Source organism: Scomber scombrus, chromosome 19 (genome assembly GCF_963691925.1).
Source record: "Scomber scombrus chromosome 19, fScoSco1.1, whole genome shotgun sequence".
Lineage (NCBI taxonomy): Eukaryota > Metazoa > Chordata > Actinopteri > Scombriformes > Scombridae > Scomber > Scomber scombrus.
In genome coordinates, this window is record NC_084988.1 from 10273785 (window position 1) to 10395680 (window position 121896).

A 121896-nucleotide genomic window follows, 5' to 3' on the forward strand; every position below is an offset into this window, starting at 1 on the left:
ACGATAGACAGGGAGTAGTGGAAAGTAGAGACAAAGAAAGGAAGAAGAGGAAAAATCAAAGATAACAGGGACCATTAGATAGGAGGGGGGACATGAAAAGGTAACTGAAATAAAAGAGGAAGATGAAGAAAGGGGTAAGAGGAAGCGAGGAAGGGGACAGGATGGAAGATATGAGAAGAAGACACCAAAAATGGGATACATAATACAGGGAGATGATGAATTTAGAGAGATCGTAAAGATATTAAATCTTTATATTCAGTGTTTCTTACATTAACACAGGATGCCTATTCATGAGGTCTAACAAACACATTTAATTTATTTCTGTCCTCATAAAACATTTATAAAGTGATTTTTTTGCTTTTGAATAATTTTATGCATTGTTTATGTCCATGTTTGCAGGCTTTCAGTCTTCTTCCTGCTTTTTCTGGTTCACCGATGCAATTGTTGGCACTTTACTGCCACCTGCAGATCAGTGGAAAGGTGTGAAACCACTGCTTTGGTCACCCAAACAGACTGAGGCCCACTCACTCAAAACATTGCTCCATAGCGCTACTCCACAAGGTAGCTTTAATGAGTTGAGTTCCTCTCAAATACAGTGTTTTTTTAAATTGTATTTAGATGGGTTGGTTTTGGTTTCTTGGCAACGTTTTAAAATAGAAAAATAATGCTGAATATTAAAATATCAGACCGTCATAGATAGAACAATGAAATCCTAGAAAAGTCTGAATTTCAATGTTATATAAAATATATTATGAAAGAAAATAAACAACTGAGTTATTTAGACGAAGCAGAAAGTGTCAAAGACATCTAAAAAAATAAATCACACATGGAGTAGTCGTTATATTTACGTGACTTGAGTGTAGAACGTTTTACTTCTACACAGTTCTGACCAGCGAGGGGTTAACTCTATAAAGAAACAAAATCATGGCATCACAAAAAAAAAAATTGTTTTTTTTATATAGCAGAGAAATCTTAAGAGATGTACCGATTTTGGTGGTGGCTCCGGTCTTCTTTGGTGGCAGTTCATCCAGCCAGTAAACAGAACGACTGGAAGATAGAAAAGAGGCCCGATCAGAGAGAGAGGAGAGACAAGGAGACAGAGATGGGTTTATTTAGACATACCGGTCCGGATATCTGAGTCGGTTGGGTTTGGGCTGAGCAAGCTGCTGCATACGGGTTGCCATGGAAACAGTTGAAGCTGAATGGAGAACAGAGCACATTGCAGCTGAGATTATCCACTTATTCAACTGTCTGCAGCCTCCGAGGACAGAGCTGATAAAACATTTTGTTAAGACATTTCCACTAATAAATATACTATAGAAAAAAATAATGCGGGTGGCTTGCTTTTACATTTGTGGATCTACATTTGTAGAATATATAACAAGAGAGCAACTGATTTTAAAGATAGATAAAGTTATAAAGTTACCATTTAATAGAGCTGAAATGATTAGTTGATTAGTCAATTGAAAATTAAACACCTACAAGTTTTATGAGCAAATATGTTAGACATTTGTTTGCTTCCCAGTAAAGCTGAAATGATTACTCAGTTCATTAATTAGTTGAACTATTTTGATTATTGCTTAGTCATTTAGGTACATTTTAGGCAAAAATATTAAACAGTAGCAACTTCTAAAATGTTTGGATTTGCTTTTTTTCTGTTATTTTGTAAAAAGTATGGTTTTGCAATGTTTTACCGGACCAAGTGTAATTTAATGGGATTACTTGCAATTACTCAATTAATCTAAAAAGATCTAACAAAAACAAGAAAAAAGACAAAATTTGAAGATGTCATGTTTGGCTTTTGTAAATCTATGTTCTAATTTATGCTCTATTGGCAATACCACTTTTCAAGAGTACCTTATCTACTCACATAAACTTTGGTTCATATTTAAATCGGTTTGGATGTACGCTACATTAAGCTTCTAAAATACAACACATTGTTTAAGATGAAACCAGTGATTTCCAACCTTTTTGCTTGTGACAGCTCTTCAAATAGTGATTTTTTTCCCCTTCTAAACTTTGGACATGGTTTCATCTCACTAAATGTTCAAATCAACGATAAGTACATAAGGTTTTCATAATTTTGATTATGAAAATTGATTTGTGTTTGGGTTTATTTCTTTCCTCTCCCATTAATCATTTCACGACCCCTCAATATTTATCTGGTGACCCTTTGGAGGGGCCTAACCCCTAGGTTGCGAAACACTGGACTAAACTAGCTAACTGTATATAAAGTAGCTGAACCTAGCACCACCTCCAGCAGCTACAACAGTAACATGCTGATTGATTACACACTGATGGTTCAGTATTAATAATATAATGACGTTACACAGGCTGTAATAATATCTATTAGTCAAAATTAGGCTACTTTAATACTTTAGATTCATTTTGCTGCTAATATTTATGTACTTCTACTTAAGTAAGATGTTTCATGCAGGAATTTAAGTAATGTAAATGGAGTAGTTAGTGTTTTTACTTAACACTTAAACAAAAAAACACGATTAAAAAAAAAAAGGTTTCTCAATGGTTTTAACATTTCAAAAAAGCCAGTGTTTACCTGTTCCGCACCTGCAGTCCCTTGTCTCCCTGGTGACACACACACACACACACACACACACACACACACACACACACACACACACACACACACACACACACACACACACACACACACACACACACACACACACACACACACACACACACACACACACACACACACACACACACACACACACACACACACACACACACACACACACACACGCTGGTTGCTAGGGTATCAGGTGACGAAGATAGTAAAGAGCAAGTGAGAGGGCCAACTCTGCCTTCCTGCTGCTCGCAGGTATTTCTCAATCATTTAACAGATGATGAAGAGTCTATAGAACTGGAGGAACATTGATTTTCTTTTATGTTTTAAAATGAGGGAGCAAACTTGGAATGATGAATAATTGGCGGGGTCTGTCCTGCATTTCTACACCACCTAACCACTTCATCTGGTGATCAGCAATTTCATATGTTCAAATTCAAAGTGTGAAGGAAATCATAAGGCCTTGAGGCAATCAGATGAAAAACACGATATTTATGATGAATGAAAGTTGTAAATCAGTCAGATTTGACCCAAACACTGGACAAAAGGTTAAATGTATTTAAATAGATTTGTCATGCACTGTGAAACACGTAAATGACTCGTGCCACAGGACAAGAGGGACTGTATTGGTTCCTTGAGCATGTCGGACAAAAAGCTGGTGCAAGACCACGAAGAGCTTTAAAAATAAGTGAAATAATTCTTAAATCAATACAGGAATTGACAGGCAGCCAATGTAAGGACTTTAAAAACAGATATATATTTGAGATAATAAGAAGCAGCTTAGGTGACAACCCTTACATGAGCCTTAGCGTTTAGTTCACAGATGAAAACAGACAATTTAAAAACAGACAACACCTTTATTTTTTAACACATTTTAAATCTTATAAAACAGCACAGTAAATCTACCAAAGCTTTTTTTTTTTTAATAGTCATGATCACAAAGCCACAAGCTTTCAATATAATACTGTAGTCTTTATTCTACAAACTAGTATTGCCGGAGTCTGTTATCGTGTGAATTTAACAAGTCATATCCGTCTTGTCGCTGTGTTCACACATAACCTAATGAATCTAGCACAGCACTGCAGGGCGCGCAACTACAGCATCATAAAACATTCACAGGCCTCTCAAACACAGAGAAACCCAGGGCTGCTATACAGCTGTGGTTTAAAATAAATGTAGTGTGTGATTGGTATTGGTAACTAACACTTGAAGGAATAATAACAGTGTTGTTTGTTGGTTACAGCACATTTTCTACTGCGTCTTCTATTGTCTACATCTATTTTAACTCTCCACCTCCATTGTTTTGTTTGTTTGATGTTTTTTTGTCATTTTAAAACATAAAATTCACATGGACAAAAAAAAAAAGTTGCCTTGGCTGAAATAGTCAATCTAGATGATTGGCACAAGCTTAAAAGAAAAACACCTGTATTTTCCTTTCAATGAGCTGATAGCACAGTCCATCTCTGCACAGCAGTACAAGAGCCTATCTCCATGCAATACTCTCTCAAGACACCTCAAGACTTAAGTTTCTGTTTTTATCTTCGACCTCAAAGTATGATATTAAAAAACAGGGATGTCAGCGGCAAAAAGCAGTTCACAGGCATTGGTTCATGAGGCACTGAACTGTCTTATTTAGCTGCCAGTGTAGTAACTGGGGTTATGGTAAACAGGAAAAAGGAAAAGATGGCACCAAACAGTCCGATCTCATGTGAGCGGTGAAGGTAGAATGGCAGTGGAAAGGCATGTAAAGGGGTAAATGTTGAGTATATATTGTATTCAGTAGCACCAGAAGAAAGAGTGTATGTGTGTATGTGTGTGTGTGTGTGTGTGTGTGTGTGTGTGTGTGTGTGTTTGTGTGTGTTTGTGTGTGTGTGTCAGTGTCAAAGGGTTTGCACTATGACGGGATACAGTAGGGACATGTGCTCAGCTCCTCTGATTGGCAGCTTGTGCGTGGTGTAGTAGTGGATGACCTCAGGGATGGTGGAGAAGGGAGGGCTGTTCTCTCCGAGCACGTAGCGCCCGTCTGCAAACTGAGTGAACTTCATATGCATGAAGCCCTTGCAACTCCTGAGAGAGGGACAGAAAGAAAAGGGTGAAGCGGAGATTATTGTCTGCTCATCTGATTCAATAAAACTGGAGCGTTAATTGTGATGTTTACAGAACTACACTTGGACTGAAATCCTAAAGCTGTTTCAGATCAAACATTCACAACAAATCACAGATATCTTGGTATCTTGCGATATGGCAGTGTTGAAGTAACAACATCTGGAAAGAAAACATGTCAAGGTTTTTGAATTAAGGTTCCTATAGTACTGTTTCTAGGAACAGATGTGAGAAAATGACGAAAGTCAGTGCATTGCCAAAAAGGATGCACTGTAATAGGAACTAGAAAGTGGAGAAAATCTAGAGAGTTTCAACAGTAACTGGCAGTATACTTGGTCAAAGCTGCTTGTTGGATGGTTGAATAGCTTTTGAAACCTCTACCCGCTCCTTTATCAACCCTTTTAATGTCAGATTTTAAGAGCTGTACCAAACAACTTCTGTGATTTTCTGAAATGGACAAGCCGACATTCACACCCAATTCACATGGTCACAGGTTGAAAAAAACAAACAAGTTCATTTCTAATATAATCTAATACATGGCCCTTATACCCATCCAAACTGTAGGTCTAGTCCTGCAATGCAAGATTATTTAATTGATTTTTGTTGGCTACACATGAGGGCTTTGAGTTGAGCACAATCCAATCAAATGACTCAATTCACCCCTCACTGGTTCAAAAGAGTACAGATGTGAAGTTAGAAGTTAGATACAACTGGCAGCATGCAGATAGTCTCTCTAAAATAAACAGCTGCTTTCATGTTGATTATTCATAAAGGCTGAAAACACACGCAGAGCTGACGGGGTGGGGGTGGGGAAAGGAAAGAGGGACACAGAAAAGGTAGCTGGGTGGGAAGAAAAATCATGAACAATTAAAAGTTGCCTCTGGGCTCGTATGTGAGAAGTTTCTCTCACCCCCCACAGATCACGACAATACCCAAATGAGACAAAAACTGGATCAGATCATTTTGGAAACAGCGCAGTGCAGTGCGGCACACTGGGGTAAAATTCCCCTTTAAGAGACTGCTGTGAAGTTTCAACTTAAGGTAATCCAGTACTGCTACCAGATGTCAGTATTGGCCCAGTATGTGCGGTGAATGTCACAAGGAAGTGAGCCATGTTTACCTGAGTGACAGAGAGTAGTCGTTCCGGCAGGACTGGCTGTTCCTCACCAGATAGGAGCTCTCCTTGCACAGAGTCAGTAGACTCTCTGCCTCCGAACGGCTCAGGGATCCATGGTACCATCTGCGGGTGACCAGCAAACATGACTAAGGCTTTTCTCATATTTCCCTGACTAATCAGTTAATGGTTTGATCTGTAGGATATCAAATAATTGTTAAATAGTCAATCACAGTTTCCCAGAGCCTTAGGCTATGTCTTGAAAATAGTTTGTTTTGTCCAACCAACAGTCCAAAATCTAAAGATGTTATGTTTTCTTTCTTATACTTTCTTCTTTCTAGAAGATCATGATGAATCACTCTGGATATTTTTGGCATTTTTGCTTTAAAAAACAGACAAACTTAGAAATTAATTAACTAAATGTTGATATTGTGTGACTCATTGACTCTAGCGCCAGAGTTAGTTCTTTACTCCCCCTTTTTTTCCCCTACAAGGCAGGCTGCTCACATTGTTGCAACTCAACATAGAAAAATAAATGAAAAATAAATTAGATTAATTGTTAATTTAATACATTAATGGGCACGATTCTATTTTCCAGATCGAACATGCCAAACAAGTCAAAGTGGCTTAACTTTGCAAAGCCAAGCTGTCAAGGGCAGCTGGCCTCAGATCCTAAGTCTAATCAGCTGACTGGGATAATAAAATAAGACATAATCAAACTTTAGATTTCTGGGATTTATTGTATTTATAAGGAACAAAATCTGATTAAGGAGATTATCAAGTCAGCGATGTGAAACTGAAACTAGCGTAGGACACAGATGATCACTGCTACCCAATGGAAATGGGGAAACACTGTAATAAGATAGCAGATGTCCACTTACACTTGGCTCTCTAGTGGCAGAAATGGATCCACTCGCTCCCCCAGCAGAGGAGGTGTGTCACCAACGAGGCGGAGTGTGGTCGAGTCTGCTGTGGTAGATGTGGTGCCCGTCTTGGCGAGCCTAGTTTGTTCTGTCTGAGCTCGTGAACGCTCCCTTTCTGCCCCTTCAAACTGAACTACAGAAATAAAGAGAGGAACGTCAGATTAGTAACAAATGTGTTGTGGGCTCGTTTTTTTTTTAAAAACGAGCCCACAACACATTTGTTACAGAAATACATTTACCAGAAACACCAATTTACCTGCTAGAGCTTTAGAGATGTTGTCTTTCTTCCACTCCCAGGGCTGGTCATATTCATCAGCTGGCCTTTCATCATCCTGAGGCAGTCTGCTCTCCCTGCTGTCCAACAGGAGAAGTCCACCCTCCACCCTCTGGGGTTGCTGTTGTGCCGTTGGAGCAGCTCGATGGTGGTGGTGACGAGTCCTCTCTTCGTACGGGTTATCATATAATTGGGGACCATCTCCACTCCCAGACCTGTTTGCAATCACTCTGTGCTGCATTTCTAGAGAGGAAAATATGCAGAGTGAATTCATTTCTGCAAAAAATACAATTAATAGAGTGCATGAGAGCAATCGAGTGTGAGTGTGACTGTTCAAAAACTTTGCTTATAACTAAAAAAAATGGTACAAGAAAATTTCAATCTGGTGCACTGGGGTAATGAAAAGCAAAATATCCATGTCTGATATTTGTTCTTGCAGTAACCCAAATACCGAGTACAGTTACCTCAAAATTGATATTTTACTGAGAAGATTAATGTGATGTCATATTCTCTCACTCATTCAGGATTATCGCTTTGACATTGTTGGATTTTCAAGATTAAAAAAAAGAAAGAAACATAGCTGAGAGGTGATATTTAGATGGCACAGAAACTGCAACTGATGAGAGAAATCCAGTGCACATTGTGTCACTGTTTCACACTCTATATAAACAACACCTTTTAATTAATGGCTGACGGACTAGTGAGACATAAAGATCTAATAATAAACCTGAAATTATCCGCTGAGCCTCAAATGGCTCCATGTAGCTGCAACAGTCTGTTGGTGCAGATTTGGGCTCCCAGTTTGGTCGGGGCCTTGGGTCTGGACGGGCATCAAATGGGTCAGAGTAATCTGTATCGGCGTCTGACGCTGCTGGGGCAGACGGAACCACCTTGAGAGGGAGAGACAAAACAACAGGCATTGGACAATGTGATGGACTGGAGGGAAGAACTGGAATCTGTTTGAGTATATTTAAGCATATAAGAGATTGAATGAATAAGACTGAATATGAGGGTAAGGGGAAATACATCAAGGAAAATGAAGAAACACAAATATGAAACAGTTCTTACAGGTTCCTCTTGGATAGTCACAGGACTCAAGGGGACTTTACAGCGACCAAACTCCTGAGAATCCACTTTAATTAGTCTGTGTTTGGGGGAAACCACTTTTACCTGGACAATCAGATATGGAGAGAAAAGGTATTCAGTAATAATTCAAACATGACTTCTATGTGTATCACCCATCACGTGTTCACAGGGAGGAATAAAAGAAAGATCTCGGAGGAAAAAACGTCTATATTATCCAACAGTTGATTTATCAACGGAGACAGGATACCTGGCATTCAACAGTAGACTATAGTAAACAGTAGCTTATAGTAAATCTATAATAAGCCTAAATTAAACAAAGATTACGAGGGTTAAAAAAAAAGTATCAATCTGTCTATGATTTATGTATACATGACTGCAAAAACATGCATGTCATACCTCCACACCATTAGGCAGCCCTGAACCAAATGCAGGGAATGAGGGGAGGCTCACTGTTGCACTACAGGAGCTGAAACCACCATTCTGGAGCTCCTTATCAGAGCTCTGGTACGGGTCCTCGAAATCCAGGTCTTTCTGAGCTCTGTAGGCCCTCAAGATTTCACTCTCGCTGTAATCTGGCCTCGGGGGCTGTGGAGGGTCACGCCTGTTGCCAAAGTTTAGGTAGTCCTTCAGCCACTTTGCCATGGATCTGGGAACAAGATGACACATTGAGTAGTCAGTATTTTACCTGTTAATTCATTTTCAAACCTAAAAATCAGCCTAAATTTTCTGTTTCACCGTATATTGAATACATCAGGTTTTATAGCACTTGATCAGACAGAGAAAGCAAATTTAACTAGGATTTTAGGGGCCGATACAGACATATGGGAGCAAATAAATATAAATAAATAAAATAAAAATCTGGTATCAATATATTTTGCAATGATCCCTTAAGAGTGGTTACCAAACACTCGTGACGAAGATATGTAATGAAGACTGGGCATTTAACAGTTTAAGAATAAACTTTATTAAAGGGCCCAGTGGTGATTACTGATCACTGATGTCATTTTATACAATAATTATAATCAGCTACGAATAAAACACACACACACACACACACACACACACACACACACACACACACACACACACACACACACACAAAGAACAAAAATAAACATTTATATATTAAACTTGAATTAAGAACAAGGGTCAAATATACATAAAGTGCTGCCTATGTAACTTTAAACAATAATAATAATTTTTAAAAAAACATATCGGACACCATATTCACTGATACCGATATATCTGTGATAGGTCAATATCGGTCAATGATATCAATCTCTAATTTTAACACTTGTTGTTTACTCTGATAACTTGTGATGGCCATTTTTGATATTTACATACCTACATGCCAAATAAACAAAGACACCTATAGTCTAATCTGGATGAAGTCCTGGACAGATCACAAAGATAAATTAAAACAATATCACTTAAGTAGTCTTGAGAAAGGACACTTATTATTCCAGTAGGACTGCAAAAAAGACTTTTTCCTCTAAGTTATATAATGTTGGAATGTAGTTATATAGTAATTTCGTAAGCCTACATTTTGCTTGTAATTCAACACAAGAAAATGTCCAGTCCACCATCACATGAGACAAAGAAAACCAACAAAGCCTCACAAATGTGAAGCTGGAGCAAGGGAAATCTAAGGTAGTTTTACTTGGAAAATTACTATTATGATCGACTAATTGTTCCAGCTGTAAACAGAAAAAAGAAGCCATTAACTAGTATGAGGTTTATGTTTACTTTAGTTAATATTAACTTGTTGGAGTTGTTAAAGCCCCCCCCCAAAAAAACAACAACATGTGACTGTGAACTGCAAAAGAAAGTTATTGATATTAGAAAAAAATAATCAGCAGGTCAAATTAACAGAACACATCTGCTTGTACTGATTTTCATCAGAGATAAAGAAAATAGTGTTATGTTTATTCTCACCAGCTAGCTTCCTAAATCAAAGCAGTCTCTAATCACAACTGCTTGTTAGCAATCATTTTAAGCATTTCAATCACTTATTCATGACAGTTACTTAAATATTTGCATTTGCTCACAAAACACCAGCACCAAGCTAAACATTGGACCAATCTTGCTGATAATAATATCACTTATTTAACAAAGTTTCCCAGTCAATACGCCAAAGCTAAGTTAGCCCAGTTAGCTGGAGACCTGCTGCTAACCTCGAAGCGTCTCAGTTACATTTTATTTTTTTAAAGGCTCACCCTCTTTCTTTGCATTGACGGTTCCCCGTTACACTTTGATATCTTTCTGGTTACCATCCAAGCGTTTCGTTATAACGTTGTCGGATCTAAAAAGAAATCATTATTGTCAGTGAAATCCACCCCGGCTGCTTCATAGACAGACAAGCAGCTAATGTTAGCCGGAGCAGACACAACACTCACTGGATTAAAGGGGAAGAGTCACATATTTTTAGTGGGCCGACCTTAAAATAAATAGATAAATAGATAGATACAAATCTGAATCTGTTTATTAGCCAAGTATGCAAGCACATGAAAGAGTTTTCTCCCATAAACTCAACACAAAATAATAAAAATATAACAGGAATACGGTAGAAATGAGGAAATTAAAGCTTTCTGCAGCACTGAATCAATATGGAATGATTGTATTGGAAAATTGTTAGTGCTTCAAAGCATTTAATAGTTGAAATAGCGACTTCTGCTGTGTAAGTATCAGTATTACTCTTGTATGGCTAATCTAAACCTGAAAGAGATGACACAGATTACTGCTTTCATTATTTTATTCAATATAGTCCAGGTTCCTCTAAACCAGGGGATTATTTTGGATGGTTCACATGCACAGAATTTAATTTTGCTGCATCGTATGACTACTGCAAACATTAGTAATAGTAGTGATGCACTTTATTGCCCTTATAGATTATTAATGTTTTATTGATGTCTTAAATTGTTTTTAATTGTCTTAAATGTTTTTATGCCTCAGGGAGTGTGATCTAAATTTCGTTACGTTGTTGTCTGACCCTCAATGTAATGACAATAAAGCTACTGCTACTATTTATTTTGGTCCTTATTAACAATTTTCCAAAAATAATACACATAAAAATAAATAAATAACAACAAGGCAATAAATAAAAAGGAAAACAAAATATATTAAATTAATTAACTACATTTCACTCAGTAACATGTCTTCAGAAGTTTCACTCTTAATCTCAAAGTCACAAATGACAAACTGAAGTGATTTTTCTTTTTTAAATAGATTCAGGCCTTTTGACAAAATATTTGGGGCTGTAGCCCCAAAAGCCACCCCCTAGCTCCACCCCTTCTCTAGACTGTCTTTCATTTTATAAACCAAACAACTAATACAAAAATTGAGATAATAATCTATAGATGAATCAATAATGAAAATAATTGATGGTTGCAGCCTCAGTTGACTGAGGCAACTTCTCATATCAGGAAAAGACAAGGTGAGTTACACTCAAGTGATAATGCTAAGTTTGGACATCTACAGCTCCATGACAACAGCTGATAGACTGTGCAACATGCTTGAAAGCCTCAGCACAACTCAGCAAGTGGATCTTGAGATTGTTTTGTCAACCAGGACCAGAATGTGTATATCTCCCACCTCTAATATAATGCTCCCATTTTTAAACACATGAAATGCTGAATTACATAAAATTAACATTAACTCAGTGACATATACTTACATTGTACTATACTGTTTTTATAAGCTCATTCCATTGTTTAAAGCACCCAAAATAATTTTGTAATTATAATCATGTTCTTGTTTTTCTCATTTTCATAAATTCTTCCATCTTTTAACAACCGATACACATTGGGCAACACTTAACTATGACAACCAAGTATTTGGATGCCACTTTTACACACAAAAAAGAGATGTGTATGGTATGAAAGCATTTCAGGACAAAGACTTAAAGCAAAACAGATTTTAATGAACACTAAAATATACATTGAAGGACATTGTTGATTCACTGGATATATGGACAGCAGAGAAAACTAACGACTGTCCACCATCCTGTCAATTTGTCATCATTTATTTCTGTACAGGTTTGTAAGAATGCATCATATGTTCCTTTCTGCTCATTCATACAATTGTGTGTCAGTCACTCAAGTAAAAATCCATCCCAAGCATCTTCCCCTCATTCGCTGTCGTTGCTGTCGCTGTCTGAGTACATCCCCAGCAGGCTGAGAGATGACGACCCATTTTGTGTGGTAACGGGCTTTGAGGCGTTAGTGGAGCCGGCAGTTAATGCGTTTGAATCTGTTAAACAAGAAACAGGATGACTTTGTAGTATTCTGAATCATATGCTGACATTTGATTAATAATGTGAGCAATCAGATTCAGTTAGTTGTGTGTCCCAAAAATAAAGCGAGGCAAAGACATTATATAAAAGCAACACATGGCAAAATTAATAGACATTTAAATAAGATTAAAAGTGTTAAATTGCAAATAAAATTAAGCTAAAATAGGGTAAGACAGATGAAACAGGAGAATAAAAAGTTACTGTCAAGTGTAAGATATTTAAAACTAGAGATGATAAACAAGCCCTCAATTAGACACCACTGTGTTACCTTTTTGTGAGGGGACAGCAGCAGTGGCAGCCGCTGAACTGGGCTTGTTTACAGCCGCTGCTGGTTTCTTTCGTACGACCAGGGATCCCAGCGCCCCGCCGCCGCCCAGCTTCCCCACACTCTTCTCCCAGCTCTCCACCTTGGCCCTTTTAACTCCTCCTACTGAGGCTCCCTGTGAAAACACAGTAAGAGACAATCTACTTTACCCACCTCACACCATGTTCTACAAGTTCCGTTTCATCTTTTTTTACCCAAGCTAGAATCATCCAGGCTGAAAGTCTACTATTGGATGGATTGACATAAAATGTACTACAGACATTCTTGGTTCCCTGCTGACCTGTTATGACTTGTGAGCCCTGACTTTTCATCTAGTGCAATTAGCTCGTAAAACTTCACAGCACCACTGTGTTTACTTGTAGCTTCACAGAGCTTCTAACAGGGATGTAGATCCTTGGTCATATTTAGTATTTACTTCATCCTCATTAACAGCACAAGGTATCTTCAAATTACTATATGTAATTTTTTAATACTTGTCAACACCTTTTACACTTTGAAAATATATTCCTGTATTATAAATATATTTCTACTAACGCTTCACGTACTGTTTCTCATGAAAGTCTTGGTCTATATGAAAAAAATGGAACTTGTAGACAAACAATTTACATTTCTTATTACTCATCCTGCAAGATTTTTGCCTTTTTCATGCAGTAAAAATAAACTATCTCACTGAATTGAACATTTTAAAGTTGTTGAATTTGATGAAAACATTTCTACACTTGTTGAGCACCCGGGGAGAGTCTGTATGTTTTTCTGAAATGTAGGAAATAGGAAACCAACAATCAGGCACTTAAGTGAGGTAAAATAATCCATGACAAACCCTAATAAGTTGCACAGCATTTGATGAAGGACACACACTTCATACCTGTGCCTCTGAGGGTTTGTCAGTGGTGAGGATGTCTGTTGGTTTGTCTGTGCTGGAGCTGGGTGGCTGCATGTTGCTGCTGCTGCTGCTCTCCTCCTCACTCTCAGAATCACTGTCTCTGAGTCTTTTCACGAGGACACGGTCCAACATCTCTCTGTGAGACAAGTGACACACTCAGTTTTCAGTTTTTAATGACTACAGGATGAGTTAGCCTTGATTATACATGACAAATGAAACGTATTTATTCACGTAGGCACAGATCACACTCACTTTGTTTCTCTCTCATCCTCTTCTTTCTCCTTTTCCTTCTCCCTCCTCTCCAGCTCTCTGTACTTGTCGATCATTCCCTCGAAATCCACCTGAGCCTGCCTCTGGTTCAGCTCCTTCAGCTCCTGGAGGTTTTCCATAACCTCCATCTCCATCTTGGAATCACGCGTGCGGTTCTCCAACACCTGGTAGATGAGTAAGGAAACCATCAACTCCTTGTTCCCAATGCCTGGATACGACTCGATAGATGAAGTTGATTTACACACTGACCTTCATTGGGTTGTTCAATTCCTCCTCTTCCCTCTCCTGCTGGATTCTTTTCTCCTCTTCTTCAATAAGTTTCTCTGCTTGGAAGTTTCGTGTCGCGCCGTGCTCCATGGAGTAGTCTGTGTTCTCTGGGTCGGTCTGTAATCACAACATGAAGATCTTTCTGAAATTACACTTACTATTATTAGTCTTCGTTGAACTAGATTTGAGCACACAAAAAAATATTACTCCTCAAAGGAGGTGAGAGAATTTGTCAGATTTAACTATAAGTTCATTTCCATCAGCAGTCCCTGAACGGTGTTGCAGAAAAATCTTCAGATGGGCGGTGAAGTTGTTCAGATTCTCAGAGGTCAATGAAACTAGCAGAGTTTAGTTTACTATATCATAGGCAAACACACATGTAAACCAGGGTCGATCCTTAGAGCAGACACTAAACTTCAAATCAGACTGCTTTTTAATATAAATCAACTTCTCCTTTGTAGAGAACAGTTACGCCTATTTTCAAAAGTCCCCAAATTCCCCACCATTAGTTTTCATCCCTAGTCGGTCATTTTCAATTAATACGGTTATTTTGCTGTTCCTCTTAAACTAATAGTGTTTCACACCCTTCAGCAGTCAGCTTTTCCATGAGGCAGTAGAAACAGCACATACCTGTATCATACCTATATTATTTTCAGTCCTGATAAGGTTTCCCTGTGTGTTCAGTGCCAGGTCATAGTGACCCAGCTTCCCATCTTGCTTTCTGGGTAAGTATTATTTATATATATATATTTTTTTTTACATTTTTACTGTATTAATATGAAGTATCTGTAGTAAATGTTTATGTCTTGATTAATACCATGTTGATAATGATCAATCAAATATCCCACAGCAGGTACACACAGAACAATCACTAGACACTAAAAACATTAATTTACATGTAACACCATTACAATCATCTGAAATGTATCACACTAACAATTATACAAACAAATCTACATATAAATACCAGCACATTCACCTAGTATAACTATACAATAACAATTCATTACAATTAAAAATCTGAATCAGTCAAATAATGTTGACATGAATGGTTGCTCAATATCCATTTTTGACACAGTGCTCTATTTAACTTTGTCCTATTTTACTTATTTTATTAATATTCATGTTTTATTTTATATTATTTTAATTTATTTATTTTCTTTCTTTCTTTTCTTTTCTTTTACCTAATATTGTTTTGTGTGTTGTGTTGCTGTTAATGTTTCTCGACACCATTGTAAATGAGGATTCCTCCTCAATGGTATTTCGAGGTAAAATAAAGGTAATAATTAATTTCACTATAAAATTAGAGTTTCAAGAGATGTTATTGCTGCTTGCACAGGCACAGTGTACTCATTGGGAATTATAGTGCAGTTCATGTGGTCAGGATAAAAAAAAAAGAAAAAGAAAAGAAGAACAAATTTACAATGAATTAAATTTGCATTGAATTTTGTAAACAGATCTGAGCCACTGATCTTAAATGATTTACAACATTTATTTAAAGCACTCCAACAATTATTTACAGAGACTTTAATGCAGTCTTGAAGCGGCAGCTGGATGCACATTAAGAAAAGCAGAGCATTAAACACGCACCTTAAACGTAATCTCAGCGAGACACCGGGTGCATTTGATGTAGAAACGGAAGATGGGCAGCCCCATGTACAGTTCATTCTGAACAGTCTCCTTACGCGCATTGAACTTCTTCCCCTTATAGATGTACTCGCCACATGTTTTACACCTGCAAGCAAGCAGAAAGGAAATGACACCGAAGCCACAGGATTAATTCCAGTACTCACTGAGAGGTCACAAATACACAGGCATTGTAGTGTTATCTTGATCCACCAGGAGATGGCTCAACAGGAGCTTTACAGTCTCTGACAAGTTGAAAAACAGCATTTACATCCTTCAGTTTAAAATGCATTCATATAAAGAATATCCTCCATCTCAGTGGTGTATGGAAGCACAACCAACCACATGATGAAGAAAACTATTTTACGTATTTTGCAATGTTTGAAAAAATTGTGTGTGATTGTTGAAAGCAATTGTGCTGCGCTGCTAAAAGATTGAACTATATTATGATTCTACCAAGATTAATGTTGCCTGCAGGTAGGATTGAATCTACTGTATGACGGCAGTGTTGGGTTTGAGCTAATGTGACTCTGAGAAGAACATCAGTATGATCAGCTTTTCAACAAACGTTTTAAATAACACTTACAGCTTTGACATTTTTTTATAATATGAAAGACAGCTGGGGTAGTTTTAGCATGATGGTACATGATACACATAATTATCATCATTCATCTTAAATCAAATCGTCAAGCTCCAACATGTGTATATTGTTAGTTCAGCAATCACACAATGAAAAAAAAAGTTTCGCTTTACTCTCTGAAAATTATTGATACACCTCATACATTGTGAACATGGTGTAAAATGTCATAACAGTTAAAACAGGACACTACTACATTATTACAAATGTAACTATAATCAAGTGCTTGACACGGCTGTCGAATCTCAACAATTTTGGCTACAAATCAAAATGTATATATGTTGGACTGAGTATGAAACCTGTCAGACTCCTCAATACTCCATTTACTATGTGATCAGACAGTTTCTAATTTACACTGTAATTGTGTCTGTATTTTTATCTTGTGATACAACCTTGTGTTTAGACAAACATGTAATATTTGAGAATGTTGTCTTCTCTTGTTAAAAGCAACACCTGCTCTCTCAAATGTGGACACATCACCTCTACAGAATGTTATTTCTTCTGAGCAAAGAAGAAAAAGAAGATTATATATCACAAAACCAGTCCCCCATCACCTCTTCTTTGGACCATGAAACAACTCAAGTGTGCTACTCAGAGAAAATGTATGGCATTTGCACAGAACTACTGCTAGAGCTGCAACATTTAGTCAATTAATCGATTATTTGCCAACCATTAAATACATCACAAACTATCCCAATAATTATTTGTTATTTGTATTAATTATATTTAGTCATTTTTAAAAATGAAATTCCCAAATGATACCAGCTTCTCAAATATGAATATTTTCTGGTTTCTTTAGTCACCATTTGCTGACATTTTATGGGCCAAACAACTAATCGATTAACTGAGGAAATAATCGAAAATGAAAGCAATTGTATCAGTTAAATCCAGCATGATGAAAAGGTGGATGCTGAAAAAGAAAAACTCAATGACACAGATGTATGAGACAGACGTACCTCATGTTGAACGGAGCCATCAATCTGACCACATACTGTCGATCTTTGGGGAGTTTAAGTTTGGGGATTTTGGAAGGATCAAAATCCGGAGGGTAGTATTTCTGAAAAGTATGAAACGCATATGTGAGTTAATGAAAAGTCTCAATTTAGGACAAAACTATCGGTAACCTATGACAACGTGACCAATAAACCACGATTTATTGACACATAATGTGTTTAAGAAGTCTATATGAGTTATATCATCGTTAATAAAACCTCACTAATATAGCTTATGGCTACCAGCTAACGTTAGCATGGCTGGTTTATTTAGCTCATACATCACCGCTGACAAGTTAAACTATCCTAGAAGGGCTACGACGTTGTTCACATACTTACATTCAATACTTTTCTTTCGGACATTGTTGCTTTTGGTGTAAACTAAACGTGGAAGATTTTAACCCTGCTGAAGAAAATGCTAGCTACTAAGTCTGCACTGTAAACTTCCGGTTGTCACGTTTTTTAGTTTCCGTGCTTCAAAGTGAGCTGCTGCCCCCCTGCGGAACGACTGACTACCAATAAAAACGAAAAACATTAATTATATGCTGCTGCTGCTACCACTACTACTACTACTACTACTACTACTACTACTACTACTACTACTAATAATAATAATTAGGGCCCGAGCACTGACCAGTCAGTGAGGGACCTATTGCTTTTGCCAAGATTCTTATTATTATTATTCAAGTGCCGCCAAATGAATTGCATTTTTGGCGGCCTGAACATACATGAAAACTCATGAAATTCTGCACACACGTCACATCTGGTGAAAATGTATATAATTCAATGTGATTGGACGCAAGCGTGGTAAGGGGACTCGTTAGCGCCCCCACACGTCGGGTCATGTGACCAAAAATGTTCTCGGATCTGCATGAAATTTTAATATGTCATAGCTCTCATCGGATCATGGGGAAATTAATTTTGTGGAATTTTTTTACCAAACAGGAAGTCGCCCACGCGGCGTGGCGTGCACCGATTTTTATTTTTCGAACACCGCTTTGAGGACTTTATGATGTTCACAGAATCATGAAACCTGCCATGTAGGTTTCAAATCATGAGCTCTTTCATCTGATACCACATTTGCCCAACATTTTGCCCCAACAGCTCAGTAGCGCCCCCTAATGCCTTTTCCCACTTAGTATGTACTGACAAACTCTAAAACTCACCAAATTGGACACACTCATCAAGACTCACGAATATATTTTTTTTGGTATAAGCGCAACCTTTTCAGTGCCAAGATGACTCTACAGCTCCCCCTAGAACATTAAAAGTTGAAGCTGCGCCTTTTACATACACGTACATGAGTGAAATTTAGGATTCATATATAACATGACCAGACGCACAAAAAAGCCTCTTGGACCCATACCGTAACTCCAAAAGGAAGTCGGCCATGTTGGATCACAGGTGCATTTTTTCCGCCATTATCCCCATTTTCAGGCCTCGTACTTTAAAAAACTCTTCCTACAGTTTTGACTCCAGAGACTTCAGATTCGAACTGTATCATCCTCAGACCTTGATGATGTAAACTTTACGACAGATTTTACCTACGTTATACCAGGTGGGCGTGGCAGTTGTTTGTTTGTATAAACAAACAACTCCTTATAACTCCTCCATACATTGTCGGATGTTTATACATGCAGAGCGTGAAATGTCACACTTGGTGACGCCGTTTCAATTTCAACATCATTGGGGGTGGGTGTGGCAAGGGGTCTCCATAGCGCCCCCTAACAGCAGGTCATGTGACCACAAACTTTGTCTGATCTTAGTGAAATTTACAGGACTCATAGCACTCATGGGTAAACCCCCAAATTATTTTCTTCAAAATGTTCACTCTAACAGGAAGTGAGTTATTGTGCATTTCCTGCGTCAATTTTCCATTTTTCCCACATAGTTTAGATAACTTTCCCATCTTCACAGAATCACCAAATTTCCCACATAGGTTCACACTCAGGAGCACTTTCATTTGAGACCATAATTGCCCCTGGGCGTGGCACAACAGCTCAATAGCGCCCCCTAATGCCTTTATCCATTTTTTACATTTTACCAAACTCCTACACTCACCAAATTGTACACATACTTCAACAGTCACACAGATTGACTACTGACAAAGTTTGGGATTTTTAAGTGAGAAGATGACTCCACAGCGCCCCCTGGAAGATTTCAAAGTTTAAGCCCCGCTTTCCACATTGACATAGAAAAATGAAATCGACAACGCCTCTGTATTATGTCCAGACGCACAAAAAAGCCTCTTGGACCCATACCATAAGTCCAACAGGAAGTCGGTCATCCAGGCAAAAATGCTCAATCTTGATGATTTTTTGGCCCTTCACCCACATTCCTTTGTGCTGAGAAGTCACCCAGACTCATTTGTGGTCTTAGTTTGCCATCTAGTGGAGACATTAACCGCATCACACATTGTTCAATTAAAGGCACAGGAGCAAAGACATCTACATGCCAGTTCTGACAGCCCTGCCACTGCCGCACGCACCAACGTGCGCGTTACAGTTGGGGGGAAAACTGGGGGGTGCGAGGGCCCTTCGACACTGGTTGCAGTTTTAATTATTATTATAATAATAATAATAAGAAATAATAATAATTATTATTATAATGATAATAATGAGGAGGATGCATCTGTCAAAACTGGAATACAAGTACAATTACTTATTAAAAACTAATCATTTGTGGGTGGGACTTGCCCCATCCTCATATAATGGCAGTGATGCCTATCATCTAAAGGCTAAAAGTGGGGCATTCTAATTTTGGTGATCTCTTTTTTCCCTCTAGTGCCGTCATCTGGCAAAAGTTGGAATTTGTCCAATAATTCAGCTTGTGAACCAATATCTGCAAATACTATTGCTATCGATCTCAACCTTATTTATTTACTGTGTGTTAAGTGCATATTAGTAAAATTAGCATGATAATGTTGCAAACCAAGAATATAATTTCAATAGATTGAGTACAGCCTCACAAAAAGAACATTAATTACGTCCTTGGTTTAATAATGATATATGTGCAAATCATTTAAAAAATATTATTTATCTTTGTAGTAAACAATTATTATTATTTTTATCATTATCATTCATGCATGGTTATATTTTTAGTATATTATGCGGTAGCCAATCATAGTCTACAAGCTTTTGGAACATCCAATCAGCTTTCAGATGTGGTTTGATTCCCTGCCCCCTCTACAGTATTCATCTGACAGACAGGCATGCTGCAGGATTTACTACACTGGCAGCAGAGGCAGTCTGACAGTTTGACATTCGACTGGATCAATAAAAGCTGCAAAAATGGTTGAGGCTTTCTGCGCCACATGGAAGCTGATCGACAGCCAGAACTTTGATGATTACATGAAGGCACTTGGTGAGCAACTTTCAATGTATTTTACCTCTAAGATGTAATGTGAGCAACATCATGCTCCCTCTTAAGTACAGAAAATGTGTCAAATTAATAGTTTTTAATATCTGAATGTGTGTCCAGTATAATCCAGGAGTTTTACCTCTTTTTTTTTTTTTTGGATAGGTGTTGGTTTTGCCACAAGACAAGTGGGAAATGTCACCAAACCAACAGTAGTGATCAGTCAAGACGGGGACAAAGTGGTGTTGAAAACCTTGAGCACCTTCAGGAACACAGAGGTCTCCTCCAAACTGGGAGAGGAGTTTGATGAGACCACACCTGATGACCGAAAGGTCAAAGTAAGCTGAGTTACTCTTTACATGATCCGTTCTTTAGCTTGTGCGTGTGTGGTAATAATAATAAATAAGTGTTTTCTTCACTGTAAGATGTGATGTTGGTTAAAATATATCTGGGTTGTTTTAAATAATATTATGCTTCTGCTTGCAGTCTACTTTCACCATGGAAGGAGACAAACTTGTGCATGTACAGAAGTGGGGTGGCAAGGAGACCAAGTTTGTGAGAGAAATCAAGGATGGGAAGATGGTGATGGTGAGATTAAGCATCTTGATAGAGTATGATATCAACCCCTAGAATGACAAGTGAAGCGAAATCTTTGAGCCTGTCTTTGTGTCTGTGAATCAGTTCATGGACTCATTTGTTTATATAATACACTGTAAATTGCCTTGTTGTTGAGAGGTTCCTCACCTTTGCAATACTGCAAAAACTGAACTCATGCAACCTGAATGAATTAAAGAAAACTCATTTAACAGATGCATGATTTCTACACATTGCATAAAAATCACAGTTGAATGTAATTGTCATAATGTAATTTTGGCTCTCTTTTTGGTTTTCCTCCTTCTTGCCTTACAGACTTTGTCCTTTGAGGGAGTCCAGGCTGTCCGCACATATGAGAAAGCCTAACTCTACCATCCAGATAAAGGAGCAAATCATCCCAGTGTCAATTTAAGAAGTTTTCTTTCCTTTTTTAAAAATGTTCTTTATATTGTATGCAGTGATTTGCAATTCATTTGCCATTGTAACACGAGATACATATTTTGGGAAATCTTTTTGTAAGATCTTTTGTAAGAAAATTCAGAGACTGTGTTGTAGACTGTGAAGGTCCTAAACTGTTTCATTCTGTGTATCACTTCTGAAAAAGGGAACAAATAAACTGCTTGATAAATAAACTGCTGCTTAACATCATTCATTTCATACTTTTCAGTTGGTCTTTAAGTCACCAGAGCACCATTAGTACCATTTTTTTCATGCAGCCTTACTTTTTCTATTCAAATATGCAAACCTAAGTTGTGGGAACAGAGCTGTCCCTTTGATGGGTCAGTTCCAGGTGACAGCTGCAGGGTGATGGTACAGGCCAGAGCTGGCCATGCAGCAGCAGCAGCCAGTGTGACCATTGAATTCATGAGAGTGAATGTCCTCTAGTAACCCCCAGATGGTCAGAGGCGACTAGGAACCGGAGGGGATTGGAGGGAGGGGGGAGGTGTGGTGATGTCACTCACCTCGGGATAATCTGGTTTAAGTTGTGGTGTCATTACGTAAAGGCATCATTCGATGGTGTGGACCAACCGTGATTGAATGCTGTCACCGGCTCGACAGTCAGACAACGATAAGAGAGGATACTGTGCAGGATGTGGATGTGGTTTGCATAAATCCAAAATCCCATGATTAGTATTTCAATAAACCCTTGTAATCTTGTAAAACCAAATGTCACAATTTCACCATTAATCAACTTTAACGCTCATAATGCTCATTTTAAGTTTATCAGATCCTTTGTACATTTAAAGATGCATGCAAAAACCTCCCTGCCTTGCCCTGGGAGCTGCTTTGTGCTTACTGAACGGTGTGACTACAAGTGGCCATTCTTCTCATCCCAGCACACAGGCTGCCAAATTTTTGGCCACCTCTGAATAGACTGTGATACAAAGAAACTGTGGTAATTGGAGTGGAACTCATTGGGCCGTTGCCCAATGAATTAATTTCAGAATCTGTCATTATGCTCCAGTTATAGTTTGCCAAAAATGAAATCTTTTCTCATAAAATCATGCATCAGTATTTGGGCTGTATATGGTTTGAAGGCAGGTTCAGTTGAGTTTATGATGTCGCAGTAGTCACAGCTGCACACAGACTTGCATTGAGTCACTTTGAAAAGGTAGCAAAGGGAGTGGAGGAACATGCTGGAGAAACAGTGAGAGATAATAGTTTAGTTCGGCCGTTGTGTTCTCAGAGGTTACAGGAAAGCAGCAGGTGTTTCCTCTTTGTGTGGAATCTGTGTCAGTGGAGTAAGCTGACCTTTAGTAACCTCTCTGTGGCTTCATGAGGAGACACAGTGAGAAGATCTGACCATGTATGTCTCCTCCTCAGTTCAATTGTTTTACATTCTCCCATTCACACAAACACAGACATATCTCGTGTGTGAATGAGGTTTGAGTTCAATGAGGTTTGGGACACTCCTGCAAACATATAATATGGCAGATAGGAAAGTTTCCCTGCACTTCCCTGGTAAGTTCAACAGTTTCTGTTGTTACTGATGAAGACTTTTGAGGCCATCTTAACATTGCAATTATAAGCTAATATCCTCTAGATCAGGGGGGTCAAACTCATTTTCATTCAAGGGCCACATATAGAACAATTTGATCTCATGTGGGCTGGATCATTAAAAAGATGGAAGGAAGGAAGGAAGGAAGGAAGGAAGGAAGGAAGGAAGGAAGGAAGGAAGGAAGGAAGGAAGGAAGGAAGGAAGGAAGGAAGGAAAGATGGGAAAAAAGGGAAGAAGGACGGAAGGAAAGAAGGAAGGAAGGAAGTGAAGAAGGACAGAAGGAAGGAAGGAAAAGAAAGAAGGAAGGAAGGAAAGAAGGACGGAAGGACAGATGGAATGAAGGAAGGAAAAGAAGGATGAGAGGAAGGAAAAGAAGACAGGAAGCAAAGTGGGCCGGATTGGACCCCTTGGCGGGCCGGTTCTGGCCCACGGGCCGCATGTTTGACACCACTGCTCTAGATGAAACTGATGATGACATACTGTATGACAACATAGATGCAGTAATGGGAGAAGTTGCAATTCTGCAACATGAAATTGCTCCGAATTGATTAAATATCCTGCATCATTAGACAACATGTAAGTATAAAATGCAAAAGCATTCATAGAAAATATTGCATGTTATATTATTGGATTATTATTACTGGGCTGTAGATAGGGCTGCAACAGATGATTATTTTCATTATCGATTAACTGATTAGTTATTTGGTCTATAAAATGTTAGAGAATGGAGAAAAATGTTGATAACTGTTTCCCAAAGACCAAGAAGCAAACTAAAATGTCCCGGCCAACAGTCCAGAAGACCATTAAAAACAGAAAATAATAACATCTAAGAAGCTGGAACCAGAGAATGTTGACATCTTTCCTTAAAAAAATACTCAAAACGATTTACTGATTATTAATTGGGGATTATTTTTGTGTCCTTTATGACTAATCTTTGCAGCTCTAAACTCCTTCATATACTGTTGTGTAGTTTAATAGTTTCTATAAAAGTGCATCATATTTAAAAAATGCATGTTTTGTTTGTAAATCGTAATCTGAAAAGTAACTGGTCACTATAGCTATCAATGAATTTAAAGGCGTAAAATATATTCTCTGGATAAAGGAAGATAGAAATACTTCAGTGAAGTACAAGTAATCCCAGTTTGTACTTTGAGTATTTGGATAAATTAACTGTGTAGAAGTTACAACTTCTAAAAAAAAAAAAAAAAGTAAAATAAAAAGTAAGCATAAACAATATAAATGTGTCTATAATGACTGAATAACTGAAACCAGAAAGAGAAGCGTCATCCTGAAATGACATGAGGACTGTTACATTCAAATAAGTGGATTTTATATTTCATTCAGTACTAAAGTTTTCATGCATTTCATTATAATATAAACAGCTGAGGCCAACACTGCACTGACCTCATCATACTGCCATAAACTGTGACAGAAACTGGACTACACTTTATGTGAGAAATATTGTAGTTGGCACCTTAAGAGAAAAAAGACTAGATTTACAAAAGAAACTCTTGAATTGCATTACTATGTTTTAATGTCAAATGGCTAGTATTCACAAGCACAATGAAGGTGTAATTGACTAAATGATACATAGTTTGATATTATATTGAGCAGTTTTCATGGATCAGGGGTGAAACTCATTTTCAGCAAATTTTCCTGTCATCTATTTCTATTTACAATGAGGTTACATTTATATAGGATGTTAGCAACACCACTGATGACAAATGTCAGTTATTGGTATTAAATTCCCTTCATTCATCAGTTCAAGTATTTAGTGTTGCCATTCTCAAAGTTAGGTATGGAAAATATATATTGCTGATATCACAAAAATATTTTGGGAGCATAAAACAAAAATCAACACGCATCATGCACATTTCTTTTAAAGGACTATCAGACAAAAATACAGTGCTTCAGATCAATTAAAATTATTGTATTGCACATTTACCTGGTTAAGTAAGTTTGTTGAAACAATTCAGTTAAAATGATTGAAACATAATGTAGCTTTAAAATAGAAATGTCTGGTTTACTTCAATCCGGTAACTCTGGACAGGACAGTGCAGTGTCATTGGGAACAACACCCACCACTCCATCAATTACAGTGAAGGATTTTATTAAAAATCCATAAAACTCAAGCTGTTACAGTACAGTTAATGGTTCACACACACACACCATCTATGGCCAAAACAAGCTGTTCTCCTTTATCTAAATAAAAAAGATAAGTGGATTTAGATTTTCATTGATACTGGATTAGTTCCACAAGCTGTAATAACTGTCTTTGGTGCAGCATATGGAGCTAAATGTAAAGATCTGTATGTCAATAACAGCTGGTGCAAGCTGGCTGTTAAACAATGTTACCACTTCACATCTGAGATTATCTATTCATACATGTGACGCTGCCCTTAATGACATAGACTATAATCACACAATGTGCAGATCAAATATGTGTATAGCTATTATTTGCCTATTATTTTGTCTATAATATTAGACTTTACTTAAGCATATTCACGTTACCATGGTCATTCAGGTTTTAAAATAAATGTGGAAAAGAGCGAACTGCTGCAGAGATTTCAAATAGAGTTTATGACTGATAACAGTATTTGAAATCAACCTACAATCATGTGGCCCTCGCTGTCAATTACAAATACAAGATATCCATAGAATATAAATCCTGTTTATATTATGCTGCATTTTAGCACAGTTAATGTAAGATGTCACTACAACACAGTATTATTCTAAAGTTAACCTGGAAATATTTTCCTAACTTTAACTTTTCTGTCACTTTCTTTGTTTATAAAAACCTGCTCAAAAGGTTTCCAATCCACTGACCAAAGTCAGGGACAGTGCAGTTTTGGTCTGTCAAGGAATTACAGAATAAATCTGATACTTAGTGACCATGAACTCAATCCTCATTCTGAGAGTTCAGGTAATACAATGCGTGTTATTAGCACCAGTGTCAAAATGAGGAGCCGGTGCACACGTCTAGATGGTACGGTTTAATAAGACTTAAAATATCAACATGTTAGGTAGTCAGGTAGTGTTCTACCAGTAAGTTTGGGAGCTCTCATATACAGTGCATGGTCATTCCTCTGGACATGTATTAATTACAGACAAAAAAAAACTAAAAAACAAACAAAACAAAATAAACATCCTCCAAAGAGGATTAAATTAAATTATTTTCATTAATGCTTTGATTAGTTTTTTGTACCCATCAAGGGTAAAGGAAAATGTGTGAGAAACATGTTTCCTTGAGATAAATGAAATATCAGGAATAATGTACGAATGCTACAAATACCCAATCTTTGATTAAAGGGCTCTGAAAGCAGGATAAGCGGAGTACAGAGACTTTAATGTCTATGATGCAACGAAGAAAAAAAGCAAAACTAACAAAGATGATAAAAATTAATGTACCCCTATTGTACAAACCACTTTTCAAGTAAATGTGGGCTTATAGGAACTGAACCTCTATCAGCCTTGGATCAGCAGTTGTGGCAGTGTTTGTACCCTGCATAGTTGTAAACTATGTTTCTACTTTTTTTTAAAAACAAAGAAAGCCATTGTGCTGCAGCACAGAAGTTTGATTACAAGAAAAATGAAACGAGCAGTAAATATATTAAAAGTATTTTCATAAGGTTGCAGTGATCTAAAATAAATGATCCACAAAGGATAATACAGATTATACCTCTTAAAATATTATATCAACCCTTTAAGAGAAATTAAAACAAAAAAATTAAAAGTTAAATTTAAAAAAATGAAAAAGGAATGACACTGGCTGCACGTAGTTGGTGCAAGAGCTCAACCAAATCTGGAAATAAAATAAATGGTCCATCACATAAACCATCCTCTGCCATCAGGGTTTTCTACTGAAGACCAACAGTGAACAGCAGGCTATGTTTCAGCGTGACGTGACCATGTCATTATCAGTAAATTGACTAAACTGTAAACTGCAGACTAGATTCAAAGTGAAGCTTCAAATCTACAGTGGTGAGAAGGCGTAGAATGGAAACTGGGCCTCATCCTCGTCCACAAAGAAACACTGGAAGTAGGGCATCTCATCTGTGGAGGGAGTCACAGGACAGTACAGTACAGTATGCTTCAGTACAGTTCAGTACAACATGTTCCTCGCAACAAGAGAGGAGACCTAGGGTAATATTTCAGTTATGTGAAGGGAACATGAACTCACCATCCATAGGAAAGTCTGATACAGCAGACTCTGCTAGGAAATGAGAACATAATGTTACAGTAATCATAAAACTCTCCAGTATTATTGTGAAGTCCAGAACTGTAAGGTACCTTTTACTTTTTCCTCTTTGGCAGCTTTCTTCTCTGCAGATTTTTCTGCAACAAAAAATTGTAAATAAAGCATTGACGTATTTTGTACACTCAGAATCCATCTGATTACAAATCTGATTCAATATACCTTTCTTTGCAGGCTCCTGTATCTCTTTGAGAACTCTGTCTTCTGTAAATAGTAACAAAAGAGCAATCAAACATTAAATTCAGTTCAGTCCTGCAGGGGAAACTGCAACTGCTGCAAGGATTTTAATATAATTCACACAGACATTTTTCTGATTTCATTATGTTAATGTTCAAAGCTGACTGCACAATGTACCTTCAACTTTCTCTTCTTTGAATGTTTTCTTCTCAACTGTTTTTTCTATAAAAAAAAAGAAAAAGTTATGAATCAATAATTCAGGTCTACAGTGTACAGTACATTTCTTTTTCCTTTCAAGCGCTGGTTTCTCCTTTACGAACTTTGTCCTCTGTAAATAATCAAACTGTTTTGAAATATCGAATGGAAATACAGTCCACCTTAAACTTCACACAAAAAGTCCAATATGTCAACATGTTTTGGGAAAAACACCTAAAAAAGACTATTATTATTTGTATATTATTATTCTATATTATGATGAAAGAAAGAGAAATGTCACATTTATTCTATTTAGAAGATATGTTTAGAAAATGTTTTACATTTCAGCAATGCAGCAGTTTGGTTCAATAGGTGTCACCACTACTGAGTATAAACACGCATTTCTTCCTTTTTCAGATGATGACTTTTCCTTTTTCATTTTATCCACTGGGCATCAAAAAAGATTTCTTCAGTCCAGGAGGTCAAAACAATTTTGTCATCTTATAGAGACACATGTTTAAACAAGTTAATGTTAATGTAAATATGACCAAACTAAATACAGTTTTAATAATACATTTAATAAATGTAATAGTTTTGGGTATAATAATATAATAATATTTTGCCCATCACTATTTTGAGTTGGGTCATTGTCATTATCAGCAGCATCACATTGCCAGTACAGCATATCATCAGCACTATATGTTAATAGACTATTTAGACAATAAATCAATAATAACTTGAACATGACTGAATTAATGCCACAGAAATACTGCAAGCAGTGTCTCTACAGCATGGGGGGCATTTGCAGAATACCACAAAAAAGCAGCATAAAAACACACATGTGTTGCACTGCATACCTTTCCTCCTTCCAGCATGTGTGAGTTTTGCCTTTTTAACAGCTGCTAGAATAACTCATGATCCTATCAACTCTAATGTATACATGTAGGTGAGAAACCACCAAGAAATTACTGTTGTAAAACTATGGTACGGTAAAAAATAAGACAAAAAAGAACAGTGAAATACATCAAAGATGTCAAAAGACCCAGAGACACAAACCTTTTGTGGGAGTCACTGGCTCAGCCTTCTTCTCCTTGAGAACTTCAGCTTTTAAAGCAAATAATAACAACAATAATGTCAGCAGTGTCATTATCTGTTACAACTGGTGAATTTCCTATCTATATCTGTAGTGTTGCTTATCTACACCATGATGAATCTAAAATATAAACAACATCTGCATACTGACTTATAGCGGTGATAGCAGAACATTTCCATGTCAACATTTCCAACAAATACAAAAAAAGAATGAATAAATACTTTACATAAAAGATCCTGGATGATATTTGACTGGTAATCTTTGTGACTACCTTTTTTCGTCTGTGCTGGTTTGACGTTCTCTTTCGGAGCCACTGAGTCAAAAGGAACATTATAGTTTCAAGATTTGAGTTTGTGAATAGATACATTTCATCAAAGAATCTCTTGCACACCTGAATAGTCTTTGTGACAGGTGCTTTGGTGGAGTAGACACATACCTAACGGAAGAAGGGACACCCACACACTGTCTTCACTTGCTCAGGTGTATCTATCATCAGGTATCTGAAGAAGATCTCTGACCAAAACGTTGCATATATTAAAATATCTTTATTGAGCAAGTGAGGGCAGAGTTTGGCTGTCCTTTCTTCCTTGAAAATATATATATGAAACTGAATATGCAATAAAAAATACCCCTTTTGCTAGTGTGTGGTTTACAAGTCATATAGGAATGTTGTACAGTAAGCACCTTTGATAAAAGGCATACTGATATACATTTTTTGCTTGTTTTAGTAAAGACGTACCTTTCTTCAATGGCATCACCTTCGCTTTCTCCTTTGTTATAGAGACATTTTTCTTTGGGGCTTCTGCTTCTGAAAGAAATAATACATTAGCATGAAATTCAACTGCTTGATTATTTAAACATGAACATAATGGTTGATTAGTGTCCTCTTGCCTTTAACAATCAGGGCTGGTTTTGTCTTGAGTGGAGCAGGTTCTACATAAAGATGTTTTAGGTTTGTCACTCCACAAAATGAGTAATAAGATGACACACTAAAACTACAAAGCTATAAGAATCACTCTTGAATCTTACCCCTCTTTGTTGGAACTGGTTTGGGTTTCTGTTTTGAAACCTCAGCTGCTAGAAAAAATAAAAATAAAAACATGATGTTGTATTTATGTATGTATGCAAAGCCAAAACAGCTTGATGTTATGTTTAGTCCTATGAAATATTTAAAATGTGTCATACTTTTCTTTGCAGAAACTGCTTTCTCCTTTGGCACCTTTACTTCTGCAGGAGTTAAATTCATAAAAGCATACATACATAAACATAACACAACACATGATTTGTCCAGAGGTAATAATGCAACTCGTTAAACATATATGAAAAATAATAATTACCTTTCTTCAAAGGCACTATTTTGACCCTCTCTTTCACCAGAGAGGAATTTCTGGCAGCGCCTGCCTGTCCTGTCAACAGAGATTAGGAAATATAAATACACATATGTAACTTGAAGCTTGATATTTTATGACATGCACCAGTCTTACCTTTTTTCAAGATGACTAGCTCAGGCTTTTCTTTTGGAGCAGCTGCTTCTGTTTTTTAAAAACACAATGTTTCTTATAGCTAGCTTAGCCCCATTATTATAATTCATGGTTTTGCTGTTTAACGATTAAAACATAACCAGAAAGTTTTAGCTTGTAAATTAATAAAGTGTATATTACCTTTCTTGGCAGGAGCTGCTTTGGCCTTTTCCTTTGGAAGATCTGTGTCACAAAATAGGGCACATTAGTATTGTTTTTATCAGTTAATTAACATTAAAACCTTTTGCATCATTAATTGAAAACCTTGCCAGCAGTGTATAAAACCTTCTATATTGTGTTCAAACGTTAGTAACCCGGCGTTGCAGCTTGCAGGAAAGACACTATCACATTCTAATGAAGCATAGCTTCATAGCTGTAGCTTAGTTATAGCTATAGCTGGGTTATTGTACAGTATACTGTACAGTATACTGTACAATAACCTAAGCAGGTGATGATTTTGTCAACGTTAATTATTTCTCATGTCTAAATATGGAATTAATGTAAATTATTTGTGCTGTAAGTGAGACGGTCACTAGTTGGGTTAGACTACTGCATCAGTTAGTCTTTGCATTACCAAGTTTTCCAGGTTTATGTTTGATTTTGTATTTTGATTCCTTCTTGGGCTCCTTGTGAGCTGCCACTGGTGAAAAATTGTGACATTCAAAACCCCTTAAGTTTTAGGTTTTACACTAATAAAGATAACTAATTATTATCTGACACTGTCTTAGAACAAACCACCTTTTATGTGTAAAACACATAAAAAGTCAGTGTCAGCAAACTTTAAATTATGCATAATATTTTACCAGAATATGGGTAAGTATATTTCTTAAATTGTCCATTCAAAGTGAGGAAAAATTAGAATATAGACATTTAAACAATAATTAAAATATAGTCATTTAAACAACATAAAAAATTACAATTATTGAACTTCTAAAATTCAGAAAAGCAAATTAAAAATAGGTGTATACCTTTCTTTGCAGGTTCAGGTTTGGCTTTCACCTTAGTAACTTCAGGAATCTCTGTTATTGGGAACAATCCATTTTGTCATATAAATGACACACATGCATCTACTATAATTAAAACACTACATTACCAAAGGAAATAAGAGCATGTAATGGTTGGGGTTATTTTTTTGCTTTGATTTTAGGCTCTCTCAAACAATTAAAGGAGAGGGTAATTAATCACTTACTATGTCAGATTTATACAACATAAAAACATTCTAACTTCTTCATGATTAAGTCGTAATCTATCATGGCAGGACCTTGCTATGATAATAATGTGACTTTCATGATCACTGAGCGACGCATGTTGTACAGTACACCAGGTGATGATGAATAGCTCAGTATCTTTTATGGAGTTACTACTGGAACCTCAGGCTGCAATTTCCAGTCACACTTTGATGTTTGTTTGGAGTCAGATATGTTTATCATCATACATACTGCTGCTTTAAGTTGACATTTGGTTATATTGTTACTTACCTGGTTTTGTAACATTCCCATGTTCCTTTTTCAGGACAGGGACTTCATGCTTTTTAGCAGCTCTCAGCACCTTTGCAGGCTTCTTGGGTTCTTCAGCTGGAAAAGAAGGAAAAACAGGATGGCTTCTGTTCCTATGTCCTATTGGCCTTTCTTGAAAAACCTTATTAATTAAAAGATGTGTTGTAGTATTTTGTTGCTTTGGCGGCCCCATCAGTACAATTTTGGCATCTAAAACCAACAATGATTGCAGGAATCATGAGTAAAACAGCAGTCAGATGCTGTGTTTGCTCATCTGTTCACTCCTTTTAAGACTTTTTGCTGTGGTGCTGTCATACTGTTCCCTTGTTTGCAATTTAATGGCATTAACATGTCATTTTGAGCTCTTTAACAAGCATTTGTTATTTTTAACTATCATTTGTTGCTGCATAAGGTTGCTTTTTTATTTTATCTCAATTTAGCTGGGTGTAAGCTGTGTCACTGCAAATTCTTCAAAAACTGAACATATTGCTAAAACATGCTTTTATGTTGTCTCACCTGCTTTTGTAACATTAAGATGTTCCTTCTGCAGGACAGATGCAACCTCCTTTTTGACTACTTTAATCCTCCTTGCAGCCTTTTGGGGTTTAGCTTCTGAAATACAAAGAATAAGCTGTAACAAGTTTCACATAAATTATACAGTAAAACCTAAATATATCCCTCATTCATCAATGGACTCATTTCAATCTGTTTAGCTGTGTTTTTTTTCAAGTCTGGCTCTCTCTTTTGTGCCCCTTAAGAGTAACATCAAAAGCACAATGAATAATTGCAATACTTGTATTGTTATGAAAACTGTATTTGGAAAAGTCAATTAATCCTTATGTTGTTTAATTGCTAAAAACATTGCATTGCTGTCCCATACATACCTGTCTTAGTGTCTGTCTTCTTTGTGGGTTCTTTGTCTTCTTTGTGAGTCTTCTTGATTTCTTTCTCCTCTTTAGAAGGTTTTGTTGGATCCTCCTTTGAGATCTTCTTTGGTTCCTTTTCTTCTTTTTGGACCTTTTTGACCTCTACTTTAGAAACTTTCTCTTCCTTGGACAGTTCCTCTCTGTCTTCTTTAAACAGCTTCTTTGGTTCTGTCTCTTTTTTGGTAGACAATTTTCTTTCTTCTTCCTCCTTTCTACATTGTTTTGAAGGTTCTTTTTCATCTTTTGAAGGTTTCTCTGGTTTGTGTTTTTCTTCAGAGGGCTTCTTTGGTACTACGTGTTTCTTTTCTGCCTCTTTCACCTCTTTATAAAGCTTAGTTGGTTGTTTTTTCTCTTTGGAGATCTTTTCTGGTTCTTTTGGAGGTGTTGTTACTTCTTTCTCTTCTTTTGGAGGCTTTGTTACTTCTTTGGCCTTCTTTGGTGTTTTTTCTGGTTCTTTATCTTCTTTTGATGGTGTCTTTGGTTCTCTCTCTTTTGGAGGCAGTATTTCTTCCTCCTTTTCTTTGAGATGCTTTTTGAGTTCTACCTTTTTAGTTGATTCTTTCTCTTTTTGGTGGGGTTTTTCCTCCACAGAAAGCTTCTTCATTTCTTTCTTTTCCACGAGATCTTTCTCATCTTTCTTGGATGGTTTCAGGTTCTTTTCTTTAGATGGCATCTTTGCTTCTTTCTCCTCCACATGTTTCTTCTCCTTTGTCTCTTCCGTAGAAGGCCTCTTGTCCTCCCTCTCTTTCTTAGAAAGTGTCACTTGTTTCTTTTCTTTTGACGTGTGTTCAACGTCTTTAGATGGCTTCTTCCCCTCATTTGCCTCTTTCTCTTTTGTAATATTTTTAATTTCTGATGATTTCAAGTGTACCTCTTCTTTTAGATGTTTCTTCACTTCTTTCTTGTCTTTGAGATGTTCCTTGACTTCCTTCTCTTCTTTGTGTGGCTTTTTGACTTCTTTCTCTTCTTTATGTGGTTTCTTGACTTCTTTCTCCTCTTTGGGTGGTTTAATGTCTTCTCTCTTTTCTTTGAGGTGTTTCTTAATATCTGTCTCTTCTTTATGTGGTTTCTCTACTTTCTCTTCTTTGAGAGGTTTTTTGCCCTTGTCTTCTTTTAGAGGTTTCTTGACTTCTTTCTCTTCTTTAGGAGCTTTTTTCTCCTCTTTCTCTTCTTTGGGTGGTTTCTTCACTTCTTTGTCTTCCTGAGGTGGTTTCTTGACTTCTTTGAGATGTTTCTTGAGTTCTTTCTCTTCCTTGGGAAGTTTCTTGACTTCTTTCTCTTTTTTATGTGGTGTCTTGATTTCTTTCTCTTCTTTTGGAGGTTTCTTGACTTCTTTCTCTTCTTTAGGTGGTTTCTTGACTTCTTTCTCTTCTTTGGGAGGTTTCTTGACTTCTTTTTCTTCTTTGTGTGGTTCCTTGGCTTCTTTTTCCTCTTTGGGGGATTTCTTTGTTTCTTTCACTTCTTTGGGAGGTATCTTGACTTCTTTCTCCTCTTTGGGAGGTGTCTTGACTTCTATCTCTTCTTTGTGAGGTTTCTTGGCTTCCTTCTCTTCTTTGGGATGTATTTTGACTTCTTTCTCTTCCTTGTGAGGTTTCTTGGCTTCCTTCTCTTCTTTGGGATGTATTTTGACTTCTTTCTCTTCCTTGTGAGGTTTCTTGGCTTCCTTCTCTTCTTTGGGATGTAGTTTGACTTCTTTCTCTTCTTTGTGAGGTTTCTTGTCTTCCTTCTCTTCTTTGGGATGTATTTTAACTTCTTTCTCTTCTTTGTGAGGTTTCTTGTCTTCCTTCTCTTCTTTGGGATGTATTTTAACTTCTTTCTCTTCTTTGTGAGGTTTCTTGACTTCTTTCTCTTCTTTGGGGTGTTTCTTGGCTTCCTTCTCTTCTTTGGGAGTTTTCTTGTCTTCCTTCTCTTCTTTGGGATGTATTTTGACTTCTTTATCCTCTTTGTGTGGTTTCTTGAGTTCTTCCTCTTCTTTGGGGTGTTTCTTGGCTTCTTTCTCTTCTTTGGGAGGTTTCTTGTCTTCCTTCTCTTCTTTGGGATGTATTTTGACTTCTTTATCCTCTTTGTGTGGTTTCTTGAGTTCTTCCTCTTCTTTGGGAAGTATCTTGACTTTCTTTTCTTCTTTGGGATGTTTCTTGGCTTCCTTCTCTTCTTTGGGATGTATTTTGACTTCTTTCTCTTCTTTGTGAGGTTTCTTGACTTCTTTCTCTTCTTTGGGATGTTTCTTGTCTTCCTTCTCTTCTTTGGGATGTATTTTGACTTCTTTCTCTTCTTTGTGAGGTTTCTTGGCTTCCTTCTCTTCTTTGGGATGTATTTTGACTTCTTTCTCTTCTTTGTGAGGTTTCTTGAGTTCTTTCACTTCTTTGGGAGGTTTCTTGGCTTGCTTTTCTTCTTTGAGAGGTTTCTTGAGTTCTTTCTCTTCTTTGGGGAGTTTCTTGGCTTCCTTTTCTTCTTTGGGATGTTTCTTGAGTTCTCTGTCCTCTTTGGAAGTTTCCTTGACTTCTTTCTCCTCTTTGTGTGGTTTCTTGACTTCTTTCTCTTCTTTTGGAGCTTTCTTGACTTTGTTCTCCTCTTTGTGTGGTTTCTTGAGTTCTTTCTCTTCTTTAGGTGGTTTCTTGACTTCTTCCTCCTGTTTGGGAGGTTTCTTGGCTTCTTTCTCCTCTTTTGGATGCTTCTTATCTTTCTTCTCTTCTTTAGGAGGTTTCTTCACTTCTATCTTTTCCTTGGAAGGTTTTGTCAATTTTTTCTCTTCAGATTTTGGTACCTCTTTCTTTTCCTTAGAAGGCTTCTTTACTTCTTTCTCCTCTTTGGTGGGTTTTGTTGCTTCTTGTTCCTCTTTAGAAGGCTTAGGTTCTTTCTTCTTCTGGGCTTCTTCTATACGCAATTAAGAAAGTGTAATTTACATAGCTGTAAAGGTCTAACATTGAATGCTACCTATTAAGTCACCTGTTATCAAGTGACCCGAGCTGTTTAGAGAAACAGATTACAAAGTTTACAAATGGATATTTGAACAATATTTTATTATTACAGATCATCATCTCAACATTACGTGTAATTACCTTTTGGCTTCTCTGGTATCTTCTCAATGGGTTTTTCCTCAGGTTTGGCCTCCTTTGGCTTTTCTTCTTTTGGCTTTATCTCAACTTTGGTTATTTTCTCTTTTTTCTCCTTTGCAGTTTCTGTGGCTTTAAGGACTGTATGCAACAATACATTTTCTTTAGAGAAAAAAATCAGGTGTTCATATAATGTGCATATAGTACATTCTTGTTTTCACAAAATTATATCAAATCAGATCATTTAAAAATAACATTAAGAAACATGAATACACCTTACGGAGTAGAGTAGAGTTTGAAGAATATTACCTTTTATACGAGCATCTCTAACTTCTTTTATAATGTGTTATTCGTTTGTGTCTTTGAGAACTGAATGATATCATGCAAAGATATATAAACATATACAGTATTTATCATCAACATCATGCTTGCATAAGCACAAAAACGCTACCACTATAAGCACTACTGAGCTAATAACACTCTAATCAATACACCACAAGCTAGATGATGTTCAATACGTAGATCTGTACCAAAAAAGGAAGGATATATATGGTTATTCAGTGACAATAGCTGTAGAGAGCAGTCAGAACAACAGTACATCAGTATGTTGACTAATGTCCTCATCCAGACATCTAGTCTTTCTCTGTACAAATGACTCCAACTCCAGCTAAGGGCAATAACTGCTCTAAACAAGGAACATATTAGCACCTCGGAAAATAGATCTGTCTTCGCTGAGTCATCAGAAAGAAAGAAAAAAGTGCAGTTAAAGGAGCCGTAATTCACAGTACTGTAATAGTCTGAAGATCCTCTTTCCAATTAGATATTCACACCTAACTCAGGAGTTTCTGATCTAAATAAAACTTTACTTGACCTCATTGTGTCCATCTTTATTTGCTTTTCAATTAAATTAAATTAAATTAAGATCATAACATATGTTAAATGAGAAGATAAATGCAGTTTAATCACTGTGTGTCTGGTAGAGACAGGTCAGGGATATAAAATTATTTTTTTAGGGTGGGAGTGGAAGCTATCTGATGTATTAGAGCAAAGGGGGATTTTTATTCCCACAATGGTGTGGAGTATATTACAATATCTGAACCATGTGAGCTCTTGTGCCTGAAGGTGTATTCAGACTAAATGCACATTTAAAAAAAAAAGAAAAGCAAAACACAAGGCAAAGACACGAGTGGACATGACCAGTCCAGTATTCCCTCTGGGAAGCTCAAACTGATGTGAAGAAATGTCAGGCAGGTATTTACTACCTCAATTCAAGCAATAAATGTGCACATACCCTGAGTTTTTGTACCCACAATTATTTCTACAAAGAAAGGGTGTTGAAGGAAAATAACAGAAAGAACTGGAGTTACTGGTGAATTTTGAAAATATTCACACCAATATAGCGCAGAAGTTGCTAGCTTGCTATCATTACAGCTTTAAAAATCAGAACATGCTGTTTAGGACAAAAGTCCATTGGTCAAATTTGCGTAAGAACCCCACAAATAAATTAATCGAAATTTGCTCTCATATTCAATCTGAACATATCTTGTGATAAACAAAAACAAACTCTCATTTTACCCATCAGTGAAAACTGACTGGATTCATAATGTTAAACCCATTATGGACCCAGTCTGGCATTACCCAAAAACCACAAGCATAGGGAAACAGACTTCCAACAACTCCAATTTCTTATTTAACTGTATCCTTAAAAGCTAGCGACAATATGACATTGTGAACATCTGGAAACCATGAGGACAGGACTTTTGAGTTGAACTGTTGTAGCTTTGCAGTTTAACTCTATTTCCATCTTATGCTAAAGTAGGCTAATCACACCCTTGAACTTCCTGTACTGGACACACACATATTAAATTGGTAAACTGTCTTTCTCAAAAAGAATTTCCTGGAAAGGGGGAATATTTATTTTATCTGTAATAAGCCTGACAATTTTATCATGAAAACTCTCTTGGTTTAAAATCTTGTTGTGCTTGTTGATTATTATTAGTACCTACCGTCATGAAAACAAACACAATTTTAACAATAGAGCACTGAAACTGAAATATGAAACATGTTACATCAACCACTGAACAAACAATTGTTAGGCCCTAACAACTTTAGTCATGTCACAACCAACAGATTTAGTACAGACAAAACCATTCATTATGTTGCAAAATGTTAAGAAATTGTATATATGATAAAACTGTACAATGTCATTCCACATTACATTTTCCAGTCACAATTCACAAACATTTTCATTACCAGATAATGAAAAAATGATGAAAAATATGTGATGATAATGGTAAAGAGTGTTGTACCTTTGTCATGTTGTTTGTGTTCTTCTTTGTTAGCAGCTTTGGATCCGACTCTTCTGACTCTCTCAGTGGGAATATGAACCCTCTTCTTTCGTTTAGGTTCAGTTTTCCCGCTCTCACTGTTGTTGTTGTTCTCATCATGATCATCAATGATGTCATTGTATTCGTCTTGGTCGTAAACAGGTGGTGAAGTCATCATTTCCTCTTCATCCTCATCATCAGATTCCGATACTAAACTGTCATTATCAAGCTTTTCAGCCGACAGAATTTCAAGATCAAGTTGTTGGACTGATGGCTCTCTTTCTTCATTTTCATCATCGTCATTGACCTCCTTTTCTGCTTGCTCCTCCTCTTCCACCACTTTATCATCTTCTTCTTCCAGAGCCTGATCAGTTTTTACAGATTGATCTTTGAAATCAGTATCTTCATCACCAGGAAGATCTTTTTCTTTGTGATCTTCATGATCATAATCTAGGGTCTCCATGACATTATCAGTGATGGCAGTAGCTGCTTCAATCTCGTCCTCCTCAGCCTCTACAACATGTTCTTTTGTTGTTGTTGTTGTTGTTGCCGCCTCCTCCTCCTCTTCCTCCTCCTCTTCCTCCTCCTCCTCCTCCTCAACCACATCTTCTGTTTTTATCTCCTCATCCTCATCTTGTACCAAAGCTCCTACTGTTTTGGTCTCCTCCTCCTCCCACTCTTCTTCATCCTGCTCATCTTCAACCACATCATCTGTTTTTGTCTCCTCCTCCTTCTCTTCCTCCTTATCGTGTTCCAAAATGTCTACAAATTTGGTCTCCTCCTCCTCTTCCACTTCTTCTACCAAATCTTCTTGAGTTTTGGTCTCCTCCTCCCCATTTTCCTCCTCCTCTTCATATTCACTAATGTTCTCCTCCTCTTCTTTCAGCTCAACCTTATCCTTGTCTTCTAAATCTTTTGTTTTTGTCTCCTCCTCCTCCTCTTCCTCCTCTTCCTCCTCTCTGTCCTCCTTGTCTTCTACCACCTCTTCTTCTGTTTTTGTGTCCTCCTCCAGTTCCTCCTCTGAATCTTCTACCAAATCGTCATCAGATTTGGCCTCATCATCCTCATCTTCTGCCACCTCTTCTTCTGTTTTTGTGTCCTCTTCCAGTTCCTCCTCTTCATCCTCTGTTTCAGTATCTCCTTCTTGATCTTTGTCATCATCCTCTGTTTTTAAGTCCTCCTCCTCCTCTTCTGTGCGCATGCTTCCCTCTTCTGTCTCCTCCTCCTGCTCTTCCTCTTCTTCCATGTGTGCTGCATCCTCCTCTAATTTAATCTCCTCTTTCTCCTCTTCTTCTTCAGCATCCACCTCTTTTGCCTCGTCTTGTTTCTCCTCTTCACTGTCAGCAGCATCAAGGATTCCCTCATCTTTCAGTGACGGTTCAAGTTCTGTTTCTTCAAGGCCGGCACGTTTCACTAGTGATGTGATAGCAACAGATTTAATCTCTCTTTCATTTCAATCTTTAATCTGAGAAATGAATATGACTACTGAAGAAAAATCATGTGAATACCATCATCTTCCTCTGCCTCTTTGCCATCGGCTTCAGCTGGAACCTCAGCCTCCTCCTCTTCCTCCTCCTCCTCCTCCATCTTTGAGTCTGGGGCTTCACTTATCTCCGGAGCAGGAACAGCTTCATCTTTGGCTGCATGCATGATTTCTGTAACTGTATCATTAACTAATGTGACCTATTTTAATTGCTCTTCACATTTGCCTTTTTAAAAGTGGGTCCAAACTTGTTTTAAGGTACTAAGGGACTTTGATGGAGTGAAATGGAGGACACATTTATAACATAATATAGTATGCACCACATGCTGCAGTTAGCAACCTACCCAACTTGGTAATGAACATTTTGATTGTTGTTTGTCTTTTTTTTGTTGTTGTTTCACTCAGCACCACTCATACACAAAATAAGTGTAATCAATAACAATAATAATTTATATTTAGCACCTTTGAATACTGTGAAAAGCACATAAATAAAATGTAGTTATTATTATTATTATTATTATTATTATTATTATTATTATTATTATTAGTAGTAGTAGTAGTAGTATTATCATTATTATTATTATTATAATTATAATTATAATTATAATTATTATTATTATTATTATTATTATTATTATTATTATTATTATTATTATTATTATTATTATTATTATTATTAATCTCAGCGCTAACTTTCAAACCATGTGGTGTAAACTTGTATGAATTCATGCACAGATGAAATGTAGTTCAGAACAAACATGATGTATCACAGATGCTTGAATTGTTTTACATACAGATGAAAATCAGACACTTGGTCGGTCGTACAGAGGATGCTTGGACAATGCAGGAGGAGGACACAGAGGAGTGCAACTACAAAGGACACGTTTTCATGCTCAGTATTACACAGAAAATCCTTATTACATAACAACTTCATGGCAAGACTCATTTCAAATGAATGCAGTTTTATTTTGTATATTCAAAGACATGTCAGTGTTACAAAGGGAGTGAGTGATGTAGTAATAAACCCATAACAACTTGGTTGCATAGAAATATTTAATCAAATACAATTATACTGTAGTTATAATGCATATTTGTTCATGCAGTAAGATATTTTAATTATTTAATTAATTTAAAGTGCAACATGGAGTTTATTCAAACAAGACTGACATCCAGTTTCATAGTAGGCACACAAGTCATACTTCATAAGAAGATGTAAGAAAAACAAATTAAAAAAATTCATGCAGAATAAACACCCAAACAAGTCTATGCACACTATTTGCTGCCAACACGCATTGCACCTGTCCGCAGTAAACATAAATAGTGTATTTTCTTACCTTCCTCAAGAGGTGGCAGAAATTCACCTATATTTCAAAGATAATGATAGTAATTAAATACAATTAGCTTGAAAGATCTTTTTTTGTGTGACAGCAAAGAAAAACAGAAAAATATAATCAGCACTTACCTTTCCGTCTGATCAAATTAATATCAGATGGAGAAATTTCATCTAAATAAAGAAGAAAAAAGATTTAGTGTGATAGTGGTTTAACTGAGACATATATATGAGTAAGATGGTTCTAGGTGTATTAAAATTATAATAAAAAAGGGAGACCTTTTTCAGTTACTATATTTACAGCTGGCATGGCAACAGGTTCACCTAAATCAATAGAGAAAGAAAGAAGGAAAATGTAAGTTTTTAGTCCCAATTTTATTTGTGATAATTTCTGCAAGTATAATAGCATCTCTGTATCACCAGTGCAAACAAGCATACCTTGATCACCAACGATCATACTTGACATATAAGCCACAAACAAATCTTTCTTGTCTGTGAACTCCAACACAGCATCTTCGACAACTTTCATGGGGTCAATGGACACTTCAGGCAAGATCCCTGAAACATCAACACGCCACACAGTGAGTAAAAGCTCTTCAAAGTATTTCTGACACTATACTTCTTCATATTTTTATATCGCTTAATTCAGAGAAATGTCTGCGTAGTCACAGTATAAGATGTGGCTGGTATGTTAATTTTATTAAAACAAACCTTGTTCACCCATCAGCAATGTGGAGAAGTAGCTCACAAGCATGCCAATCTGTTCTGTGGTAATTTCTGCTGTTCTCTTCAGGACTGCAGTAGGACTGAATCCCACAACATCCTGGATAGCTGATGAACAGAGCAGAAGAAGTCAAGGCAATTATTTTCATGAATAAATAGTGAAGATATAATTCAGTTTGTAACTGAAAACCACATTTATCAGGTTACAGAGTAGACATCATAAGTAGAGGTTAAAATTCATGGTTGACACTATGCTTGTTAATGTGTTCAGTATTACATCCAAGACTGCAAAACGCACATCCTGGATTTATCCTGTTATTCCATTCACAAAACAATTAGTAACACTGAAAACATTTCTGCCAACAGCCACAGGATAAATGATGCTAATGTCAGTGGTTCCTGACCAAAACAGAGCACATTCAGGCCAAAGCGAACAATGAGTTACTTCAAACAATTTAACATTTTTTTCTTATATCAACATTTAAAAGACAATTAAGGATTTATCATTACTACAACAAGCTTCTAGTACAAATTAGTTGACATTCACCCTATGAAATTTGTATTTTAGCAACTGATTTTAGTCCAATTTAGACTGTAATGTCAATTACAAACATATAATTTACATATTGCACCACAAGTAATCCAAAGGTAATAATATGAAGCAGGTACCTTTTATTATATCCAGTATGCAGTCTAAAATGAAACAGAGCACGTCCTGGATGTAGCCCATTATTCCACTCACAGTGCCATTTGTAACACTGAAGACATTTCTGCCAATGACCACAGGGTCAATGATGCTTATGTCAATGATTCCTGAGAGAAAAAAAAACAAACAAATAAGTACAGAGAACAGATATGTACAAAAAATAATAGAGCATTAAATAGTGATTTTAAGATGTTAAGAGGTTACAGATTAAAGAAAATGTTAAGTACCTTTCACCACATCCAGAATAGTGTCTAAAATGGCACAAAGCACATCTTGGATGCAGCCCACTACTCCACACATGAACTCATTAGTAACACTGAAGACACCTCTGCCTATTACCACAGGGTCAATGTAGCTAAGGTCAATTTTTCCTGAGAAAAGCATAGACATTTGTGAGGGACACTTAAAGCAGTTAAGCGCAAAATAAAACCAATTATTGAAGCAGTTTGCTTAAATCCAGTGATTAGTCTTTTACTCAAGTAATTAATATAATTATTGCCTGGGTTTGAAACAGGGAAGGCAAATAAAATCGTATATTCAAATGTAGATTACAAACCTGTACTTATATCCAATATAGTATCAACTATAGTATCCACAATTGCGCAAAGTGTGTCCCTGAAGGATCCCACCACTCCACATATGAGGTCATTAATGGAGTGGAAAGCTTGTCTACCAATCACTACAGGGTCAATGTAGCTGAGGTAGAAGTTTCCTGGATTTTGGAAAGCGATTGTTAGAGACGTGGGTTGATCACATTTATATAACAGTGTTCTTTTTCCTGAAAACTTGCAGATTTGTTTGAGTATTAGCGTCGTTTCATACCTTCCTCATCTGAGAAATATCGTACAAATCCATCTTTTACTTCTGCTATTTCCTCTGCCGCATACGTGGCAGCAGACATGGGGTCACTTAAATCAGGCGCACATTCTATGGGCCCAGAAATGAGAGTAATGTGTTACAGTTCTTGCTATTAAACATAACAAAACGTATAATGCATGCTAGTTCACTTCTGTACCTTGAAACTTATTGAGCAGACTGGATACTTCGACAACAGCATCGTTTACAGCTTGTACAGGGTCCGTAATAATTTGCTGAATGTCTAAGAGAAGCCACAAACAGACAAACTGATAAGTCTGCATGTCTGATGACTAAAAAGAAAACTTTTCTGTCAGGTATTACCAAGCTTAACTTACCAGGGACTGCCTTGTACTCCACAAAGTCAAACATCACCACTCCCACCACCACCCAGGACAGCAGAGCAGCCAAGGCGATTAGCAGCTCCACAGACACTCTCAGCTTATTGAGGAGCCCCAGACCTTTGGTTTTCACAGAGCCCGTCTGTGGTGCAGCTGCTGCATTGGGCCCACTGGCTGCAGATGAGGGGATGGATTTGGCCTCTTTATGTGGAAAAACAAAACAATGCTTAAGTCACATTAATCATCAAGACAGACCTGTTTTGGTCAAAGTACTGATGGTTATGATCCATCATATTTTATTATCTGTTATACTGTGTCTGACTTTGTTGAAGCTTCTACACAGGAACAAGTTGTCATTATTTAGTGTTTAATGTATCCTTGTTGTATGTTTGGTTTATCCTTTCACAGTCAGTCTGACTGAATGGCAGGACAGATATATCAGCTGATATTAGCTTATCAGAAATGTATTAGTATCTGTACATATAGCAGGTAAGTAACAAGAAATTGTTCTAAATTAATGACAAAGATATATTTGTTGAAATTACGTAGTTTGTCCTTATTTTTCAAATGTATATGTCCACTCTGTCAATACTCTTTAATAAACTAATTTAAGAGTTCCTGTTGACAAATGCTTTTTTATGTCACGTGTAAAAGAAACAGATATTTGAAGATACAGCATTGTTGGATTTTTAAAAGCTCAGATATCAATAGCAGTATCTGTTTGAATAATTCATTTTCAGTCTGGCTCTTGAAAATATGCTCTTACAAAAGCTTCTTTTTGCTAAACAAAAAAATCCTAAAGAGTGTTAATTGTTCATTTCCATTTCCATTTTGATGAAAAGTTAACAGAAGATCCTTGTATGTTGTTTTCTAGGGCTGCAACTAAGGATTTGTTTCGTTATTTATTAATCGGATGATTATTTTCTTAATGAATAATTTTGTCTACAAAATGTCATGAATAATGCCTGAATACATCACATGCCTGTTGATGAATGTGATGTCTTCATATGTCAAGTTTTGCCAGAGATCTGATGATATATTCGGTTTACTGTCAAGTGTGACACTAAAAAGCTTCAATTTGTCACATTTGACATCCATGTTCTCTGTACTGTATGGAGCCCTGACAGGTGAGGGCTATTTTCTGTTTGATCAAATGATTTAAAACATTACCAGGATGATACAGTGTGGTTTATAGATTATGTGAATTGACTGTTTCTTTTCAGACAGAAAACCCTCCTCCTTGTTCAGGGGTTTTTAATTTACTCATTACTTTCTTTTTTCAGATAACTTCTTAAGTTTGGTTTCATTTGGCATCTTTCAAACACACATTTGAAAATTAGAAATGAATTCATCAATGAACCAATGAATGCTGGCACCAATGAATGCAATGTGTCAACAGCACCCTCCTGAGCAACTTTCTGCACCCTGCAACGGCTTGAACTATTAGTGCTATATTCTTTATACAGCATGTTTGAGAAACTTTTCAAAGCTAAACCAGAAAAGTAATATTTTCATTTGAGGGCAATTTTAAAAACTTCTTTTCATACAGCCAAACTTTATTTGATATTTTGGTTGTATTCAGATTAGAGGTTAAAACGAGTTCAGCAGGACTCATCTGTCAGCCTCATTTCATCAAATATTTATATCATCCACATTTGTTGCTTGTGCAGTTTCTAATGATGTCCTAACCATAATTAACTGTTGAGTTTCCAGCTTTGACCAGGTGCCAAGGTGTTAGAGCTACATTCCAGCTGTGAATGAACTCTAAGCATGCCCAGTCCATGATTCAATTCCTCATATACAAGTGCTGCGCTGTGAAAAAAAACTCAAAACAGCTCCCTCACTCAACTGAACTATTCAGGACAGACAGGTGGTGTCACTATTTCAACACAAATGTTCTGCAGGGGAATTCCCTTTTTTTTTTTAAAATCAAGCCCTGAATCTTCATCAAACAAATGATTTGTTTGTAAGATTATGCTTATGCATATTATATAGGAAAACTTCTTTTAAAGGGCAAAAACAAAGTTGTTGGAAAACTGGAGATCATCAGCAGCAACAGTCATGTTTCTCATGTCACAGGAGAGCAGTGCTAATACTCTGGCTACATGATATCCTGTATTTATAGCAACCAACTTTCCCCACATTTTCCTAAGACGACGCACCCAATCAAAACATTGCCATTTATTTATTACATATTGTTAATACTTATTGTTTGGGATTTTTGCCCAGTAGCAAACGATAAGTGCAGTTAATTTCACAAAATGAGAGTGAGATTGCAGGTATAACAATCCTACCTTCAGCCATGATGATGTGGAGACTATTTCAGCTATAATCCTTTGTGTTGGGGGGTCTCCTCATGCAGAACTGACTGGAAACCCACAGCTCCAGTAAATCCAGTCAGTATCCACTTGTCAGTTAAACAGAGTCCCAGTTAGTAAATTATTCCATTTCCACTTAGTGTTCACGGTCTTGTTTCCTGACCCATGTAAGCCACAGGCCAAACTTCACCAAGAAAAAAATAAAATGGAAACTAAAATACAAATGTAAAGATTACAGGTTTTGGGGAATTTGGAGCTGCCAGTGAGGCAGCATTGCAGAGGGGGGTCTGGGGACGGTGGGGCAAAGAAAAGCAAGGCAGGGGAGGAAAGAGCCAAGCTAAGCACAGAGATGGGTAGGGTGACGGGGAACAGACAGAATATCCCTCCCAGTGTTATTGGTGCCTCACATGGGTATAGGTCAGGGCAGAGCACAGGCAGGCTACAAGGTAACATTATCCCCCCTGAAGGTCTGGGTTATTCTTAGATGATCTCTGCCCACCAGCCGCTCTGGCAGGCCTTTTTTGGCGGTTGAAGGGGTGTGTGTAAGATCAGTTGGCTGAGCTGGTGGGCCACTAATCTGCAATCTGCTCCCAAACTGGTACAAATCAGGTGACCAAGACGAGGAATGGACAACACTACAGGTGAAAATTGTCCTTTACTTTAAGCACCAACCTATAAACTTGCTCAATGCTCAAAACATTCAATGCTTCTTCCTCCTACTGACACTGGTGATAATATAGATGACAACAAATAACCGTATTTAGTTCAGGGGTTTTTAATTTACTCATTACTTTCTTTTTTCAGATAACTTCTTATTTTTGGTTTCATTTGGCATCTTTCAAACACACATTTGAAAATTAGAAATGAATTCATCAATGAACCAATGAATGCTGGCACCAATGAATGCAATGTGTCAACAGCACCCTCCTGAGCAACTTTCTGCACCCTGCAACGGCTTGAACTATTAGTGCTCTATTCTTTATACAGCATGTTTGAGAAACTTTTCAAAGCTAAACCAGAAAAGTAATATTTTCATTTGAGGGCAATTTTAAAAACTTCAGTCATTTTATGAACAGTAGGTATAGGTCAACAGACATGAAATAAACTTTATTTAAACACCATTAAACTAACTGTACATTAGGTGCAACATGCCTTTGAACATCAGCTGCTATTAACTTATATACATCCCAAAATACACAAGTTGTATGATACTCCAAAAGAGAAAAAATGGATAAAACATCAAACATGGTATAAACAGTCTTTACAGTGTAGCTGCAGCACTGGGGGTCAAGGGCCTGATGATGAGGGTGAGCTCCATCGGCACAGGAGGAGGAACAAATCTCTCCTCCCTCAGCAGCCGCAGTAACAAATCCTCAGTGTCCTGTGGCCAGCGGTATACACGTGTGTTCTGAAGCCAGTTTGGGACGTGCTTCTGTGAAGAGCATGTACATGTTTTCATTAAGGTGGATAGTGAGAAAATGAGAAATAAAGTGGACAATGATGTGAAATGTCTCAAGTTCTCTGACCTGGGATGTATCGAGGAAGAGGACCGGTATGAATCTGAAATTCAAGCTGCCTTGTTGGATGAATTCATTCTGCATCTAGCAAAATTTGGATAAAAAATACCTATTAGCAATTTATCTCAGAATTATGTCTCATTTAAACAAATAGTATGTTTTTCTCACCATGGAGTGAACATATTTAGTGTGTAAACCATGGCTGTCCACTATAGATCCTTCAATATCTGCCTTATACTTTGGACTGATGGCGACGATAATCAGGGTTGTTGGCTGTTTGAAAAAACACACATTTTGTTCACATTCACTGCTTGAAAAGACAAATGTAATTACAGAAAAAAAATGAAAACCTTCAAGTTCACAGACACTGTAAATCAAAATATCAATATTAGATTTCTTTTGGAATTTTCGTAAAACTTTTAAACTACAACGTCATAGTTAGTCAATAAGTCATAAAAGTTCAATATAATTGATGAATAATAATATAACAATAATAAATAAATGTTATAAACTTTGTGGTATTCACTTACATCTTTCAGGTAACTATCCTCCCACATATTGATGTCGATGCATCTAATGGGGTTATCAAATATGTCAATCTGTGAAATCAGAATCTGTTAGTCTACTTGTACAATGTTTTAAAGGATCTTGAAAGAAGAGACGGTTGTGTTATGATGTGTAGAAGCTTACAGCTGGTCGGAAACCTTGCTTTGTGAGAAAGTCTACAAAGGGGACCATCTCTGAAGACGTGTCCGAGGAATAGGTTATAAAAACGTTACCTGAAGAAGAGGATAGATCATATAATCACTATGACGGTAGTTGTTTGTTAATTATGTGAGTTTAAAGATGTACTTTGTGATGTTTTTGCATTAAACTGCATTGTGCTGAGAGGTGTGCAGATTTTGTCCACCTGAATTAGATTGCAACCACCTCACAAATGATGCAATCAGATACAACACTATACTGCAGTCTCCAAAATGATCATGAGGATGAATCAATACCTCAGTCACTGTCAACAACAGCTAAAAACTTTCAATAAATCCAAAGCAGGGACCTTCTTTGTTACATTCTTTCACATTCTAGTTTAAATAATCTACAAAATACAACTTTCATTTTCAATCTCTCTATATTCAAGTTTACATTAGACTATATAAGAACAATATAAACAAAAATGTAGTAGGGGAACTTTTCTGCCTCTGTGTAAACTTGAGAAGATTAACAAGTGATTGCAATGTTTATTTAAAATGTATTTGATTTCATTTTACTAAGCACCTAAACAGGCCAGGCAGGTTTACAGAGACATCATACACCCTGCGTCTCACTATATGAGAATAACAATAATTCATTCTACACCCCACACAAAATTATCAAATCCCCTGAATGAATTATTTTTGTTTTATTTATCCAGATGTTCAATACACCCAAGGGCAAATGACTCACGGCACTCATTGGGCAGACTGATGGTTCGTCTTTTCTCATGTGGATGTGAGGCAGATGCCCCTGCTCCTGCTGGGCTCAGGTTCATCACACTGACCTGTGACACACTGTCCACAGGGGGGACAGAGAACTGTGGCACGTTAACCGAGACAGCTCCCTGAGCCAGGCTGTCATTTATGAAGTTGTCATGTTTGAGCCTGAAGCAGGCAGAAAGAAAGCAAACAACGACTCTTCAGTTGAACTGTTCCTGAATTTGAAGCACCTGAATAGCATGCAAATTATCATCAACATTAAGAGTAAGTTTGGAATAAATGTATTTCCCTCAGTCTGAGTCAAAGAGGTTCAGGAGCTTTTACCAGTTTTGAGAGTCAGCCCAGGGACCTCTCTGCTGGTGATATGAATGGTGATGGTGTGGACTGAGGTTGTACTGCCTTTCTCCTGCAGAGTGGTAATACCTGACATCCATAGTATGATGAAAATCTGTGGACACAGTTTAAACAAACATTTCTCAGTGAAAGTCAAGCGTGATAAAAAAGTTGACAGTCTTGCTGAACTGCCAGCTTGGAGTTACAAGAGAGAAACGGGCCAAGATCAATACACATAAACCTACTCGCCAGTCAAATGAATAATATTAACAATACAACTGCTGCTAATGACCATAATTAAGCACAACTTGAAAGTGAATGTACTTGTTACTTTACAAATTAAGATTTTACACAGAAAACATATAATCCATTTATACATTAAATATTATATTAAATTACCCAACAGTATATTAAATAGTGTAAATTTGTACTGAAATGCTGCTTAAACATTTATCAATCAATCAAGCAACTTTAAGTCAAATGCTATTCCAAATAACACTGAGTGGTAAATATGTATTGGACGACTAATGCACTAGACTAGACTAATGCCAAAATGTAATCAAGGTGACTCGTAAAATGTTAATAGATTAGAAACAAATAGATTTGTTTATGCATAAGTAATAATAATCCAATAATTTATTGTAATGTAACTCTGAAAGGGAATATTCTGATGCATAGTGAGTATTACTTTTAATACTAGGATTTTGAATGCAGGGCTTTTACTTGTAGTGTAGTATTTTTACAATGACTGTTGCATTGCTATTCTTTACTTAAGAAAGTAAGGATGTGAACACTTACTGTGTAGTGACATCGTCTTCTTCCTTAAATCAAACAGACTTTACACGTTTACCATTTTTGTCCTTACCGTAGTTGTGCATGCAGTGGTGAGGAGGTAAAAAGGGGCTACAATGTTGCAACTCATCATCAGATCTCAGCGGCAAAGGAGGTTCAAGTTCCACCTCTGCATCACTCTGAAGCTCAGAATTGTATTCATCATTGCCCCTAAAATATAAGACAAAATGAATTAATCCAAACTGTACTTCATTCTGTGATTAATTTCCTAACTCCTGTGTACAAAGACAGTCTTGTCTCAGTTACCTATATGTTTCTTCTGGTGTTCCACACTGATTTGGTCCACAGTCCCGACAACAGCACAGTCCTCTCGTGTCACCATGACTTCTGTCTGCAGCAGGACGAGAGTACCAGCCATCAGGAGGGTGATGATGGAAATTCAGCCTGGCAGACATTGCTCCTGGATCTGCAGGCTCTCTTTGCTGCATCAGCTCTACCTGCTGTAAAAGACGAGCTGGCTGACTTTTTACCTCCAGTTTTTGGCCACTTTTATGTGTGCTTTGGTTGAAATAATGTGCATCACTGCAACTGGTTGGTATGGACGGATCTTGCTGGGGACTTGCATGAAATATCTGGTTTACTGTGACTTCAGATTTTAAAGGTTGAATGCAATTTTCTGACTTGTTTGTGTTGAAAAACATTTTCAGTTCTGGTACTTTTTCAGATTTCTCCATTTTAAACAAATTACTTCAGTGTTGCCAGAGTCCTGCAGGGAAAAGCAGAAAAACACAAAATTAAATGGAGTAAAGTTTCATGCACAATCCGTAAGAATTATTCTCAGTAAAGATTTCACATTACGTTATTATCACAGGAATAAGATATTTTTTACACTGTATGTATCAGGCCAAGAGTCTTACCAGAAACAATGACCGACCTGTTCTCTGCAGGATTCTTTAGACTCCTGTGGGTGCAGAGGCTTGTGTGTGTAACAACCTGCTATATGCAAATTCTTCACTGCTTCAACTGCGTCCAATCAGATCCAAGAAAGTACCGTTTGTGTTGCTCAGCCAGATCAGCCAGAAAAGGTCTAGCTGAGGTGGATAGTTTTTAAAAGTGGACTCTATGCTTGTCTATAATAAGTCTATAATTATTATGACTATAATTATGATGATGATTATTATTATTGTTATATATTTTTATTTATACTTATACTCAGCTGCAGGAGAGACAATGAAACAGAGACTAAATACATTAAAGCTACACTTTCAAAAGGCTAAATTCAACCAGAAATTGAAACAGTTAAATGTTAAACACAAACATTTAATAAATCAGCCATTGCTGTCTGCTGGCACACATTTGACTTTCTACCTTCCATGGTGACAACCGTGAAGAGATTTGCATATAATTTGAGTTGAGTCATGTTGTCTTGTGTTACATTCAGCCCGAGGGCAAAACCATGAACACTCAATTACTCTTACAGACACTGCAGTCATTTCAGCTGTGTGTATTTAAACAGCAATGATGGATTTCCGCTGTCATTCACCCTGGAGAAAAAAAGAAGCCTATGGTGCTATGTTCCCTAAAGAAAGGTTAGCAGTCAAGGGATCTTTAGAACTACTTACTGACTTAAATGTGTTAAATGGTAATTGGTTGAAAGTGATGAGTTCCCAGGACAATGATGGCAAGATTGTTTATTTCAAAACCAGTTGTGTACAAGTAACAGACAGAGACAATAAATAATACAGAGACCAAAAACATTTCTTGTATATCTACTGAATTAGGGTAAACAAAGTGATACAAAAAAAAGTTTTCTGCTCACTTTCCCACCCCTGAAAAGCAACAAAAAATACACACAAATGGCATACTGTCCTGGAATGCACCCTCTCACCCAGAGAGAGAAAGTCCCATTGTTGTTGAGCATGATCAAATGTCATTCAGAGCTACAGGTGTCCCTGCAGGATCATGTATGTAATATAATATATGACACACAACAATACTGTCTGGGAAAATAAGGAGCAAAAGAAAAGAAAAAAAGAAAAGAAAAGAAAAGAAAAGAAAAGAAGAGAAAGAAAAGACAAGAAAAGAAATAAACACGTTTGGTCTCGTAAAAAACGTGTTATTTCCTGTTACACATCATGGGGGGACAAACACAAGTGTGCATTCTTTGTTCCCATCATGTAAGTGGCAGTTTGTTTGTTTGTTTGGCTGCTCAAGCGAAAAAGACAATCTGAATGTTTGAAGCAGAATTTTAACACAGCCTGCTGCCATTTAATAATGCTTTTAAAGTATCGTCAATATAATAAGCAGTCACCCAAACAAAGGTTGGGGGGGCAAGAAGCTGAACTAAAAGTTACTTTAAGCTGATCTAAAAATCATTGGCTGAAGCTGAAATGCAATGGATGCACTTAATATCAGTGCAGATGCCATACAAGTTTGGGTGAAGGAGTCCATGATGCATTAGGCATTAAGTTAGTGTGTAGAAAGCATGAAGGCATTCCCTTACGTTATAAGAATATCACTAAACATGAAAAGGCAAGAACAGGTGTTATAGTACATCTAAGTTCCTTGAGAAGAGGAGCAGTATTGTTATACAGTATTAACTTAGTAAAAAAAGGTCAGTGGACTCCCAGAAAAACTACTGAGATATTTCAGTCCACAATGTCTAACTATTACCAATCCTACAATTATTATGTAAATATTTGTTACCAAGCCTCACACGTTTTCTACGAGCCGTAAATTCAGAAATAACTTTGGATTAAAAAAAAAAATCCACACATTTCCAAAATATCAAAAGTAATATAAAATGAAACAAAAAGAGATAACAAGCAATTTATATTTACACTACATACAAGTTACACAACACAACTCATCTCCTTCACCCATGGCAGTCATTTTCAACTCTGCAGTCATGTCAGCGCCCCCTCCCACCTTCAAAACATCCTCTGATTTGATAGTCAGTTTGCAATCTGTGTGTGTCTGTGAGGCTTGGAAGTCAAGAAGTCAGTCGATGCCACATGATGAGAGAGAATACGTGGTGTCTGGCTCCCTCTGGTGGGAAGCTGGTGAAATGACATGAGGTGAGGGCAGCGGCGCTCAGAGGTTATCCCCCGGCTGGTACTGAGGCTCAGTGGCAGTGAAGTAGTCCTCCAAAAAGGCCTGCAGGTACTCGAAGGTGGGCCTCTCCTCCGGGTCTTTCTTCCAGCACTGCACCATCAGCTCGTGCAGGGACGTGGGACAGTCCTGAGGGCACGGCATTCGGTAGCCTCGCTCAACCTGCTCCAGCACCTCGCGGTTGTTCATGCCTGGAGGGAGGAACATGGAGGAATGAAGGCTGTGTGGCAATGCAGTTAAAAACTTGCCTTTCAAATAACTAGTCTCCCTCTAATTGCTCTCATTTATGAGCCACGAGCCGCATTTTTACACATGATTTTGTTTCTCAAGGGAACAGTTAGGATATTTCATACTTTGCAGCAGCTGTGGCAAGAACAGTAGACAGCATGTAACCAAGATGATCATAAATCAAATTTAGGCTGAGATATTCCCAAGTTGACCCTGTGCTTCAGTTTGACAAGAAAACTAAATAAAAGGAACAAACTAACTGATTTGGGTGTGCAAACTCTTTTTTGTGCTTTCAAATTTGACTTTGGTTGCATGCACACCAGTCTCCCTTTTGATTTTAGTTGAGTGTAAAGTTCAAGATTGAACTTTCATGCTCAATAATAGAACTGATTTAAAACTAATCAAGTTAGAAAATAGTATTATCGTGTCATGGTGCAGTGGTAACCATTGTTATCACAGCAAGAAGGTTCTGTTTTTGAACCCACTGGCTTTTCTGTGATGAGTTTGCACGTTCTCTATATGTTAGCCCTGTGATTGACTGATGGCCTGTCCAGTATGTACCCCGCCTCCCACCCAGTGTCAGCTAAGACTGACTTCAGCTCCCCCATGACCCTAAATAAGTCAAAATGCTAACTAGTGATTATTTGGTCACTGTAAAAGAGCTAATGTAGCATGAAGCTAACATTTTAAAGCAAACACCCTCTTTCAACTAAGCACTCTTTAATTTATGAATGCCCTCCAAAAAAGTTATCAATATTCCTGATAGGACAACTTTCATATGCACAAAACAAATGTATATTTGGGTCTGAGTTTATACAGTATACAAAGCTCTGCACGGCAGAGAATGGGGAGTGACAATAAAAACTTTCCCCCAGAGAAAAATAGACTCTGTGCCAACAATTGAGGGTGGAGCTTGTGAAATGATACATGAACAGTAGCTGTTGGAGCTTAAGTAAACTGCCGTACTGCAAAAGTTGCATTGGCTGTGCAGTATTCTGCTGTGATAGGAGTTACTCACAGGCTCTATTTAAACTTTTTTTTTTTTTTTTTACTGTGTGAGACATTTTCTACAATTCTAGTCTTTCCAAAGCTACTTGAGTATAATGACTCAAAATCCTATTTAAAACCTCATACATCTATAGTCCACCCTAACAGGTATTTTCAATTGACTAATTAGACCTTAGACAGCTTACACCAATATTTGTTTTGTATAAAAAGCTTGGTGACATGTTATTGCAAAATAGCTTCACCCAACTTCTAATTAGCCTGGGTAACTGGTAACTTTTCATCATTTTTACCTTTATTAAACATCTGAAAGTGCAGAGACAGGAAATTAGGAAGAGAGAGGGGTATGACATGCAACAAAGGTCTACAGCCTGATGTAGTATGCATCGTAACTAGAAGAATGCTGAACGACCTGGATATTGCGCTTCATTTACTCTTATACTATTTTGTAACTCACTATGGACCCTCTGGCTGGATCACTCAGTTAAATGTATAAATATGACATAGAGCAACACAGGGATATTTAACACGTTCACACAGTCAGATGGGAACATTCCTCTGCATAATGCACACTGTAACGTACATTATGCAACATGCTGCTCTTTTTTTAGCTTGCAGAGCTGTGGCTAATGTCTCAGTAGAGTCAAGCACTCTCACACACACACAACAACAATCTAACAAAAGCAATCAACTGGATTTGATAAGTGATTACATAATTCACAGAGCTCTCTCTCACCTGGATAGGGCACTCTGCCCTTGGTCACTAGCTCTGTCAGCAGGATGCCAAATGACCACACATCTGACTTGATGGTGAATTTCCCATAGAGCGCAGCCTCAGGAGCAGTCCACTTAATGGGAAACTTTGCACCTGAAAAGAAATGCAGAAACATGATTTTAAATCTAGAATAAGACACTTAAGATATGATAATCCTTTATTAGTCCTATGATGGGGAAGTTTGCAGTGTTACAGCAAAGTGGATAGCAAAAATGGAAAGAGCATCAATAAAAAGAATAAAGAACAATAAATAATAAGTAAGTAAACAGGCAAAAAGAACAATTGGAAATAAAAAAAATAGTAATATTATGTTCAAGAGGAATTACTGGTGTTATAAGAATGATAATATACCTGACGGGGATATTGTCTTTTGATACGTTTTTTTATTTTACTCGTGTCTGAAATTCCAGCAGAAATAAAGACACAACCTTTACCAAAACCTAAGGAATAAGTAGGTCACTTTGCTCTGCATGGGTTTTGTTCTCTAATTTCATTAGTGCAGAGACATGACGACATGATAACATCCCACTAAGGAAAAAAACCCCAAAAAAAACGGAACAATTCCATTAGCTCTCTCCCTCTCAGTTTGCACTTGGCCCAGGTTGAGCAAGTAAACATTTAAATCGCTAACAAACGAGTGACTGAACATGTTGACAGAGTGACTGAGAGTCTGGAAGTCGTCCTGGTGCAGTTCACGTCTGCCAACGGCGGCTCAGGGGAAAACAACATTTGAGTGATTCAGGGTATAGCCGCTTATTCCTCATCTTTTCAATAAGATACACAGTGACAGATGGATTTTCATGTGCGCAACATGCACGCAGAGAAATGCAGTCTGCAGTGTTAAATTCCTGCCCTGTGGCCTTGCTCTTTGTGATATGCTATTGTCTTTTACCCATGCTGTAACCACAAGTGCTTAGTTTTCCACTGGTGTCACCAAGAGAAATTCCTGCTCATTTACTGTACTTATTGTGGAAGTGTGTGTGGTGTGTGTCTGTCACAAGCTACATTTGGGGACACGTTTCAGACTAAAGACCAGTTAATTGAGGACAGCTTGTACAACGGGGGGCAAAATCTTTTTTGCATGTGGTCATTGGGCATTTTTTTTAACCTGTCTGCAAGTCAAGTTTCCCTTAGGGGACAATAAAAGCAACTGAACTGAACTGAACTCCATTTTGGGATTTTTGTGAAAATCCCAAAACTATTTTTGTGTCAGCAGTTAAGTTTAGGGCTAGGTTATGGTTAAGGTAAGGGTTAGGGTTAGACGGGTAGAGGTCATGGTTAAGGTTAGGGTAAGTGTCCAGGAAATGAATGCAAGTCTATGTAATGTCCCCAGAAGTGACCGAAGTAAATTAGTGTTTGTGTGTGACTTAAGTCACTTTCAGAGACATACACCAGACTCAAGACCAGTTGACTGGGGATGGCTTGTGCAACTGGGGACAAAATACATGTCCCCAGTTAATAAAATGTAGATTTGTGGGTCATTTGTTAAGGTCAGGGTAAGGGTCATGGTAAGGCAAATAGTAGTTATGGTTAGGGTAAATCTCCAGGAAATGAATGTAAATCTATGTAAATACCGCAAAAGTGACTTAAGTAAACCTGTGTGTGTGTGTGTGTGTGTGTGTGTGTGTGTGTGTGTGTGTGTGTGTGTGTGGGTTAGCCCGCACACTTTTTCCTCTGACGATGATGTTTTTTAGAAGATGCTGTGGTTGGGGACAGATTGAATACTATAGCACCATTTGAGTCAGACAGTTGCCACGGTCATCATCCCTTTAAAAAAAACAACAACAACATTTTCTGACTTTGCCAATCCACTAAGACTGTAACCAGTACCTTGTCTTGCTGTGTATTCATTGTCCTCGATGAGCCTGGCCAGACCAAAGTCAGCAATCTTACACACCAGACTTTCTCCAACCAGGATGTTGGCAGAACGCAGGTCTCTGTGGATGTAGTTCATCCGCTCAATATATGCCATGCCTGCTGCCACCTGGGAAATAAAGTTATTTTTTCAAGTGAACATCGCATCACTAAAACTGTTTCAAGGGCAAGATGTTTAATAGATTTACAGCCATTTTATCAGCGTGAAATAAAAAACGGTGATGCATACTCCAGTGATTAAAGCAATCATGTGATCATCTCTGTTGTCTGTCTGATTATAGTGTGAAGGAATGACAGATCACCCAGTTTGGTAAACAACACTGTGCTACATGGCATGTTCCTAAAGTTCAAACTTTTCAAATGTTCACTAACTTTTTATTCTAGAAAAGTGAGGAGTTGCCTAATAAACCTGTAAGTTTGAATAGCAAAACATGAAGATGGAAATTACTGTGATTGTGCAGACTAACTAATGAATGAATGGGAAACGGCTGTAGATTATTCAAGTGAATTAAACTGTTTAGAGCACACTAGTAACAAATCCACAGTCTACAGCACCATTTTACAGCATTCATTTTTTTTAACAACGTACCTGAGCTGCCATGTCTACTAGATTTGGCAGTTTGAGGGTTCGCCCTTCTCCATCTTTGAGGAAATCAAGCAAACTCCCTACAAAAAGAGAAAAAATCAACAAGTTAGGATCTACTGTCTCAGATTGTCTTCCGCTGCCAGCTTTCAACTCAGATTTGGATCAAAACTGAATCAACATGTTGTAGCTAATGTGACCATCAATTCTGGGATACCAGCCACACATGTTACACTGGGCTCCGATATTTATTTGTTAGTTAGTTATTGCTATGGTAACTGATGATCTCAGGGTTTTTGAGTAAAATCCCTCACTGTAAAAACCAAACTACAGTAAGTGTCTGCATCACTGTAATAAATTGTGCCTGCTTCAGTATAGCAATGTCGACATGACAGGACTGAGTGCCATGTTTTAAAGTAGGATCTATACTGTCCTGTCCATGCAGGTGCATGAATTATGTACACACTGTGTGCACAAATACATGTATGTAAAATTCATAATGTCTTTTTAAGTGAAATGGCGCTACCTTTGCTCATGTACTCTGTGACAATATAGATGGGCTCTTCGGACACCACGGCGTAGAGCTGCACCAGCTTGTCATGTCGGAGCTTCTTCATGATCTGAGCCTCCTCCAGGAAGGATTCGGGTGACATGGTGCCAGGCTTCAGAGTCTTCACCGCCACCTTTGTGGTGCCGTTCCATGTGCCTGAAGAGAAAAAAAGAGGTTGTTCACTATTTTAAAATGTGACGGAGAGTCTGATAAAATGAAATGTGAAATGTTATAAATACAATTGACTTTAACTGAATACAATTAACTCTATTGTAACCAAATGTTACATTCATGGTACAAACTTCTCTGAAGAAACAAAGGAAACAAATTGCACGTATCTAAAGTTGAGTTAAAGCTTGGCATGATATGGATTTGAGCAACACTTAAATGTATTTTAGGATTTGACATAATCCATGTTTATAAGACCAACATGTTCAGATGGAGCACATGGAGCATTTCACTGACCAGTGTGGAACAAATTAAGCTTTTTATTGAACTGAAGTGAACTAAGACTGGCTGTGTCTGAACATGGTTAAGATATGTCTTATACAGATATACAGAAATAACAAATAACATATCTTCCAAAACTGTTAAATGAACACAACAAGTTTACAATACAAAAAATTCTTTAATGACATTTAAAGAAGCATCACTAAAAGCAAAAGCTACTCTCTGTGAGTAATGTAGAGTTGATGTGAAGTTGGGTTTAGTCTTCGACAGTTAAGTGATTACACATGTAAAGTATGTTTTGCAACTTTGCTCACAGCTGTTTATTTTTCACTGGGGCCAAAAGAGGACGCCAAAGAGATACGCACCCATCCAGACCTCTCCAAACTGGCCGTTGCCGAGACGTTTGATGAGCTGCAGCGACTCCCGCGGGATCTCCCACACGTCTTTGGTTTTGACGGACAGGTCGGTCAGGCGAGGCATGCCTTTGTGGCACGGTACGATCAGTCTGCAGCAAAGCCCTGCGGCCCTCGCTGAATCAACCGTGCAGTTTGAATATTAGAGTAGTGTGGAAACAAGCTTTAATTATTTTCCATTTTAGGATAAGAGAAAACAAGACATAGAGTTCTCATATCGAGATGTTTTTGTACTTCCCCTATAAATGTATCAGTCTCACCAGAGTAGTGCTGCACCAACTGCTGGAGCGTCTCAAACTGGGCCCTGGTGGTGATGTAGTAACCTCCACTGTCCAGCTTGCGAATTTTATAGTGTTTGACGTGGTCTCCCTTGATGTCATCCCAGTCCTGGATGGAGAGGGAGTAGGCCCCTGGAACACAGTGATAAAGAATGAAACTGGCAGATTGAAGTAATTTAGAGCTAAGTATCCGGTAAGACTTGAATTAGTTTGCTTCCTGTGAGTGCGTGATAGTTTTTAAAAAATGTATATGTAGCAGATTGTGCAAAAGATTTAGGGAAATAAATATGGAGAACCTGTACGGTTAATGAATATCACACTGAATTTTAAATTCTGAGGTTGGTTTGATGATTTTTTTGAAAGTTTGTCAAAAAATAAACTACTTACAATGGCACATTACACATCAAAGCGTTACTAAATATTTGTGTATTGACAAACACTTCTGTCTGTTTCCTAAAGTCTAAAAGCATTCAATATCTCAGCATGTTAAAGTACCTTTGGTTGTTTCACTCTCACGGATGAGGAAAGTGCCTCTGGCGTTGCCGTTGGAGAGCAGCTGCCTCTCTGCATCCTTTCGGCCTAATTTACCAAAATACCAGCTGCAGGAAAGGAGAGAAAAAGTCAAACTATAACGTCTCATAACATTTTTCAAACATTCTGTCTTTATTCTTACCGTAAGTGCTACTATGCCATATTTAACAAAAGCCAGCAAGATGGGCTTTCAAATATTTATGATATGCTCTCTGCTGATGACGCTGCTGTGCCTCTGAGACTCTGAGACTCTGAGACTGTGTGTGTGTGTGTGTGTGTGTGTGTGTGTGTGTGTGTGTGTGTGTGTGTGTGTGTGTGTGTGTGTGTGTGTGTGTGTGTGTAATAGAGAGAGTGTGTGTGCTCATATAAAAATTTTTACTCACTCCTCAGCCTGGATTGAGTCCACTGGAGCCACGTAATTGCTGGGAATGTAACCAGTTCCACCTGTAGTGAGAGAGCGAGCCTCCCACCAGTCTCCCTCACTGAAGAGAGGAGGACAGAGAGAGATGAAGGATGGAAGCAGAGACAGACAGAAGTAATGGATGCTCAGATTTATTGACTGTCTTGTTTCTGTTAGCTGAGAGCATACGCATAAAAACAAACCATTACATAAAAGCAGCTGTTTCTAATGGCTGGGGCTACATCATTAAAATATAAAAAGACAATACAAAGCATACAGGATATAGTAAGAAAGGATGATTTTAAAAAGAAGCGCTTCACTCATTAAATAAAATGTTTATGTTGGTCATAGCAGATCCATTTATTTCTCTGACGCAAGATCTGATTTGTTCAAGAGCTGTCCCAAAAACAAGACACATCTGTTCTACTTAACATATAAAACAAAAACTCAGTGAGTAAATCAGTGAAACAACATTTCATTCCATATTCATCGCTCAGACATTCACAAAAGACAAAAAGCAGACAGTGAAAACACGACCGCCACCCTTAATGCTGTCATGCAGATGTTTTCACACTTACGTGCTGTTGAGGATCTGGAACCTCTCCCCCTTTCTGAAGCTGAGGTCATCCTCGGTCCTGGCTTCGTAGTCGTAAAGAGCCACAAACAGAGTCACCCCTGCAGGAAAAGAAAGTTGTATATGCTGGTTAGTGGTGGTAGCTAAATCTTAATTGTATGGATGAAGTGTAACATTGGGTTTTTCATGGTGGTTTTATTGCTGGGTTTGCTCATCTGTTGAACACATGGGCAGCTTGTTATGTAATGGAAATGAGAATTGCTGCCTTCTTCATCTATTCTTTGCATCAAATCAACTTCTTTCAGTTTGTGTTGAATATGTCCTCTACATTCAGTATATCCAGACAGTCATCCAATATTCATCTTCCCAATCAATCTTCAGTTGCACAAAGAGGTTCTTAAAGGAACTACTTTCTTTGTTTACTTAAAAGGTTCTCTTTATTAAAGAGCCTGTTTACACTTGGTTTTAAAATGAATTTTGGGTGATTGGATCAAAAGTGGACACCACTACATAAAACAACCACTTGTCTATGTGGTCTGTGATACATTTGACCACATGTATTTTGTAGTGTGAACGCTAATGTGTTGCCAATGCCAAGTGATTTGGCCCGTATATATAAATTAGTTCTTGAAACGTTTTTGTTTTCTTAGTTAGCCTGTGCAAAACAAATCTGGCACTTTTTTGGTGACAGACTGACATAATAACTGTGCAAGCTTCTGGCGGAAGTGACGTAGGCAGTAATGAAATCTGAACACTACTTGCCTGGTGGTGCTTTACAGACACAGGTGTTAACGGCAATGTGTTGCTGTCAACTTACGTTTGGATCACCAAAACACATTTTAAAACCAAGTGTAAGAAATGTAACAGCCTCAAAGTCATTCGTAATGTGCCTAAAAATACTTTAGCCTCTGGTAAAGTATTCTCTGGTAAAGCCTCTCTCATAATTTGGTTTTGGCAGAGGCAATCTTTTTTATTTTTTGCTATGTTCCCATCCTTGTGGATTACTTTCCATTGTTTTTATTTATTTACTGAATATAAGCTGTAACAATTCATATTTTTAGAATACGAATGGGTCAAATAACTATATGTAATAAAAAGGTGTCATTTGAAGCGACACAGTCATTGAGAATTATCACCGTTTATACTCACTGTTTTGATATTAACAGCCACCACTCTCATCAAGTCAATTTCAGATGCAGCAGACAGTTTGAACATAGGTGAGCATTTAGCAGCTAAAGAACCAGATATTTCTGTCAGGAGTTGGTGTAGACAAAACAGAGCTAAAAGGAGGGTGAATATTGCACTTAAATTTGTCAGTTGGCCAAAAAAAAAAAACGACTGCAAAAGAATGATAACGCTGCTCCATGTCTGCTGGATGTCAGCAAACAGTTGCTGACAAATTCACTATAGCAACTTCATGAGTTGACAACATCTCAATGCTGTGTTTACAGCATTGACAACATGTCAATGCTGTGTTTACAGTTTGTTTCGCTGCCCCCAAGTGGCCAACTAAATAAATAAAATAATGCACGTCTAATGTGAGAGTATGACTTTCCTCTCTATCACACAGAGCATTGTCTAGGAGTGGTGAGCCAACAGTTAATGTCGACATGGTCTAGATTAGGGAGGCCAATCAAACTTATCTGTTGTGACGGCCCCAGCGTCCCTGTATCTGCTAATAAGCTTGAAACTGTAAAATGATTTCATTTTCTGATTTGATCTGAATCATCTCTGGACAGTCAGAGCTACAGTGCTTCAATAAAGCTCTGCAAACTTCCCTGCAAAGTATGTAATGACTTCCACAATACACTAAACAATGATCGAAACTCAGAGGCAAACATGTGATGCCCTCACATGTTTCTTGTTGCAATCTTAGATATGAATTTTGGATAGCGCTGCCCTCCTGGACTAATTTCTTATTCATACAAGCTGCTGATGCTGACTCCACAGATGCAGAGTGTTTATCTGTGCTGGGATCTACCTTCAGAAAAAAAAGCCAGAGTGGTTGACATCAAAGCAAGACATGCTGTTAATTTATGCATCACACATCATATGTATCTTTAAAATCTTAAGTGAGAAACTGTAAAGCACATTTGCCCGCCCTCAGAACACGTTTGCAATATTCAGCACAACGTCTATTCTTTCTGGTCGTCAGATGTGCCTCGTAGAGTACCAGAATGATAATTTAGGTCACTCTGTTTTCCATTAACTTGCAGCCAGTGGTCATTTATCTTCTGCGGCGAGATGAATGTGTCACAGCACCACAATATGGAGCACACACAAGAGAAGAATCACAAATTCACTTTGGAATATGGTAAGAAAAAAAAGGAGAAAAAACAAGATGACAGTTCCAGCATGTAAGATGATTCAATATCTCTGAACATCTCACTGCAGATCTCATGTCAGGATACCAGTTCTGCGAGATAGTGAGAAGAGAGCAGGGTCCCCCGGCATTCATGGTCTTTAGGTTTCCAGATTTTAAAATGGTCAACATGTTAGTCCTGAAGTATAAAACCACATGAAACCAATTTTAGTATAATATATCCTCGGGTATAAAACGTAAAGTTCTGGCTTCAAAATGTTAAAAAACACACACACACACACACACACACACACACACACACACACACACACACACACACACACACACACACACACACACACACACACACACACACACACACACACACACACACACACACACACACACACACACACACACACACACACGCTATGAGTGTGGCTTTCTTACAGATTGTATTATATTTCATTTATAGCATTTCTTTACAATAGAAGTGACAATACTTTATCCTCATCGTTATTCGAAATGACAATGAAATTAACCTTTTTGTGGCAGAAAAGAAAGTGACATTTCTCATCCAAGGAGGGCATTGCTCATTGACCATTGGTTCACAAACATGATGGATACTGTTGGACCCTTCTTAATATCCAAGAAAATGGGACAATTACACTGGTCAGCGGTAGAAAGAAGTCCATTCTATCCCAAATAGTATAGTATATTTTATTATATGACAAAGTCTTGTCATTAAACCTAAACCTGGAGCCAACATTAGCCTTTCACTGAGTACTGGATTAGGGCCAAACAGTAGAAGTGAAAATCAGATACGTTTACAGTTTTATATCTTTGACTGACATTTTTATTTCTCATTTAATTGCTCTGTTTGTAATTTAACTGAAATGTATTTTAGAGCTTCCACTTACTGTGCTTTCATATCCAAAACAATGTGGCTGAGGTCTAATTCATTCATCTCACCCTCCTCCTCATCCTGATCAAACAACAGGTGAAGGAGGTGTGTGTGTAGAGCCAAAAGTCCTCTGTAGCTCCGTTTCTCTGTGCATCTCTGTATTGCACTTAACTCTGTAAGCCCAGCCTGCTTTCTAGCAGCCCAATCAAATGCTAAGGATTTGATTTAAATCCCTCTTGTAACTGTACACCACTCAAATATTCCATTTAAATGGGAAATATGTCACAGCACAGAAGCTAAAGACGCTCTAACTTCCATTTAAATGGGGCATTTAAGGAACTACTAAACCACCTGAAATTAAGTGGAGATTTTGAGTTTCCAGTTGTGACCAAAACTCAATTTCAGGAGCTAAATATAGAAATGTATAAGTTTGGCATAAAAAAGTATGCTTAAACGATGTTGAATACTAGCTTAAAATACCATAATCAAAACATAAGCTACAGTTTTTCAGAAAGCCTCAGCTGAAGCATATTGGGTATTAAACAGCTCTTACAACTCACAGATTTATCAAACAGTTTTTCAGCCTCACCTGTTCCTCCCCGGGACCGCAGCGTCCCAGACTGCGAGGATGTGTGCACACCTCCGAACACCGTCACCCCCTGTGTGGCGCCGCTGTGGAAGTTGTTGTAGTTGGGGATGGTGGTGACCCCGAAGCTGGGGTAGTGCTGCGGCGTGGGGTCAGACCCATAGCGGTACCCCGAGTTGTGTGAAAGGCTGGTCTCCCGGTCATCAGTGAGTTTTGCTGCTTCTTTATCCTTACATTGGACACAGCCCATTCTCTACTTTCTGTGGGTAGAGAGAAAAAGACAGAGGTGGAATTAGTGCGTAGGTAAAATAATAGCTCAAAAGCTGACTCCAGTGGGGAAATTATGATTCAATATTCCATTATTTCAGAGCTTCCTCTGAGAGTTACAGCGAGCCCTCTGAAAAATCTTATAATTACGCTGAAATTAAACACGATACTTCAAACTCCATCACTAATTATACAGAGGAGCATAATGTGACAGAGCTGCAGTGAGTGGCTCGTTTGGATCGCTGCTGTAAACATGTGTACACGCTGATGTTGACGTGACATACTTTACACTGAGAAAACATCCAGCTCAACTTGCCATAAAAGGATTTAACAGCACTACTTATCATCGTTTACTTTTCCATCTTATTGCACGACCACACATGTGAGAAGGATTACACCCGGCCATTGCATTTACAAGTTGGCATGCACTTTATTTTTGTTTGCTTTACAAGGAGCCACACACCCATCTATAGATTCAGAGTTAAAATGCACAGAGAGCCCCTTAACAGCAAACCGCTCCCTGGCTTCTACACTGGGTCTCATGAGGGGGGGACTGATGGAGCGTTTGGCCTCACTACAGCAAAGCTAAACCAGTTTCTGTAATGACTGAGGCAATCTGCTTTTCCAATTAAAAAGAGCCTTACCGTCTTTAAAGACCCAGTTAAACTAATGCACATTTCGGCTCCCCGTGCCCCCCTCTAAGCCCTGGAAGCTCACGTAGCCGGTACAACACGGCTACGAAGAGACTGCTGACGGCACTGTTGTCTTTCATCAGCATTAGCGGCCAGCTGACTTCGGAGACGGTTAATTGGAAACACACTTGTTTACAGTTGCTGTGGATGGGGATGGGATGCTGCAGCAGACGGAGGAAGAGGGAAACTGATACACTGCTCTTGACCCCTACTAAAGACTCCGTTATATCTACAACAGCTGGTTTGCTCTTTTGTGTCAAGACTAATTTTTTTTTAACTAAAGATTTTTTGCATTTTATGAACTTTTGGATAGTGTTTTAGCGAACCAAACTAAATAATGAATCAGTGAAAATAGTCAATATATCAGCAGCACCAGTATAAAGTTTCAGTCAGTAAATACTTTTCATTACATTTTATCTTCTGCATAATTCACATGACAATATTATTTTCATAATTAATCAGCAACTATTTTTGTAATGATTTTTTAATATATATATATATATATATATGCAAATTTGCTGCCTTTAACTTCTCAAATGTGATGATTTTATGCTTTTCATACATACAGTAATAGTTAATTGAAAATCTTTGGGTTTGGGGCTAGTTTTTGGACAAAATGAGACATTTAAAGTTGTAATCTTTGACTTGTAATGGGCAATTTTTCTGACATATCAAGGCTGATTTATGCTTCTACGTAACCTCCACGCTGTAACTACGCCGTTGCCCCGATGCCGTCGTGCACCCTTCGAAGTTCTGCGTCTCTCCATCGCATCGTGTTTTGTCACGGTGCAATTCACTGTCAGAGCGGTAGGGGGATGTGCTCCTTTCCTGAATGGTTATCGGTGTCTCTAGTCCCTTCCCAGGTATGACAGACAATTTCACACTTTATTTTCTGTGTAATGGCCACTTCTTATTTTTTTCCTATTACAAGTATTTAAAAAAACTTGCTCCACAGCAGATCGAGCTACTTATTTCAAGTGAAAATGTGCTTGAAACAAGTGAAAGTTGTTTAAAAACAAGTTACTTTTTTGGTGATGAGTCTTATTTTAAGTGTAATGAGATTTATTTTGACTAGAAGATTTTGAGTTTCTGCAGTGTTTTGTTGGAGACGCTGGAGTTTAATGGTTACAAGGAAAGCTACACAGTATATGACTTTAGTCCTTCAGGGCTGTTTTACATTTACACAAATGTCTACATCGGAAAAAAGATCACTTGTGCAACAGAGTACGAGCTTAGTTACTTAAAGTTAAATACAGAATGTAATGGAAGAACTAATTTTACCATCAGTGTTTGAAAGCACCTAATTTTAAAAATAATAATTTTTATAATTTTAATTTAATAATTTAAAAATAACCTTGTCAGAGAGCGCTCTGGCTGGCGTTATTCATCATTTACCACTAGAATTAAGCAGAAAATTACACTAAAACCAGACTCTTAAAAGTACCAGTGGTAGTGGACAATGAACAGTACCACACTATCACTATCACCCATTATACCCTGTTCTTTTTAAAACTCTAAACATGAGTTTCGTGTGTCTGGTATGTTGCCTTTGTCTTAAGCAATCTCACTGTCAACACACTGCGGATTTTGTGATGTTGACAAAAAGTGCACAACACTATTGTACTAAATAGATACCTACTAAGTATAGAAGTTGCCTACTGCGTACAGCATTTTCAGTTCATCCAGTTTTTTATTTGCAGCACACTGCTTAACCAACAGAAGAGCAGAGCCACTGCAGAGAGAAGGAGATCATTGTGATTCATTACTGCCAATAAAACCCCATAAAATACCCAGAAGAAGAAACAAGCCCCACGGTAACATTACAGTATAAAGCCCCAGACCAAAGCCGACACCAAAGACAGAAATCCAAGCAGGAGGATGACTGCAGCCTTCTGGTAATCCTACAGATATCAAATAATCTTCCTTGACATTTATATTTACATCTCCTATCTTCTGGTATTTACAGTGTCCTCCATTATCAAAGGTATATATCAAGCAAAAATTTACCTTATAACACAAGATGAGTCCACAATTTCCAAACAAGGAGAAATGCATAAGCCTTCCCAAAACAGCATAAATGACAAAGTGAAGTGTTAACTATAATACTGTCAACATGATTTCCTGGAGCTAATGTTGGGAATTCAGTAGAGCTGCAAAAATTGATAGATTTGTCAATCCACAACTCCTGGCCAACAACTATTTGGATAATTGAGTTATTGTTTTAAAAAGTTATATTTAAGACAAAAAAACAGTTTATTTCTGTGTTGGCTGGGAAACAAAAGCAATTTAAAGACATCACTTCGGGCTTTGGAATATTTAATAGATTACACAATCAAAAAACAATTGACAGATTAATATGTGATGAACATAATTGTTATCTGAAGCTATATATTACACAGCAGATTGATTTCACTTTCTAGAGTGATGGAAATACTTCAAAAAAACAGTGGTGTTAGTCTAATACAAAACCTATACTCACATATTTACAACTTACAAAAAGTCCAAGAGTCACACAGTGGAGCACAGAAATATCAACTGATCTCACTTGGATAACATATTATAGGTAGCTTCTGTTTTCTGATGTATTTTCACTTTAACTGCAGTGATTGAAATAGCACTGCAACCACTCCTGGAGGGATCAGAGTAAATGAGGGGAGATCTCACGTTGTCGTGCTGTGGGGATTATGAAAATCTTCCTGCTCTTGAAGTAAAAAGGCCAGGGACTACCGTAGCTTTAATAGAACTGTAACCATTCTGCTGCACAGAATCTAGGCCATCTCATATTGTTTATATACATATGTTCCCTTTGTGACGTTGTTTTTTTGGCTGAGAGCTCGCTTAGTAAACATTTGCATATGAATCATGTCTGTGTGCAATTTGTGTTATAGCAGAAGTTGTTGAATGAGTCTTATAGAAATCAGGCTTCTTTGGACATCAAACTGTTTCTTTTAAGGGGATAAACTGATTCACATTTATCAAGTTTAGCTCAAGTACATTTGACAGCAACAGGCAGATCACATCTTCACACAATAATAGAATAAGAGTTTCATGAAGATTCATCACTGGTACATGGCTTTCAGATTCAAGGGTTACTCAATTACACGCATGAACCAACACTATGGATCATATCAAAACGTCAAGACAAAGCCGTGCAATACAATTTGTGTTCTCCCAGTGTTTCATCATGATAGAGACACACACACACAGGCACATGCCGGCCAGCTCGGTGCCTGACCTGCGGCACAACCCCGCCCCCCATCAAAATAAAGCCGATGATGGCATTGTAGCTGCTGGGCTCGTCCCTTCCGTGGCACAGCCTGGGTATCGCATGACCACCTCAGCCTGCAAGAACACTCATCACGCTATTTTCAGACCCAAATGAGCAGCTTGCCTCTGTGAGGGCCACACTAGCGTGATGAAGCAGGTCCAATGGGGACAGGGTCGTATAGCTATGTGGGTATTGCATTGTAGCACAAGGCAGAGATGAGGAGGAGGAGTGAGTGGGAGGACTTGATTTAAACAGAAAAACACATACCGGCAGCTTTGTTATATGAAAACTCCTCATCTTGATTAACCCAAGATGCTGTCTGAAATCTGACTCTGATGTCTGGCCAAATATGTTTAATATTATTTGTGAACGCCGCTGCAAGGTTTCCTTACATCAGGAAGTAAAGAATGAAGAGAGATAAAGACAGCACAAAGTAACAGGTCAGGGTAACCACTACAACATCACTCACAACCGCTTGGCTAAACTGGAAATTAATTTACTGAAATGAAGGCCTTTATTTGGATGCTCTACGGGCACAAGTGTTAATCATCTATAATAACACACACACACGCACACACACACACACACACACACACACACACAGAGTGCTGGGAGTCCTAATGAGATACTCATCCATTTATAGTAAAGCTGGGAGATCAATATATCAAATTAAAAGGACATGTCAGGGTCACACAGCGTAACTGATGGATTGAGCGGGAGAGAGTCTGTCAGGCCTGAGAAATGAACATATGTGCCGTTTGATTTTGTGCAAAATATAACAGAAAGAAAAATAACCAGGATGTGTCTCATTACCTGTTACATCATCATGTATCTAGCCTAAGTATTTCAATTTATATAATGTATATAGATTGTATCTAATGTTTCTATTTTGCAGTATTTATTATTTTAGAAAGATCTTTATCTGTTTACTACCTCCTGACTATGTCTTGTACTTGTGTAACATGAATTTCCCATCTGGGGACCGATAATTATCTTATAATGCTACAAAGGAAACAAGAGGCACAGCTGATGATTATTTTCATCTTCAATTAATCTGATGATTACAGTAGTTTCAAAATGAATCCTATAATTATATTGATAATTGAGTCTATAAAATGTCAGAAGAAATAACAAAAAATGGTCACTGTAATTTCTTTGTTTTATCCAACAATAATTCAAAACCACCTAAATATCTAGCTTACGATCAAATATAGATCGAAGAAAAGCAAATAACAAAAAAAATGAATGTTGATTCAATGAATTATGAAAACAGTTGCTTTTTAACTTTTTTGACAATCAACAATTAGGAGATGAATCATTTCAGCTCTACTGGACAACTTCACGTGTTACTTTTCTATATTAGTGTTTCCAAAATTAAGCTCTGTAAAAAGAAAAAAACTGATTTGAAACTTTAAAATGATATCATATCTAGACATGCCTTCACTACTCAACCTCAATAAACTGACAAGTCTCTCTGTAACACAATTGCTTTGCAATTCAGCAAAGCCTTCAACAAGACAGCTCTGTTTAATCTGAAGTGTGGGGTCCCTTTACACTCAGTTCATTGACACATAACAGGGTCAAACGTCCCACGCCCCTCAAACTGCAGTCACACTTGCATTGACCTTATTCAACTCCAAAATACAACTTGTATAAAACAATCAAAAGAGGATCATTTTCAGTTGTGTGCCATTTAAATGGAGTGAAATACCACGTGTGTGTCTACTGACAATCTCTTCCTTATGGGTGCCATTCACTGAATAGTTACAATATTTGCTTGTGTCAGACAACTGAGTTCATTCAGTGTATCAACAACAAGACAATGGCCACATTTCACTCTGCTACAAGATTATGTGCACAATGAAATGCAGTGTTGTGCTTTCAAAGCATTCTCCACATACTGAATGAAAAGAGCTAGTTATAAAACCCACAGCTTAGCTTCATACAGTATGTACGTGTGGGTTTAAGCCTAACTGTGTTTTGCCATCACAATGTTCACAGTTGAGTCATGTTGTTAAATCACTGCGGCCATTGTAAATGAGTAAGTCCATACAATCAGCGAGATTTGTGCCTAGTAGATGTACATTTTCTGAAAGTGGAGAAAAGGGCAACTGAGAAAAATGGGAACTTTTTTTTCCTTTTTTTTTTCCAGTAACAGGGGCAGATTCTTGCTGTCAGTCTGAACTAGTTTTGGGGGTTCAAATGGTTCTTTCCAAGTCTTCTGCCAGTGGAGGGCAATGGTCAATGTGAGAATCCACTGGAAATTATGATGCAGTGGGTCTACAGCAATGTAGGTTGGAGGATTTCTGGTAGATCTGAATAAGACTTGCTGGAAAGTGCAAACCAACACATGGGCTACAGTATGTGCTGTATATGTGACATCTAAAGCTGCAAAGATTGGTCAATTTATCAATCAGTTGCCAACTATTAAACTCTTTTGATAATTGATTCATTGTAATTGAGTCATTCTTTAATGTCCAAATTCTCTGGTTTAAGCTTCTCAAATGTGATTTTTTTTTCTGGTTTCTATGATAGTAAACAAGACAAAAGAAGACATTTCAGGATGTTATTTTGGACATCTTTAAGGATTTTCTGACATTTCACCAGATTACCTGATGATGAAACTATTAGTTCATTGCAGCCCTAAAGTATCATCTACTAACTGACACAATGACAGGCCTAAATCGATATTTTTTTTATCTTTGACTTAAACCAGACAACCAAACATATAAACAAAGTCACCCCTTACAGAGTTGAATACTTCACTCTAGTGATGACTCTGTATTCACAAGTAGCAGCTTATGCGCCAGTATCTGATGAAGTACGATTAACTGTATGGACAGAACAAGCCTGAGGGGAAATGCCCATGGTCCTTGAGCAATAATATGCAACCCCTTTTACTCAAATTTGATACATATCACACACATCAGTAGTGCAGTCATTCATGGACCAACTACAGGCTGAATACTAAGAGCTTCAGAGTGCTGGGTGAATAAACCACCACACAACACACCATACTTCTAGGTAACTCATTGCACATGGATACAACTGAGGCTTTAGTTCCCAGCTACACACACACACACACACACACACACACACACACACACACACACACACACACACACACACACACACACACACACACACACACACACACTATATCATTCCTAATGTTTGCCTATAAGATGGATGGCTGCACCTCCAGACACATCAGATAACCCGATTAGGACAGCTTTAATTGGATATTTAACAGCGTGGCAATGCAATTAGCTTAAAGCATAGGACAATTATTTATTTTATACAATTATCAAATCAATACGATGCTGTCTGCAGGCCTTTAGTGGCGTTTCTCTCTCTCTCTCTCTGTGTGTGTGTGTGTGTGTGTGTGTGTGTGTGTGTGTGTGTGTGTGTGTGTGTGTGTGTGTGTGTGCGTGCATGGCCTCTGTGGTCAGCTCTGTTCTGCAGCGCATCCATCCCTTCTGCTGCTGCTGCAACACAAGAGCCCCCTCTCCAGAATCACAGCACTGCAAGACATCGTCCACAATTACGACTCCAGAACCACTCACACACACACACATACACATACACACTGCCCCCCCCCCCCCCCCCCCCCCTTCTGAGTGCAAAGTTATCCATCATATAGATGCACCAACATCTGCATGGTATCTGGAGTAAATAGTGGCTTGAACGCAGCGACTCACAATGTGTTATTTATCTCCTCTGCTCTCTCTCTCTGTCTCTCTCTCTCTCGCTCTCTCTCCACAGCGCAAGATAGGGGACAAGGCGGGTGCACCAATTGAAATTCAACACAAGAAAAGAAAACGTGCCTACCGCAGAAAAATCAGACTAATCCATCGGAGTTTGCAGAGGGGCTTTCGTGAGGGGAAATTCGCCGATGTTCTTCTTTCCTCTCTGTTAGTGTTTTTCTCGCATTGAGAGAAAATAGCGGTGGGATGCCCGTCACTCCCTGCCGACTCAGGAGCTCCTGTCGCCACCGTGCGTACAGATGATGACGAAGGCGACGATGGTGTCAAACTCACCACAATACCAGCCAAGCTTTCCGGCTGATCCCTTCACAATAAAGCTATGGTTTCTCAATGCGTTCAGTGAAATTGAGTGAAAAAAGTTTAAAAACCTGTGATGTCATCACAATGTAAAGTCTTTGGGCTGAGCGGGAACTTGTGGGCGGGGCTAGCGGGGAAACGCCACTATGCATATTCAGTGGGCTGCATAACATGGAAGCAAACCTGGAGGCTAGGACCTGTTTTTGGCATATGCACAAGCCGAAGAATTCTTACGGGATTGAATGACCGCCATTTTCAGTCCGGCAGCTGTTTTAATACATTCATAAGTTTAGGTAGTTAATTACAAACTACATATTTGTCATACCGTATGGCACATTACCACAGCTCATTGACCAAAGTTGTCATTTAATAACGATCACATGCTTTTTGATTGAAATCAACTGTGGTTTGGGTCCAAGATGTCTGCGATGAATATGATGATTTTCCCAAGAAATTCATCATTTCCTGATTCCACCTCAACGATTGCTCCCAATCCTTACTTTAAAACACATCGTCAGGCTGCCTGCCCTTTAGTCCCTATATCAAAGACACATACACTTTAGTCAGTGTCTGGTCAGCTATACCTTTGTGCAACAATATGAAATTCCAGCCATAGATTGTGATCATGTCTTGTGATGTAGTTTGGATGAAGTTAAACTACTTTTTAAAAGTATTTTTTGTGTGATGAGCTAATGTTTTTTTGATAATAGTTCAGTCGAGTTTCACTGTTTGTTTGTTTTTTAGTTTGGTACACTACAGTTTTAAAGTAGTTTCTCAAACACTGATATTAAGCAGGAACCTCATTTTACAAGAAATGATTCTGGGGCTTTTATTTTGAACGTCAAATGCTGCTGCATGTTCCGGGTTATCGGTTGTTGCGTTGCTGCAGCTGTGATTGCGGATCTACACCGACCAAGAGCTTTGATTGACAACGTTTTCCGCCAATGGCAGATTACAATGTAGAATGGGACACCTCCTCTTTTTTGGAGTGATTGAAAAACAAGGCAAGGTTGGTTTTTGGAGTTCTGGTTGCTTTTCATCTTTAGTTTATAAATGTGAGTGAGTAAGAAACGTTAAGTATGCTTAAAATTTAAATCAGATCCAGAGGAAATACTTATACACATTTGGTTCTAATATGCATTTTATCCCACTGTGTTCAACAATTTCCCCTGGAAGACTGAGTGCATATGTTTGTGTTCCCGGCTAAAATTAACAGCAGGTGATATCCAGTCCTGCCTGAAAGGCTACTAATAAGTGAATCCACCTGCTGAGTTCTTGGTGGGAATTATAAACCGCGTACACTGGGCCCTTCATGGCAGTGTTAAGTCTAAATAATGCAGCCTCAGAATAATTATCTACAGACTTTGTTTCAGGAAATATTCAGGTAGTCAAGAGGTTGTGGGTGCAGAATGCAACATGTTACTCAGTGAGGGAAAACTATAATCCAGAGTAGAAAACATTACTTTTTAATACTTTACAAGGATTTCCCGAATAGGATTTCCTATTCAGGACAAATACATTCCTGAATAGGATTTCCTATTCAGGAATGTATTTGTCAATCACAATGCTGACCATTTAACATTTCTCTGATTTTGCTGCTGTTAATCTTAATCATCCTACAATAAATCAAAAAGGTTTACTCGGTTGACTGAATAAGCTGCTTAAGAACCGTAACACTTTTTCACATACAGTGTTATGAGGAACATTTTACTTCACATTAATTTGGAAAATGCTTCAGTACAATTATACATATATGTTAAATCGTACTAAAGCAATACATGTTGTTTCCCATACACATATTGTACACTGGTAGCAATTGGGAGTTTAAGTGCACTAACATATGGCCAAGCGGAGTTGGGAATCAAACTACCAACCCTACCTCACCTATAATGGTCAACCCTCTCTGCCACTTGAGCTACAACCATGCCATCATTTGTAGAATATCAGACTATGACTTGCAGCAAGCACTTATATTCATTATCAATTCATCAATTAATTGTTTGTTTGTAAAAATGTTTATGAAAAGTGTGATTTCCTCCGATATCTTGTCTTCTCTGACAAACAGTCCAAAGTGTGAAGATGTTAAATTAACAATGATATAAAACAGAAAAAAGCAGATTTTCACATTTGTGTCATTATTTAAACAATTAATGGATCATCAGAATTCTATTAATTGACTAATTGTTTTGGCACTATATCTGAATTTCCAGCTTTTTAAACTGTTTGGTCTGTAGCAAACCTTTTTTTTTTTTAATCTAAAAGATATGGGCCAGTTTTTATTTACTTCATGTTGGATGATGCTACCACTTTAGAGCTTGTTGTTTACTGTACACACTGATGTAATACCAATTAAAACTGCAAGCAGTGTCGAAGGGCCCTCGCACCCCCCCGTTTACCCCCCCAATTGTAACGCCGTACGTGCACGTCGTTGCGTGCGGCGGTCGCAGGGCTGTCAAAACTGGCATGTAGATGTCTTTGCTCCTGTGCCTTTAATTGAACATTGTGTGCAGCTGTTAATGTCTCCACTAGATGGCAGTCTAAGACCACAAATGAGTCTGAGTGACTTCTAAGAAATAAGGAATTTGGGTGAAGGGTCAAAATATCATTAAGATTGAGCATTTTTGCCTAGATGGCCGACTTCCTGTTGGACTTAGGCTATGGCTCCAAGAGGCTTTTTTGTGCGTCTTTACACGATACATGTGTTTCCCGAATTTGGTTTGTTTACGTCAATCTGAGTGGAGGGGCTTGATTTTTTAAATTTTCTAGGGGGCGCTATTAATCAATTGTTGCGTTGGCCATTTCCGCGCTCCTTAAAATATCAAAGTGTTCTCCGGATCGGACATGATTGCAAGTTTTGGTGAGTTTTGGGGCATGTTTAGGCTGTCAAAAAGGCGTACAACTATAATAATAATAAAAATTATCCAGATTGAAAATTTTAGCCTGGATGGCCGACTTCCTGTTGGACTTAGGGTATGGGTCCAAGAGGCTTTTTTGTGCGTCTGGACATAATACATAGACCTTGTCGATTTCATTTCTCTATGTCAATGTGGAAGGCGGGGCTTAAACTTTGAAATCTTCCAGGGGGCGCTGTAGAGTCATCTTCTCACTTAAAAATCCCAAACTTTGTCAGTAGTCAATCTGTGTCAATGTTGACGTATGTGTTCAATTTGGTGAGTGTAGGAGTTTGTGAAAATGTACAAAATGGATAAAGGCATTAGGGGGCGCTATTGAGCTGTTGTGCCACGCCCAGGGGCACTTATGGTCTCAAATTAAAGTGCTCCTGAGTGTGAACCTATGTGGGCAATTTGGTGATTCTGTGAAGACGGGAAAGTCCTCTAAACGCAGAGGGAAAAACGGAAAATTGACGCAGGAAATGCACAATAACTCACTTCCTGTTAGAGCGAAAAATTTGAAAAAAATAATTTGAGGGTTTACCCATGAGTGCTATGAGTCCTGTAAATTTCACGAAGATCAGACAAAGTTTGTGGTCACATGACCTGCTGTTAGGGGGCGCTATGGAGACCCCTTGCCACATCCACCCCCAATGATGTTGAAATTGAAACGTCGTTACCAGGTGTGACATTTTACGCAGTGCATGTATAAACATCCGACAATGTATGGAGGAGTTATAAGGAGTTGTTTGTTTATACAAACAAACAACAGCCACGCCCACCTGGTATAACGTAGGTAAAATCTGTCATCAAGTTTACATAATCAAGGCCTGAGGATGATATAGTTCCAATCTGAAGTCTGTGGAGTCAAAACTGCAGGAGGAGTTCGTTAAAGTACGAGGCCTGGAAAAATGCACCTGTGGCGGAAAAAATGCACCTGTGATCCAAGATGGCCGACTTCCTGTTGGACTTAGGGTATGGGTCCAAGAGGCTTTTTTGTGCGTCTGGTCATGATATATATGAATCCTAAATTTCGTTCATGTACGTGCATGTAGAAGGCGGGGCTTCAACTTTTAATGTTCTAGGGGGCGCTGTAGAGTCATCTTGGCACCTAAAAAGTTGCAGTTATACCAAAAAATAATATTCGTGAGTGTTGATGAGTGTGTCTAATTTGGTGAGTTTTAGAGTTTGTCAGTACATCCTAAGTGGGAAAAGGCATTAGGGGGCGCTACTGAGCTGTTGGGGCAAAATATTGGGCAAATGTGATATCAGATGAAAGAGCTCATGATTTGAAACCTACGTGGCAGGTTTCATGATTCTGTGAACATCATAAAGTCCTCAAAGCGGTGTTCGAAAAATGAAAATCAGTGCACGCCACGCCGCGTGGTCAACTTCCTGTTTGGTAAAAAAATTCCACAAAATTAATTTCCCAATGATCCGATAAGACCTATGACATATTTAAATTTCATGGCGATCCGAGAGGATTTGTGGTCACATGACCCGACGTTAGGGGGCGCTAGCGAGTCCCCTTACCACGCTTGCGTCCAATCACATTGAATTAAATAAATTTTCACCAGCTGCGACGTGTGTGCAGAATTTCATGAGTTTTCATGTATGTTCAGGCCACCAAAAATGCGATTCATTACACGGCATAAGAGCGTGCTTAATAATAATTAAAACTGCAAGCAGTGTCGAAGGGCCCTCGCGCATCCACGCACGTCGGACTGTGGCGCAGTCGGAGGGCGCGCAGGTAGAGGTCTTCTTACGCAGGAACGTCAGTGCTTGTCGCAGTCGCAGGGCATTGACAGCAGCCATGTAAAGGTCTTTGCTCCTGCTGCTTCAATGGAACATTGTGTGAAGGGGGGTTAATGTCTCCACTAGATGGCAGACCAAGACCAGAAATGAAAGGGGATAAGGTATTCATATAATGGTTAAACTTTGAAATCTTCCAGGGGGCGCTGTGGAGTCATTTTCTCACTTAAAAATCCCAAACTTTGTCAGTAGGCAATATGTGTGACTGTTGACGTATGTGTACAATTTGGTGATTCTGTGAAGACGGGAAAGTCCTCTAAAGGCAGAGGGAAAAATGGAAAATTGACGCAGGAAATGCACAATAACTCACTTCCTGTAAGAGCGAAAATTTTGAAAAAAATAATTTGGGGGTTTACCCATGAGTGCTATGAGTCCTGTAAATTTCACGAAGATCAGACAAAGTTTGTGGTCACATGACCTGCTGTTAGGGGGCGCTATGGAGACCCCTTGCCACACCCACCCCCAATGATGTTGAAATTGAAACGGCGTCACCAAGTGTGACATTTCACGCGCTGCATGTATAAACATCCGACAATGTATGGAGGAGTTATAAGGAGTTGTTTGTTTATACAAACAAACGACTGCCACGCCCACCTGGTATAACGTAGGTAAAATCTGTCATCAAGTTTACATCATCAAGGTCTGAGGATGATACAGTTCGAATCTGAAGTCTCTGGAGTCTAAACTGCAGGAGGAGTGCGTTAAAGTACGAGGGCTGAAAAAATGCACCTGTGGCGGAAAAAATGCACCTGTGATCCAAGATGGCCGACTTCCTGTTGGACTTACGGTATGGGTCCAAGAGGCTTTTTTGTGCGTCTGGTCATGATATATATGATTCCTAAATTTCGTTCATGTACGTGCATGTAGAAGGCGGGGCTTCAACTTTTAATGTTCTAGGGGGCGCTGTAGAGTCATTTTGGCACTTAAAAAGTTGCGGTTATACCAAAAAATAATATTCGTGAGTCTTGACAAGTGTGTCCAATTTGGTGAGTTTTAGAGCTTGTCAGTACATGCTAAGTGGGAAAAGGCATTAGGGGGCGCTACTGAGCTGTTGGGCCAAAATATTGGGCAAATGTGGTATCAGATGAAAGAGCTCATGATTTGAAACCTACGTGGCAGGTTTCATGATTCTGTGAACATCATAAAGTCCTCAAAGCGTTGTTCGAAAAATGAAAATCGGTGCACGCCACGCCGCGTGGTCAACTTCCTGTTTGGTAAAAAAATTCCACAAAATTAATTTCCCAATGATCCGATGAGAGCTGTAACATATTTAAATTTCATGCCGATCCGAGAGGATTTGTGGTCACATGACCCGACGTTAGGGGGCGCTAGCGAGTCCCCTTACCACGCTTGCGTCCAATCACGTTAAATTAAATAAATTTTCACCAGCTGCGACGTCTGTGCAGAATTTCATGAGTTTTCATTTTTGTTCAAGCCGCCAAAAATGCGATTCATTACACGGCATAAGAGCGTGCTTAATAATAATAATAATAAGAATCTTGGCAAAAACAATAGGTCCCTCACTGACTTGTCAGTGCTCGGGCCCTAATTAAAACTGCAAGCAGTGTCGAAGGGCCCTCGCACCCCCCCGTTTACCCCCCCAATTGTAAGGCCGTACGTGCACCCCCCCGTTTACCCCCCCAATTGTAAGGCCGTACGTGCACGTCGGTGCGTTCGGCGGTCGCAGGGCTGTCAAAACTGGCATGTAGATGTCTTTGCTCCTGTGCCTTTAAGTGAACATTGTGTGCAGCGGTTAATGTCTCCACTAGATGGCAGTCTAAGACCACAAATGAGTCTGAGTGACTTCTAAGCAATAAGGAATGTGGGTGAAGGGTCAAAAAATCATTGAGATTGAGCATTTTTGCCTGGATTGCAGACTTCCTGTTGGACTTAGGCTATGGCTCCAAGAGGCTTTTTTGTGCGTCTTTACACGATACATGTGTTTCCCGAATTTGGTTTGTCTACGTCAATCTGAGTGGAGGGGCTTGATTTTTTAAATTTTCTAGGGGGCGCTATTAATAAATTTTTGTGTCGGCCATTTCCGCGCTCCTTAAAATATCAAAGTGTTCTCCGGATCGGACATGATTGCAAGTTTTGGTGAGTTTTGGGGCATGTTTAGGCTGTCAAAAAGGCGTACAACTATAATAATAATAAAAATTATCCAGATTGAAAATTTTAGCCTGGATGGCCGACTTCCTGTTGGACTTAGGGTATGGGTCCAAGAGGCTTTTTTGTGCGTCTGGACATAATACATAGGCCTTGTCGATTTCATTTTTCTATGTCAATGTGGAAGGCGGGGCTTAAACTTTGAAATCTTCAAGGGGGCGCTGTGGAGTCATCTTCTCACTTAAAAATCCCAAACTTTGTCAGTAGTCAATCTGTGTGAATGTTGACGTATGTGTTCAATTTGGTGAGTGTAGGAGTTTGTGAAAATGTACAAAATGGATAAAGGCAATAGGGGGCGCTATTGAGCTGTTGTGCCACGCCCAGAGGCAGTTATGGTCTCAAATTAAAGTGCGCCTGAGTGTGAACCTATGTGGGCAATTTGGTGATTCTGTGAAGACGGGAAAGTCCTCTAAACGCAGAGGGAAAAACGGAAAATTGACGCAGGAAATGCACAATAACTCACTTCCTGTTAGAGCGAAAAATTTGAAAAAAATAATTTGAGGGTTTACCCATAAGTGCTATGAGTCCTGTAAATTTCACGAAGATCAGACAAAGTTTGTGGTCACATGACCTGCTGTTAGGGGGCGCTATGGAGACCCCTTGCCACATCCACCCCCAATGATGTTGAAATTGAAACGGCGTCACCAGGTGTGACATTTTACGCAGTGCATGTATAAACATCCGACAATGTATGGAGGAGTTATAAGGAGTTGTTTGTTTATACAAACAAACGACTGCCACGCCCACCTGGTATAACGTAGGAAAAATCTGTCGTCAAGTTTACATCATCAAGGTCTGAGGATGATACAATGCGAATCTTAAGTCTGTGGAGTCAAAACTGCAGGAGGAGTTCGTTAAAGTGCAAGGCCTAGAAATGGGGAAAATGGCGGCAAAAATGCACCTGTGATCCAAGATGGCCGACTTCCTGTTGGACTTAGGGTATGTGTCCAAGAGGCTTTTTTGTGCGTCTGGTCGTGATATATATGAATCCTAAATTTCGTTCATGTACGTGCATGTAGAAGGCGGGGCTTCAACTTTTAATGTTCTAGGGGGCGCTGTAGAGTCATTTTGCCACTTAAAAGGTTGCGGTTATACCAAAAAATAATATTTGTGAGTCTTGATGAGTGTGTCCAATTTGGTGAGTTTTAGAGCTTGTCAGTACATGCTAAGTGGGAAAAGGCATTAGGGGGCGCTACTGAGCTGTTGGGGCAAAATATTGGGCAAATGTGGTATCAGATGAAAGAGCTCATGATTTGAAACCTACGTGGCAGGTTTCATGATTCTGTGAACATCATAAAGTCCTCAAAGCGGTGTTCGAAAAATGAAAATCGGTGCACGCCACGCCGCGTGGGCGACTTCCTGTTAGGTAAAAAAATTCCACAAAATTAATTTTCCAATGATCCAATGAGACCTATGACATATGTAAATTTCATGCAGATCCGAGAAGATTTGTGGTCACATGACCCGACGTGTGGGGGCGCTAGCGAGTCCCCTTACCACGCTTGCGTCCAATCACGTTAAATTAAATAAATTTTCACCAGCTGCGACGTGTGTGCAGAATTTCATGAGTTTTCATGTATGTTCAGGCCACCAAAAATGCGCCCAAAGTGGCGGCATAAGAACGTGAAAAATAATTAAAACTGCAAGCAGTGTCGAAGGGCCCTCGCGCATCCACGCACGTCGGACTGTGGCGCAGTCGGAGGGCGCGCAGGTAGAGGTCTTCTTACGCAGGAACGTCAGTGCTTGTCGCAGTCGCAGGGCATTGACAGCAGCCATGTAAAGGTCTTTGCTCCTGCTGCTTCAATGGAACATTGTGTGAAGGGGGGTTAATGTCTCCACTAGATGGCACACCAAGACCAGAAATGAAAGGGGATAAGGTATTCATATAATGGTTAAACTTTGAAATCTTCCAGGGGGCGCTGTGGAGTCATTTTCTCACTTAAAAATCCCAAACTTTGTCAGTAGGCAATATGTGTGACTGTTGACGTATGTGTACAATTTGGTGATTCTGTGAAGACGGGAAAGTCCTCTAAAGGCAGAGGGAAAAATGGAAAATTGACGCAGGAAATGCACAATAACTCACTTCCTGTAAGAGCGAAAATTTTGAAAGAAATAATTTGGGGGTTTACCCATGAGTGCTATGAGTCCTGTAAATTTCACTAAGATCAGACAAAGTTTGTGGTCACATGACCTGCTGTTAGGGGGCGCTATGGAGACCCCTTGCCACACCCACCCCCAATGATGTTGAAATTGAAACGGCTTCAACAGGTGTGACATTTTACGCAGTGCATGTATTAACATCCGACAATGTATGGAGGAGTTATAAGGAGTTGTTTGTTTATAGAAACAAACGACTGCCACGCCCACCTGGTATAACGTAGGTAAAATCTGTCATCAAGTTTACATAATCAAGGTCTGAGGATGATATAGTTCCAATCTGAAGTCTGTGGAATCAAAACTGCAGGAGGAGTGCGTTAAAGTACGAGGGCTGAAAAAATGCACCTGTGGCGGCAAAAATGCACCTGTGATCCAAGATGGCCGACTTCCTGTTGGACTTAGGGTATGGGTCCAAGAGGCTTTTTTGTGCGTCTGGTCATGATATATATGAATCCTAAATTTCGTTCATGTACGTGCATGTAGAAGGCGGGGCTTCAACCTTTAATGTTCTAGGGGGCGCTGTAGAGTTATTTTGGCACTTAAAAGGTTGCGGTTATACCAAAAAATAATATTCGTGAGTCTTGATGAGTGTGTCCAATTTGGTGAGTTTTAGAGCTTGTCAGTACATGCTAAGTGGGAAAAGGCATTAGGGGGCGCTACTGAGCTGTTGGGGCAAAATATTGGGCAAATGTGGTATCAGATGAAAGAGCTCATGATTTGAAACCTACTTGGCAGGTTTCATGATTCTGTGAACATCATAAAGTCCTCAAAGCGGTGTTCGAAAAATGAAAATCGGTGCACGCCACGCCGCGTGGGCGACTTCCTGTTTGATAAAAAAATTCCACAAAATTAATTTCCCAATGATCCGATGAGACCTATGACATATTTGAATTTCATGCCGATCCGAGAGGATTTGTGGTCACATGACCCGACGTGTGGGGGCGCTAGCGAGTCCCCTTACCACGCTTGCGTCCAATCACGTTACATTAAATACATGTTCACCAGCTGTGACGTGTGTGCAGAATTTCATGAGTTTTCATGCATGTTAAGGCCACCAAAAACGCGCGGCATAAGAACGTGAAAAATAATAATAATAAGAATCCTGGCAAAAGCAATAGGTCCCTCACTGACTTGTCAGTGCTCGGGCCCTAATAATAAGAATCCTGGCAATAGCAATAGGTCCCTCACTGACTTGTCAGTGCTCGGGCCCTAATAATAAGAATCCTGGCAAAAGCAATAGGTCCCTCACTGACTTGTCAGTGCTCGGGCCCTAATTACAACCATGTTTATCTACAGCCAGACAGATTTAACTGGACTCTAGTCTGCAGTTTAGTGGACTTGCAAAATCAAAATCCAGTTTCAGGCTAAATTCCTTTGGTAAACTTCTCATTGTAAATAATGTAAATGTTAGATTATATATGGTGAGAAGTTTACCAAAGGAAAAAAAAAGTTTTTGATAAAACTTGCAATTTTGCGCTGACTTCTTGGCTATCTATAAGTTAAGATGGTAGTTTGCAACAGTTGTAGAAATCTGTCTTGCTCACACCCACTCTGGATGATGACGCAGTGGTTTCAACACATTAAATCTTTCTGTCTAAATGTCTTGTTGCATGGTGCTTACTCAAAACACTCCAAGCCCTACTGGTTTGTCCCCTATTTACATATTCATGGCAGATCACCATAAAAAACTGCAGCTTTGCATGTAATCAGAGTATCACAACAATGAGCGTGGCCTCATTAGCCTGAAGGAGGGGGGGCGGGTGAAAGTATCGTCACCCTAATCCCTCAACTGTTGTCTGTGCGTCTCAGTTTTGAACTCACTCTCACCCTACTTCTACATAACCAGGAGTCACGATTGCTACAGCTCTCAACGTGCAGCCTCTACTTACCTTGGAGCCATTTTGGACTTGTTACCATGGAGATGTGGGTCATGCAGTGATGGCAGAGAGAGGAGACTTGTGGCTGGTGGTGGAGTCAGAGCACTGCAGGCTGCTCGAGCAGGCAGCAGCACAGGGCCATAAACTCTCATTATATCTGGGTCACTGGGATGCTCCAGCTGCAACCAGCAGACAAGACACTATTATGCAAGAAGAGGGATGAGGGAAGTTGTGGGCACAGGGGCTTATAGTAACAGGGGACGTCTGTTTTCTGAGCAGGGCATATGTCAGGAGGGTGCGTGATGAGACCAGCTGAGCACTGCTTTGTCAGCTCAGCTGTCCAAAACATGTTATTTAGGTACATGCATACATTAATTTCAAAGTTGTGATAAACAACTTCTTATGCTGTGTTCACTGCAGCTCTGTATATACATTTTATTAAAACAACTTTATAAAATACAGTTATTTTGTCAAATCACCATCACTTCACATATTTTTTTGAAAGTCATGCCTCTGTCATTATGGAATTCAACAGTAAAATTTCATTTCAGTGTGTTTCCTGCTTACACAATCTTGTAAAATGCATCAGTTTTGTAGAATCACCATCATTTGACTGCATTTTAAAAAATGAAACACATTCATGTTGTATTTTTTCCTCATGATGAAATTTGAATGTAAAATTAATGACTTGTTTTTATCCCCCCAAAAAACCTTGTTAAAATGCATTAATGTAGTAGAATAACAAGTGAGTGTTGACCTTATTTTTTAGACTGATTTGGGGAATTATGTATTTGAATGTAAATCAATGGCAGAAAATCTAAAAAATAGCCTTTAACTGTAAATGTATAGACACTCAACAATATTCTTCCAAAATGCCAATGTGTTTAAAATTAGGCTGTGTGAAAATTGCATGCGCATTGTATGTAAATGTACTTAATTTACAGTGGAAATGTATGTTTAAAAATATGATGTGTTGCAAAAATCAGCTAAAATATTCACTTATTTTGTAGGTAATATATTGCATATTGTATTGGTAATTACTGCATACACACACACACACACACACACACACATATATTCACAATCACAAAAAAGGCACGTTTATCATACATACAAATGAAAGACTTGACAAAAGATTTACTAGTGTAAGAAATTGAATGTTTTTAAATGCTAAAAGAATATCAATTGAAAAAGTAAAAACAAATGTTTGCCTATTTGGTTGTTTTTGAAGCATATATCTTCCAATATCGGATACTCAAATACGCAAATATGTATTGGATATTCACCCTCCTGGACATTATTTAATGATATTTGATAGAAACTGTGAAGCTCCAAAAACATCTCAGTCGTGATATTAGTCGGATAAAATCAAATGTCAGCACTTAAAAGTCGGCATATAAGCAAGTTGTTGGCCATGTTGTTGTTTCTCTCCCATTGTCCATGGCACCCGACTCCATGACCCCCCCACTCTCTGGATGTCGGACCTGTGATTGGTGGAGACGGGGTGGCTTTGTCGTCATAGCCCCAGTGCCCATTCATCAGTGGACTTGGGCGTTGTACTCCGCATCTCATTTGCGGCGGGGCCAATTTCTACATTTACAAACTCCGCTCGAGGAAAAAATTGCAAAGAATTCGCATTTCTTTTGCGTCTTTGCCACATTTTGCAAGTTCTCACGCGTCCTTTTGCGGTCACTTCGGTTTCGGGCTGATTCCTCGGCTTCGGTTGGAGAAGGAGGTGTCGGCGTTTGACGGGGATTTTTGGAAGGAAGCTTGCGGTCTTTGTTCATTCATTTCATCGGTTGGGTTCCTTTGTTGGACCAAAAGCATGGGAGCACAAATCTCCAAAACCGCTGGAAAAGAGGAAGCTGCGGTTGAAAAGCCGGCAGAAGGCGCGGCTGTTGCAGCAAAGGCAAACGGACAGGTAAATTAAATTAGAATTGTTTTAGACTTAATTGCCCATGTAGAATTTTATCTGGATATGTGCAATGTGTGCGTCAATGGCGTGCTCCATGTTCATGTAGCGCATCCCCACGCTCACCGGCATTCAGGGAAAGTGGCCACATGTATCCATTTCAACCGGCGAGTGCATTGTTACAAATGTTCAACATTTTGAAATGCAACTTTGTTTCGAATGCAGAATAATAATTGAAATCCTTTTAATTAGCAGGCCTAATTGATGATTTTTGATTTATTTTGAGAAGCTGCACATGAAATCCTCACAGGCTGACAAAAATAGATTTTTAATTTTTTTTAATGTTTTTTTTTTTTTTTTTTACATTGCATGACGTCTATAAATCTGTAACTCCCTAATCATTGCAGTCATTCTTTTTCAATTGGTGGAAATGTGTACAGCGGGATTTGTGGCCCCTCTCACTGAGGCATGGCCATTTTAGAAACGATACCACGCCTTTGTTGCCAGATTCAAGAAAGGAGCCACGTTTTTGTTTCACACACATGTCACAAAAACAATGACTTGTTTACAGAAAACTGATATGAATTTGAAGCATTTGAAAAATGTAAAAAACATAAAGTAGTTGACCAAAAGGCTTATAAAAGGAGGGGGGGGGGGAATCTAAAATTCCTATGTTGTTTCCAGCTACACCCCAAATTGAACGCCACCTGGTGGATGCCGGTGGTACTGGGTCTAACCGACTAGCCTACTGCTGAAAGCCACATATCTGTCGTCACACTCCTAGTAACAGATGTTGCTGCAGTTTAAGGGCTATTTTCCTATTGGTTACTACTAGTCTGTGAATTTGATTAAATGTCAGGGCACACCAGATTTTGCAGTGGTGGTCCTGCATACACATTTAATATCTAGGCCAGTGTTTGTCTTTAAATGTGTGATTGCAGATAGAAAAAAAAAGCAAGTTAAAAATGAATAGCATGATTTGCATGTTCAGGAATGACAATTTTGTTCTGTTTCCTTCCAGGAGAATGGCCACGCCAAGACCAATGGGGATGCCTCTCCAACTGCAGAAGAGGCCAACAAAGCTGATGTTCAGGCCAACGGCAGCACTCCTACTGAAGACGCACCAAAAGAAGATGGCGAGAAAGTAGAAGGTGCTGAGGCCAATGGAGAGAAGGAGCCTGCCGCCACAAACGGAGAGGCTGCCGCCACAAACGGAGATGCTGCCGCCAAGCCAGAGGAAGGCACTCCGTCCACCAGCGAGGATGGCAAGCAGAAGAAAAAGCGCTTCTCCTTCAAGAAACCCTCCTTCAAGCTCAGTGGCTTCTCTTTTAAGAAGACCAAGAAGGATTCTGAGGAGGCAGTAGAGGAGGGAGCAGCGGCAGCGGAACAACCAGCCGAGGGAGAAAAGGCGGCATCAGAGGAGGCAGCTGCTGAGGAGGCCAAGCCAGCTGAGGCAGCAGAGGAGGGAGCCAAGGAGGCTGCAGCTGAGGAGCCAAAGGCTGAGGAGGAAGTGAAGGCAGAAGAAGAAGAAGAAGCAGCAGCAGCAGCAGGAGGAGGAGAGGAGAAACCAGCTGAAGCTTCACCCACTGAACCAGAGACGGCAGCCAGTCCAGAGGCCACAGCCGCCGAGTAATCCTGCTGAACAAGACACCGGAATGAAGGAGATGATGGAGCCCGTCTGAAGGAATGCGAGGACTTGTCTAAAACCAGGGATTTTTTTTGTTTATTTTTTGTTGGTGTTTGTTTACTATTCTGCAACCATCTCATCCACAATGACTGCAATGTCCTTGGCAGTGATGGACAGGAGGTGTATTGGAGAGTGTGCTGCTTCCTCACTGCTCATTGGTGCTTGCATTTGTGACGTGGGTGAGTGTGAAAGTGCGAATGTGAGTGTGAATGTTTTTTTTCTACATGAAACCATGATGCTGAATTTGACATATTTAATTGAAGTATTTGGTGCTGGGCAATTGGATGTAGCAGCTAAAGCTGTGTCTGCAAGATTTGACACATTGTGATATTTAAAGGGAAAAGTCCTAAACCAAGTCTTAAATGTTGTCTTTGCAGTGCACAGTTGTTTACAACTCAAGCTCAATGCTCCTGTGGACACAACCATTCCTTAATGAACTAGATTTAGTTAACTGTCAAAACAATAGGTGCTCATCACTTTTCCATTAGATTTCCACCATTTCAAAACTCTGTAGTAATGCACGTTGTATAGACTTTGATATTACTGGTTTTATGACTGAGATGTACCTAAATGACGTTTTTAACAGATTACCCATTGTAAATGAAGTTTTCTTGTTTTTCACCATTTGTAAGATTGAATAAAATTGGGAGATGTTTTAAGCAAATCTTGATCAATCTGTGATGACTACAACCACACTACACACATTTAAACATATTTTTGTATATAATGAGCCTTTTTCACTTCACTCAATGTAGAATATAACATTGGCTACAAATTGGTATTAAAAGTATTCAGTTTATTTTCTGTGAGCTCTGAAGAATAAAGAAATAAAGTGTGTATTAACACTCTGAGTTTATTTATTCATAGTTTAGCAAATCGTCCTGATTGATGTATTTAACTTGAGTAGGTGTGAGATTTAAATCTGGTGTTGGAATAAACACACATGGATTCTTTGCTTTACAGCGCCCTCATGTGGAGACAGAGGTGAATAGATTCCATCAGTCCATTTTTAGGGGATCTTAAAAAAAAATCTGAGCTGTATTTGTAATCCCAAAATCTTTACATTAAAATTGGAATCACTCCTAAATTTAATTTGAAATTATTTAGGTTGGGTATTGACATTAAATTCCTTAAGATCATCAAAATAGTACAAAGCGTCTGCCTTTTTTGATAAAAATAAGACAAAAATGCACCCTCCAATTATTAAAATAATTTTACTGATCAAATTGGAGTCATTTTTTAATATTATTTGGGGAAGCACCTCCTGAGGCCCCTGTGAGCATATTCTATAATATCAATCTATACTTTATTGTCCCTGAAGGGAAATTTATCTTGGACTTGCTGCCGCCATAGTTAAAAAGAACAAAAAGCAAAAGTAAAGTTGCATATTTGCACAACCATTATGCAAAATTGTTACATAATTGCACATTTGCACAATAATAACTGATGTAATGCTACCTATTGCCTCAATATACACATATTGCATGTTCCCACATACATATAACTTAAAATATCAAGTACACATATTGCACATTCCCACATACATAAATAAATACACATATTGCACGCTCCCACAAACTTCCATACAAGGTAACAGCAAGGGGATTACAACCAATCATAGCAGACAATAATGCATACCTCACACTGTTTACATAGTCTTATTTTTTATTCTAATGGAGGTAGGGACAAATGAATATTTAAATCTGCAGAACTTGCATATGGGGATTCTGTAACGTTTGCCAGATGGTAGCGGTTGGTATTCTGTGCCAGTCTGAGGACAGACTCTTCATAGATGGACTGCAAATAGGAGTTTTCAGTCCTCCCTATAACTTTCATTGCTGTCTGGACCAGACGATTAAGTTTAGATTTTACCTGAACAGAGAGATTGCCATACCACGCTGACATGCCAAACCTGATGATACTTTCCAACACAGCCTGATAAAACAAAAACATAAGCTTCTGGTCAACCCCAAAGACCCTGAGTCTGCATAGAAAGTATAGTCTTTGCTGAAGGCGAGAACACAACATATCAACATGAACTTCCCAGTTGAACAGACTATCCAAGTGAACGCCCAGATATCTGTAAGAACTGACCTGATTGATTATTTGATCATGGATTAAAAGCAGGGAGTGGTCACCTACTGACTTAGGGTCAATCAACATCTCTTCTGTTTTCTTAACATTAATAATGAGGTGATGACAAAAGACTGAACCTCATTGAAATATGATGAGGAGTCAGCATCTTTGTACAGCAAGCTGAGAATTGCTGTATCGTCAGAGAATTTGAAAACGTAATTCCCAGGATAGCTGCTGATAGTCATTTGTGTAAATAGTAAAGAGGACAGGTGAACTAACACAACCTTGGGGTGCCCCAGTGCTGATATACCTTGGCTCTGAGAGGGTGTTGTTGACTCTGACAAGCTGTGATCTGTTAGTTAAAAAGGAATAAAACCATTTGATGATAAAAGGGTTAACAGTCATCTGCCGTATACACTTCCCGGCCACTTAATTATGTACATTTGTGCAATCTAATGCAATCCAATACAAGAGCTCTGCCATAAATTCTACATTCGCAAAGCTTATACCTTTTCAGGTTTTGTTGACATTGTCAGAACAAAATATTAGGAACATTTTCAATATAATGCACTACAGTACACCACCATCACCCACTGTGACTTCAATAGTAAACAAAGTTGAATTATCACCTTTCTTATGTTAAAAAAAACAGAAAATATATACGCTTCATAAATGTAGAATTTATGGTAAAGCTGTTTTATTGGATTTCATTAGGTTGCATAGGTGTCCCTAAGAAAGTGGCTGGTGAGTGTATAGGATTATCACAAGTATATTTCTCTCTCTAAACCAGCCTAATTTGCATGGAGACAAAGTGAGATGTGCTTGTCGACCAACAGTATTTTTAGGGAATGACTGACTTTCTTGGGGAACAACCACAACACAATTATGCAATGAAATTCAGGGTAAGTTGTGCTTGATTTAATCACAGAAACCCTGGTTTTCTACCATAAATGATAGTGTGTTAAACAAATATTTTTACAGCATCAACATCAAGTTTTAGTAACCTAACTGGTGGCTATTCTTACTGTTGACATGTTGGGATTCCTTTTACAAAAGCCAAAGCCCCATAAAACACCAGAGACTTTTTAAGAGTTGAAGAGATTGCAGCAAACCTCTACAGGGTGTTTTTAGCCGCCCACAGCTGTGCCCATGCTCATTCAAACCCATCTATTTCCTTTGCACCCAGTTTAACCCTATGTACTGCAGCTTTGGACACCACAAGAAGGGTGTGTTTTACACATAATATTTCTATTTTTGCTTTCTGGTCTACATGTCCATCTTGGTCAGGTTGTTGAGGGATTTTGTGCTCATTTCGGGCCTGGTGTGCCCCACATGCTGAAAGCCATAAAAATATCCAACAACATTCTCCATCCTCCTCAGAGACTCTTCATTTCTTTGTTTATTTCTATCTAGGCAGGTAGATACCAAAGTGCAAGATAGTGTAAGATAAATACAAAGAGATTAATGTAAAATTATGATATAACAGGTGAGCCTTCTTATAAGCAAAAATATATCGAAGTGAGTTATTGCAATAGATAATTTTGGAGTGTGGCTTGCGGAGTCAACCAGAGCCACTGTTCCGTCTGTCTCCCTGTCTGTCCCACCTCATGCACCAACCACAGACCGTCCCTGGATGGCAGTCCCCCTCAGATGGCAATTCCCAGCGGTTTCCCTCAACTAGCTTCCTCTCTGTTCTGTCCTTTGGGCCCCTCACCTAACCACCGTCTCGCTCTCTCCCAGGAAAGATCAAACAGCCTCTGCCCTGCCAGAGGACCATCCCCGTCCCTCATCCCACACTCTATTTTCAGCACACCCGTATTCAAACTTGCATGGTAGAGTAGCTTTTGTAAACTTTGGCTGCCAAGCCAACCAGTGGCCATCGTAGGGAGTTGTTCATATTTAACAGGGACAGGGTGGAAAGTTCATTTATGTAATCACTATACTTTCCATTTCATGTTACTCTTTTCTTCTATTCCACTACATACAAGAAAGCATTGCACCTTTGGTGATTGAGATTTTACACACAAAACATAAGATCAGCTTAGAAAATATGACGATATGTTACAGAAACAGTACACAGCATTGAAATACTTTTAAAATGCTAGTTACATTACTAATACGATAATATCATCTATGTAATAATATAATACTAAAAGCAGCAGCTCTGCATAATGAGTACCTTTGGCTATGATAGTTAAGTAGATTTTTTTGCTAATACTTTTACTTTTCATGGCAGAGCTTTTAGCTGTCATGGAGTGTTTTTCATTGTAGTAGTTATACCCCTGACAGGGACTAATGACTATGTTATTTGGCATATAATGTCATAATATCTTCTATATGTCAAATTTCTAATAAGTCTAGGGCATTTATTGCCTCATTAAATATGAATATTATGCTTGATCCATGTGGCTATTAGCTCCTAATATGCTAGCATCCATTTGCAAACACAATTCTTTATCTTAGCTATTTTTCTACATGGTTGATAGCAATTCACTGTTTTTACAAAACTTGTATCAAATAGCTTTGGAAATAAATAATTTCCTGGTGTTTCTGCATCTTTTATTCAGTGCTGTGCAGAAAAGCTATATTGTTTTAGATCTTACTTTGTACAGTATTGCAAACATCCTGCTGAAGTGTTCTTTAGCCAGACTCTTAATCCCTAACAGCTCAAATGGGCACTGCTCTGTTGCTGACCACCTTGCATTAGGACACAGGTGTAAGAACATGTATTTACACAGGATTAATGAGGATTAATGTTAGAATAATTTGATATTTTTGATCGCCACAAAAAAATCTTAAAATATCTGAAATGAACAATTGTATGAGCCAATAAACACTTGCCATTTTGCTGTGACATATATAATATATATATTAATATTTATGTGTGCTTAGGATATTAAGTAAATTGTTTAAATTCATTTAAGAATGCAACTGAGACAAAAAATTAGTTAAGACATGTTTTATTTAGTCATTATGTTTTACATGACATAATGCATATTCAGGGATACAACAATGTTGTTGGTAAACAGTTTGTGTTCGCATGACAGTATTCTGGTGACTTGTTTCATTATAATGGTCAATTTGACCATTACCATTTCACAATATTCAAGTCACATACAAGGACAACAGTCACAACATGTTGCACAGAAAGTATTTGTGTACTTTTAATAAGATTATTGGTCACCCAAACAAAAAAACCAAAAAAAAACAAGGTTGTACAAAAACAAAAAACAAAAAAACAGACAAACACTAAGTTAAGAATCACCAGTTGAAGTCATAAAAGGAACAGAGTGGAAAAGAATAAAGTCAGGACACAACACAGTTATAACACCTCAATTTCACATGCTGTCTCCATTACAAAAGCTCACTGGTAATTTTGTGGATTGCTTTCCCCATCCCTGATCACCTGTTTTCATAAATTAATTTTCCTTCTCTTAAGCACCTATTTCTTGTAGTTTTCAAGTCGAGATGCTTCTATTCCTCAAAGAAGAGAGTTAACTGCCTGTCTGTTTGGTTGAGGAAAAATGTACAGGGAGTTCACTTTAATTTGAGAAATAGATTGCAAATTTAGTTGGTTGGCTTTTGGGAACTACTGTATCAACGTATCACGTTGAAGCAATGAGGAACCCAGAGAAAGAGCAGTGGACATTCTCAGCGGCAAAGACGCCATTGGCCTCATCATCGGGGATCTGGACGTAGACTGTGTCCTGCTCATCGAGCAAGAGGACAGCACTACCAGACATCTGGTCCAGGAAGCCCTTGTTGTACTCATCATAAGTGAACATAACAGGCTGACCATTCTTGTACAGAGCCACCAGGGCATGAGCACCATTAACATGGATGCTGTAGGAGAAATAGTAAACTCCAGGAACCTGGCAGGTGAAAATGCCGGTGTCAGGGTCATAGTGATTCTCAGCATTGTACACAATCTGATCAAACTTAATGGGGGTGCCAGAAGCAGGGTAAGGAGTGGCCAGAGATGCAGTGAAAGCAGACATGGGGGATTTGACCATAACCTCAGCCATTCCCATTCCCATTCCCATTCCCTTTCCCTTCTCAAACATAACCTCACCAGGAGGACCAGGAGGACCAGGAGGGCCTTGTGGGCCAGAGGCTCCATCAGCACCATTATCACCAGGCAGACCAGGGGGACCCTGAGGTCCGGGGATACCCTTAGCAGCCAAACCAGCAGGGCCAGGAGAACCAGGGAGACCTGGGTGTCCCTTAGCGCCAGGAGCACCAAGACCACCTTGAGGCCCAGCAGGTCCTCTGGAACCTGGAGCACCATCAGAACCAGCAGCACCTCGCTCACCTGCACGACCGGGAAGACCTTTGGGTCCAGCAGGGCCTGGAATACCAGGGGCACCAGGGGTACCTGGGGCACCTCCATCACCCTTGTCACCTGTAGCTCCAGTGGCTCCCCTGGCTCCAGAGGGACCAGCTGGGCCTGGATAACCCTGCTTACCTTGGAACCCTTGTGGTCCCATATCTCCCTTGTTTCCCTTACCTCCCTGAGCGCCAGTTGCACCTGTGTCACCTTTAGCGCCTTCAGCACCGGGCTCACCAGGGAAACCTGTTAAACCCTGAGGTCCAGAAGGACCCATGGGACCAGTAGCGCCAGTGGCACCAGTATAACCTGTATGACCTTGCTCACCCTTTGGACCTGTGGCACCTGTGGGACCTGTAGCTCCCCTCTCTCCCTTCTCTCCATTTGCACCTGGCTTTCCATATCCAGGAACTCCGGGGGCACCAGTAGCTCCAGTAGGTCCCTGGTGGCCTTTAGGGCCAACTGAGCCAGGCAGACCTGGGGCACCATTCTCGCCTGATTTACCTGGAAGACCTACACCAGGGGCACCAGTGTGTCCCTTGGGTCCCTGTGGTCCCATGGGACCAGTGGCACCATCCCTACCTGGGCTACCTGACTTTCCTGGCTCACCTGGGCTACCTGATCTTCCTGGCTTTCCAACTCCAGCCTCACCTGGGGCTCCAGTGGAACCCATAGGTCCAACAGGTCCTCTCGCACCCTGAGCTCCAGGAGCTCCCACCCCTCTATCACCCTTAGCACCTGGCAGTCCAGGAATACCTGGATGTCCTTTATGTCCGGGCTCTCCTCTAGGTCCCATTGACCCAGGAAGACCAGAAGGTCCAGGCTTGCCAGTAGCTGAGAGGCCAGCAGGTCCGGGGCTTCCAGAAGATCCAGGAGATCCTCTAGGTCCCTGAGAGCCTGGAGCACCAGTGTCTCCCTTCTCACCATGTGCTCCAGGGACACCAGGTTTGCCAGGTCCACCTGGGGATCCAGGTTTGCCAGCGATGGAGCGACCAGGAGCTCCCTGGGCTCCAGGAGGTCCCTCAGGTCCAGGCATACCCTCAACACTCTCACCTGGGGGTCCAGCAGGGCCAGGAGGTCCCTCGGGGCCGGGCTCACCTGGGGCACCAGGCTCACCTGCCACTGCCACCACTGTGAAAATGAAACAGTGATCATCATTAGCATGACCGGAACAACCCAACAGGTGAAGATGGAGACAAGGCGGATAAACTCATTAACTGTGTGTTATTGTGTTGCATATTATTATCAATATAAAAATTACACTGTACTGTATTGTTATAAAGTGGTACTAAAAGTACTGCATTGTTTTTAAATTTAGCTTGTTATTACATTGTGATCAACTCTAAACCTGCAGTCTGTGTAGGATTTTAGTACAATGACCCCTGATGAGCCATGATCTTAGAACACCAAGTCCAGTACCTGGTACCTCTAGTACTTTTACTTATATCCAATTCAAGTAACAAACAGTACAAGAACATGGTTGTACATATCAGCTGTCAGGTTTGAGTTAATGTGAGAATTAATATTTCTCAGTACATTGTTGAGGAGAAACATGAATGTTTACAGCCAGATGTCAGAAAGACATGAGAAAACAGATCTTTCATGTTTCTCTCATTCATTGTTCTTGTATATATTGTTCTGTATGTATTAATCATACAGACAAAATACTGACTACCTTACAATCAAATGATCTAATTCTAATGATATTTAATTCCTAATTTGATGGGTTTTTTTTACTTCCATGCACCAATCTTCTAGTGTTGAGATGGGGTAAGGTTAGGAGTTATTCACTGATGCAATTTAATAAACTGCTTTCTGAAATCTTAAACTTGCAAATCCTTTAAAGTAAATGTGGAGATTTCCTTCTGCTTGAATTAAAAATATATTTACTTATATTAAAACCTAGATTTATTTTGATCATTTATGCATTTAGTTCATTATAATATACTATATATTTAATTGCTATCTTTTATGTACACTACAGTTCAAATAACTTTTGGAGACATATTGTAAGTTGTTTTGAAACAGTAGTCCTAAATGAGAGGGAGTATTTCTTTTATTTGCTGCCTTAATGTGGTCACATGTGTTTGAGTGTAAAAGACTCACCCCTTAGCTAACTGTAGCCCAGTCTGGATAAAGCCAAACAGATGTTTCTACTTCTGTGTCAAGCAGGCACACCCAAGCAAACCACACTGCTGGGTGACTGCACTCTAATTGACAGTGTCAAACTAAATATAATTCACTAACAGCTACTTTCTGAATTAAAAATAGCAGTGTTTTTTCATACAATATTGAATTTTTTATATTTTACATTGCTTTTAAGCCACTTGAGACCTCAAAATTGACTTTCTGGAGTGTGGTAAGTCAGTTTTGAAAGACAGCCCCCAGAAATATGGATAGTTTTCGTTTTGCATGTACTTAAGAATAAAAGCAACATTAACTCAAATAATTGACTGACTGGTCCCTGCATGAGTCTAGAAGCACATGAACAGATTACACTAACACAGCTAAACTGACGAAAATGAGAAACATGTCTGCCAAATCAGAATGCTTTTAGTAAGAAATATAATCCTTTTAACAATATGCTTAAATGTCAGATGTAACTGGAGAGAGTTGTTAATCTAAACTAGCCCACAAGTAAAATCAATATGAGCAAATCCAAAGAATTGCTGAAAACACAATGTGAAATGTGTATCTGTACAAAGTATCTGTTAAATAAAAAAAATATCAGAAAAATTGAGAATTGAAATTGTCCCGACTGAATAAAAGAACAAAAAAGTCCTGTCAAAACTACACAAACTGTGAAAGAAATACTAAAGTTTGGAGCATTTATCAAATGACTTCCACAAAAAGAAAACGGCAAAGCTCTCTACTGAGTGATTATATGATGTTATTCAAATCCAACATCTAAAAGGTCTGGGATTGGAGAAGCATACACACTGTTGTAGCCAATCACAGCATGCAATGGTTTCAGAGTAAGGTGGAGTTTAGTTTTTTCAGGAGAAGGCTGCTGGTTGTGGCCAGCATCTGTCTAACTGCTTATGCTGCTTGTGTTGGCCACAGCAAAAATACTAATTTCATTGCTGAAGATTCAAAAGTAAGGCATAACTGTCGCAAAGACTGCTGCAAGTCTTTAGAGAGAGTATATGTGAAGAAAATCTGACTTTAGAGGCAACTTTTGTGAGCACAAAATTGACACAAAACTTGGGAAATGCTGCTGTCCCCTATCACCAGAAACAGATTGTATAGAGAGCAGGAGGCTGTGTTTTCTTACCCTGGCTCTTCACAGAGTAGGGCTGGTATTGAGGAGCAGCCTTCACCATCTTCTTCACCACATAGCGCTCCCCATGGGCTGCTGTCAAAGTCACCAAGGCTAGGAGGATGCTTGCTACACGTATGTCCATCTTGTAAGATCAAACCTGGAGGATGAACAAGGAAACAGTCAGCACAAAGCATGGAGTGTCAAGCAAGCTTCAGCTTTCTCCACAGTTTTAAGTTATTTTACAGAGTTTAACAAACTTTCTCTGTGCATGCAGAAAATCTTTACAGAAACTCTAAAAAACATCAAATATGTTAACTTAGAGTAAGAGAATTAAGATTTTAGCACTCTGGATTCTCAAGGACTCTCTGAGCACCATCCCGGATGCTCCAAGCATCTATTTCCCTTCCCAAGACTAACACAGGAGCCACTGAAGGCCTAGATGAAGCCTAGATGTCCACTAAACTCCTTCAGCGTTAGAGCTGTTTAGAGAAGAAGAGATAAACACACATACCGGCATCCAAAGGTGGAAAAAACAAAGTCTTCAGCACCAGTGCGCTTCTGGTGCTGCTGTATATCCTTAGGGTAGGAGCACAACTGAGGATATGCTGCTTTCCAGTACAATGATGTGGGTATTTATACCATATCTACCCCTCGCATCATTAAAAAAAAAAAAAAAGCCCCCACCACGCAAGTACCTCCCTCCTCGGAGCTAGGCTGTAATTAGCAGACAGATCTGCCCAAAGCGGGCATGTCACATCAGGGTGCCTCCATGTCTTGAATATCCAGACACATGATTATCACTTTTTTCAGTCTTCTTCTGAAATAGAAAACCATCATGTTCAAACAAAACGATAAATAAATTAATGCTTTGACAATGAACACAGGCAAGTTCTGTGGAAGGAATAAACTAAACCAAATGACACCTTTCGATTATTTGCTTATATTTAGACTTTTTCAGCAACATTTATCTATTTATTTTTTTGCTTAGGACATGTCTATATAAGTAAATGTTTATAAGCCCCCTTGTACAAATATGGGAACATCTGAAAATAGTCAATACAGATCTATAAAAAAGACAGCACCAGATTTATAGGGGCACCTGTATTGCTTCACAAAGCCTGCATTGAGGATGTACAGCACCAGTCTCATCTCCAAATTTACATCTTGTTCAGTTGGCTAGCAAGGGAAACTTTTACCTTTCCTGACCGTCTGGGCACCTCCACACCTGCCGTGATAAGGTAAACATAGAAAATGGTGAAGAAAGGTTGTCCAGAGTGTCAAAATTAAAAGGTAGGGAGATTTTAGATACCTTACATTCAGTTTCATAGCAAAGTTTAAGTATATTTTTATTCATTTCTGATTTAAAGACATCACTCATGGTATTCTTGTTTAGTTTTTCATATTTATAGTTTTGTACATTTCCTGGGTATTATTTGGTCAGTTTGTCATTGTGGCTAATAGAAGACAGAGTGGCCTTGATGTCAGTCACTTTTTCAGGATAAACAGTTTATAGTTCTTAAGTTGTGTATTTTTGTAAGTGTTCACTCTCTAAACAGCTAATAAAGCTATATAAGGACCCACTGGAAAAGACATTTGGGCTTGTTTCTTTGCAGCCTTGTGAATGCGAGCCAGTGTGTGATCACCCTCATGTGCAGTACTGATGTTTAGACACCAGAGGGCAGATTTTACTCTCGTACAGCCGTGCCCCTGTGGTCACTTGTTATTTTTGCTCCTCTCAGTGAATATACATCATCAGAGGTTTCAGGCCTATTCCTACAATTACAGCTGGTTACTGTCATGATGTTGTATTTCCTCAATGAGCGCCATCCTCCAGCATTATCCTCCCTCACCCTCCACCTTGCCTTGCTTACTTTGAGATCCTCCGACTGTAATTTCTCAATTTCAGCCCAGCCACATAGGAAATGCATACACCCAAATAATCACATGTTCTCAAACACACAAGTAGCCATAAAAGATGTGTAGGGTACTTTATATCCCAAATCTGTGTGAATGTAGAACCATTTATGGAACATGTTCTTCCTGTGTTCTTATGATGTATATATACATTCTGCTGACAACATGTGTATATTTGCAGAAACGATGAGTTTGAGTTACACAACACGTGATAGACGTCTTTCACTGGGGATATAATTAAAGATTCGACAACATGGGGTGCGTTTGAAGCCTTTTTTTGTAAATTAGACCAAATTATCTGCAATTTTCCAAAGTGCTACCTTCCCCCAGCATATAGTACTTAATCATGTTTGGCAAGCATTGTTTAGGTATGTTCTTCCTGTCAAATAAAACATAATATAATTTGTGATCTTCATTTCCAAATGTTTGAAATTTTTATTCATAACCAATACTCATAATTACTTGAGACTGTCTGATGATAGAAATTTCACATCACACGTGCACATGCAACTCAAGTAAGAGGAGGATCACATTTGAAGCAATATTGTCAATGAAACTCATATTTTTTTCATTTTGTTTCCACATGTTTGTCCTTGTTTTATCAGCTGAGCAAAGTTTATCCTGCAAGTGTTCAGCAGCTGAGCCACCACACCACGTGCCACCAATTTTTATATATTTTTAACGACTGTACATTATATTATTTAGACTGTATTATTATAAAATCTGTTTTTGCTTGTGCCCCAAGAGGAAGCCTGGCCATGCCAGTTTTTGTCAGATTTAGATGAAATAACAGAGCAAGAGAGGGTGGAGTTAGGATTTTATATGTTTATAGGTCCAAATCATTTCAGTTTTTAAAACATTGCTAAACCACTGAAGAAAAGATTCTCTGTTTTTAGTGCGATGGTCTGAGAACCATGATTCATCTTTTTATGCATAACAAAAAATAACAATAACCTGCATCTGCATGTGAGCCTGTGAGGATGCACAGACATCCATGCTGAGCCTTGGAACCAGAGTATACTTTGGCTTGAGGAAGACTTGAATTAACAGTGTAATTTGGATGTTGTTTATAACCTTGCAGAATATATATTTATTTTCTAAACACGTCACTGCACTCATTTCAGAAGGACTCTCTGTCCTTGAGCTTATAGTGGCAGAATTGAAGGCTGTGAAAGGGCATGGCAGTGCTCGCTCTGCTCAGCTCATTACAGTACCACAGCAGCTTGAAGTGGTCTGCAGGCTTCATCGTAATAACCATTAGAAATTAGATTAACAGCCTTCGATATGAAGGTGGTGACGTCGCTTAGCTCTTAAATTGTCAAAAGCCCCTCACTGTTAAGCACGCACATGCTTTCAGTTTTATGTCTCTTCTGATATACTTGATATGAGACATAAAATACTTTTACAGAATCTAGAAATATAAGAAAATGACTCATTATTATGAACACAACATGCCCAAAATTACTGAGGGCAAAAGAAAGTTGCACAGCCCATCACCTTTCATCACAAAGATTTCAGATTTTAATAAATAGTCAATGTATTAAGACATCTACTGCAAACTTGTATTCATCACTGCACAAATAGACTGATAAGAAAGATAGAAACAAGCATGGGAAGCAATGACAAGGCAAATTTTCTTTCAGAGGTCAAGCTCACTGCTCAGGCCTTCATCCGTATCTAACTACAGCCCGTAGATTTCGGTAAAATCCCCCAAGAGCACAACTGGATGGTGTTACTGGCAATGTTGGTGATGTTTGTGCTTGTACTCTACAATGATAACAGTGTTTGATGAAAGGTTTTCGCATTTTGTCTGTTTTTGTTCGCTCCACTGCCCAGGAATTGATGTTTCTGGTTTCTTCGCCGTGCTGACCGAGGCTCAACCCACACCCAAGAGGAGAACATAATTGGCGGTTGATGTAAGGGCACCCAACCGAGCACGTGAGTTAGGCAATGGCTAAAGATATACCATCATGGCTGGGATACAAATTTAATGTTTCAATAAACTCCCTGGACCACTAAGAGCTACTTTAAACTTTAAGAATGGCAGACTTGACGGGGGCCCTTGTGAGTGATTGGTGGGGAAATTACAGGGTCCTGAAAACAAACATGGACCCAAATGGAGCCGGAAGTGTAAAAGTAACTTAAAAATTGTGGTGTTGGTAGTTGGTAGAGATGAGGGCTAATGTCTGGGAGGTCACCAATTTGAAAACCCAGAATGGCAAGAAAATGGGGGGCGGGGTGGATGAGAATTCAACAGCCGGATGTCCTTCAGTAACTCCCAGGTGTGAATGCATTCAGCTGCATTGGAGCCAGCAACAACAACAGACTCAATAAACTGATTAAGAAGGCCAGCTCTGTAATTGGCTGAAAACCAGACACTTTTGAAGTTGAGGTGGAGAGGAGGACACTGAACAAACTGTTATCCATTATAGATAATCCTTACCACCCGCTCCACCACCTACTGAACAGACAGCGGTGCACTTTCTCTAACAGACTGGTTCATCTTCGCCAACACAAGGACCGATACCGGAAATCTTTCCTGCCCAAAGCAATAACTCTCAACAACACTTCACCTCTGTCTAACAGAGAACTCTCAGAACTCTTAGCTTTATCATTGGTTTTCTCTTTCTGTAACTTTGCTCATGGTGAATTTGCATTTCTTTACACTCATACTCTACCTCATTGCATTTTTAAAATGTCAACACACTTTTCACACTTGTCTAATGTATGTTATCTTATGTTTGTTTGTGTTTATTTTTCTCTGGATATTTGTATTTTTGTATTTACTGTTCCTGTGCAATGCCTGGATAACCTAGTGCTGTAACTCTAGAATTTCCCAATTTGGGACCCCTCCACAGGAAAGCAAAAAAGAAGACAGAAGTCTGTCATCAAAACAGAATGTTTTCTTAGTCTGACATTAGCCATATACTGTAGCCTATTTATTTCTATGATAAAAGCACATTGTGCTAGTGCATGTCATGATTATTTTCTATTCAGTATTGAAGTTTGCTGAGTATAGAGCTCAATTAAACTGTGACTTGCAATGATGACATCACTCTCAGTATATGTATATTGTATTGGAACGTCTGGCTAAGTGGCGCTATCCACAGTACTGAAAGGAGCGTTGGGGGATTTAATTCTGGTGTGACAGACTGGGATAACAAATTAAAGGAAAGACCTAAATAAATGAGTGGAGAAACATATCAATTACAGATGCTTCTACAGAGGTGCACTGCATGGTACAATTAAGCAATTAACATCCGACCATGCACTGTGGCATGTATAAAAAGTTGATTCTGATTTTGTATCAAGATGGCAAGAGGAAAAGATCTAAGTCACTTTGAAAGAAGGTGCATTATTGGTGCACAGATGGCAGGAGCTTCAGTCATGAAGACTTCTCAACTGGATGGTGTTTCAACATGAACAGTGATTAAAGTGACATCTGCATTTAGATCTGTGGGAAAGACATCAGTAAATAGGGTTGGAAACTGTGGTCGACAGCTCACATTCGATGACGGTGATGGAAAGAGAAGACCAGCTCTTCCTCAGGTGACTGAGAATGTCAATGTGGGATATGATCAGACTGTGTCAGCAAGAACAGTCTATCTGCAATTACATAGAGAGGGATAGTAGGGTGGCAGTTCATAAACCCCTCATTACAAAGATGAATGCACATTTTAGAATTCAGTGGTACAAAAACCATAGGCACTGGTCTACAGAGATCTGGGAAAAAGTGATATGGTCAGATGAGTCATTCTTCATCATACTCTCAACAAGTGGGTGAGTGCATGCGTGGCGACACCAAGAGAATGTACAGGCCTGTATGCTTGTCCCCTACAGTGAGGGTATCCGGTAGCTCTGTTATGCTGTGGGGGCATTTTGCTGGCATGGTTTGAGTCCACTTGTCCCATGAGAGGGAAAGGTCACTTCAAACCAATGCAAAGTTGTTCTGAGTGATCACCTTTATCCTGTGATGAAACATTTTTATCCTGATGAGAGTGGTCTCTCCCAGGATGACAATGCCCCCATCCATGGGGGAGGGGGGCACTGTCATCGTCACAAGGGGTCACTGGATGGTTTGATGAGTAGGAAAATGATGTGAATCATATGCTATGACCTTCGCAGTCACCAGATCTCAACCCAATTGAATACCTATGAGAGGTTTTGGACATGTTAGACAGCGCTCTCAACCACCAGCACCAAAACACCAAATGATGGAATATCTCTTGGAAGAATGATGTTCATCCCTCCAGTAGAGTTCAGAGACTTGTACAATCAATACCAAGGCACATTGAAGCTGTTCTGGTGGTACATAGTGACTCAACCTCTTAGACATTTTATGTTAGTTTTTTCCTTTCATTTGTCATCCTGTTTATGTGTTTCTGATTAGGAAAGGACAAGGGGTGACTTGACATCACATCTCTGCGAGAGCAAATATTGTTCTACTCTAATTATCTATCTATTGTTATCTATGCTCATAGGCTTCTTGTGATGTTATCACCAGGCTGCTGGATGAAACTGTTGTCACACACATTTCTCAAAGCAAGAACTTATTGCCAGGTCAAACCAAGTTAAATGCAACCTTATCTCAGCTATGAGATGTAATTGTTTTTGTTTCCATAGTTCAGTTGGGTCTAAGTTTATTTCTGGAGAAATCTGACTCAGCTGCTGGTTCAAAGCAGCTTTCTTAGTCTTTGTTTAGCTGGGGAAATCAGAGTTTCAGAGTTGCAGACGCCAGAAACTAAATTAACTAGAAGTGCTCAGGCAGACAGTTTATGAGGTGATACAAAACAGCACTTGTGCACACAATGTACTAGAAAGGTAAAAAGGTCAGAGTAATATATATAGATATTTTTTGAATTCCTGTTTTGTCCTCAAGCTTAGACACAAACTTTGCTTGTTATTCATTACATGAAAAATCGTTTTCACATTTTTCTATTGTTTAGATCTTACTTTTTCCAAATCTCTTCCAAGTTAGAAAATTCACAATCAAACACAAGACAGACTCTTAGAAGTATCTGCTTACTGTGGGATCATTTAAGATATCAAAGTTAAATAAAACGACCTTAATGGGATTTTTGGCACTTAAGTGTAGGTGGTGGAGTCCTGTATTTAAGGATAATGACTAATCTGCTACATCAAGCCTGTGAAAATTTAAGGTTTCACTGTCTATATCAGGCAGCGTCAGCCATTTCACAACAAACGCCAAAAACCCCAGTAAATTTGTGGAGAGGTCTTTGTTAAAGACAGGAGGGTGAATACACCCAGCTCTCCTATAGTAATAGAGAGTAAACTGCATCAGAGCAGAGGTGGATTTATATTTAAGTTGTCAGTTCATAATTGCATTTGACTTAAGCACATATTGCAGTTGGAATGTGTGGGGGAGGAATGGTACTTTCTGTGTCTCAAATGCAGAGTGACAACCAAGAGACAATGTTTATTTAGCACAATGTCACCCAACTTTGCTGGAGCAGATAGTTAGCACTGCACCATAATGACTTGTGGAGAGACAAAACAAGTGTTATTTCGGCACACTATATTTGGGTGCAGCCATGTCTGTCTCAAAATAAATGTGCGAGCTAAATTGTTTGTTGGTGCCCATGCAATTCATATTCACTGCTCGTGCTGTTTACATGGCCACAGGAAGTCAGTTTGAGTTTACAGTACAGTACAGTATGTCCATAACAATGCCTAGGTTGAGGCTTGATCCAGTGTGGTTTAGAGGTTTGTTTTGCTGGTTGATGGACACTGTGTGGGCTGATACTACTGGCCAGAGCCAGAAACAACGGTCCTAACTATTTCCAAATGGGAGTCATTCTACATTATAGAATATAAACTAACAATATATCCTTTCAAGTAACAACTTAGTAGCAGTAATGATAATGCACAGAACCCCTCCTCATAATTGTTAAATTTGAAATTGACATCATGTTGTGGTTGGTTCAGGAGTTTCTTAAAGGAACATAAAGGCACCATGTGGAGTTTTCTTTCTCTCTGGAATTGCTTGTTTACATTCAGTGTTGCTGTCAATGATGTGTTCAACTTGTTTCCACTGCCCACAAGTGGCAAAAAAATTCAGTTATTCCAGGTTTAAAGTCTAACAAATGTGTTTATTACATTTCTTTCTTCATACAACACTTACAAAGAAGACTTTTCTTAGAAGTTTGAAACCTGTTTATACCCATGTTTGCTTACTTGCGGTCGTCTTCTACTTTGCTGCCTCTGTTGGTGCTTTTCTGTGATTTCTGGCACATTACTGCCGCCTGTGGATCATTGGAATCATGTTAATCCGTTGACAGGATTTGTATTACGACAACACGCATGAGAAAAACAAGGTGTCGATCCATGTGTAAATCATTGCTCCCCAGTGTAACTAGTGTTCAAAAACACCACAGGGTAATTTTAATATATTTCTGAGTTTTGGTGGGTGCTTGTATGTAGTTCTAGTTTGAAATTGGTGAAAAATGAAAGCTACTGTTGTGGGTCAAACTGTCCATAAAAGACATACCATATCACACATGCATTAATCTGAACAAAATCACAGTATTATAAAAGTATAATACAGCAGTTGGTATGTCAACTAAACTCAGATGTGACCAAGAATGTAACAGTCTACAGTGTACATGTGTTTTTCCAAAAAACAACACCAACGTACTCAATTGGCCAGCAATCTGAAAATATTAAGGGAAAAGAAAGCCACAATGGTTCGGACAAGTGGCTCGCTGCAGATGTTTTGGAGTTTTTTATTGGTAATCCACAGACACAAAAACATTGCAGAATAAATCACGATGAAGACACACAAAGTGAAGGTTCATTCTATATGGTTTGCATGTTGGTAGCTGGCTTCTTTTCCCTGTTTATTTACAGGGTTTAGGGGACCATACTTTATATTTGCACAGCATTTCGAAGATGCTGAAGGTGGAATTTGAATGCAAAAACACTCATGTTGTGACTTTGTGAGTTGTGACTCCAGTATATCATGTGGCCTGTGATTGTGAAAATAGAAAGCTGTCCTGAGTATTTCTTGCCTTCCATGTGTCTTTTGAACACCCACAAAAAGGAAAACCATAGAGCATTAAACTTGTCTGGCCACAAGTCCTCTGAGACTGTTCCTGACACTTAGACAAAACAAATCAGAAGTTGAAGTGTTGAAGTTGAAGTGTAAAACCCTCACAGGCTAAATTTGGCTGTGTTGTGTTTGGTTATTTGAACATTTTCTCAAAAATGTAACAGAGACATGGTGAATGAACGTTTCTGTTTGCAGTTCTGCAGGATGCCTAAAAATTACAAGTGATTTCAACCTTTTTCAGAAAGAAAAGTCACGGTTGAGCAAATCTTTAAATGAGCTATTAGACCTGCATTTATATGAAATGAGCTGTTGAAACGCCTATTTTAGGGGGTAACTCCAGTGTTCAGGATGATATACAAGAAATGTGCATATTTGTAATCCTCTAGCTTTTAACATTTACATGCCTTTTTTTAATCAAAGGCTTTTGGTGGAAAAATTGAAGCTGAGGCGTCTAATTGGCTGAATCCTGTCTGGGTTTTGTTAAATGATGTATGCGAGCCAGCTGCATTACATAGATTAAAGCTATGGAAATGTAATTTTATAAGTGAAAATCTGAATAACTTCTTGGGGAGTCTACATGATTTATTTTTTCTACAACTTCATGTCTTTTTTTGTTAATGCAAAGTTCACATCACTCTTAAAATTGATTAACATATAATGGCTGAAATAATAAATGCTTGCAGGTGGTCTGCAGGGCCGATGTTGCAAAGCAGAACAAAGAGTTTGTTATTTTGATTAGCCAACAGTTTCTCTGTGGAGAGCCTGTTTTACTGTGAGGGCTCGTCCCGTCCCAAGCAGAGCCAAGTGGTCTTAAACACAGAGAGAGTGTGAGTCATTGTGCTCTGTAATTTCGGCACACTGCAGCTGTCTTAAGTGACCACAGCTGGAGACCTGTTAACCAGGCTGATCCACAAGTAAAACTTTCCTTTCCTTTTAACATAATAATTATAATGTCACTTCCCAGAGCCCTCTCCCTCAGTTGCAGCATGTATAGGTTTAACTACAATGACAGCTTGCTGGAAGATCTTTCTAGGACAGGCCTGATGACTATTTTGGGTTTCTGACCTTCTTTCCCGACAAAGAGCCTCTGTTAATCTCTTCTATAATTCCTGTACCAAATCTCCTTTTTCCCGGCATAATGCAGCTACTGTAAATACCATTTTTTCCTAGGCCATGGGCTTTGCTTTTAAGGCACATCTAAGACTTTTAAGTATATGTCTTTCTCACTGGTGACAGAGAGTTGCAGCTGGACAGTCAAGTCTGGATGGCACAGCGTGAATTTTTAATTCTGCCGAATTGTGTGCATACTGTATGAGACTTTGAAGAGTTTCCAATTGGTATTTTTCTCAGCTATTTACAGTTCTGTATTTCAAACAAAATCTCCAAATTTGGAAGTCTGAGGTCCTGTGGTAAATGGAGAGCATTACAGTACTAATATTGGCGCACTTTTTCTGCTACTGTGTTTACATTGGTCTAGTCACATTTTGGTCAGATTGCAACAGCTCGCGGTTGAATGAAACTGTAGTTGAATCCCATCTAATGCCAGACAGACAGGTGGACTCCTTCTTGGACCTCCTGCTGTAGCGTTTAAATGGCAGCTGCTTTCTCAAGTGGCTGTTTAATAAAAGGGACAGAACATTTGATCAGATGTGTTTTCCCAAGATGGAAACATGCAGGCCTCACCAACACACTGTGCTGCTGTATCTCATTCAGTAAGCCAAACTAGCCATTTCCAAAAGTCTTTGTAACCACTTTGGCTGTGGCAGTGCATAAAAATTAATTCATTATACAAAAACATCTGTTTCTATTTCCACTAATTATTTGTTTTACAACTTAAAGATGCATCAATTCCTTTATTTTCTTAAAGCCACTGTGTGCAGTTTAAAAATATATATTTTATATCATCTTTCAAAGCATTTTAATGGCATGATGGCATATGTTTTTGTTTTGGATAAAATGAGACAAACATCATGGATGTATGCATTGTTTGGTGCTCATTCCCGTCTCTCTCTGGGTCACTCCCATGAGGAGTGGGAGGTGGCAGTGCATGATACATACCACTTGTTGGTGCTGAAGTGGGGAATTTTCAAATTCCATTCGTAGCAGCTTTAAATGTTTGACATTTGAGGGAAGCACAACAAGCTGCAAAACATACATTGACTTATTATGACTTTATAAAGTCCAAAATTCACTCTCCTTTTAGCTGTGTTTTGCTCTCCATAAACTTCTGAAGGAAATATCTGGCTTTTTAGCTACCAAATGCTTCACTATGCTCTCCACCTAGCCACTAATTCATGTAGTGTCCAGGGTTTTTATTTTTTATTTTCTGGATAAAAACAGCTGTTATGTCTGGAAACAACGGAAATGAGAGACATGAGAGTGAACCAAGCTGCGGCTGTAAAACTAAATCAATGAGCCAAAAAGACACTAAAATGTTCAAAGCAGAATTGACAGAAACCTCTAGTGGTTGTAGTAATTATGATGAAAGTAAAGGAGGAAGTTAGATTATGTTATTATATGACAGTCCACAGAAGAAGGAGGTCTGGGTGGATGGATGGGTCAACTGCTGCTCCTTTCCTGTTTCCTACCTACAATGTTGGTTTCTTTTAACAGCTACAATGATCATTCCCTAACCTTAATGATGAGGTTGCTATTGTAACCATGACAACGTAGGTCCCATAACCTTAACCAAGTAATTATGATAATCTTACCCTTAATCTAAGTCGCTTTTGTGTCTCGCCAAATCTTACATAAACATAGCATTGCCACATTGTTGCAAACTAATGCATTTTTCAGCAGTGATTTGTAATAGTTTTGGAGGGCACAGATAAATGATACCATCCTGCCGACAACTGTTGATAGGGACGTCAGATCAGAAAACACCTCTGTGTGTTGTTCTAAGAGGTAGTTACAGATTATGTTTAATTGGGATGACTTGTTCTCCATTACACATAGCAAATTTGATCCCTTGTTAGAATAAAAATATTGTTTACAGAGTTTTAATTATTCAACAAACATTTGACTTGAGTTATTTTTTCATAATTGTGGAAAAAAATACCAGATTGGAAAGTAACTCCCAATGAATATCATTTGTGGTTTCACTATTCAGTTACAGGGTTGACAGGCTGAGCAATCATCCTGAAAATTCACAATTTAATCAAAATTAAATATACCTTGGTGAACAAGAGCAGGCATGAAGTTGAACCAACTTGAAGCCATGGTTTATGAAGGAATTCACACAGAGGCAAAAACGTTTTTAGTTAAGTATATCATTGCATTTCAAATGACAGAGGGTGGCTGTCTGTCGTTAACCCAGTGTAAATTGCATACATTTGCTGTTCTCCAGAACAGACCTGAAATAAGAGACCTAAAATAACAACCTAAATGAGTGAAATGAGTTTATGTATAGCCTCTTATTTCAAAGCCCTTTACTTTCACTTTATATACACACACAGCATGAAGCCCCTCTGGTGATTGTAGAGTTTGATCCCATCTATACCTCACAGACAAGTGGTTTGCTCCATTGAAATTAAGCTAATTATATTCCATGCCTGTACACATACAGCTACTGTAAGCTATACTTTCCCTCACTATTATCTTCCTAAGGTTTCATGACAGTGAAACACCCTCTGAAAATTGAAGGTTGGAAATGTGCCAAAACCTGACATTATAAACAGGGGAGCTGTTTTTGGGAGTAAAAAGCTGCCCGAATCTCTCCAGTCCGTCAGTCTGTCCCGGTGTGACATAAGCTGCCAACTGAGAGCTTAGCATAAGCTTCAGCTTTTGGAAATCAGCCGTCTTTTGCAGCCTTAACACAGAGAAGTTGAGCCGAGGTGAGCTTCTCTAGACGATTTAAGCTTTTTGCTCTGTGATGAAATGCAGCAATAAACTGTAAATGTCAGTAATCACCTGGGGATAGAAAAAAGACTGGTATGTGCAGTCACACTGAAGTACAGAGACACATCTTCAAAGTACACAGCTAAAAGGTATTTTTCAGCCACAACCATCTTGCACCTGAGGCTTTTTATTTGGACCATGTTGTTTTTTAAATCACAATTTGAACAAAAAAAGGGTTCATTCTTATTTATTTTCATAAACAGTGTAACTAAAATCATTTGTGTACATCACTGTGATTTACACAAAAGAGACAATAATCTTGCTGTAATAGAGATTTTTAGATTACGGAATACAGGCAAACAAAATCATTTGTTACTATAACAATTCCTAAAATTTCATAATGCACAAAGCGATACATTTCAAAAGATTTAGAAATATTTAATGTACTTTTTGGCTCAGGATTGGAACACAGTGTGCAGACTCACTTTCCAAAGTTCATACAGACTTTAAGAACACTTACTATGGTTTACTTGTGGTTGTTGCCATGGTTTTGTTGCTTCATTAAGCAACATGTTAAGCATACACTCTGGTATGCTATACAGCTCAGAGTTGGTTTTGGTGTTTAGACAATGGAAAGCAAGAGAGCTTTATTTAGGACACTGTGATTCACTCTGCTGTCCCCACAATGATGACTACTCTTTGATTTACTGCTGAATCTGGACCCACAAGGCTTGAACACATGTTGAAAGCTAACTGAACACATCAAATAAACTGCAAATAAACCATCCTATATAGATCTAGTGTCTCAGGAGCAGGGCGGAGCAAGTTAATGGCTGAAAATGAATTTAAATTAGGAGAAAATGGGGAGAAAAACACAAATTCCTTCAAGAACAAATATTAGCCTTTCATGAGTATTTTTAACATTTAGTACTCTTTGAAAATTGTTCTTTCCATTTTTCCTAGAGGCAGTGTGATGCTTGGGCACTCCTGAAATACCCTCAAGTATGGGTATGTGTTGGTGCATGAAACCACAAAGTGCAGAGATCTCGTGCAGCTTCACGTCAGCTGACGATTGTTCTATTCTTTTGCGCCACATGGTGGTTAGGGTTCATGAAAGACTTAATGAAAGCCTTGAAATATCCATCGTATGACGCTTGCAGAGATGTTCGATCTGTAGAAATAGAATTGTAATTCTATGCTAAACAACGATATACCTCTAATTTGTCTGCACTGTGATTGAAGCTTTGATTGTTATATATAACTTTATGATAGCTCATGGACGTTTTGCATCACTAAAGTACAGATTACTAAAGGCTCTTGCTGCAGTTGCTTCAGCTCTGAGATGGAATGTGGCCTTTCGGGGTTAGTATTGGATTTCATGACCCCCTGGGCCTTTATTTTGTGGGTTACAGTAAGTTCAGTCCTAGATAGCAGAGGGAGGGCGTTTTGACTCCAGTGGTTGATATCAGGGGGGCGTTGGAACATTTTTAACTCCCTTGCCTATCTGTTGTGGTGTGAAGGGTGTGTTCATCTGTGGGGAGGATTGGCGCTAAATGTCTAATTATGCTTGAGTCCACGTTCTCCACTTTCCCAGGGTACAGTAACAGTAACTTAATGTGGCACATGCTCTGTAATCAGTGATGTCAAACACCACATGAGGCACGGTCTCGCCAATAAAGCTCAGCAACTATCAGGGACCCTGTGGTACAGAACGCATGGCCCTCCTGTTGACAGAGCTTTAATTATGTTAGTTTCACATGGGACAGACCATTTTGTGGTACAGTTTTCATCACCTGCAGCTTACTAAATCAGAATTAAGATGTAACCAAGCAGAAATCAAAATGGATGTGTTAACTGAAATGATTTTTAATGAAAGGTGATATGATCTCAGTTCAGTCAAATTTAACTTTGCAGGCATGTTACACTACCAAATCCATCCCCCATTCGGACAATGAAGTTTATGTATGTAGGTGTGGAACAATGAACCAATTAAAGTGCCAAAGCCATAGGCCAGATAGGCCAGATTGCAGTTTCAGCACAACTTTTAGATTACTCAGCAGGTCTTTTTGGTTCTGTTCCCAGAAATCCAAATGGTCCAGAGATGAAAGGTGCAAGACCTGGAAATGAGACACAAGCCTCCAGATTCTGAAACCAGACCGCAACCTGACCCCTTGGGCTGAGTTCTTAGCTCTCCACCTGAAATTCACTCATTAAAAAAGAGCAGCGTAAACACCTTAGGCTGCCAAAAAACCCTGGCCTTCCAAAAATGGACCCTCATTCTTCATCCCAAATTGAGTCATTAGTCGTACACAGTACAGATCATTAAGCTAATGTGGCTTAAGTTGTTTAGGAATATATCTATTTATGGAGAAATAAGTGATGTTTCTGTGTACATGTGAAGCTGTGTTTGACATTTCTGAGAGATTTCTGGCAAGTTCAATGAAAAGAGAGCGTTATCTAAGCACTTCACCCATATTTGAATAATATGATTTACGTCAGGAAAATTAATTGCCCAAAGGCAAATACATTTTATATTTGCCGTAATAATGATTTTTCTGAAAGAGGCAGTTATATTAGATAATCAAAATATTTCACATCTCTCTGAAAATATCTTCTCAAAGACCAGCACAGTCACAGCACTAAAAGAGGTGAACAATACTAGCCCTCTAGCCATGGTTTGACTCTCTGTGCTCTACAGTATGGTGTATATAACCCATGAATCCATGCAGCAGGGCAGGGTGGGTGTCTGTGGTCACTGTCTCTGCCCTATGTGTCTCCAGTGGGCCACCCTACACATTTCTCCCAGTGGCTATCTGCCAAACCCCAAGGTAGTAAGCCCTGAAAATGATAGCGTTGCCTTGGGAGTTAAAAAAAGATATGTTTTGATCATCCTCTTCAGCTACTTATTCCCATACTTGTTATATCTATAGAATTAGTTTTGCTGGGGAAAGTGGAAATTAAAGTCCTATCGTTTAGGTTTTCTGCTACCTTACCATTATTGCTACCAAAAGGGTTGCAAGTTAAGATTCTCCTTGTCTCTCAGCAACCACTGAGAGACTGAAAAATGCGTCACAAGGGGCATGATACAGTAATTTGTGGGTTCGACTATAAATACGATGCATGATGCACAGAGACGTATTGTGTATTCATGTTTCCCGTAGGGTTTATTTAGTGAGGTACGTGCTACAATTTTCATTATCCAGGAGCAGTGTGTGCTTCATAGTCTTTTCATGGTTGGTGAAACAAGTATCTTCAATGCATTCACATGTATTTAAAAAAAATTAAATAAACAATTGACTTGGAAGAGGTATTTAATATAAAATGAACAAATCTACACCCTTGTTGTTGTTGAAATGTTCTTTACTTCTTCATTGTTTGGGGCCACAAATCCAATAAAAGGACTTAAGTGGTTACTCTTTCCTTTGCCAAAAGCTGATCTTTGACATTTTGTTGAAGGTGATAACATTTGGAATAAAGCACCAATATATCATAAATTTGTAGTGGAAAACATATAATTTGGGATATGCGATACATTTCTGATATGTGTTTTCAATAAAAGTCTTGTGGGGTTCTAGTAGATAGATGGCCTGCAGCTGTTAAGTTCACAATAGATTTGATTGTGAAATGATTCCTTATTTATAATTTCATTGGACAAATATTTCTTAGGAAAAAGGTCGCCCTTACCAGAACATTTGACTCTTGTTTGTGCCAGATAGGACATGTTTCTAGGCTCTGATACTTGGGAAAGTGTACATATTATCCTTTACAATGACATTATTTGCGGTCAATTAGACCCCAGAGACATCAAACTCAGTGTTAATTATCTTAGAAACTGTTTTAAAACTCCAATAACAGAAATCTAAATAGACCAATTTGGGATTGGGAGGGGTGCTCTAGTGCTGTGTAAAAAGTACTTTCAACATCAATCACATTTAAAACAGTTCATCTGTTCAAGATCATGTTTATTAGCAATTCTAATAAAGTAAGGTAATGTCAACCAGGCGATGAAATATTGAGATGGTTTTTGAGCTGTTTGAGACCCCAAGGTTTCCAGAATCATTGTTGACACTGATTATTTCAACACAGGTTAAAAGAAGCTTTATAAATCTTATGCATGGTTTCTTTACACTTCACACAAAACATCACAATGTTAACATGTAAACAATTACAGTCTAGACACATTTTTTCCATGAATTTAGAAAAGCATGAGAAGAAAATGTTCTTGTTTTCCTTGCTTGCATGTGGTGGCATGGATGTTTATAATAGGAGACCAATGTCTGAATATCCACCGTACTTCCTCCTCTAACTGTTTGGATTTTTGCATCCAATCTGTTCCCCTCTTGTGAAAAATAACCATCTGGCCAGCACCCCACAGCGATTCACAGACCTTACTCACGCAATGAGCTCAAGATTGTCAGAGGGTGATATTAACATCAACAGGAACTACTGTTTGAGCTTCCTATATACAACAACTGGGGCATCTTAATGCACCAGATCAGAAAAGTAGATTTTCACTAAAAATGTACCAAACAAACTTTCTTACAGTCAAGTCTTACAGCTCTAATTTAGTTAGGAGAAGGTGTATTTGTCCTGGTGTCTGCTTATTTTAACCATTTGGTTACTTAGGGCTCTTGGTCAACATCAAAGATGAGAAAAACATTTTTGAGGTGCAGCACAACCTCAAGTGTTTAAAACTACATTAATGCTCCCTGAGGATGTCCGTGAGAGGAAAGGAGTGGACATAATACCAGCCCAGGTCCACCCAGTGGTCACTGGTCATCGGGCACAGCCCAAAGTTCAGCCAGTCACAGAACAGTAGCCCTCACAGTCAGTTGATAAAACTGTGAGAGGACTCCTTCATATCTCAAAACAAGTAGGACAAGAAGTTGGTGCTTTGTGTTTTTTTTTTCTGCAGTGGTAACTGTCCACTGTTTAAATGTGTCTACGATGACTGAAGAGTAGATTACAATTAAATACCTAGATTATCAAAATTATAAGGAGCTGATACAGAGGTTTGGATGTGGCAATTTTCCTGCAACCACATGAAAGAGAAATGTTAAGAATATGGTTTTCTTGGGGCTTTATAGGACGTGAGTCAGTTTATTTTTATGAATCAAAGAACAGATTTATACACTCAAAGAGAGAAATGTCAAGTCAGAGCTTAAGTCAAGTGTCTTATTGTCACTCTTAATTCTAGTTAGAGTCTAAAAGGGCTTCATGACACCCACACTATGAAACCTAAAATGGCCTCAGACCCTCAGTGAGAACAATAAAAAGCTCCCACAAAAACCTCATTAGGAAAGAAAGAAGAAAGCAGAAACATTGGCAAGGGCATCACAACTCTTTACAGTCCCTTCTAACATGCTCAAAATTCACTATTTATCTACATTGCAATTATTATCTCACCCCAGGCCAAAAAACCTAGAGTACAAGCAGCCCAGCCAAACGCACAACTAGCAAGTTAATGTTCCAGCTCCTTTAGGCGTCTCCTGAAATCGTGTCCCAAAATGCATCAGGGGAGAGAAATACTTGCATTTATGGTTAGCCTTCGGGACTAAATTACGACAGAAATAGACAAACACATCTGCGCTCCGGTGTCATCTAACTTAATGATATGTGTTTAAGTTTATTTACAAGATTTCCATATTGTATAGCTTGAGTTTGTGTGTTGGTATTTTGAATGCATGTCTGTGATGTTCCCTAATGACATGGGGATGATATTGGTAAAAATTGCCTCTGAATTCATATTCCATACACAGCACAGACATGTCATTTGGATGCTTTTAACATTATTTTATATGAGAAGGGGCCCTAAAACTCTGCACTTCCTTGACCTGTTTACTTTTCATTTTTAAACCTGTAAATGTGATTTCTGTCTGGTCGTAAATGTATATTAATGCACAAGCTGAATAAAAAAGTCTCTCACGTGCAGCCCCTCGGTTATTGACATTCTATTTCCAGCTCTATGCAGACAAATATACACAGCCAGTGGAAACCATGATGGCGGGGATGCATATATACTACAGCAATGGATGATGGTCAAATTCCCTCTGGTCATCACGGTGACCACAGGTGGTTTCCATGTAAAATACCACTGTCTGATTGGTGAATATGTACCCCAGAGTGTCCTCCATATTTCACTTTAAAGCTATTGCTGTCTACAGCGTCTGTAGGAAATGGCACAGACATGCCACCCTGAAAAAGTGCACTGCTTGCTCTTTTGAATTTTAAAACCAGTTATTTACACAATGTATTTTCTTTTTTCTAATTAGGGAACATGTCTGGTCCAAGGTCCATGAATTGAATCTTTGTAGAGACGTTGCCTTGATGACACAGTGTAATCTGGAAAAATGATCTGGTAGGAAACAGACACTTATCTGGCCTGAAATTAATGTGATTCTCTACGGTGCGAAAACACATATATTCATGTTTTTTTCATAAACAGAAGATAGAGCAGTCTATCAGAGTCTCTATGATGATAAATATTTAGTGCAGCTTGTATGCATCAGCTCACCACGCAGGTTATAGGCAAACTGTGGCTCTACCAGGTCTCTCTTACACACCTTGCAGACCTGCCCCTTGTTCACTCTGACCTTTGTTTTTGAGGCCTGCATCTGAAAAGGTAGAGAGTGAAAGGGCAATAGGGTTCAGAAAAAAACAAAACAAGAATACACACAATGTTCACTGCAGTAAAAAAGTCATGAAATGTTATAAAAATGTGGAATATGTCATTAAACTCACCCAAATGACCTTGTGCCTCGAGAGCTCCGCCTGGACCAGAGCCTGTTGCAGCCTTCTCATCCGCCTCTGGTGAAAGGTCTCCCTGAGGGATCCAACCAGGAACTGGGAGACCAGTTGAACAGACCAGGACTCAGGCAGGAGATGGATGGCCTCCTCTGCAGCAAAGACCTGAGGGTTGTTGTTGAGCAGATCCACGGCTGCACTGGTGAGATCCTCAGAGCTCAGGTAAATTTTGAGCAGGGTGAGCAGCAGGGTATTCCTGAACTTTGTGTCCTGGCCTTGGGCGGCCTTGTAGCAGTAGGCCTCTGCAGCCTGGGGGTCTCGCCCCTGGTGAACAAGCACTTGCAGGGACTGGGAGTGTTCACTGGTCCTGCCGAGGAGAATGGCTTTCTCAATGAACAGGGTTGTTGGCTTGACTCGTTCTATGGTGAGAAGAAAACAATACTTATACTGTAATTTATTCATAGTTATGTCATGGATTAATTTTTCACAAGACATCCACACACCATATACAGTCGAGATGTCATAGAATTTTGAGTCCCATAGCAGCTGCTGCAACTTCCTTCTGGTTGCCTGCAGATCTGACTTTGTTTCCTCTTCCTCTTGCAGTGTCTGAGTAACATATGCAAGGGCCAGACGGCTGTGATGTCTCTCCTCCTGGGGGCAGATTACAGCAATCATTTCTTGGTGCATTTAATAAAGGAGGCAGGGTATAAGATTAAGTGGCTGCTGTACCCACCTCACTGTTCACATCGTGAATTAAGAACTCAAGATACAGAAGCAGTGCCAGGGGATGCTTCTCCAAGAGATCGAGGACATCTTGCGTCACAAAATGATCATCTGGTGGACGCTTGGTGAAAATCTGTACACCCATCTTATTCAGATAAAGGACAACTGTTATTGGTAATTTGATGATGAAGTCAATAACCAAAACATGGCTCATAAGTGAGGCAATTTAGTTAATATACTGGGAGGTTTTTGCAGGTTGTTTATATCTGTAACACATCATTGCATTGTGCAACTCTGCCCTCTGCAGTTAAGTTGTGAACATGAAATAAACAGACACCTCTTGGTTTCTGTGCAGGGTCCAGTCTGCAAATGTCCACACAACATGTCTGTCTTTCAGCTGACTGAGAGTCCACATGATGTGTCCATAGATATCAGAGCAAGAGGGGTCTTGATGGAAACCTTCTGCAATCTTTATCCATGTCTGGAGGGATAAAACAGGCTAAAATACACAACATATCTACATGTAGTTGGATATATGTGTGAAGTCTTGGGGAAATATACCTTTATTGCATCAATTTGCTTGCCATGACTTTGATAGAGTGAACCTAATGCAAAAAAACTGTGAATAAAACAACAAATAGTCAATCAAAAAGTGCAAGTATAGCAAATATTATTATATCAATGAATTGGAGCCTGTCAAGAGTAATTTGTCATGAATTATTTTCACACCAAGCATATTACCAGATTTGTAAGATTTGTATAGATTGCCTTTTACTTCTGAAACACATTATTTATGTTTTACCTGTTGTGTTGCTCCAGAACAGGAACACAGTAGTCCAGACTGCAAGCATTGGGAAATGCTACAAGCTGCTGCAGATTTTCACTGTCTGTCTGTTCTGTGTACAGCCTCAGGAGGGTGCAGTCAACCTCTTCACTGCACTTCAGGCCTTGTTCCATGTCCCGGACTGCTCTGAGGAAATCTCCCAGGAAGGCCAGGTAATCATAAAATGTGCTTCTGTCCTCTTGCCAGAGCACCTGGAGATCTCTGCTCTTGTTCATTTGATCAAGTTGGGATTGAAAGTCCCCACTGACACATGACTGCATGTTAGGGTAGAGACGGATGATTTCTCTGGGGTCCAGTTCACCTTTACTGTTCAAATTGGTAATGAGTATTGATCTGTGTTAAACTTCAGTGTACACAAGTCAGCAGAAAAGACACACTATTCACGAAATCCACATACTTTTACTGCGCTGTCGGCTTGGATTTATTTAGCATGTTTTGAATTTGGAATGACATGTAAGGGTGGTTTTATTCTCACATGAATAGATCCCTGGCCTCGTAAAAACCCTCCTGGTAAAAATGAACAAATCCAGCCAGACAAGTTATGGCCTTCTGCAGCTCCTGCCAGTAAAAATATTCTATTACACGAGGCACACATGGCATTAACATATTTAATGCATGAATATGTGAACTGAAATTGTTGAGGCATAAAACTGTGCGAGTACTCTCAAATCTGTTACAGTTCAGGATATTCAAAAAGCAATTATTACTCATTAGTGAATTAATTCTAACATCATGACCTTTAACCTGTAACCTGCGATATGGTGCAGATTACACAAAATCTCAGACACCATCTGCTGCCCTCAGTTGCATTCAACCAACTGGAATACACCTACAATAGCAGCTTACAACAATTTAGTTAAATATTATTGCGGATAAATATTTAATTCAAACAGCTGGGCAGCCAGCTGTGTTTGTAATGCATGCATAATATGTAGACATCATTGGTATGTATTAATCTATAAAATGGTTAAATTAAAGCAGCTCTGAATACTGCCAGGTAAACTAATAAATACAGAAAATACACAAAAAAATGCTAAGGCTACATTGTCGTACAGCTATATCCTATAAGGTGTAAAATTGTGCTTGCATGCAACTTTTTGACTCTTTATACAAATCTAGGCTAATTAGCTTAAGCAGGACTAGTTCATCCGTGTTACTTTTTTCTTCATTAGCTATTACCAAGCTCAATTACTAAATTGGAGAATCAAAATTGATTTTCAATCACAGAAAATTGGTCAAATAAAGTAGGTAAATTGTAAAGGTAGGTAAATTGTGGTAAAGAAAGGAGAAATAAATGCGTCTGTGTCATTTAGTTATCGTCAGAAATTTTGATTTGCATAACTTAAGAAGAAAAACGCAGCCTATTTGTTTGGGGACTTAGATTTAAGAACAGGGACACATTTGCTTCTAGCTGTGTGTCCATAAATTGCATTTCACCTGGTATGACTCAAGTGGATGACGACTTTGAACTCCGTCCAACAGCAATAAGGCCTCCTCAACCCTCTCGTGCCCTACAAGTGTCTGGATCTGCTCGTCCAACGGCACCAGGCGCAGGCTGAAAATGCCTCTTTCTGTGAACACTAACACACCATCTGAGGGGAGATTTGCATTTTAGGTTTTCAGAAACACTCAGTGTGTAGGAACAGTAAGTGCAAGAATGACTGACTGAATCAGTGCAAACAGAGACAGAAAAGGCTACATCCTCTAAATCAAAACTACCATTTGGCAGGCTATTGGTCTACAATCTGCCAGGATTAAGCATTGAATTAATGTTGCACAGTTTACCTGATGTGGAGAGCAGACCTTTCGCTCCGCTGAGACTCACAGTCTGTTTGTGTTTCTGATCTAATATGCTGTAGACAGACAACACTTGGGGCTGTAGGGTTAGGATGTAAGGGAAACATACTGCGGCTGCCAGCACCTCCTGAGGCCACTGCAGGGGAGGGCGCTGGCATATCCCGATCTTCATCACAAACATGCCTGAGGGATAAGGATAGAGAAATGATATCTTGGCTAAACAAATGTCCTCTGGCTAGATGGATATATGGAGGAGCGATATGAGATGATTAACTATATAGCTGCTTTGGAAAAGAAGCAAATAATGACACATTTAGATGCCTGTACTTAACAGCCTGTAGAACAACTTGTGCCATAAACATTTTGGCAGCTCTTACCCAAAGATTCAGGCCCATTCAGGAGGAATTCCCCTTGTCCCACCGAGGTAACAATGATATGCTGCCTGCTGTGATTGTGAGGAAACAGCTCCTCATTGCTCCCAGTTTTTATATCACACAGGAGATACTTGTCAGTAGTAGCTACACACAGAGTTGTGCCATCTATAGCCAAGGCCAAAGGTTCCTGGAAGAGAGGGACTTCCTTCACAACCTCCCACCTGTCCACTCCCACCACGTGGATCCGGATCACTTTCCTGCGGCTCGAAGAAGACACCATCTCCACACTTGCAGACTGAGCTGTGAGTTGTGAGTGGCATATCTCAAACAAAGAAACATACTGGATCTTTTTCAGACCTGGAACAGGCTCTAAGGAGAACATGTTAAGGGCAATAACACTCCGGTCCCACAGGACCAGCAGATGGTTGAAAAGTGGGACTGCCCTCAGGTGGGCCACTGGGTTGCTTGAGCCTAGTTTTCTCGCCCTGCCTTCTCTGGTTTTGCTCTGGCCAGGACTCAGGTGTCCATTTGTGCTACTGGAAAGAATGAGGTGCTGGACTGTTGCATCTTTGGTCCCTATATACACATTTCGGTCATAGCACTCAAGGCAGTGGATGCTGGATTTGTCCTTTTCTTTAGGAGCTGCTTGCTTTTCATAGACATCTGTTTGTGTGAAGGCTTTAAAAGCCATTGCAGAAATGCCAGTCTTTGATTGTGCAGCTCAAGTCAAGTGTTGCTGAAGTAATAGCTCACTAATAAGCAGAGAGGAAGTTAATCAATAGAAATACTTTTCACTGTAAAAAACAACAACCTTACAAAAAGATATTGCGTAAATCAGCTATAGAGCCTCTTCTGTGAAATCTATAAAACAAGACGTCCCTACCTTGGTGCTGTGCCTGTTTGATTCCTTCACAAGTCTGTGAAGTGTAAAGTAGTTTCACCTCCCCATGTGACTGTATCCTGACAGGAAATCTATGTCAGCATTTTACGCCGCTCATCCTGCCATGTGAGGACACTTACACAACTCATCTAGCAGCCTCACCAAGAAAACTCTTTTACAAGTATCAAAACAATAGGTATGGTGAAGAAGACGGATATTTTGAGGCGCCCACAGTTACGGTCACTTGTGTTCTTGGCTCATGTGGGGACCAAAGTGCGGCTTTGGTCAGTGGATAATGGACAAGTAGACAAGCAAGTGATCTGTTGATCAAACCATGTATGGTCGTCCTTAGCTTGTTTACAATGTCAGTGAACAGGGTGTGATGAGGTCAAGAGGCAACATAAACACACCAGAGGTTTGTTTTACAGCATGATTGCGAGAGGGTACA

The 121896-nt window shown here is 38.9% G+C and overlaps 9 protein-coding genes and 1 long non-coding RNA gene across 11 annotated transcripts in view; 2 read left to right on the forward strand and 8 right to left on the reverse strand.

Moving 5' to 3' along the window:
• The window catches only part of spmap2 (sperm microtubule associated protein 2), a 2637-nt gene extending 1453 nt beyond the window's left edge, over window positions 1-1184 (reverse strand). The window contains exons 1-3 of the mRNA XM_062440858.1: window positions 1123-1184; window positions 986-1047; window positions 1-6 (exon numbers count right to left, since the gene is read on the reverse strand). The exon at window positions 1-6 is cut by the window's left edge and continues 140 nt beyond it. Of these exons, the coding sequence (XP_062296842.1) occupies window positions 1-6; window positions 986-1047; window positions 1123-1184 (130 nt within the window). The remainder of the gene's footprint in view (window positions 7-985; window positions 1048-1122) is intronic.
• A 2249-nt stretch (window positions 1185-3433) lies between these two features.
• Window positions 3434-10472, reverse strand: LOC134001142 (SH2 domain-containing adapter protein F-like). The gene is made up of 8 exons (XM_062440707.1): window positions 10307-10472; window positions 8487-8736; window positions 8073-8174; window positions 7732-7894; window positions 6987-7247; window positions 6689-6863; window positions 5814-5933; window positions 3434-4657 (listed from the first exon to the last, which is right to left on the reverse strand). The coding sequence occupies exons 2-8, from the start codon at window positions 8730-8732 to the stop codon at window positions 4471-4473; spliced, it is 1254 nt and encodes a 417-aa protein (XP_062296691.1). The 5' UTR covers window positions 8733-8736; window positions 10307-10472; the 3' UTR covers window positions 3434-4470.
• A 1523-nt stretch (window positions 10473-11995) lies between these two features.
• Window positions 11996-17845, reverse strand: yju2 (YJU2 splicing factor homolog). The gene is made up of 8 exons (XM_062440323.1): window positions 17721-17845; window positions 17346-17446; window positions 15717-15861; window positions 14109-14243; window positions 13842-14023; window positions 13572-13725; window positions 12650-12821; window positions 11996-12338 (listed from the first exon to the last, which is right to left on the reverse strand). The coding sequence occupies exons 1-8, from the start codon at window positions 17742-17744 to the stop codon at window positions 12217-12219; spliced, it is 1035 nt and encodes a 344-aa protein (XP_062296307.1). The 5' UTR covers window positions 17745-17845; the 3' UTR covers window positions 11996-12216.
• A 2826-nt stretch (window positions 17846-20671) lies between these two features.
• fabp7a (fatty acid binding protein 7, brain, a) lies at window positions 20672-21698 on the forward strand. Its single transcript, XM_062439900.1, has 4 exons — window positions 20672-20744; window positions 20904-21076; window positions 21225-21326; window positions 21648-21698. The coding sequence occupies exons 1-4, from the start codon at window positions 20672-20674 to the stop codon at window positions 21696-21698; spliced, it is 399 nt and encodes a 132-aa protein (XP_062295884.1).
• A 4611-nt stretch (window positions 21699-26309) lies between these two features.
• si:ch211-266g18.10 (neurofilament heavy polypeptide) lies at window positions 26310-35034 on the reverse strand (the record flags this gene model as incomplete). Its single annotated transcript, XM_062440859.1, has 18 exons — window positions 26310-27384; window positions 27512-27544; window positions 27622-27666; window positions 27749-27790; window positions 27941-27985; window positions 29015-29062; window positions 29323-29364; window positions 29791-29856; window positions 29943-29984; window positions 30081-30128; window positions 30237-30278; window positions 30389-30457; window positions 30536-30583; window positions 30713-30754; window positions 31540-31590; window positions 32050-32145; window positions 32584-32679; window positions 32952-35034. Coding segments are annotated over 18 exons (3018 nt in total), but the record flags the coding sequence as incomplete, so codon positions are not given.
• An 8438-nt stretch (window positions 35035-43472) lies between these two features.
• On the reverse strand, window positions 43473-43848 carry LOC134000768 (uncharacterized). The gene is made up of 3 exons (XR_009927442.1): window positions 43809-43848; window positions 43631-43714; window positions 43473-43542 (listed from the first exon to the last, which is right to left on the reverse strand). It is a non-coding gene; the product is annotated as an uncharacterized LOC134000768 (long non-coding RNA).
• A 9474-nt stretch (window positions 43849-53322) lies between these two features.
• On the reverse strand, window positions 53323-65079 carry fyna (FYN proto-oncogene, Src family tyrosine kinase a). Of its 2 annotated transcripts, XM_062441041.1 has the most exons (11): window positions 64809-65079; window positions 61018-61114; window positions 60423-60521; window positions 60004-60107; window positions 59491-59640; window positions 59183-59347; window positions 58344-58523; window positions 57824-57900; window positions 57190-57343; window positions 55321-55452; window positions 53323-53542 (listed from the first exon to the last, which is right to left on the reverse strand). In XM_062441041.1, the coding sequence occupies exons 1-11, from the start codon at window positions 65053-65055 to the stop codon at window positions 53334-53336; spliced, it is 1614 nt and encodes a 537-aa protein (XP_062297025.1). In that variant the 5' UTR covers window positions 65056-65079; the 3' UTR covers window positions 53323-53333. The 2 variants fall into 2 exon arrangements, with proteins under 2 accessions (XP_062297025.1, XP_062297026.1); XM_062441042.1 differs by lacking the exon at window positions 59183-59347.
• Window positions 65080-85669: 20590 nt separating this feature from the next.
• On the forward strand, window positions 85670-87796 carry marcksb (myristoylated alanine-rich protein kinase C substrate b). The gene is made up of 2 exons (XM_062440704.1): window positions 85670-85920; window positions 86933-87796. The coding sequence occupies exons 1-2, from the start codon at window positions 85825-85827 to the stop codon at window positions 87542-87544; spliced, it is 708 nt and encodes a 235-aa protein (XP_062296688.1). The 5' UTR covers window positions 85670-85824; the 3' UTR covers window positions 87545-87796.
• Window positions 87797-93279: 5483 nt separating this feature from the next.
• Window positions 93280-97420, reverse strand: col10a1a (collagen, type X, alpha 1a). Its single transcript, XM_062440658.1, has 2 exons — window positions 97276-97420; window positions 93280-95132 (listed from the first exon to the last, which is right to left on the reverse strand). Exons 1-2 carry the CDS (start codon window positions 97403-97405, stop codon window positions 93280-93282), a joined length of 1983 nt encoding a protein of 660 aa, XP_062296642.1. The 5' UTR covers window positions 97406-97420.
• An 18939-nt stretch (window positions 97421-116359) lies between these two features.
• Window positions 116360-121259, reverse strand: si:ch211-266g18.9 (transforming growth factor-beta receptor-associated protein 1). The gene is made up of 11 exons (XM_062440873.1): window positions 120572-121259; window positions 120183-120377; window positions 119835-119989; window positions 118873-118955; window positions 118356-118703; window positions 118115-118172; window positions 117891-118034; window positions 117564-117698; window positions 117331-117481; window positions 116825-117246; window positions 116360-116697 (listed from the first exon to the last, which is right to left on the reverse strand). The coding sequence occupies exons 1-11, from the start codon at window positions 121257-121259 to the stop codon at window positions 116554-116556; spliced, it is 2523 nt and encodes an 840-aa protein (XP_062296857.1). The 3' UTR covers window positions 116360-116553.
• Between the last annotated feature and the right edge of the window lie 637 nt (window positions 121260-121896).

Excerpts from the sequence above, each read along its gene's own strand:
- si:ch211-266g18.9 (XM_062440873.1), bottom strand. The coding sequence starts at position 121,259 with ATGGCTTTTAAAGCCTTCACACAAACAGATGTCTATGAAAAGCAAGCA. Across the intron at positions 118,704-118,872 it reads GAGGCCAGGGATCTATTCAT|TAAAGGTGAACTGGACCCCA; the intron begins GTGAGAATAAAA and ends CAATTTGAACAG. Across the intron at positions 117,247-117,330 it reads TGACATCTCGACTGTATATG|AACGAGTCAAGCCAACAACC; the intron begins GTGTGTGGATGT and ends TTCTCACCATAG.
- LOC134001142 (XM_062440707.1), bottom strand. The coding sequence starts at position 8,732 with ATGGCAAAGTGGCTGAAGGACTACCTAAACTTTGGCAACAGGCGTGAC. Across the intron at positions 7,248-7,731 it reads GGCTCAGCGGATAATTTCAG|AAATGCAGCACAGAGTGATT; the intron begins GTTTATTATTAG and ends TTTCCTCTCTAG. Across the intron at positions 5,934-6,688 it reads CTGCCACTAGAGAGCCAAGT|ATGGTACCATGGATCCCTGA; the intron begins GTAAGTGGACAT and ends GGTCACCCGCAG.
- yju2 (XM_062440323.1), bottom strand. The coding sequence starts at position 17,744 with ATGTCCGAAAGAAAAGTATTGAAT. Across the intron at positions 17,447-17,720 it reads CCGAAAGAAAAGTATTGAAT|AAATACTACCCTCCGGATTT; the intron begins GTAAGTATGTGA and ends CATACTTTTCAG. Across the intron at positions 13,726-13,841 it reads GAGGATGAGAGAGAAACAAA|AGAGATGTTGGACCGTGTCC; the intron begins GTGAGTGTGATC and ends CTTGTCTCACAG.
- col10a1a (XM_062440658.1), bottom strand. The coding sequence starts at position 97,405 with ATGGACATACGTGTAGCAAGCATCCTCCTAGCCTTGGTGACTTTGACA. Across the intron at positions 95,133-97,275 it reads CTACTCTGTGAAGAGCCAGG|TGGTGGCAGTGGCAGGTGAG; the intron begins GTAAGAAAACAC and ends TCATTTTCACAG.
- marcksb (XM_062440704.1), top strand. The coding sequence starts at position 85,825 with ATGGGAGCACAAATCTCCAAAACCGCTGGAAAAGAGGAAGCTGCGGTT. Across the intron at positions 85,921-86,932 it reads CAGCAAAGGCAAACGGACAG|GAGAATGGCCACGCCAAGAC; the intron begins GTAAATTAAATT and ends GTTTCCTTCCAG.
- fabp7a (XM_062439900.1), top strand. The coding sequence starts at position 20,672 with ATGGTTGAGGCTTTCTGCGCCACATGGAAGCTGATCGACAGCCAGAAC. Across the intron at positions 20,745-20,903 it reads TGATTACATGAAGGCACTTG|GTGTTGGTTTTGCCACAAGA; the intron begins GTGAGCAACTTT and ends TTTTTTGGATAG. Across the intron at positions 21,327-21,647 it reads AGGATGGGAAGATGGTGATG|ACTTTGTCCTTTGAGGGAGT; the intron begins GTGAGATTAAGC and ends CTTGCCTTACAG.
- fyna (XM_062441041.1), bottom strand. The coding sequence starts at position 65,055 with ATGGGCTGTGTCCAATGTAAGGATAAAGAAGCAGCAAAACTCACTGAT. Across the intron at positions 61,115-64,808 it reads GCGGTCCCGGGGAGGAACAG|GGGTGACTCTGTTTGTGGCT; the intron begins GTGAGGCTGAAA and ends CTTTTCCTGCAG. Across the intron at positions 57,344-57,823 it reads TAGTAGACATGGCAGCTCAG|GTGGCAGCAGGCATGGCATA; the intron begins GTACGTTGTTAA and ends TTTATTTCCCAG.